General features: G+C 45.7%; 3 protein-coding genes and 1 long non-coding RNA gene across 6 annotated transcripts in view; 2 read left to right on the forward strand and 2 right to left on the reverse strand.

The window, feature by feature from the left end:
* Window positions 1-4,274: 4,274 nt before the first annotated feature.
* On the forward strand, window positions 4,275-27,262 carry LOC144595126 (Na(+)/H(+) exchange regulatory cofactor NHE-RF3-like). The gene is made up of 9 exons (XM_078402205.1): window positions 4,275-4,337; window positions 11,016-11,244; window positions 12,057-12,288; window positions 13,557-13,693; window positions 15,229-15,424; window positions 18,097-18,293; window positions 18,945-19,151; window positions 19,902-20,255; window positions 21,395-27,262. Exons 2-9 carry the CDS (start codon window positions 11,035-11,037, stop codon window positions 21,452-21,454), a joined length of 1,593 nt encoding a protein of 530 aa, XP_078258331.1. The 5' UTR covers window positions 4,275-4,337; window positions 11,016-11,034; the 3' UTR covers window positions 21,455-27,262.
* LOC144595127 (Golgi pH regulator) lies at window positions 24,798-76,786 on the reverse strand. Of its 2 annotated transcripts, none has more exons than XM_078402207.1 (14): window positions 76,677-76,786; window positions 73,878-73,937; window positions 72,838-72,941; window positions 66,955-67,061; window positions 64,617-64,718; window positions 56,966-57,086; window positions 53,817-53,897; window positions 43,925-44,028; window positions 43,030-43,118; window positions 40,216-40,308; window positions 36,541-36,636; window positions 30,958-31,047; window positions 28,137-28,202; window positions 24,798-26,407 (listed from the first exon to the last, which is right to left on the reverse strand). In XM_078402207.1, the coding sequence occupies exons 1-14, from the start codon at window positions 76,716-76,718 to the stop codon at window positions 26,201-26,203; spliced, it is 1,362 nt and encodes a 453-aa protein (XP_078258333.1). In that variant the 5' UTR covers window positions 76,719-76,786; the 3' UTR covers window positions 24,798-26,200. The 2 variants fall into 2 exon arrangements, with proteins under 2 accessions (XP_078258333.1, XP_078258332.1); XM_078402206.1 differs by having other exon boundaries at window positions 43,030-43,116; window positions 43,917-44,028.
* Window positions 76,787-111,509: 34,723 nt separating this feature from the next.
* LOC144595130 (uncharacterized) lies at window positions 111,510-126,611 on the reverse strand. The gene is made up of 3 exons (XR_013547459.1): window positions 126,333-126,611; window positions 121,566-121,682; window positions 111,510-111,689 (listed from the first exon to the last, which is right to left on the reverse strand). It is a non-coding gene; the product is annotated as an uncharacterized LOC144595130 (long non-coding RNA).
* fgf14 (fibroblast growth factor 14) overlaps window positions 126,073-144,179 on the forward strand; it is a 361,789-nt gene continuing 343,682 nt past the window's right edge. Inside the window, exon 1 of one of the 2 annotated variants that reach the window (XM_078402208.1) lies at window positions 126,073-126,786. In XM_078402208.1, the coding sequence (XP_078258334.1) occupies window positions 126,585-126,786 (202 nt within the window). In that variant the 5' untranslated portion in view covers window positions 126,073-126,584. The remainder of the gene's footprint in view (window positions 126,787-144,179) is intronic. The other variant, XM_078402210.1, reaches the window with a different exon arrangement.

Below are 144,179 nucleotides of genomic sequence, written 5' to 3' on the forward strand. Positions count from 1 at the left end.
TGTTTGAGGGACTGATATTGACCAGAGAGAGCATCAGGGTTAACTCTTCTTCAGTATAACACTTGTGAAATATGAAAAAACTCACCTGTACAATTCTACACTCTCAGCAGCTTCAGGTTGGACAATCTAGGCTTGTAGACATAGTGTGCAGAAGATTAGGGTGAAGTAATCCAGGTTGGATGGATAGAGAGAAACTTCCCTCTGTTGAGGGAATCCAGAATAAGAACAGAGCCATATATTTAGAGAAACAAGGCACTGCAAAAATGCTGGTTTACAAAAAAAGAGACAAAGTGCTGGTGTAACTCAGCAGGTCAAATAGCATTCCTAGGTTTCTGCGTTGCTGGGTTTCACCAGTATTCTGCATCCTCTGGTGGGTCTACCATAGAATATAGAACACAGCACAGGAACAGGCCTTTCATTCCACCATGTCTGTGCTTACTGTTTTGTAATCAATCCATTACGAAGTATTCGGTGAACCATAAAACATTTATTAAACCCATGCCGAGTGAGCAGCACACCTGTGCATTCCTCACTTCAGCTAACAGGGTAACAACTAACCAAACAAGCAGCACACTAACTATGTCAGTGACTCCAGTCCTACCTAAATCCTGGACTGGATTACAAAGTGGAATGTGTACCATGCATAGGATATGTGGTGAAGGTTATATGGAAAGAGATAAATATGATTGATCTACACTTACCATGATGCCAATCTAAACAAAATCCCATCTGACTCCATGTGGTGTGTATCCATCTATTCCGTGCCTGTTCATGTGTCTGTTTAAATGCTTCTTTCATGCTGCTTCCTACCAGGTGTTTCTGGATTTAAAAAAAAAATTTGCCTCGTAAATCTTTAAACTTTCTGCCTCTCACCTGGAGTATACTAATTATCCATCCTGGGAAAATGACTCTGACAATCTACCCTACATATGCCTCTCATAGTTTAATAACCTTCGATCAGGTCTCTTCTCAATCTCCGATGGTCCAGAGAAATCAATCCAAGTTTGCCCAACCCCTATTTACAATTAATACTCTCTAATCCAGGCAACAAACTGGCAAAGCCCTTTGCTGCCCTCTCCAAAGTCTCCACCTCCTTCTTGCAATGATCAGAACAGTACACAGTATTTCAAATGCAGCCTAACCAAAGTTTTATAAAGCTGCAACATGACTTGCTGACTTTATGTTCAGCGCTGCATTATAGACAATAGACAATAGGTGCAGGAGGAGGCCATTCGGCCCTTCGAGCAAGCACCACCATTCAATGTGATCATGGCTGATCATTCTCAATCAGTACCCCGTTCCTGCCTTCTCCCCATACCCCCTGACTCCGCTATCCTTAAGAGCTCTATCTAGCTCTCTCTTGAAAGCATCCAGAGAATTGGCCTCCACTGCCTTCTGAGGCAGAGAATTCCACAGATTTACAACTCTCTGACTGAAAAGGGTTTTCCTCATCTCCGTTCTAAATGGCCGACCCCTTAATCTTAAACTGTGGCCCCTGGTTCTGGACTCACCCCAACATTGGGAACATGTTTCCCAACATTGGGAACGTGTCCAACCCCTTAATAATCTTATATGTTTCAATAAGATCCCCTCTCATTCTTCTAAATTCCAGTGTATACCAGCCTGGTCGCTCCAGTCTTTCAACATACGACAGTCCCGCCATTCCGGGAATTAACCTAGTAAACCTACGCTGCACGCCCTCAATAGCAAGAATATCCTTCCTCAAATTTGGAGACCAAAACTGCACACAGTACTCCAGGTGCAGTCTCACTCGGGCCCTGTACAACTGCAGAAGGATCTCTTTGCTCCTATACTCAACTCCTCTTGTTATGAAGGCCAACATTCCATTGGCTTTCTTCACTGCCTGCTGTACCTGCATGGTTCCTTTCAGTGACTGATGCACTAGGACACTCAGATCTCGTTGTACGTCCCCTTTTCCTAACTTGACACCATTCAGATAATAACCTGCCTTCCTATTCTTACTACCAAAGTGGATAACCTCACACTTATCCACATTAAACTGCTTTGGCCATGCATCCGCACACTCACACAACCTGTCCAAGTCACCCTGCAACCTCATAGCATCTTCCTCACAGTTCACACTACCACCCAGCTTTGTATCATCTGCAAATTTGCTAATGTTACTTTTAATCCCTTCATCCAAGTCATTAATGTATATTGTAAATAGCTGCGGTCCTAGCACCAAGCCTTGTGGTACCCCACTAGTTACTACCTGCCATTCTGAAAGGGACCCATTTATCCCCACTCTTTGCTTTCTGTCTGCCAACCAATTTTCTATCCATGTCAGTACCCTACCTCCAATACCATGTGCTCTAATCTTGCCCACTAATCTCCTATGTAGGACCTTGTCGAAGGCTATCTGAAAGTCAAGGTACACCTCATCCACCGGTTCTCCCCTGTCCATTTTCCGAGTTACATCCTCAAAAAATTCCAGGTGAGATCAGGAAATTCTTCCCACCTCATGAGGCAGTGGGAATCTGGAACTCACACCCTCAAAAACTGCTGTGGCTGGGGTCATCTGGAGAGTTTGTGATAGGGTGTTGAGGCTTCCAGAGCTGATGTGGGCAAACAGTGGTGCTTCTTCTCACCCACTTCCTCACTACTCACATTGAGGCACTTTACTCGGCCTCTGGAACTATGGAACTATAATACTGAGAACTATATTCTACGCTCTGTGTCTTGGTCTTATCTCCATCTATTACACTTCACTTGGGTTTGATTTGATTGTATTTATCTATAATACTAGATGGGTGTGCACCCGTTGGGTGCAAATCTCTGCTGCGGGCAGTCCTTCGATCGTTGGGTGGAAACCTCTCCTGCGGGCCCAGCAACCCTACCGATCCGTGGGCCAGTTGGCGGGCGGGGAGTGTCCCCCGTGGGCGGGCGAAGGGGGACAGAGCAAAGCCACTGACCTCGGCTCGTTTCTCCTGCGGGCCTCTCCTGAGGGCCGGGCAACCCTCCTGCAACTGACTATCCTGCGGGCCCGGCAACCCGTGGAACCGTTGTCAGGCGTGGAGTGTCCCCCGGGGCAGTGGGTGGGCGAGGGGGGATAGGGAAAGGCCACCGACCTCGGCTCCGTACGTCGAGCGCTGCAGGCAGAGCGAGCCATGGAGCCAAATCCTCGGTTGCGAACAGTGGCGATCGGCAGCGACGGCCATCTTGTTGGACCCTCTCCCGCAGCCTCTGCTGCAGCGCTGCACCATGGGAGGGAGATCATGCGCGGGGCACGCCGGGACAGGTGTTGGTCCTCCCGCTGGTCCTCCCTGGGGAGGGGGGAGCATATTTATTAAAGTTTATTAGGTAACCTGTTTTTAAAAAGTAACAAAAGTCGATTTATTCAGACCGCGGGGGAATGGTGATTAAGGTGGGCCTAAAATTGTCACGTTATCATGTACCGTTTTTTACCGGATGAAAACCACACAAAGAAACACGGGACAAACAAACAAACGGGGGAACAGACATACAGGAAGTGGGGAACAAACAAGATGAGAGTTTTAGTAATATATAGATGAGCTGATCTGATTGGATAGCATGCAAAGCAATGCTTTTCACTGTGCCTTTGTGTACGTGACAATATTAAATCTAAACCTCAACCTCAACCTAGATCTTTGTGATTACAATTACTGGCCCTTCCTCTTGTCACCAACACCAAGCTGAGTTGCTTCCCACATCTCTGAAATCTCATTCAACAGGGCATTTGCCTTCCTAAAACAACACAGTTACTAGATTTAGTTTAGTTTAGTTTAGAGGTACAGCAATGGAAACAGGCTGAACATCGACCACCCATTCACACTAGTTCTATATTATTCCACTTTCTCATCCACTCCCTACACACAAGGGGCAATGCAGAGGTGAATTAACTTGCAATTATCCGCATGTCTTTGGGATGTGGGAGGAAACTGGAGGAAAGCCATGCAGTCACAGGGAGGACATGCAAACTCCACACAGAGAGCACCCGAGGCCAGAATCAAAGCCATGTCTCCGGTGGCGTGAGACAGCAGTCCTACCAGCTGCTCCACTATGTTTCCCTATGGCTAGATGGCTAGAAACATCTGCTCATCCTGCTAATTGCAAGTGCAAGGGTTCTTTTAATTTTAATGGGTTTTAATCTTACATTGAATTAGAGGGTCCATGACGTGTGGAAGCACAAATAGTTAGTGGATGGACTGACATCAGGAATGTTATTGACATTTTACGAACAGTTTTCCAGTGCCTGTCGCTTGGTACAACCCCTTAACGAAACTTTGATCAAAGTCCACAGTCATTCTCGCAGACAACACTCCGAAGGTCTCCTGGAACTGAACGGCTGACGTTTGGTAAACACATTTGTTACATATTTCACCTGAACCAATTTTGGAAAGTAATATTATTTGCAGTTAGTTGTCAAGTTGTTTTTGCTGCAATCTAATTCATGTCTCCGCCTGTTTTCATTTGTTTCTGGTTTGCTGATCAAGTATTGACTGCAGTTGTACATTTGTCAGGGTGATCTGAATTAGTAATACATTTTATGGTAATTTCTAGTGTTTCCATACACTTCCATGAGTTTAGTAAACCAGCGCACTGGAATTATAAGTGAAAACCTAATCCTGTTGGTCTTGCTCCAGTTACATACTTCAGAGAGTCGTTGTGCACCCAATATAACAGATATGCCTTGTCTGTATATCAATAATTGAGATTTGTGTCTGTGACATAGGGCAAGATTTTTTCCATCCTATTTTACTCATTGAGTGTAATTATTTGAAGACGTGCGGGTGGGGGGGGGGGTTTCATAGGTTCATGACCAACGAACAAAGGGTTAAGTTTTGAGGATCAAAAATACTGCAGGTGCTGTAATTCAGAAATAGTAACAGCAGATATTGGAATCACTCAACAGCTCAGGTAGCATCTGTGGAGAGAGAAACAGACAGTTAACATTTCATGTCCAAGACCCTTTATCAGAACGTTATCAAAATAGAAGAAAGACGCAAAAAGCTGGAGTAACTCAGCGGCACAGGCAGCATCCCTGGAGAGAAGGAGGTTTCGGGTCGAGACCCTTCTTCAGACTGGTTTCCAGCTGTTCCCAGCCTCGAGGGCCAGTTGAGAGGTGGTTCGATAGAGCTGTATGAATTCATTGACTGGGTTGATCAAGTGAACACGATTTTTTGGGGTTGTCAACTGAAGGAAATGGCCAAGGTGATCCAGGTCTCCCAAACCCATTTCGGTACCCTCCCCTCCAACCACAAAGCCAATGGACATTGGAATACTTTAGTTTAGTTTATTGTCACTTTTTTTTTGTCGCGTTCTATTCAGTCAGCGGAAAGACAATACATGATTACAATCAAGCTGTCCACAGTGTAAGAAATGCTGCTGTTGGTGTAGAGGTTTAAAAGAATGGAACGATTGTAATGAATGATTGCAGATCCACTTCTGGAACCAGCAGATAAAGAGCCGCATGCTTTGGGTTCCATCTTCTCCCAATATTTTTATGGCTGTTGCAATAAACTCCAAACATTTACGGCGCTTGCATCAGTCAGTAATCAAAATGCTGAAACTGAAAGATTTTCATTGGGTAAAAGTACATGGATTAAGCTCTCTACTCAGCCACAAGGGCCAGCATAGTGTTGATGGGCTGAACGTCTTCCTTCTCATGGTCATGTCTGTGGCCGGTGAATGGGCTTTCCAGCTCCCCGTAACAGGTTCAATAGACCAAAGAACTACTCCTTTGTGTGAGGGGTTCCTCCTGCTTCCAGGTAACTGTTGAATGGAAGCACCACAGTCTATAAGTCCCCTCCAAGCTGAACATCCTAATTGCCAACAGATTGCTGGCACTTCATCATAAGTCAGGTTTAGTTTAGTTTAGTTTAGGGATACAGCAGGTAAACAGGCCCTTTGGCCCACCGAGTCCGTGCTGACCAGCGATCCCCACACACTAACACCATCCTACCCACACTGGGGACAATTTACAATTACACCAAGTCAATTACCCTACAAGCCTGTACGTCTTTGGAGTGTGGGAGGAAACCGGAGCTACCAGAGAAAACGGTAGCACGGCGGCACGGTGGCGCAGCGGTAGAGTTGCTGCCTTACAGCGAATGCAGCGTCGGAGACTCAGGTTCGATCCTGACTATGGGCGCCGTCTGTACGGAGTTTGTACGTTCTCCCCGTGACCTGCGTGGGTTTTCTCCGAGATCTTCGGTTTCGTCCCACACTCCAAAGACGTACAGGTATGTAGGTTAATTGACTGGGTAAAATGTAAAAATTGTCCCTAGTGGGTATAGGATAGTGTTAATGTGCAGGGATCGCTGGGCGGCGCGGACTCGGTGGGCCGAAGGGCCTGTTTCCGCGCTGTTTCTCTAAATCTAAAAATCTAAAACCCACGCAAGGTCACGGGGAAAACGTAGAAACTCCGTACAGCGGAGCATCCGTGGTCAGGATCGAACCTGGGTCTCTGAAGCTGTAAGGGAGTAGCTCTACTGCTCAACCACCGTGCTGCCCTGGAAGTCCTGGAACTCCCCCCCCGACACCACCGTGGGAGCACCTTCACCAGAATGGACAAAAAAAAGCAGCTCAACATTAACCTGCTTAAGATGTAGTTAGGGACAGACAATAAATGCTGGCCTTGTTGCCGATGTCTAGAGCATGGAAAACAAGTTTATAAACACAGGATTTGAGAGGATGAAGTCTGCTTCTAACCCTGTAACAGGCTCAAAGGGCTGAATGGCCTTCGGTTCCATATAGTCCTGAGAGCTAATGTGCTTAGGAAGTTGTGAGAACCCGTGTCAGGTGCAGGTTTAGCCCTGGGGTGCTGTGAGTGCAGTGCGTGGAGGTGACTTTTCTGGACAGTCTCAAGAAGGATCTCCAGATGAAACAGCACCCATTACTTCTCTCCAGAGATGCTGCTTGATTCCGTTAAGTTACTTCAACATTTTGTGTCTATCTTCGGTAAACCAGCATCTGCAGTTCCTTCCTACACTAGATGTTTCAAGGTGCCTCATATCCAAAGAACTACAATTGAAGGGTTATCACATAGCACGATCCCGTAAACAGAAATGTGAGAGAGACCAAGATGCTTTGGAGTTATTGGCAGAGGGGTAAATGTGGTCCCCAACCTGTGGAGAAACCCCTCCCTCCTATTCAAAATAATGGCCAAGGGATCTTTATCCTTCAACAGGAGTGGCCTTTGTCTGGCTCCACCAGTGAAGGACACCTGCCTACAACTGTGCTGGAATCCCTCAGTACTGCATCAGATCCTCAGCTTTCCTCGTCTAATTAAAGTGCCTGAGGAGAGACTTCAACCCGCAACCTCCTGAGGCAAAGGTGAAGGATCGTCCACTTAGCAACATTCTCCGGGCTTCACTGAGTCCAAAGCACGATCCTTCACCTGCTTTACAAACCTTTCCCAGTGGCCAATTCCACCCCTCTCCCTGGCAAGTGGAGTGAGGTGCCATTTCCCTTTGGTCCAGAGCGTGAGGTCAGTTCTCTGTAGGGACCATGGGTACTTGGGGAAAGGCAGTGCGCTGCTTTCTGTGTGTAATTGAAGGGGCCAGAGTGCGTCTGAAGGCAGGCGCCTAGTCTTCTATGTTACACAACCACAGTGCACGCAACCCAGTTAATGATGAACTTGGCAGAAAGAGCAGCAGTGTTCTTCGTGATCAGCAGTGAACACCAAAAGTGTCCGTCAGCAGAATCCCCACTGCTCTGCTGCGTGTCTTACGAAAGGAATAAACTTTGTTCCCTAAGATAACCACATTAAAAGATGTGGCAATATATAGTAGCACAAGGCATTCGGAACTCTCAGGATGCTGAGTAATGTTGTTCCTGTTGGGTATTATTGAGTCCCCTATGTCCATGCTCACCCATCTACCCTTGTCCCATTTACAAGTATAACACAAGAACCATATCCTCCTGTGCCTTGCCAATTTAAATGTCTGTCTAAACTTTGCTTGACCTGATTGGGAAACTTTGTTGGGCAGTTGGAATGGACCATTGGCTTTGATTAGAACCCAAGACTCACGGTAGTTCTGTTTAAGACATATCTTGATATTTAAGTATGAGTTTAGATTTGGACATGCATGGAGTGTTCAGAGGAGGTGCTTGAGGCCGGGACAATTGCAATGTTTGAAACTAATTGCTTCAGGTACTCGGATAGGACAGGTTTCGAGGGATAAGGGACGAATGCAGGTAGGTGGGACTAGTGTAGATGGGACATGTTGGGCGGTTTGGCCTGTTTCCATGCTGTATGACTCTCTATGTCTCTATGAGTCAGTGAATGGAGAGGCCTTGGGTCATGAGGGAGGCAGTCCAGGTTAGGGAGAAGTGTCTCTCTGTCTCGGTCAGTGCTCTCCAGACTAGGGGTGTCCATTGACCTGATCTACCTTCTGCAACGTCAGCCCTCCCTGACCTGCTTGGAATGTTTTGTTGTGGTGCAGGGGTTCTATTCATCAGAATGATGTTTGGATGTTAGGTACAGGAAGAGGTTGGGCAGACTTCCAAACTCTCATTTCCCCTTCCTTAAACCTGAGTAAAGTCAGTGATGGAAAGTCAGTCTTTGATTCCTCTGTCCACTTCCTCTCTTGTTCCAAACCCATTCACGGTCAACAGCTACTGTTCCTGGTCTCCCTTCCACAAGATGAACTCATTGCTTCAAATATTGCCTCAGGCCGAGAAAAGGCTTGAAAGAATCAGTTTTATATCATCTAACTGAAAACCACTGGACGTTTAGAGCGTTTTACAGTCGGCGAAGAATCGTTTGAAATGTATAACAAACTTGTAACAGAGAGAACCACAGCATTTAGCTCAACACACATCAAACTCTCAGCATCCGCAGCAAGATGAGTGACCACATAACCTAATCATTGATGTTTGTGGTACAAATATTGTCCAGAACAGTGGGCAACACAGTGGCGCAGCTGGTAGAGCTGTTGCCTCATAGCGACAGAAACCCGGGCTTGATCCTGACCTTGCGTGCTGATTGTGTGGAGTTTTCATGTTCTCCCTGTGACCGCATGGGTTTCCTCCGGGTGCTCTGGTTTCCTCATATATTCCAAAGTCATGTGGCTTTGTGGGTTAATTGGCCTTGCATAAATTGCCCTGTGTGTGTGTGTGTGTGTGGGGGGGGGGATGAGAAAGTGGGATAACATACTGTAGATCTAGTGTGAACGGGTGATCAATTTTCAGTATGCACTTGATGGGCCGAAGGGCCTGTTTCCATGCGATATCTCTAAGCTAAACTGACAGCTTGGTCACCTAGCAATGTTAAAGTGGGATCTACCCTCTCCAATGTTTGTTAAAGATACCAGGGAACTAGTGGAGAGTTACACTTTACAGTCATTACTCTTTTAAACAGCAACACTGATAGTGTCTGCTTCTCTGTTGTTTGTGAGATCATGCTGTGTATAAAATGGCCAATGCATTTACCTGCACTGACCACACTTCAGGAGTAAACCCATGGATTGTGAATGTCTTGAAGTTGTGGAAGGGTATTAAATAAAAATGAATTATTGAGAGTGTTTATCAATAAAGCACACTTGACACAGGGAACAGATGACCATCAATGAGACAGACGCGTGGAATGAAGAGTTTCCTTGGCACTGTGTTTTTTTAACTGCAGTGATTGCAGGGAGTTGGATCACATTCATCGGAACCCAGAATATAACTTTGATCAATTATTTATCAAATGTTCAAATTCCCCGGGCAGAAAATCAGCAGAAAATCCTTTGCATTGGATGAAAGGTTGGATTTGCACTGTGTCCAATAGCGATTTCTGTAAAGAGTAATATCCAGCAGAATAGAAAACTAGTGTTCCCAGTCTGATAAGCTTCCTGCTGATGGGGTGGGTTAAAATATTCCACCACAGGTCAGATGGAAAGAGATAAATGGAACACTGTTATCTAAATTCCACTTTCGCCAACTGAATTATGTACAGAGAAAATAGGATTTCAGTTTGTTGCGAGTTCCTCTGGCTAAACCTTTTAAGCTCAAATTCGAATTCAAACTTGTTAGCAAAATATGAATTGAACAAATGCAATCAGCTGTGTTTTCAGACCTCCAGCTTTCATTGTATTTTCTAAAACCTTTCAGAGTTTTAACCCAGTCCAGTCCATTTCAATGATGACAAGATGTTTTTAACACCAAACAATTAGACAGGTATATGGAGAGGAGAGGTTTAGAGGGATATGGGCCATACTCAGGCAGATGGGACTAGTGTAGATGGAACATGTTGGTCGGTGTGGGCAAGTTGGGCTGAATGGCTTGTTTCCACACTGTATGACTCTATGACCCAAACTGAGTTGCTTTAATTCATGCTTTTAGTTTAGAGATACAGCGCGGAAACATTCTCACAGAGAGAATGTACAAATTTCGTACAGACAGCACCTGTAGTCGGGATCGACTAATGAAAACTGCCTGATTTGCTGTTACTTCAGCCCTTTGTGTTTTGTTACTTTAATTTAAAACCTTTTAAATCTTCCTCGTTAATGCAGATCTTGAAACCAGTGCAAAATCCCCTCAGAAGCTCAATGGCCAGGTTGTGTGATATTCCGCTATAATGTTAATTAGATTCTTCCTTAGGCAAAACTGTCTGCAATATCGCAGGTCCTGACCTTTATTGTTGTCTGCATGGTGTTTGCACCTTCTCCAACACCCCACAGATGCGCTGGCTAGTGGATAACTCACTGCTTGTAAGTGTAGGTGGGTGGTAAAAGAATCGAAGGGGGAACTGATGGCAGGTGAGAGAAAATTGACGCAGTGAAATAAGTGGGGGAATGGGAATGCTGGGATGATTCTGAGAGCTGGCAAAGACTTGGTGGGCTGAATGATCTTTGCGATGATCAAAAATATGAAACAGGACACGAGTACTAAATAATTCATAACTTGCTGGTGTACATGACGTGCCGTGAGATATGATGCAGAAGAAGGCAGTTCACTGCCTGGTGCCCAACATGCACCTGCCTGGTGCCCAACATGCACCTGCCTGTGTGCCACTGGTGACTGACACATAGAATTTACCGTTTCAGGTCACCTGAACCACAAGCGATGGTGACGTCACCTCAGCCACGAGTTTGCCAATTGTGCAAGAAGGATGGTGGGAATTTTGGCTTCTTCCTGAGGATTGAGAAGGATGTGAAGGGTCACCTGGTTCGTGCCGTGGTGAAGGAGGGTCCCGCGGACTGCGGGGGTCTGAAGGATGCGGACCGAGTGCTCATGGTCAACGGCATTTTCGTGGACACCGAGGAACATCACCAGGTACGTGGCACACCTTTTGGACCTGGCTGTCCATCCCAAAATGCACCACATTAATGGTTGTTATCAAAGCCTTGTGCAGGAAGGAACTGCAGATACTGCTGAGTTGCTCCAGTACTTTGTGTTTATCAAAGCCTACTTTGATTGCCAAGTGGGCTCACAGTAAGCCATGATATTCTTTGCCAATCTCAAGAATGGACAAACACCAAACCTCATGAAGTATCTATGTGGATTTTCTAAGGGACAGAGAGAATACAAGTGTGAGGACGAAATGGTGAACTGTTCTGCAGAGTTGGAGTCGAGCATTCAATTCTTGGTGCTTGCTTTGCAAAGGCCTGGGTATAGGTCTGGGGGAGGTTTCCTGGAACAATCAAAGTAGGGAGGTACATGAGAAGAGTAGGGAGAGATTTGATGGAGACGTTCAAAATCAGGTAGGACTTTGATGGAGTAAATAAGAAGAAACTTCCAGAGGCAGGAGGTGTGAGGGACCAGATGACACAGAGAGGAAGGGAGCAGCAGGAGAACCAAAGGGAATGAAGGTGAATTATTTCTCGTACCAAGCTGTGATCTGGAAGGTATTGCTTGAAAGTGATGTGGAAGCAAATTCAAGGGGAATGTTTGAAAGGGAATTGGAAAGATGTTTGATCAGGACAAATGCCCACGGCTGTGGAGAGAACGTTGGGAGAGGGTCTGATGGGAGCCAGGTCTATAGACTAGCGGGAAAGTGAACCATGCCTGATATCAACCCATTGTAGTCCCTCATTGTTGGAGGAGCTGACTCTCCACCCTCTATAATCTGCCTGTCTCTGTTTTAGGTGGTGGAACTGATCAAGAAGTCGGGGACTTCAGTCTGCTTGACGGTTTTGGACGGTGACTCGTACGTTAACGCCAACAAACAAGGCATTGACCTACTGCAGCTGAGCTGTGCCGAACCAGGACCAAACGAGCCATTGCTGAACGGGGTCAGTGGGAATACACCCCGACCAAAAATCTGCTACTTGGTGAAACAAGACGGTGGTTTTGGATTTTCACTGAAAACCATTGAAGGTATAGCTTGACAACAACCTGACTGAAATGATTTAGTTAGGGTAGCGAATAGACCTTTGGCTTTTATTTCAAGAAAGCTGGAGGGAATGTACTTTGCTATAGTCAGAACACACCTGGAGTACCAGGAAGGATATATTTTGGATTATAGTGGGTTGATTGAAGGGATAAGAGGGCACTCCCACAAAAGAAATGATTGATCAGAATGGGCCTATATTGAACTACAAACAGTTTTGGTCTTCCTACTTAAGGAAGGATGTGCTTCATTGGAGGTATTACAGAGAATGCTTACTATGTTGGCTCTCAAAATGAAGAGGTTGATGTATGAAGAGAGGTTGAGCCGAGAGTTAGATTTTAACCTTGTTAAAATGATTATTTCTCCTACCAAAGTACATGACTGTACACTTTGCTACACTATATTCCATTTGCCACATCTTTGCTCACTCTTCCAACCTGTCCAAGTCCTTCTGCAGTCTTTCTCCCTGCTTCTTCAACACTACCTGCCCTTCCAGCTATCTTCATATCATCTGTATCAACTTGGCCACAAAGCCATCAATTCCTTCATCCAAATCATTAAACATATGATGTGAAAAGTAGCAGGCCCACCCCCGACCCCTGCAGAACAACACATTTCACCGGTAGCCAAACACTCTTTGCCTTCTGCCAGTCAGTGAATCTTCAATCTTGTTCTGCGCAATCATCATTGGGCACTTTGTGACCAGTGTTACCACAGGTTGGCTGAACCTGCCTGTCGAACAGCCTGGTTTTACAGCAATAAACAAGAATATGGAGGACCACTAAACCAACACAATGTGTGTGCAGCAAACAAAGATCCTTTCATTGAAACCGGAGGCAGTGGTGGGGCCAGAATCAATGTACGAGAGGTTTAAACCACAGAAAAAGAGATATTAACCAAGTGTTGCTTACATCTAGTTATTCTTGTACATCTTAATGAGATGCAGGCTAGTGTGAAGCCAGTTCTGCTTGATCAAAACATATAGCGGAACTTTGTAATTAACATTAATTCAAATGGTGATTTGTTGTCTTTTTATGGATGAGGTTGTGAGTTGCACTGTTTAAAGTTGAACATGATAGATGATGGAGACATAAGAGACTGCAGATGTTGGAATCTTTTACATAACGGGTTTATTTTAAAACTGTGGATTAGTATTGGGAGCCAATGATGAATCCCCATTTGGACAGAAAACATTGCTGACAAGGAGCTACACTCTTACTGCTTTGAGCTTAAACTGAATGCTTCCTTTCTGCAGGAGTTCTTGGTCTGTTCATGATGGAAATTTCTCCTCTTGGTGCTGCTTCCATCGCTGGAGTTCAACCCAATGACCGGATCATTGAGCTGAATGGAGAAAACATTGAGCACTTCACTCATCAGCAGATGGTGTCTAAGGTATGGGTGGCACGGTGGTACAATTGCTGCCTTACAGCGCCAGAGACCCGGGTTCGATCCTGACTACGGGTACTGTCTTTGCGGAGTTTGTACATTCTCCCCGTAACCGCCTGGGTTTTCTCCACCGGGTGAAAACCGGGTGGAGTCTCCTCTCCATTCCAAAGATTTACATGTTTGTAGGTTAAATGGCTTCTGTAAACTGTAAATTGTCCTTAGTGTGTAGGATAGTGCTAGCGTATGGGATGATTGGCGTGGATTTGGTGGGCTGAAGGGCCTGTTTCCACATTGTATCTCTAAAGTCTAAAGTGAGGTGTGGAAAGTGATGTCCTGACCCATTCTCCAAGCCGACAATGAAACCATCCAAAGTGTTTCCACAACAGTGGTACCAAATCTGCATGTCCAGTGGAACAAGATAATATCTGACCATCTTTCTGTGCTGACTCCCAAAGGAACTCACCCTTTTCTCATTTCCCCATGGGGTTTCCAGGACACAGCTTGCTGTGTAACTAAACACTGCTTCAACTCAGCTTGAGTTAAATCCTCACAACATGGGTCCACAGGCATCCTGTGGAGGGGTGAACTCAAGAACAGAAAAGATCATTGCTTGACGGTAGCATCATGATAAAGTCACAGAGGAGTTGGGCAGATGCTTCTGCAGCACTTGCTACTGAAAGAGGATTGAGTTTCAATTTTTAAAAATGTAAACAATCAGCCAACTAGGCATCAGACATAAGGTGAAAGCAACACTATACTTACTAAAAGAGGATGTTTGTTTGAGAGTTGAAGTAGGGACATTATAAAGATATTTATGAGGGACATTTCAGTTAGTGCAGGAAACCTGAGTTACTCCAGCAATTTGTGTCCTTTGGTGCAGGGAACTTTACCTTGGAGAGGTGAGCACCCAACCCAACCTGACTTGAGGGGAACCGGTCTAATTTACTAGAGTTGCACAGTAGAGAAAGGCTTATTTTGATTTTCCTGAACTGTATCCAGTCCCCAGGACAACAGACGTCCTCATGACTCGTGTCATTCTCAGAATGATTGCTAGATTTATTAGTCTTGCCTTCCAGTTCAGTCATTCACGCTCTGTTCCTGCTTGATTGGTACCTACAAGAGCTGCCCCTAATGCCCAAGTCATCATTCTCTCTTTAACTTCATAAAAATGTACAATCCTTCAGCATTTTGGGGATCGGTCTGTTGTGTTTGATTATATAAAATCACAGCCATGTAGTGACATAGCATGGAAACAAGCCTTTTGGCCGAATTCATTCATGCTGACCAATGCACTTTCCTGAACTAGTCCCATTTGCCTGCATTTGACTCAAATCTGTTTAAATCTTTCTTATATATGTACCTGTTGAAATGGCTTCTAAATATTGTAATCCTACCAGGAATTATATCACATTAGGTCTGAGCTCCTGGGATTACATCCCTCCAATGCTGATCTCCCGGGATTAATTCCTTCCATGCATTGCCTCTGGACTTCCCGCTTGCAGGAGTCACGGTTTCTGATTTCCATTTCTAACCTGTTGCAGATGAAATCCTCAGGGAACAACATCGTGCTGCTGCTGATTGACGAGGCGTCGGATAAATACTTCAAGAGCCGAGCGATTAAGGTTGTGGCATCGATGGCCAGTGTAAAAGAGATGCCTCACAAGCCACGAATAGCAGAGTTAACCAAGGAATCTCAAGGCTACGGGTTCTTCCTGAGGATGGAACAAGGGCATCAGGGTACAGCAACCAAGTGTTCTTTGCAAGAGCCAGTGTATTGAGACTTTCATTGGGAAAACGGGACAAAGAATTAGCCTTTATGAACCCTGTATTAAAGAAGAGTCATGAAGTCAAATCAAGTTTATTGTCACATGCATGTTCCTATACCTGCACCATATGCGGCAAAGGCTACTTTGCACCCAGGCTCACCCGCATCTATCGCTGTCAGTTATTGCTCCCACAGTTTAGGCAGCATGTCCTTTTGAAATCTTCAAGTTGTAAACGTCTCAATTTACAAATACCTCCACCATTTTGAGACCTCCCTAACTTTGTACCCTCCTTCAGCCTCCACAACATCCTGAGAGAGGTACTGTCCTCGGATCTGGCTTTTTGAACCGCTCCAAGTTTATTTTCTTCCTACTAATGTCCATATATTCAATTGCCTGGGCCCCAAGCTCTGGCATTTCCCTTCCTTGAACCATTCCATCGCTCTCTCCCTCTCCCTCTCTCCCTCTCTCCCTCTCTCCCTCGCTCCCGCTATCGCTATCGCTCTCTCTCTCTCGCTCTCTTATAACCAAAGCCCTTGAACCCTGACATCCCCTGGTCTGGCTCAGTGCTCTTTCTTGGTGGGTAATGCTTCTGTAAAATGCTTTGATGTGTTTCACTATGTCACTGTTCAAGATTCTGATCTGGGTCTTGACAGAGATGTCTAGACTTATTAAATATAAATGGGTATCTGGAGCCAGCTTATAGGGGATTAATTCTATAAATTGTTACACTGTTGGAAGGAATGAGATTCCAGGTTGACATTCCTGAGCACCCAAGGAGAATGAACACAAATCCTTTAACTGCAGGGTTCTTCATGTGTAGTTCCCCCCGATCTCTTATAATACGGGACTAAGTGGAGTCACCTTTGGGTTTCTCAACCCACTCTCCATGCGAACAGTATCATAATGAATTGGAGAAGCATTAGGAGGCCATGTAAACCTTTGAGATGATACGCCCATTCAATAAAATCCTGGCTAACCCACGATCTCATTCCACCCACCTGCTTTTGAACAAAATCTACCAAATGCCTTGTTTAAAACGAATGTTTGACCCAATTGCATTCTGAGTAACAGCATTGCAAACACTTTGACCATCTGATTTTTCTAAATTCCGGGACAAATTGCTGGTGTGTGCAATCTCCCCTGTTGTCTGAGATTTGCTGAGAATTGTTGGGGTGTGCAATCTCCCTTGCTGTCTGAGATTTGCTGAGAATTGCTGGGGTGTGCAATCTCCCTTGTTGTCTGAGGTTTGTCCAAGGATAGCTGCTGTTGGCAGCTGCATAAAAGGTGGAAAGATCAGAGCAGAAAGTCTGTGAGATCATCTGGGAGCGCTTCCCTGCACCTGAATAACGGCGTCCCCAGGCCCCCAGTGAAACTCCTAACTATCCATTAACAAGATCCCATCCATTGAACATTCACTGCAGAGCTATCGGCTTATTAGAAACCTTCTTCAATTTTTTACTCGCAGGATCTGAGCAGAATAAAGGCCAGCATTTATCACCCATCCCTAACCCCTGAGAAGGTGGACGTGAGCCACTGCATAAAGGTGGATCCAGGGACCTGCAGGTCACTCCAGCATTTTGTGTGCTCCCACAGTACTGCTGGTGCGGATTTGCGGAATATGACAGGGTGATGCGTTTCCACGTCAGGATGATGCGTGACTTGGTGGTGTTCCCATGTGGCTGCTGCACTCGGCCTTCTTTGTGGGAGGGATGGTGGATTGGGAAGTGCCATCAGAGTAGCCTGGACAAGTAACTGGGCGGCAGTGGCGCAGCAGTAGAGTTGCTGCCTTACAACATCAGTGACCCGCGTTCAATCCTGACTGTGGGTGCTGTCTGTACGGAGTTTGCCTGTTCTCCATATGACCTTGTGCGTTTTCTCCAGGTGCTCCAGTTTCTTCCCACATTCCAAAGACGTGCAGGCTCATACATTATGTAGAAGAAAGAACTGCAGATGCTGGTTTAAATCTAAGGTAGACACAAAATGCTGCAGTAACTCAGCGGGACAGGCAGCATCTTTGGAGAGAAGGAATGGGTGACGTTTCGGGTCGAGACTCTTCTTCAAGACTGAAGTCTGAAGTCTCGACCCGAAACGATACCCATTCCTTCTCTCCAGAGATGCTGCCTGCCCGCTGAGTTACTCCAGCATTTTGTGTCTAGGCTCGTACATTAATTGGCTTGTGTAAACATTGCCCTTAATGTGTAGGATGCAAAGCTGGTATAACAGAGCTAGCATAAGGGTGATCATTGGCTGGTGTGGACTCGGTGGGCCGAAGGGCCAATTTCCAAGCTGTATCTCTAAAACTAAAACTAAAAAAAATTGAGGTTTTTGGAGGAAGTGTTCACTCCCGCCACGGCACGTCAATTGTGGAGTTGGAATGCTTGGAGTGGTAGATGGCTGCCGATCAAATTGGCTGCTTTATCCTGCATGGTGTCGAGCTTCTTGAGATTGTTGGAGCTGCACTTAACCATGGAAACGGAGTGATCTTCACACTCCTGACTTGTTCCTTTTGGATGGTGGGGACAATGTGTGTGTGGGGGGGGGGGGGGGGGGGTGGGGGGTGTCAGGAAGTGAGTCACACACTGCGGAATCCCCAGCCTCTGACTTGTGTGGTTTATTAAAGGACTGGTTTCTGTAATTTTTCAGGTCACTACATCAGAGCGATTGATCCAAACAGCCCAGCTGAAAAGGCGGGTCTGGTTGATGGGGATTTATTGGTTGCTGTGAACGGGACAGTTGTGGAACATCTTGATCACGAGCCTGTGGTTGATCTGATAAAGAAAGGTGGGAACAAGACCACATTCCTTGTTGTCGATAACGCAACAAAGCAGCTTTACAAACAGGTAGGTACTTACATCAAACGAGAGACAAAGTCAAGATGAGGAAAGCTATTCACCGACACTAGATGACAACCAAGAACTGTGTCACCACCAGCACTCTCTGCTTTAAGCCTTAGGGTATGTTTTTAAGAAAAAAAAGTCAAGAACCTTTTAGGTATCATCTGTGACCCAGAGGTGACACTCAATTCCAACTTAGATCCATTTCTGTGTCTGAGTCTCACATCAGGGTCTTGAGCACAAAATACTGATGTGTGGCACCAACAGAGCATGGCACTGTCAGGGGAAAGATCACACCGGGGCTCAGTCTGCCATCTTGGATGGACTCATGATAACCCATGGCCATTACTTTGATGAAGAGCAGGAGCTTTCGTCATGATGTCCTTGCCTAATTTTCCACCAATCATGGGTACATTTACTTGGGCTAGGACAATTTTCCTCATTACATAGAATACTGGTCGTCACTGCTAATGATTAAGTGTTCTCAGTCTTCATTGTTAGTGGTCTGGAATAATAATGATGATGGCTTTAATGCCCATGACCTGGATGGTTAACCCTGTGAGCTCTGTGCAATGAGGACAATTCCATTGCAGCTGAGTGAAAGGGAGGTTAATTTAATCAATTATGTTGAATCATTCTCTTAAAATCCAACCACAGGCTGGCATTTCTCCAATCTGCTACTGGAATGAAGTTCACGAGTCGCCCTGTGCAGAGAAAGTTGTGACACCCAGAGAGAGTCCGAGATCGGAGGACAGTCCACCACCAAACTCTGGTGCCAAACTCTGCCACCTCACCAAAGGCCCAGAAGGATACGGCTTCACTCTCAATGCAGTCCGGGGATTGCAGGGGCAGTTCATTAGACAGGTACAAACTTTCAAGCACTTGCTATAGTTTGTGAGAGTCGGACCAGTGGGGAGAGGGGGTGAATTAGAATTTACAATCAGACTAGCACATTTAGTCAGTGACCGCTGTGAGGAAGTGGGAAGAAAAATAGACAACCTGGGGTGGGGTGGGGGTGTCTGAGACCTGGCAAAGAGGTACTTTGTAACTTTGTAAGCACTCTTTATGGGTCGACTATTTGCATACCTTGGGAATGCAAGCAAGGAATTTCACTGTGACTTGTGACAATAAAGTATTCATTCATTCATTCAATCACTTGAAGCAACTGTGCAATCATCCACTCTCTGCCGGCTTATCCCTCAGAATTCTGCAAAAGTGACTCTTTCAAAAGTGAGTCACAGAAATACGAGCAGAGACAATTATAAAACTGCAGATGCTGTAAATCTGAAATAAATCTGAAAACCCTGCAAATGCTCAGCAGGCCAGACAGAATCTGTACAGAAATGGAAGTCAACATTTCAGGTCCGCGACCTATTGTCATAATGTGGAAAGAGCGAAAATTAATTCATTCTTCCTTTTTCCAATCTTCACAGCATCTCAGGCATAAAATGTTAAATGTTTCTTTATCCTTTCTTCATAGGTGCTGACTGACCTGTTGAGTATTTGAAGTGTTTTTCTGGCGTAAATATTGGAAGGCTCCTGTTGAATTTGCTCCTATCTCCCTTTCAGATTCCAACAACTGGCTGTGTAAAACAATTTCCTTTCCTCCTCCAGATTGTTAATGGAAGCCCAGCAAGTGAGGCAGGCCTGAAAGTGAGTGACATTCTGATTGAAGTGAATGGCGTCAATGTGGAGGTGGACACTCATGATGAATTAGTGAAGAAAATCAATAGCTGCGGAGATAAGCTGAGCTTGCTGGTGGTCAGGAAGGAAGAGTATGAGGACTTCAAAGCCTCAAAGACCGCTTTGTCTCCGCCGGTAATCCCTGAGCCAACACCTGAGGCAACACCTGAACCAACACCCAAGGCCGTCAGCACTGCCAGTGACACTCAGGAGGATAGCAGAGTTGAGGAGAAGACACTGGAAGAGCCAGAGGCTGATGAGCTTGCTCAGCACTCGGGAGACCAGGTAAATCATCAGCCTCAACTTATGTTTAAACAGGACTTTAATGTGGTTTACAGGAGCAGAGTCTGATGAAGGGGACAGCAAGTTACATGTGGATATATTAGGATAGGTAACCAAGAGCTTGGTCACAGACAGAGGTTCAAGGTGGAGAGTGATCAGAGTTTAGGGAGGGAATTCCAGTGTTCAGGGCAGGAATGACTGAAGGCAGGAAATGAGAGATGTGCAGAAGCCCAGAGTTACAGAACATTTACAACACAGGATGCCAGTAGCCCAGACCAATGTCTGCTTCACAAGCTTCCTCCCAATCTTCTCTCTTTCACCGTCCCTCTTCCTTTCTCTCTTTTGGAGTCCAAGCATATAACTTCCTGAGTGGCAACATAAGTAGATAGAGTGGTAAAGGCATACGATATGCTTGCCTTCATTGTTTGAGGCATTGTGTATAAGAGTCAGAAAGTATTGATGCAACTTTGATTAGGCCGCATTTGGAGTATTGAGTGCAACTCTGGTCACCCCCATACAGGAAGGATATGGAGGCTTTGAAAAGGGTGCAAATGTGGGATGCTTTGGAGGGTGTTAGTTACAAGGAGAAACTTGCATCATTTTCTCTGGATTGCCAGAGGTTGAGGGGAGACCTGATAGAAGTATATACAATTATGAGAGGTATAGATAGGGAAGACAGTCAGAACCTTTTCCCCAGGATGGAAATATCAAAAACTAGGGGTCATAACTTTAAAGTGTGAAGGACAAAGTATAAAGATGAAGGTTCTTAGTCAGAGGGTGGTGGATACCTGGAACAAGCTGCCAAGGGTGGTGGTGGAGGCAAATATGACAGTGGCAGCTAAGAGGTTTTTGGATAGGCGCATGCAGGGAAAAGAGGGATATGGATTATATGAAGGCATATAAGACTTGGTCTTGGCATTGTGGGCTGAAGGGCCGTTTCCTCTGCTGCACTGTTCTATGTTCTGTAAGATTGGACGAGGCTGCAGAGTGAAGGGAGGAGTAAAGTCATTGAGGGGTGTAATCAGCTAACAAGGATTGTACAAGTGGATGTTGCTGGATTGGGAATCAATGTTCTACAGGATGAGGGGTGACAGGAACGGTGCAAGTTTGGATGTTACATTTTCTTTATTTTTTTTAAACAGGACAAGTCCTCCTCCTCATCATCAGATGAAGCTAATGCAAATGATGATACACAAATGTAAAAAGATCATGAAGAGAATGCACACAGACAAGGCACATGATCAGCTTTTCAATAACTGTGACTTGGTCCTGTATCACTAATCATGGTTCATTTCTCTTCAGAAAATTTCCTACATTTTCCAAGTAATAATGCTCAATGAAAGAATCTATAAAATTTAAGTATGAAATCTTGCATCATAAGGAGGCCATTGTGCCTGTGCTGTTGGTTTCAAACAGTGATCTGATTAGTCCTGTTCTCTCAACCCTCCAGGCACCCACCACCTTCTAACTAAGACACTTCATCTTTAAACATTGTCATTCTCATTTTAAAGTTATGAACTCTAATATCTGAGCTTCCCTGAGAGTTTGCTTCCACCAGGCTGAGCGGTAAGCTATCAAACCCAGCCAGGTTCTTGACGAGTTATGATCAAACTCCACAATTATCCTTGATGAACTATTTGCAATTAAAGCAACTCTGTGCACAACGTTGCACAACCTCCCAAAGAGCTGCACAGGAATAATCATCTGGCACTAGCTCCATCCAAGATCACGAGAAATTGCAGGAGCAGTCCAGTCCATCACACAAACCAACCTCCTTTCCATAGACTTCATCTACACATCAGGCTGCCACCAGCATTAACAAGGATGAGACCCACCCCAGTGTATGTAGTATTTATGATAGTATTTTATCTGTAAATAGAAATGCGAAGTTTTCAATGAACAAAACCTATATATGTGATTCATCTTGGAAAAAAAAAAAGGGGCAATTTAATTTAAAATACTGAACATTATTCACTACATGTACCCTCGTCTGTTAATTAGCCCATGTTAAAAAAACGCACCATTTAGATTCGTGTGTGGATTTTGAAAAACATTTCCAAAATGTTTTTTTTGAAAAATACAGAAGGTAAAATAACTGTAAATACTTGATTTGGAACAGGAATTATTGGAATTGTATGCCTGGTTAGTTAGTACCTTCATAAAAGATGTTAATGTTTCCATAAATTACATTTTCAAAACTGAAAGATATGCAAACTGAAAGAAACTGGACAATCTAAAAGAACAAAGGGGAGAATAAAGCAATGGGGAGAGGTAATGGATGAAAGATTATGTTGTAAACAGCTTAAGTTAGGGTTATGGGTAGGGCTAGGCCTTTAGATAAAGAAATAGGTTGAGAAACAGGGTTTCAGCATCAGGTTGCGGATACACTTTGAGTCAGGATGATTTTTTTTCATCTTTAAGGCTGACAACAACTTTATGTGAACTCTAACTTGCTTCTGCTTGATGCATGTACAGTGCCCTCCATAATGTTTGGGACAAAGACCCATTATTTATTTATTTGCCTCTGTACTCCACAATTTGAGATTTGTAATAGAAAAAAACCCCAACATGTTGTTAAAGTGCACATTGTCAGATTTTAATAAAGGCCATTTTTAAACATTTTGGTTTCACCATTAAGAAATTACAGCAGTGTTTATTCATTGTCCCCCCATTTCAGGGCACCATGTTTGGGACACAGCAATGTCATGTAAATGAAAGTAGTCATGTTTAGTATTTTGTTGCATATCCTTTGCATGCAATGACTGCTTGAAGTCTGCGATTCATGGACATTACCAGTTGCTGGGTGGCTTCTCTGGTGATGCTCTGCCAGGCCTTTATTGCAGCCATCTTTAGCTTATGCTTGTTTTGGGGGCTAGTCCCCTTCAATTTTCTCTCCAGCATATAAAAGGCATGCTCAAAAGGGTCCAGATCGGGTAATTGACTTGGCCACTCAAGAATTGACCATTTTTTAGCTTTGAAAAACTCCTTTGTTGCTTTAGCAGTATGTTTGGGATTATTGTTTTGCAAAGAATGAACCTCCAGCCAATGTGTTTTGAGGCATATGTTTGAACTTGAGCAGATAGGATGTGTCTATACACTTCAGAATTCATTATGCTACTACCATACATGCCCAGGCCATAACACACCCACCACCGTGTTTCACAGATGAGGTGGTATGCTTTGGATCTTGGGCAGGTCCTTCTCTCCTCCATACTTTGCTCTTGCCATCACTCTGATATAAGTTAATCTTCGTCTCATTTGTCCACAAGACCTTTTTCCAGAACTGTGGTTGCTCTTTTAAGTACTTCTTGGCAAACTGTAACCAGGCCATCTTTTTTTGCAGCTAACCAGTGATTTGCATCTTGCAATGTTGCCTCTGTATTTCTGTTCATGAAGTCTTCTGCGGATAGTGGTCATTGACTAATCCACACCTGATTCCTGAAGAGTGTTTCTGATCTGTCGGACAGGTGTTTGGGGATTTTTCTTTATTATAGAGAGAATTCTTCAGTCTTTGGAGGTCTTCCTTGGCCTGCCAGTCCCTAAGCTCACCTGTGCTCTCTTTCTTCTTAATGGTGTTCCAAACAGTTGATTTTGGTAAGCCTAAGGTTTGGCTGATGTCTCTAACAGTTTTATTCTTGTTTCTCAGTCTCATAATTGCTTCTTTGACTTTCATTGGCATGTTTGGTCCTCATGTTGATAAACAGCAATAAAAGTTTCTAAAGGTGATGGAAAGACAGGAAGACTCGGTGCTGAGAGCTCTCTTATACCTTCATTAAGAAGGCAATTAAACACACCTGAGCAATTACAAACATCTGTGAAGTCATGTGTCCCAAACATTACGAGGCTCTGAAATGGGGGGACTATGTATAAACACAGCTGTAATTTCTACAAGGTGAAACCTAAATATATAAAAATGGCCTTTATTAAATTCTGACAATGCGCACTTTAACCACATGTGATTTTTTAAAATTACAAATCTCAAATTGTGGAGTACAGAGGCAAATACATAAATGATGGGTCTTTGTCCCAAACATTATGGAGCGCACTGTATGCATGTGTGAATTAAGAAGCAATCTAAAAGGTAATTCTCATGAAAGGTGGGTGTCTCCAGCAAGGGCAGCATTTATCAACCATCCCCAATTACTTAGAAGGTGGTAGGGAACTGCTTGCTTGAACTACTGCAGTCTGTCAGTAGAGTATCATTCTGAAACTCGGTGACTTCTGATTACTTTGCAAACTGGAATGTGATAGTATTCCACCTAGCTGTTGTTCTTGTCCATTCAAAGTTTGGTTTAGGTAGTTGTTCTCAGAGCAACCTAAGCAGTGTTTTGTCTTTGTTGAAGGGAATGAATGTTTAGGGCAGTGGATGCCAATCAGGTGGTTTGCTTTACCCTACACTCATCCAGACATGTGGACAGCATTCTATCACACTCCTAACTTGTGGCTTGTAGATGGGGGAAAAAGGTGATGGCCAGGAGGCAAGTCCTTCACCACAGGATCCCCAGCCTCTACCCTACCCCTGGAGCCATGGCATTTTACAGAGAGTGAAAAGGTTTGCTAATAGGGAATACTGTGTAAAAATAATATTTGAATCTCATCTTTTTTTATTTGGGTTTTGGATCTCATCCAACAGCAGTGGATATGTAAAGGTTGGAACCGCGGATATTCGTTTACACCGAAGAGTATCTATTAATTGAGGTATATTTTGAAGTAGGGGGATATGTGTTCACTTTATAATTTAATGCAAGACGTGTAGATGAATGGGTGTTGAGAATAGAGAAGCAAAACAAAGAGATCTAAAACAAAATCTGAGACAGGCAGAAACTATTCAGCCCCACTGTCCAAGCATTAGTTACAGGAACCTACTGTATGGTACACAAAGCCAAATAACAGGACATCGTCTGATGATTCAGACCATGAAAGCATTCTCACCATACTATGCCACAGCTTCAGTTGACTATTCACAGGATCTACATGGCTTCTGCACAAAATGTGCTCCACTTATTGGACCGTTTCAGTTTTATGTGAAAATACACAAGCATCCTCACCACAAAAACATATGTCAGAAGAATACAGGATTTATTCTCCTGGGGAAGAGGAACGGGGCTGTCAAACTCACAGATTACAAACACCAAGGCATTCAATGTGGACACAGATGGCATATAATGCAGGTCCTGTAGATATTTCTATTTTAGTGCTTTAGTGGCTTCTGTTAACATCATCTGTTCAATAAACTTCATTTATTGAAAAAAAATCGAGGTATACACTTGATGCAACACTTCATGAATCTAGTTCGACAGAGAGTTAGAGAGCACTAAAACTTACATAGTGTGGCAATGTTGAGGCACATCAGGTAAACATCAGCAGCCCTCCATGCTTCATGCCAGGAATTGGCACTCGTCAACATTCGCCTTTCAATTTCTTTCAAAGGAAAGATACTTCACAGGTTTTACAAGGTGGGAAATAATTTAATTTCCAATGCAAAGTCACGAGTGTCTTGGTGTTACCTACCAATGACAGTCAAGGGAGAATTTCTGAAGTGGCAGAATCCAGCCTGGATCCTTGTTCACTGAGAAATGACCTTCCCCAGTGCATTTTTCCATTAAAATCAATGGAAAATTCATCCCATAGAACATTTCTTACTTTTGTACTTAAAAAAAATCAATCCCACCAGTCAAAAAAGATTTGTGATTTAAGTTCAAAAATATATGTAAACTTTAGCAGTGATTTTGCTTCTTTACACAAACTTTCAAGTTAAATGTTTCAAATTAATTGCATCAGAGAACCCATCCTCCAAAGTTCTGCAATTCCCAATGTGCTTCAGTGAATATTGCTTTCCCTCAAGTCTTCTCAATATTCGCAAGACCTCGAAAAGTCAAATTGGATGCACAATGAAGGTTCATACAGTAGGCGTGAGCACAGATTCAGTGTCTGAAGTCATGGTGCATCTAAAAGCTCATCTGTTTCTCTGGGGCTTGCTTGTGAGCTAGGTAGAGGAAGATAATGCTGGACAACGCACTGACGAGGAAGATAACATCAAACCAGCGATGGTAGAAATTGAACTGCAGTTCTCCAAGGACCTCAGTGACAATAGTGCGATATTCCAGGGGCATGCTCATCCTCATGAGCAACACTGATGACACAAAATACATGCCCTGTGAGACAGAATTAAATGGTAAATAAAAGCATGAACTTTGGAATACCCTACATCAGAATAAATGTGAATAAGTACCCTACCTACACTACCCTACTGTGCACAGTGTACTGTATATAGTACTCGAGTGGAGTCTAACCAACGTTTTATACACAGCTCTGGTCATCACATTACAGGAAGGATGTGCTAGAAATAGGGAGAGTGAAGAAGAGATTCATCAAGATGTTACCTGTAGTATAAGGACATTGGCCAAGGTGAGGATTATTCTCACTGCAACATAGGTGGCTGAGGGGTGACTTTATAGAGGCTTAACAAAATAATGAGGGGCATAGTAGGGCAGATAGAACTAAAGAAATTATTTAATTTCCAATGCAAAGTCAGAACTAAAGAGCAAATTTAAAGTGAGAACGATGAAGTTTAAAGGAGACATGCGGGGTACGTTTTTCACACAGAGGGTGGTGGTTATATGGAACGAGCTGCCAGATGAGGTGCTGAGAGTGGATAATATTGCAATCATTAAAAGGCAACTGGGCAGGTACCTGTGTAGGTGTCGAGGGATATGGGCCCAGTGCAGCAAATGGGATTGGCATAGATTGGCATCAGGATTGGCATGGACAAGGTGGGCTGTAAGGTCCTATTTCTGTGCTGTACTATTTTATTATTCTATGAAGTCTTTTTTTGCTATTATTATCCAATGTGAATTCAGTCAAGCCCAAGGTTTGAAGCCATAGAGTATTTAGATTCAACATAATTCTGTCCCTTATGTCCTTAATTCTCCATTTTAAGATCCCCCGCTAAATGTTTTACGTGTCACTGCAATTCCAGTCCCACCTCAGGTTACGTCCATCACGGGAGGGAGGGAGGGAGGGAGGGAGGCGGAATGGTCACAGAGAATTGTAAATAGTGTGCAACAAATTTCCCATTTCCCCAAAATGCACTCAAACACTTCAACAACTTGAAGGTAATAGATGCGTGTAATTTCTCTGTCTAAATATTAAATAGAACAATGCCCACTTAGACAACATTCAAAGATCACGTTCCCCCTCCCACAAAAAACATTATTTATAAAGGAAAACGGTTTTCATTTTACTTTTAAATAGCAGATAAAATGCAGCCATATTACAATTTTTAGAGGTTTTCAGGGAAATGGTTCATTTTTACAGCTTTAATATCTTAACCAAAAAGCGATACTCCAATGCTGCAGTGTTTTCTCAGCCCATGCATGCAGGACTTGGTCAAGATTTGAATCTACAATCTCCAGACTCAAGAGGAAAGAATGCGACCACTGAACCAAGCTGGCACCTTATATCACGCTGTCCTCACCTGTTCCAGTCAACTGGGCCAACGTCAAAAGCTTTGTAGATTTTCTAATTAGAAAATCTACAAAGACAATTTTGCCGTGAACCTGAATCATATTTGGAAGTAGGTTTCAATAAGGACAGGTGTATGTATGGGAAAGGTTTAGAGGGAAATGGACTAAACGCAGGCAAATGGGACCAGTTGAGATGGAGCATCTTGGTCAGCTGAAGGCCCGTTTCCATACTGTATTACTACAATATGGCTTGGAGTCTAATTGCCCAAACTCATTGCATGAAGTGTTCCGAAAGGCAACTGGCAGAAGAGACATCTGTGCCCTGGGTTGGGGCCAGTTGCTACCCAGTGTTCAAAAGGCCAGTCTCCAATATATGTGGTGTAACATTTCCCCTTTTGGCAGCACCTCAGTTACTTACCATAATCTGTGCGAGGAAAAGTACTATGACATTTGAAGACTTATTGCTGGAAATTGCATAAAAGAACTAGAAGAGAAAGAAAATAACATAAAATTAAAACAGATCAAATGTTTTAGTAAAATAGTTTACTAGAATGGCCCCTGGAATGAGTTTGCTGTGAAAGGAGTGGACAGGTTGAGATGGTTAAGAGGAAGTTCACTGGAGGTGTTAGTTATTCAAAATCCTACCTTCAAACGAGGGTAACCAATGTGCCTTGGGAGAGCAACCAGCATAATCATGGACCACTCACACCCCGGTCATTCCCTCTTTTCTCCTCCAGTCGAACTAAAGCTTGAAAGTATGTACCACCAGATTCAAGTACAGCTTCTTTTCTGCTGTTATCAGACTCTTGAAAGAACCTTTCATAATCTTTAATCCTGATCCTCTAATCTACCTTGTTACAGCCTTTGTGCTCAAGAATGCCTATTGTGCTGAAGAATGGGTTTGGCTGTAATCATGTATGAATGTTTTTACTTGGATAGCATGCAAAATAAAGGTTTTCCATTGTTTCTCGGTGCACGAGTTATTAATAAACCAATACCTATATCAACACCAGAGATAGGCAATAAATGCCAGCCTTGAGAATCATGGCCTTATCTTGAGAATTAAATAAAATATCTAATCGGTGTTATATTAACCATGGGTTAACATGCTGCTACTAAGAAACTCAACATCTGCGAACTTGGGAACTTATTAGAAACCGAGAACAGTGATTTAGTTTGGTGGACAAACAACACCTTCTGATTGACCATCGTTGAAGGAAGGAGCTTGTATCATAGCTCTGGGGAGTATGGTAGCCGCACAAAGTTTGCAGTAGTTGTTTCAAAAGACTTTGATGTGACACTCGGTTAATAACAAAACTCAGTGCTAATATTTTGGCCAACTCAGAGCACTATAATGCCCTAAGTCTAGTGGACAGCACTGTTCAAATGGTGTGAAAGACAGATCACCACACCAAAGTGCAAGCAAAAAGGACAACACTGAAAATACAATCACGATTTTATGCTGAATCCCAGAATTTCAAAAGGTATTTTATCTTGCTTCTCTACAAGTTTGAAGAAAAATAAGCCAACAGTTACCAAGCGTATATGCTGTGCTCATAGGTTGGTTTGCCATGAGATTCAATATCTAAGGATATGACAGTAATTTATTTGGCTGTGTGCTGCCTTCAAACTGTGTGTGTCATGCCTGTGAAAGTGTTTAAACATAGCCTTTTGTAGTTTGAGTGGTTGAATTACTCTGAACAGATTTTTAACAGGTCAATGAATACGTGTAACCAATCTTCACTGTCAATAGGCTAACAATTTTTTGAGCTGTAGCTAAATCTGGCAAGCTAGATACCATCATTGATTATCATTCCAACAAACTAACAATACTGAACTCAAGAAATGAGGCAGCCGACATTTAACTCTGCAAACAGCACCTATTAAATAAGTGTCGTGCAGCTTGTGTGAGAATGAGAATGTCTACAGATGTAGGTGTGAGATAGTCTGACAGTGTGTGCTGATATATGGGAGCATTTCTCCTGCTCACGCTTGAATTGTCCATTTCTCTCCCGTTCTGGTTCACATAGGTTGGCAGATGATGGAAGCTGCATCCAACTTCAGTGTAGATGAGTTGCGTATAAGGGGGGGGGGGGAAGAAAGAATGGGTTAGCCGTTAACAGCCATGGGGTTTGGTTTACTGCCGTTTGGGTGGGAAAACAGCCTTGTTAGAGATGCAGATTGGCATTGAGAGGGAAGAGAGGTTTATTCCAAAAGAAAACACGTGGCTTCTGCTACGATGAGCTGTGTGCCTCTTTTGTTAGTTATGTCAATAATAAGGTGGGAGGATTGCATATTAAGGGTGATAACAAAGATACCATCTGTTATATTTGGCAACAGCGGGGACAGTTACACATGACAGGATTTGCATAAACTGCGCAAAAAGCAAGACATTCACTTATCTATATTATATTACTAAAACTCTCATATTGTATATGCATATATATATATATTGCATTTTAGTACGTTCCCGAAATACAGCCGAAACGGTACATGACTATTTTAGCACCACCTTAATCACCATTGTCCTGGGGTGTACAAAATTGTTTTAAAACAATGAACTTAATAAACTTTAATAAATGCGCACACCCCCCCCCCCCGCCGGGAGGACCCATACCCATCCTGGCATGCGCCTCACCTGACCCTCCCGTGGTGCTGTGCAGCGGCAGAGGGTCAAACAAGATGGCCGTCGCCGCCAAGCTGCAGCTGCAGGAGAGGTTTCCACCCAACGGGTCCATGGCTCGTTCTGGCCGATGCGATGGCTGCCTGGGCCCAAGGTGAGTGGCTCCCTCTCCCCTTTCCTCTCTCCCCTTGCCCGCCCACAGCCTCGGGGGACACTCCCCGGCCGGCAATGGGTCCATGGATTGTCAGTTGGGGGAGGTTGCCGGGCCCTCAGGAGAGGCTTGCACGGGTTGCCACGCCCGCAGGAGAGGTTTGCACGGAGGGTTGCCAGGCCCACAGGAGAGATTTAAAAATCACTTTTAAAACTTTATTACTTACATAAGATGGCCGCCGCATCCGCGCGTGCGCAGTTGGGGGAGGGTTGCCGCTCGGGGGGGGGGGGGGGACCCGCCTGAGTGACGGCCAAAGGGGGGGGGGGAGGGGGGGGGGGGGTGACGAGAGCCAGCAGGAGAGATTTGGACCCAACGGGTCCACGCCTGTTTAATATCTTTTTTTAATTCACCGCTTTCTTTAATACTGTGTAAACAGCCAAAGCTAAACTCAGCTCACGTACACACCTTGGTGAGAGTGATCAGTAAGCCCCGGATCGAGGTGACGATGATTATTCCCACAAGAATGAAGGAGATATGTTGGGACCAAAACTTCACCTGCATTCAAGGGAAAGCATTTCGTAAATACTCGCTCAAATCAGCACATTTGCCCTTTCCACGCAGAAAATAGGAGCTGTTGGAAAACATTTATTAACTCAAATCTAAATAATCTTACATCAGTAAAAATAGGGTGATATCTCAAGGACTTTTCATATAAAGTGTCAAATATGTAAGCCTTGATTCTTAACCTATGATGGAGAACACAATTAAGAACCCAAAAGGTTTGAATGTCTATAGTGCTTTTTACAACCTCAGTATAATTGTATCAATCAAAACACTTTTGAAGTGTGGTAATTGTTGTTATGAGTCAGAACACCTGGGCCCAAGCTGTAATTCTGAATCTGCAACCATCCTGCCTTATACATAATGGGGTTTGACTAATCCTCTATGCCACAGTGCTCCCATCAATGAATATGGAAGGTCACATAACTGGCATACACAAATGCTTCCAGCAATTAAGGCAACACTTACAAAAAAATTGAAACATCCTCTCATTTTTACATTTCAAAATAGATTCAGAAATTTGAACTTTCATCCAACTGTTCGGAGCAGCAATGCCTGAGTTTAATATTATATCTGAAGCATGGCACTTTTGACAATGCAGCGCACCCTCAGCGCTGCTCTGTTCCATGTGTATTTTTTAATTCATAGCATGAGAATTGCTGGCAAGGACAGCATTTTACTGTTAGCTGCACCATTTCAGAAAGCAGTTCAGAGTGAATCACCTTGCCACACCTCGAGTGTTACATGGAGGCCTAGAATAAGGTGGATAACTTCCTTCTCTGAAGGTATTTAGTTTACTGCATAGGGTTTTAACAACAATCTAGTAGGTTAATGGCTACCATTATGATTCAACTGGTGCACAAGTTGGTGCAGTGTGTTTCCTGCAGGATGTGGGAAGGTAGAGACACTGCTGGAGCTTCTGGGAGCTACACCTGCAAGAACTGTGTCCAGGTGCAGCTCCTGACTGGACGCGTGGCAGAGTTGGAAAAGCAGCTGGTTGACCTCAGGGCCATCCGGGAATGCGAGAGTTTCCTGGACAGGACCTACTGTGAGGCTGTCACGCCAAGGGTCCAGGTCGAGCGAAGGTGGGAGACTGTTTCAGGGGGGAGCGAACGTGGACTACAGGAGACCCCGGGGGCTGTGCCTATTGCAAACAGGTACACCCTATTGGGAACTGTTGGGGCAGAAGACGCTTCCAGTCCGAGCGGCAGTCGCGTTGGCGGTTCTATCCCAGGCAAGGAAACTCGACCGGGGAGACCGAAGTCAGGAAGAGCCATAGTAGTCGGTGACTCCATTGTCCGAGGTACGGACAGGAGATTCTGTGGCGACAGGCGGGAGTCGAGGATGGTTTGTTGCCTCCCTGGTGCCAGGGTTCAAGACATCATGGAGCGGCTACAGAACATCCTAGCGAGGGAAGGTGATCAGCCGGAAGTAGTTGTGCATGTGGGCACGAACGACATCAGGTGGAAGAGGAAGGAGATACTGCAGCATGAGTTTAGGGAGTTAGGAAGAAGACTGAGAAGCAGGACGTCGAGGGTGGTTATCTCTGGACTGCTGCCTGTCCCTCGTGCTGGTGAGGGCAGGAACAGAGAGATCGGGGATATGAATGTATGGCTGAGGGGCTGGTGCAGGGAGCAGGGATTTAGATTTCTGGACCACTGGGATCTCTTCTGGGGCAGGGGTGACCTGTACAAAAGGGACGGGTTACACCTTAACAGCAGGGGGACCAACATTCTGGTAGGCAGGTTTGCTAGTGCTACAAGTGTGGCTTTAAACTAAGTAGTGGGGGGGAGGGGTTGACAAATTGGGAATATGGAGATGGAGTTAAAGGGGAAGCGAATACAGGAGAAATTGTAAAGGACTCTCGTATGAATGGGAAGGGAAGTTCTAGAAGGGATATGAGAGTAAGGTCAGGGCCAATGGTGACCGGTGTGAGAGGGGAGGTAAATACCGAAGTTAAAGTGTTGTATTTAAATGCGCGAAGTATAAGAAATAAAGTGGATGAGCTTGAGGCTCAGTTAGACATTGGCAAGTATGATGTTGTGGGAATCACTGAGACATGGCTACAAGAGGACCAGGGCTGGGAGCTGAATATTCAGGGGTACACAACGTACAGAAAAAACAGGCAGGTGGGGAGAGGGGGCGGGGTAGCACTGTTGGTAAGGAATGATATTCACTCCCTTGCAAGGAGTGACATAGAATCAGGAGATGTAGAATCAGTATGGATAGAGATGAGGAATTGTAAGGGTAAAAAGACCCTAATGGGAGTCATCTACAGGCCCCCAAACAGTAGCCTCGACATAGGGTGCAAGTTGAATCAGGAGCTAAAATTGGCATGTCACAAATGTAATGCTGTGGTGGTCATGGGAGATTTCAACATGCAGGTAGACTGGGAAAATCAGGTTGGTAATGGACCCCAGGAAAGAGAGTTTGTGGAGTGCCTCCGAGATGGATTCTTAGAACAGCTTGTACTGGAGCCTACCAGGGAGAAGGCAATTCTGGATTTAGTGTTATGTAATGAACCTGACCTGATAAGGGGACTCGAGGTAAATGAGCCATTAGGAGGCAGTGACCACAATATGATAAGTTTTACTCTACAAATGGAGAGGGAGAAGGGAAAATCGGAGGTGTCAGTATTACAGTATAGCAAAGGGGATTACAGAGGCATGAGGCAGGAGTTGGCCAAAATTGACTGGAAGGAGGCCCTAGCAGGGAAGACTGTGGAACAGCAATGGCAGGTATTCCTGGGAATAATGCAGAAGTTGCAGGATCAATTTATCCCAAAGAGGAGGAAAGATTCTAAGGGGAGTAAGAGGCACCCGTGACTGACAAGGGAAGTCAAGGACAACATAAAAATAAAAGGGAAGAAGTATAACATAGCAAAGAAGAGTGGGAAGCCAGAGGATTGGGACTCTTTTAAAGAGTAACAGAAGATAACTAAAAAGGCAATACGGGGAGAAAAGATGAGGTACGAGGGTAAACTAGCCAATAATATAAAGGAGGATAGTAAAAGCTTTTTTAGGTATGTAAAGAGGAAAAAAATAGTCAAGGCAAATGTGGGTCCCTTGAAGACAGAAGCAGGGGAATTTATTATGGGGAACAAGGAAATGGCAGAAGAGTTGAACCGGTACTTTGGATCTGTCTTCACTGAGGAGGATACAAACAATCTCCCAGATGTTCTAGTGGCCAGAGATCCTAGGGTGACAGAGGAACTGGAGCAAATCCATATTAGGCAGGAAAAAGTTTTGGGTAGACTGATGGGACTCAAGGCTGATAAATCCCCAGGGCCTGATGGTCTGCATCCCAGGGTGCTTAAGGAGGTGGCTCTAGAAATTGTGGACGCATTAGTGATTATTTTCCAATGTTCTATAGATTCCGGGTCGGTTCCTGTGGATTGGAGGGTAGCTAATGTTATCCCACTTTTCAAGAAAGGAGGGAGAGAGAAAATGGGAAATTATAGACCAGTTAGTCTGACATCAGTGGTGGGGAAGATGCTGGAGTCAATTATAAAAGACGAAATTGCGGAGCATTTGGATCGCAGTAACAGGATCGTTCCGAGTCAGCATGGATTTACGAAGGGGAAATCGTGCTTGACTAATCTACTGGAATTTTTTGAGGATGTAACTAGGAAAATTGACAGGGGAGAGCCGGTGGATGTGGTGTACCTCGACTTTCAGAAAGCCTTCGACAAGGTCCCACATAGGAGATTGGTGGGCAAAATTAGAGCACATGGTATTGGAGGTAGGGTACTGACATGGATAGAAAGTTGGTTGACAGACAGAAAGCAAAGAGTGGGGATAAATGGGTCCCTTTCAGAATGGCAGGCAGTGACTAGTGGGGTACCGCAAGGCTCGGTGTTGGGACCGCAGCTATTTACAATATACATCAATGACTTGGATGAAGGGATTAAAAGTACCATTAGCAAATTTGCCGATGATACAAAGCTAGATGGTAGTATGAACTGTGAGGAAGATGCTATGAGGTTGCAGGGTGACTTGGATAGGTTGTGTGAGTGGGCGGATGCATGGCAGATGCAGTTTAATGTGGATAAGTGTGAGGTTATCCACTTTGGTGGTAAGAATAGGAAGGCAGATTATTATTTGAATGGTGTCAAGTTAGGAAAAGGGGACGTACAACGTGATCTGGGTGTCTTAGTGCATCAGTCACTGAAAGGAAGCATGCAGGTACAGCAGGCAGTGAAGAAAGCCAATGGAATGTTGGCATTCATAACTAGAGGAGTTGAGTATAGGAGCAAAGAGGTCCTTCTGCAGTTGTACAGGGCCCTAGTGAGACCGCACCTGGAGTACTGTGTGCAGTTTTGGTCTCCAAATTTGAGGAAGGATATTCTTGCTATTGAGGGCGTGCAGCGTAGGTTTACTAGGTTAATTCCCGGAATGGCGGGACTGTCATATGTTGAAAGACTGGAGCGACTGGGTTTGTATACACTGGAATTTAGAAGGATAAGAGGGGATCTTATCGAAACGTATAAGATTATTAAGGGGTTGGACATGTTAGAGGCAGGAAACATGTTCCCAATGTTGGGGGAGTCCAGAACCAGGGGCCACAGTTTAAGAATAAGGGGTAGGCCATTTAGAACAGAGATGAGGAAAAACCTTTTTAGTCAGAGAGTTGTGAATCTGTGGAATTCTCTGCCTCAGAGGGCAGTGGAGGCCAATTCTCTGAATACATTTAAGAGAGAGCTAGATAGAGCTCTTAAGGATAGCGGAGTCAGGGGGTATGGGGAGAAAGCAGGAACGGGGTACTGATTGAGAATGATCAGCCATGATCACATTGAATGGCGGTGCTGGCTCGAAGGGCTGAATGGCCTACTCCTGCACCTATTGTCTAGCCTGAGTTCCTCTTAATTTATTAACTACCTTTAAATTCCAGTTGCCATGATGAAATTTGAACTTGTGCATCAGGATCTTTAGTCCAGGATTCTGGAATGCTAATCCAGCAACAGAACCATTGTACTATATCACTCCATCCCACCACCAACCCGTCTGATCCTGAACCACTCCCCACACCCTTGACGGTCAGCGCTTCCTCTCTACTGCTCCTCTGATTATGCACTCGCTCCCTTGGTGCTGATTTAAATGTACCGATCTACATGAATAATACACATACCTAAAGAAATGAATGCTATTGAGACTCATAGCTGCGCTAGAAAAAAGACAATGCACAATGGTGACTGCGTTGCTTTGAATATTCTAAGGCAATTAAAGTACGAGACAATCAAAGACTTGCAGTTAGTTTCTTAAAAATTGCAGCGAATAAAAGAAGCCAACATTTCTGACTTTACGAAATATAAAATGATGTAGAAATAAACTGCAACCCCAACCTCTCTGCCCAACTCCACCCAACCACTTGCCGTTGGTTAGTTTGGATTAAGAATCTGTCTGTTTAGATTCATGCGAGTATTTATTGCCATCACCGTAAATGGCCTTTAAATGAATAGTTGCCACATTGGCTAGTGTTTTTACTTACATCAAACTGAATACCCAGATAGTTCACTGTGATTTCTATACCTCGTGAGACTGGGTCTGTTTTACCAACACGGTCAAAGACAATGTTTATTGTTGCCTGCCATTTGAGTGGGGAGAAGGAAAACACAAATTAACCATCCAACATAAATTCAAGATCACACATCCAATGTAATGGATGAACGTTGATCCATGTTTTATTAACACGAAGACCATTCTGAATTATTTACAATGTCAGATGAAAGCAACAAATATATACATCAAAAGCAACGTATCCATATGTTTAAAAGATGTGAAACCAACTGTGCAGTGAAACAAAATTGAAGGAACAGGAGGAGACCTTACAGATCTTCAAGAAATTCAGTTTAAGGTTATTGGTGACAATTATCTTAACTCCAGACTTGCTTCAGTTCTACAACCCTCCGCACTCTGAATCAATAACGATCTCAGTCTTGAATATTTCTATCTGGATTCCCCCTCTAGAAGAATTAGTTTCCTTCTATCCACTATCATATCCTTGAAGTTCAAGCAAAAATCTGTTTATCTCAGGATTCAAAGTGATCCGCATCATTCAATCTTTTGGAAAAGAGCTTCAGATTACAACCATTCTATGAGAAAAGGAAGAGTGGAAATTTATGTACTGCATAAATTAAAACTAATTTGAAACAGCTGGAGTTCAAACCATTAAATAATGAATTAGTTGCAACACAAATAAAACAGCAGCAGATTTTTTCTTAGAATGCTCTGCAGTTTTTTTTGTCAGTCAATGTTTTATTATAAGGATACCTATCTGAAGAATAAAAGATAGGAGCAGTCAAGCAAGATGCTTATGACCAGAAAAAAATTATTAAGGATGGAGACAACAACCTGACAGACCTGGAAAATGGTAGGTCCTTGTGTTTAGTTGTATGGTCAATACAACCAACGAAACACATATAGGCATGAGGTGTTATCAACAATGAAACAAGATACCAAGTCCAACGTATTGAAAAAGAGAAAATGCTGCAAACTCTCTGCAGGTCAGGTGGTATCTAAATACGGAGAAACTGTTAATGTTTTGGGTTAAAGATTCAAATTATTTCAAATTTCTACCATCTGCATCTTTGTGATATTCAAGCCTTAAGTCATTTGCATACAATCTCATTGCAGCATGGCGATTGCATACAATCTCTGACACAACGGTAGAGTTGCTGTCTTACCGTGCTTTCAACTCCATAGACCCAGGTTTGATCCCGACTACGTGTGCTGTCTGTCCGGAGTTTGTATGTTCCCCCGTCATCCTGTGGGTTTTCTCCGGGACCTTCGGTTTGCTCCCACACTCCAAAGACGTACAGGTTTGTAGGTTAATTGTCTTGGTATAAGTTTAAATTGTCCCTAGTGTGTGTAGGATAATGTTAATGTGCGGGGATTGCTGGTCGGCGCAGATTCAGTGGGCCGAAGGGCCTGTTTCCACGCTGTATCTCTAAACTAGACTGTTAAGGATGGAGACATGCCAGTGAGTGGAAGAGGTTTAGAGGGATGTGTGGGCACAGGGAAGAATTTATTACATTGAACTTAAGGTTACTGAATCAATTTACTGAAATTAAATATATATTTAAACCGACCTTCTACTTTTCCGATAACAGAATTTGTACTACTGCATCCTAATTGGGAGAGAGATTATCATATAAAAGTCACAGAGCTGATGGATGGGTTAACAGTTAATGCACGAACTGCAAGAACCACTGGATTAGCTACACTTGTTAACGGGTACGTCTACGAGGTAGAGGAGAATCGGCACCTGAGCTGACCCTGGCTTCCTTCTAATTTTATTGCCTCCTGAGAATATTACATGCGTTTGGAAAGGGTAGATCGGGGTGGTAGTGGGAAGGTGATGTTCAGAATGCTCCTGCTACCATTGGCTTACAGAGTAAATCAACTTAACCTCTGCTGTTCAGAAAGAGGCAGGAAAAGGATGACCTTTGCCTAGGAGGTGGGCCCCAGCCTATCCTTATAACTAAAACCTTGCAGTCATGGTAACATCCTCATATCACTGACAGTGCCCACCGGTACACTTGACCAGTGTCTGGCCAATGTAACCTGTGTCTGTGTCAGATGAATAAGAGTTACTATATCTAATCCCACCTTCTGTCATGGGTCTGCAGCTCTGCATCCAAATGGATGAGATTGTTTTGCCTCTGCACCTATTACTTTCTGGGTGAAAAGAAAAATCTCATCTTCCCTCTAATTCTTCTACACATGACTTTAATACTATTCTCCTTTTTTTCTAACCCTTTGCTAAAAAATATAGAGTAAGTGGAAGTACCTCCTAGTTTTATACAGCTCAATTAAAGAACCCACAGTTTTTGGGTTCCAAGGAAAATAACCCCGGCTTCCTCGTAACTACAATTTTCCAGTGTTGGCAATATTTTCAGAAACTTTTTCTGCCCTCTCACCAGTGAAATTGGCACCTTTCCTGCAAGATGGTAACCAAGCCTGCAGGCCAATCCTTAAATTGAGGTCTAACTTGTATTTTCTGGGTTTCTAGCATAACGCAAGGTTTATATTCATTGCTTTGACTCATAAAGCAATAGATTTTAATGTTTTTGTATGTACCTACTACTTCGAGCGATCTGTGTTTCTCCACATCTCTTGGTATCATTTGCTATACATGTTCATGCTTATCTACCCCTGCCCCAATGCATTACCTCTCTGGATTAAATTCAACTGCTATTTTTGCCCAACTGGTGCACATCTTCCTCACTATCAATCACATACATTATTTTTATTATCTGCAAACTTATTTTATTAAATCCCATAGTCTAGGTCTAAATCATTAATGTATGTTACAGAAAGCAAGGGACCAGGTATGGAGCCCCACAAATAACATTATGTCCATCTTTTGAGCTAATTTTGTCACTCTTCCATGGACCCATGGGATTTTACTTACCTGACCAGTCCATCAATTGGAACATGGAACCTTCATAAGTTCCTAAATTCACAAGTGATAGGAGCAAAACTAGGCCATTCAGCACACCAAGTCTACTCCACCATTCAATCATGGCTGATCTATCTTTCCCTCTTAACCCCATTCTCCTGCCTTATCATATCATATCATATATATACAGCCGGAAACAGGCCTTTTCGGCCCTCCAAGTCCGTGCCGCCCAGTGATCCCCGTACATTAACACTATCCTACACCCACTAGGGACAATTTTTACAATTTTTTAATTTTTTTTAATTTTACATTTACCCAGCCAATTAACCTACATACCTGTACGTCTTTGGAGTGTGGGAGGAAACCGAAGATCTCGGAGAAAACCCACGCAGGTCCCTGTGACCCCTGACACCTGTAATAATCGGTGTCAAATGTATTGCTAAAATCTAAGTAGACTATCTCAAACATCGTTGACTGTCTTTGTTGTTTCCTCAGAACAATGAATGGTTAGTCAGACACAACCTTCCCTCAACAAAGTCACGCAAATGATCCCTGAATAATCTCTGCCTTTCCAAATGAAGATTTACACTCTAAAATAAGCTGGGTTGGAAGTTCAGATGACAATATTCAGCCATGGTAAACTGAGAGCAAGAGTCAGAGTTCACTGAGCTTTTGAGAGACTGCTGCACATCGTCACCGAGAACACTTCCAACAATGCTAACCTGCATATTTAGGAGTGCACTATGGAAGAGTTATACTCACCATAAAGATTTTCCAGACACAGTAGATAGAGAAAAAGTACCCCAGAAAATTAAAATATTTTCCTTGGAATGTTTTTGAGTATTCAATCCTTTCCTGTAAAAGATAAACAGAACATGTACCTTTAGCACCATTTCTATGCCTCAAGAATGTCCCTGTTGCAATGAAAAATCGCAGCATCAATTCAATTTCACCTTTAGGTTACATTTGCAATTCCCCCATCTAATTATTTTCCATTAATGTGCAGCTTTTAAGATTGTGATCTATTTCTTGTGTTCAACTGCGTCAAACCTATTCAATTTACTTAGATTACACTGGGTCAAAGGCACGTGAAGATAGGAAAGACAAGATTTAAAACAATTATGCTATTTTTTTAATAAATCACTGACTATTCCACAGGTTGAATCTTGTGACCAATTCTGGTCATCGTGCACTTGGAAGGATGTCAAAAATTTGAGGAGGATTTAGTGGAACAATCTGATATTCTGTGGAGATTCTGAGCAGTGGATTGTTTAATTTGGAATACAGCCAATTACAGAGAGATTTAATAGGACCTAGACCAAGTGGACCCGTTGGGGCCAAACCTCTCCTGCACCTCTTCCCCCCCTCCCCCTCCCCTTCCCCCCTCAACCCCCCTTATCCTCCGTCCACCCCCTCCCTCCCTCCCCACCCTCCCTAGGAGATAGATTTAAACTTTAAAATGTGAATAACTTTAAAAATATAACACCGATTTCAATGAAACAACTTCCATTAGCACCAAAGGGACGATGGTGAGTAAGGTGGGCCTAAAATTGTTGCGCTATCGTGTACCGTTTTGGCTGTAGTTCAGGAACAAACAAACGAGAGTTTTAGTATACAGATGTTCAAAATAATGAATGTTTGATGAATAAGAGAAATTGTTTCCACCAGCTGGTGGGTCAGTGGGCGATGCAGATTTAAAGTAATTTGCAGAATAAAAGCGAGTTGAGAAGATTTTTTTTAAATGCTGTGAATTTACACCTTCTGAAATTGACAGTCCCAGACAGTCATCTCCATCCCTCATTAGAAAGGTTTTGAGAACCGATGCTTCTTTCTGGAACAAATATCCAATCAGTTCCCCTGCACCAACACTCTCATCCACCTTAGCAGAAAACAAATTACTGGAGGAACTCAGCAACTTAGGCAGTATCTGTGAAGGGAAATAAACAGGGAACATTTCAGGTTGGGACCCTCGATTTTCCTTTACCTTGCCTGCCAGATCCCCACTTATTATGCCCACTTTTTGTCCTCCTGTTTCCACTCTTAAGTGTACTCCTACATTTCTTATACTAATCATGGAATTCACTTCATCCAACTGTCTAAACCTGAAGGGTCTCGACCCGAAACGTCACCCATTTCTTCTCTCGAGATGCTGCCTGTTACTCCAGCATTTTGTGTCTATCTTCTGCCCAAACCTGATGTATGCATTCTTTGTTTTCCTGACAAAACCTTTTCTGGATCTGTCTCCAACTTGTCAGAATAACCATCCATTCTTATCCACTACTCCTACAGCCTCCTTGACTACACCTCCACCATTTCTGTCTTCTGTACGGATGCCATCCCTTTCTCTCTATTTCACTGTCTTTTCCACATTTGTTCTCCAGATGTCTTCTATTCCAGGACATCTGAAATGTCCTCCTTTTTCAGAATACATCCCCCCCCCCCCCATTGCAGTGATGATGTCCCCACTCTATATCCGCCACTTCTTACACTTCTGCTCTCAACTGTCCTTGCCATCAGACAGAACAGAGACAGAATTTCCCCAGTCCACACATTTCATCCAGCTTCAACGTAGTCACAGCACAAGAAACATTTTACCCTCCCAACCCTTTCTGATTTCCGTGCGGACCACTCTCTATGTGACTTCTTCGTTCACTGATTCCTCCCCATCCTTTTCTCCCCCACCCTCTGCACTTTCCCCTGCAACTGTTGGGATGTAACATCTGTCCTTACACCTCTTCCCTCACATCCATCCCAAGGACAGTTCTTCGAAATGAGACAGAGATTCACCCTCACCTCCTCCAAACTGTGTGGTCTCCATGTGGCCTTCTCACCATCACTGAGACCAAATGCAGACCAGGCAACCGCTTTGATAAACACTTGGGCTCTGTCTGCTGGATCTGGATCTCCCGGTTGCCAGCCATTTTAATTTCCCATCCCATTCCCACATCAACTTACTGTCCGCCCATGGCGGGACCAAGCACAAACAAGAGCAACAGCATCTCATATTCTGCCTGGGTAATCTATAACTCAATTGCAAATCTGCTGTCCCTTTCTCCCTCCTCCTACGTTCTCTGGTCCATCAACTGTTCCTTTGTCTCCACAGATCCTCTTGACTCACTGAATCTCTCCAGCAGTTTGTTTCTGATAAAATAATGACATCAAAGTGCCAGTGATCAATGTAAGCCCTTTAGGATGGTAGAATCAGATTCAACTGCAATTTTCAAAATGGAATTGAGTAACAATTTGAAAAATTATAATGGGAACTATGAGGGAAGTGCAGTGGTAGTGAGACTAATTGGATAATTCTTTCATAAAGTTGCAAGAGCTGCTGAAGGCACGAGCCTCCTTCAATACTGTGATTTTACTCACAAAAGCAAGCAGCCTTTATAGAAAGGGAATGCTTAACATATTTAATGCCTTAAATATACTTGATCTTTTCAGTATAAAAAATTACAAACATATAATGACTTTAGGTTTTAGACTCGAAAACCTAAAGTCTAAATATAATGAACAAAATGAAGCGTACACTATGCATAATACTGCAAACGGTGGACAAAAGGTCAATTTAATCAATACCTTTGTAGCATGAAGATCAACCGTTTCGAGAAATAATTGTCGGCTCAGTTCTTCCAGAGCATCTACTTCCTGCTGAATGAGTGAAAGATCTGAAGGAAGGTGTCAAAGAAAAGGGCAAATGGATACAATGCAAATCGTACGTTAGCTTGTGGGATAACAAAGCATCTTGTGGGGGATGACTAATGGAAGAAAGTATCTGCAATTTTCAAAAGGAATTGACAAGAAAATGTCAGTAGATATTGACAATTTCTTGTCAACATATTTATATATATATATATATATATGTGTACCTTTAAACTTCCTTAAGAACTACTGGGCATGCTTCAGATTTCTAAAAGCACAAAAATGACATAATTTAATTGAAGCAAGTGCAAAGAAAAATATATACAACAATGATGCCAGAATTGAGAAATTGTAATAATCAAGAAAAAGTGAGCAAAAAGAAAAGTGTGAAAGATAATATGAGTAAGATACTAAACATTTTGTAGGTGTTTGTGAGGTGACTGTAGTGGTGGTATTTCCATTAGGCAGGGGAGGAGTTTGCCATAACAATAAGGTGGTGATGAATAAATCAAGCAGGAAACTTAAGAATTAAACTTCTCTGCGTAGAAAGGAGGTGTAGAAAGGAGATATATTTGAAGCAAATATCAGAGATGCCTTTAAGGGAAGGTAAATGATGGGAAAGGAATGAAAAGTGATGGCAATATAATGGGGTGAAGTAAGGTTTGAGGTGACAGTAAATACTGGTACCAACCTGCTGAGCCAAATGGCTTGCTTCTGCACTGTAATTTCTATAATATTCCACATATTTTTTAAAAAAAAAGTAAAATAGCATCTCCAAATGGAAGGAGAATAAATGAAATGGCATTTAGTTAAAATAAAAGGATATTTTCACCATTGGACGATGATGATGTTACACTTTTGATCATTCCCCAAAATCCTGCAGGCTTATTCAGTACTTCCCCACGCTGGTACATCATCCTCATTGCCATTGCAATTCTAACAGGAAAAAACAAACAAAAATAAGTTGGATTTCTTACAGACACAAAATGCTGGAGTAACTCAGCGCGGCACAGGTAGCATCTCTTGAGAGAAGGAATGGGTGAAGTTTCGGGTCGAGCCCTTCTTCAGACTGACGTCAGGGGAGAGGGAGGTACATAGATAAGGAAGTGTATAGATAAGGAAGTGTTGGTGTGAAAACAGGACAAAGGGAATGGAGATCAAGGAAAATGCAGAAGATCATTGTTGGAAGAAGGTAACAACAAAGCAAACAGAAGTATAATGTAGACGGAGACAGTAAGACTGTTCGGAGAACTGGGAAGGGGGAGGGGATAGAGAGAGGGAAATCAAGGGTTACTTGATGTTAGAGAAGTCAATCTTCATACCGCTGGGGTGCAAACTGCCCAAGCAAAATATGAGGTGCTGTTCCTCCAATTTGCGCTGGGCCTCACTCTGACTATGGAGGAGGCCCTGGACAGAAAGGTCAGTGTGAGAATGAGAGGGGGAGTTAAAGTCTTTAGCAACCAGGAGATCAGGTAGGTTTAGGCGGACTGAGCGGCGGTGTTCATCGCAACTATCGACGAGTCTGCGCTTGGTCTCGCCAATATACAGGAGTCCACATCTGGAACAATGGATACAGTAGTTGAGGTTGGAGGAAGTGCAAGTGAACCTCTGCCTCACCTGAAAATACTGACGTAGTCCTTGGATGGAGTCGAGGGGGGAGCTATAGGGACAAGGGTTGCATCTCCTGCGGTTGCTGGGGAAAGTATCTGGGGAGGGGGTGGTTTGGGTGGGAAGGGATGAGTTGACCAGGGACTTGGGGAGGGAACAGTCTCTGCGGAAAGTGGAAAGGGGTGGAGATGGGAAGATGGGCTAGTGGTGGGATCCCGTTGGAGGTGGAGAAAATGTCGGAGGATTATGCAACGGCTAATGGGCGGAAGGTGAGGACAAGGGGTTTCTTACACCAGGCAGGCATTACCAATCAATGCAGTTTCTAACAACAAAAAAGGATATCCAGAACGCAACAAAATAGACAGCAAGGGTAAAGTTAGGAAAAAACACAATTCAGAACCAGACTTTCAATGTGACTTAAAATATTCAGTGTACCTGATTAAAAACAAAAGGCAGAGTATGGGAAATGGGTTGGAGCAGAGGGGTGGGGAAATGTAGAGAATTTGAATGTTATTATGTCGTAAATATATAAAGTTCTTATCTTAACCACAGAGGGTATTGTCAGGGGATGCAATCCCCTGGAGTTAGTTATGGTTGTCATCATCACCCATTAACCAATATAGTTCAACATTAACAATGTAAACATCATACAGAGAGAGTCAATAACTTCAAGTTCCTGGGTGTGCATATCTTTGAAGATCTGTTCTGGATCCAGCACATTGATGTGATCATAAAGAAAGCCCATCAATAGCTCTACTCTCATAGAAGATTGAGAAGAATCTGTATGTCAATGAATACTCTCTTGAATTTCTACAGGTGTACGGTAGGGACCATATTGACTGGATTGCATCATGGTCTGGTTCGGCAATTCGAACACCTCGGAATGAAGGGGATTACAAAAAGTGGTGAACACTGCCCATTCCATCACGGGTACTGACTTCCCCACCGTCGAGGGGATCTATAGGAGGCATTGTCTCAAAAAGGCAGCCAGCATCATCAAGGACCCACACCACCCTCGCCATGCACCCATTTCACTCCTGCCATCGGGAAGAAGGAGTCTGAAAACTGTAATGTCTGGGTTCAGGAACAGCTTCTTCCCAACCACCATCAGGCTACTGAATACTACGAACTCCAACTAAACTCCATACTACAAACTGCCTTGGTTGCACTATTGTATTTTTTATTTAAACATTTTTATGATAAACATTTTTAATATTTTTAAACATTTTATCTATTGAGTACCGCCGCCCGTCCCGGCATGTCCCGCGCCTAACCTTCCCCCCTTGGTGCAGCGTGGCGGCAGAGGATCCACAAGATGATCGTCGCCCGCCCCTCCCCACCCATCGCAGCCGAGCTGCAGGAGAGGCTTCGGCTCCACGCCCGGCCCGCAGGAGAAACGGGGCTGAGGTTAGTGCCTTCTCCCTGTCCACTCTCGCTCACCTACGGCCCGGGGAGACACTCCCTGCCCGGCAGTGGGTCCACACAGTCAGGAGACGCTACGGCTCCATGCCCGGCCCGCAGGAGAAGCCCGCAGGAGAAACAGGGCCGAGGTCACTGCTTTTTCCCTGTCCCCCCTTACCCGCCCACGGCCACGGGGGCACTCCCCACCCGGCAACGGCTCCACGGTTGGGCGGGGTGAGGGGTGAAGGGGGAGAGGGGTGGAGGGGAGGTGGGTAGGGAGGGGGGAGGTGGGTAGGGAGGGGGAGGGGGAGGGGAGGGAGAGAGGAGGGGGGAGGGGAGGGAGGGTACGGGAGGGGTCAAGGGGATGGGAGAAGGGAGGGGAGGGGAGGTGGGTAGGGAGGGGGAGGGGAGGGAGAGAGGAGGTGGGCGGGGAGGGACAGGAGGGGTCAAGGGGATGGGCGAGGGGAGGTGAGGGGGCTGTACCAATGCAGGAGAGGTTTGGACCCAACGGGTCCACTTGGTCTAGTATGACAATAAACCCTCTGACAGTCAAGTGAGAAGTAACAAAGGGGTTTGGGGTTTGGGAGAGGTAGAAATTTCTGTGAAAAGAATTTCCCCTAACAAATAGACCACCTAAACTGGATCGAGTTTAAAACACATTGTATAATCTCCTGAATGTAAATTATCCTTTTAGCTGCGAACCCACCTGTGGTGATAGTTACAAGAAAGGCACATCTTTCTCTAGAACATTTCGCAACCTCAGAAGGTGCCAAAACATTTTACACGGAACTAACTAAATTTTGAGGCGTGGTCAGCAGACAACTTTCAATAGAGTCGAGTGTGTTTAATTGTCATACGTGCCAGGAACAGAACAATGAAAACTTACCTGTTGGAACTTTACAGTCCTAATATAGCCACACAAAAATAAATGTACATTAATGATATAATAAATTGATGATCAGTAGTACTAGGTAATTAAACCATAACAGTGCAAAACCAAAGTACATAATGCAACCGAAACTATATTAGATCATTGCTGAGGTAGAGTTGTAGTTAGGTTTGTACAATGTGGTTTGAGAGCCTAATGGTCGCTGGGAAGAAGCTGTTCTTGAACCTGGAGGTCACAGTTCTCAGGCTCTTGTACCTTTGTCCTGATGGTACCAGCGAAATAAACATAGTCATGATTATGTGGATCTTTGATTATATTAGCTGCCTTTTTGAGGCAGCACATCCTGCACCTCCCTTCGATGGTGGGGAGGTCAATACCCTTGATGGACTGACTAGTCAACGTCCACAATGTTCTGCAGCTACCTCTGTTGCTGAACTTTCGAGTTACTGAACAGGCTGTGATGCAACCAGTCAGTGTGCTCTCTATTGTATACCAGTAGAAGTTCGATAGAGTATCCAGTGACATGCCTAATCTCCTCAATTATCCAAGTAGAGGGGCTGATGAGCTTTCTTTGTGATTGCATCAATGTGTTGGGCTCAGGACAGATCTTCAGAGATATGCACACCCAGGAACATGAAGTTATTGACTCTCCCTGTGCACTAGTATGTCAGCCAGTATTTTTGCTGTTAATTTTCTGGGCGGGTTTTAAACCCATGATACCTGACTCAGAAGTGAAAATGCTACCAAGGCTCACGCCTACTTGCTGAATTTGAAACTTATGAGAAATTGCATCCTTTAACCTCAAAAAACAAATCAAAAGACTGGAATTCTCAGATACTTAAAGGTGCAATGACGTCAGAAACCGTTGATTTTCATTGTTGAGATTCAATATCCAAATCAACTGAGAGTAAGATTCCAGTTTTTCCCATTATGCTGGATTGTCTTGTACTCACCAATTTGTTTTCTTTGACATAGTTGAACACTGAACTTTAAACCATATTTTTATCATCACAAACCCATTGCACTTTTGACCTCCCATGGCTGGAAATTTCCAATGGCCGGTCACATAAAAACAAAGAATGCCTTGCATTGTGCTGAAAGCCTTCCTCTGCTCCAGCTAGCCTCTCCTGCGGAGTTCCACAAGGCTCCATCCTAGGCCCCATTCTCTTCTCTCTATACATGCTCCCCCTTGGCCAAATCATTCAAAGGCACGGCATTTCTTTCCACTGCTATGCCGATGACACTCAGCTTTACCTCCCCCTGAAACCCAACAACCAGTCAAATTTAAACAGCCTCTCACACTGCCTTGAGGACATAAAATGTTGGATGGCACAGAACTTCCTCCAATTAAATGAGAGCAAGTCTGAGGTCATCCTATTCGGCCCCCCCGACTCCATCAAATCGATAACAGGCAGTCTTGGAAGCCTATCCTGCCTAGTCAAACCGCATGTCAAAAACCTCGGCATGATATTTGACTCTGCATTAAAATTTGATAAGCAAGTCAACGCTGTGGTAAAAGCCAGCTTCTTCCAACTTCGAACCATAGCTAAAATCAAACCTTTCCTCAAATTCGACGACACAGAAAAAATCATTCACGCTTTCATTTCCTCCCGCCTAGACTACTGCAACTCCCTATACACTGGGATCAGCCAATCTTCCCTGTCCCGCCTGCAACTGGTCCAAAACGCCGCAGCGAGACTCCTGACGGGTACCCGTAAAAGGGACCACATCACCCCGATTCTGGCCTCTCTCCACTGGCTCCCTGTACGGTACAGAATCAGCTTCAAGCTCCTCCTATTCACGTATAAAGCCCTAAATGGACACTCCCCCCCCTACATCAAAAATCTTCTAACCCCCCTCTCTAACTCCAGGTCCCTCAGATCGGCCGACTTGGGGCTATTCACTATCCCGCGGTCTAGGCTTAAACTCAGGGGTGACCGCGCTTTTGCGGTTGCAGCTCCTAGACTGTGGAACAGCATCCCTCTCCCGATCAGAACTGCCCCCTCCATCGACTCCTTTAAGTCCAGGCTCAAAACATATTTCTACTCCCTAGCGTTTGAGGCTCATTGAGGAGGCGCTGTGAACTGTTTGCGTGCTACTGTATGTTTTCATTTTTTTTTTTCTATTGGAACCTAATCAAATGTACAGCACTTTGGTCAACGTGGGTTGTTTTTAAATGTGCTATACAAATAAAATTGACTTGACTTGACAGAAAAACTGACTTTGAACGTTCTGTGCTATCTAGAAAGTGGTACGGGAAGGGAATCTCCTATAAAAGCAAGATAATTCCAAAGTAAAACCCTATCTTCTTTATTTGTCATGGTATTTAAAAAAAATGATATTTTATTAACTCATTATTTCATTAATTTTTTTAAAAACAAAAAACAAAGTTGATCGTTTTACAACACTAACGGTCAGGGTTGGATTTAACAGGGACATTCAAAACCACAAACGCTTTTAGCAAGTTTATAAAGAGGATCCGTTTCCGTTGGTCAGAGAGTCAGTAACCAGAGGTTATAGATTAAAGGTAACAAACTGGCAAAATAACCAAAGTAAAGAGTAGATTTTTTTCTAAATGCCACAAGTTCTTGTGATTTGGAAAATACCACATGACAGAACAAATGGAGAAGAATTAACAGAAATGTTCAAAAGGAGAGCAATAAAAACCCCAAACTGCTGAAGGAACTCAGCAGATCAAGCAGCACCTTGTGAAGGGAAAGGAATTGTTGGCAATTTGGATTGAGACCCGACATCATTCCTTTTGCTCCACAGACACAGCTTGACCTGCCTGCGGTTTCTCCCGCAATATGCTTTTTGCTCCAGCATTTGCAGTCTTCTGTAACGCCTTTCAAAAAGGGAGTTGGATAAATAATTTAAAAGGAAATAAAACACCGTAGACTATGAAAAAAAGAGCAGGGATGTGTGTCTACACTGGTACCCCACACAGTGCCGGGCATTGGTTTGTTTTTGTACCTTAGATCTGGGACCCCAACACTTACAGGTACATAACCTCTGCACTTTAAAAAAAATGCCTGCGCAGGCTGTGTGCTGCTGTACCAGAAACTGGCATAACCCTGCCCTCTGCTGATGCTCTTGCAGCAATGAAATTGTGCATACCACAGCACAGCTTGCTGAGCAGTGAATCAATGTGCAAAGGCTGTTGCTGGGTGGGCTGGAGAAGCAATGCAGCTGCTTAACACCGAGACAGATGTGGGGTTTGGCTGCACAATGAGTGCCAGCCATTACTGGGGATGGGCAGCACCAGCTCCATGTTTAAAAGACAACCAGACCACATGGTTTGCCTCATTACCCCCTATTGGATATGATGAATGCTGCTGTCTTTCCCTTTTTTTGGCTGCACAACTGTCCTTTGCCTGTATAGATTTCTCTTTGCTAAGATGTTCAAAGGCTCACCCCCAACCCACCCAAAAACAATCTTCACAAGCAACAATTGCATATTGCCTCGGAGACTCACTCCGCACTGAGCTGTGCAGCAATGAGGTGAATTTAACCATTTCATTGCTGAAGGAGTGCCAGAGAGCTATAATCAATGCTGCAATGATTCCGCTGACACTATTGTTCCTAGGATTTCAGTCTTTGTGCTCAACTGTGCAAGAACGCTTTGAAAAAGCTGGCATCAGGATTATGGATTGAAGGAAATCTTCCTGCACTGCATGATTCTACGATGAGTCCTTTTAGCTTTTGAGATACAGCTCGGAAACAGGCCCTTTGGCCCACTGAGTCCGCGCCGACCAGCGATCACCGCACATTAACACTATCCCACACACAAGGGACAATTTTACAAATTTTCCAAGTCAACTAACCTACAAACACGTAAGTCTTTGGAGGGTTGGAGGAAACATAGAAACATAGAAAATAGGTGCAGGAGGAGGCCATTTGGCCCTTTGTGCCAGCACCGCCATTCATTGTGATTATGGCTGTTCATCCACAATCAGTAACCTGTGCCTGCTCCCCATATCCCTTGATTCCACCAGCCCCTAGAGCTCTATCTTCCCTAGTTCCCCAGGGAAACCCCACGCAGTTCACAGGGAGAATGTACAAACTCCATATAGACAAGCGCCCGTGGTCAGAATCAAACCCAGGTCTCTGCAAGGCACCAACACTACCACTGCGCCACCATGCCACCTAACCGAAGAGAGAGCAGTGTCGTGCTGACACAGAGAGAGGGGTAAAGTTATTCCACTACCACGGCTTTGGGCCTTTGATTTATTGATTTTAATTGGGCCTGCTTGATACAGTTTAAAACATGATTTAAATCCAGGATCTCTTAAATCAAATGCACATTTATTAAGAGCATAGAACAGTTCAGTGCAAGAGGAGGCACTTTGGCCCACATCTTAAATGCAGAACATGATGCCTACTTACATGTAATCCCTAATTCCTGCATATGCTCCATATCCGTACATTCCCTGTATATTCATATATCTATTTCAAAGCATCTTAAATGTCACCATTGTATCTTCCTCCACCACCACCACCCCTGGCAATGCATTCTAGGCACCTACCAATACCTGTGCTGCAAGAACGTGTGCTGCTTATCTCCTAATCCCCTTAGTATTTGATATTTTCACCTTGGGAAAAATACGAGAGGGCATTCTTTATTCTTGAACAAAAAACAGAACATTGGGAGAACTCAGCGGGTCAAGCTGCACCTGTGAGACTTTGGGTCGAGACTGCGTGTTGGAACTTCATTTTTACTTACCTCATAAGAATTGGGAAGTTAGAACTGCAAATTACCCTGACAAGCCGCAGCACAGTAGATGGGCCCAACTCCTCAATTATGAAACTGAAAGTTTCAGGTTATGGCACGTAAAACAATCTCGTTTTATGTCATTGCCACGCTCATTTTTTCCCCCACTATTTGTGATTAATTTGTCATTTGTCTTCATTGGAATTCACTTTCTTTCTACAGTGTTTAAGGCAATATTAATCTGATTTGAATGGCTCCTACAGAGGTCCATGGTGCCATTTTATGATGCAAGCTAATAATGTGGGTCACAGACCTACGTTATATGGCAAGCATCTTAAAAACCACAGTGATATCACAACGAAGACTTCCTGCAAACCACAAGATGCATAAGAAAAGGTAAAAAGCTTTCAGACTCTAGTTGCAATGCAGTTAAACCACATCCGTCAAAAAATGTATTATCCCATAACAATATTATGCTTATTAGTAAGACTATCAGAGGGAAACAAGCAAATTAAAAAAATGTTCAAGAAAGTGAGTTTTTCTCTCAAGTTCTAAACAAAGAACATTAATGAATTTTTAAACCAACAAAGACAACTTACTATAACACCAAAAAATGAGTATAACATAAAACAAATAGGGAGTTCACACTAACCTGGTCAATATTTATCTTTCAATCAAAAGATTATATTGCTACAAATGGAACCTTGCAAGGCACATAGTTGTGTCTTATTACCACAGTGACTTCTCCAATTGGGACTTCTTGAGAGTTCTGTATATTTTGGTAAGTCCTAACATCAAGAAACGCACAGTACAAAGTCAACTGACTTTTAAACTGCATAAAGTGTTAAACTGTATAGAGTATAAGCTGACTTTTCTAAACACATTTGATACTGTGGGTGAGTATGTGCATTTAGCCAGGGATGCACATTTTCATGCAACACTGGAAAGGCTGGCGCAAGCTGGAAATACTGGCCATTTTTCACACTTTTAAACGAATGTCTCTCAGAAAAGAAACCAAAGAAAAAGTAGTAGAACATGGGAACAAACTATTAATAAATCCTTCAAAATAGTAACAGAAAAAGTTGCAGACACCACTTAATTTTCTTATTAATTGGTATCGATAAAATCTATGACATTCTCCAACATTCCCGTCACGTCTCCAGACCATTTCGATTCTGAATACTGTTGTTTTTGACTGCATTTTCTTTCAGTTTCTTGTCCCACTTTCAAGTGCTCTCCATTCCATGCAATTTGTTGAAAGAATGGATGTTGCAAAGGTGAACGACAGGCAAAGTGCAGCTTACCACCGGTTTACACGTGGGACTGCGAGATTTTTATCTAATTCATGTTAACTGACAAAGCAGATGAAGATACTGCACCATGACCACAGTTTGTTTTTAGTTATGTTACAATCATTTTCAGTAATACCATGCTTTTCCACAAAATGTTCTTCAATAGGAACATCATCAGGTAACGTTTAACACTTAGCCACCTGAGAAAAACATTAAAATACGACCAAAGCTTGGGTCCAAGGCTTTGGTTTTATAGAATACCATCACGCACGTGAGGTGCAGAAGTGAAGGAAGGAAATTCCAGAAGTTAGGAACAGATAGCACAAGGCTCTTAGTTTCCATTGCCATAAATTTGGTTCATTCTAACTTATGTTCATTAACTTACACTGGCACTCAGTGAGGTAGACCCTCAGTTTTAAAATTCTTATTCATTGTGTTCAAAAGCTTCCACGGTCTCCATCTTTTAATCACTCCCAAGGCTAAGCCTCTGAAATTCTAAGCCTTCCCAATTCACTCATTTTAATTGATCTATCACTGGTGTCTCTGCCTTCAAATATCTAGTGCCAAGCTCTGGGCTTTCTTCTCTTAACCTCTCCATCTTTCTTTTCTTACAATCAATCTTTACTCGTTTTTCCCAAATAAGCCCTTTGTGTGGCTCAGAGTAAACTACGTGTGGTGACAGTGCTACTGCACTCCATTACGTTGAAATCGTTATATACAAACACAACATTGTTATTGTACACTATTTTTGTACAGAACTTGAGCCCTAACCTTAAATTTTGATGTAAAGGAAAATACCTAGTATTCTCTGTTCTGTAGTTACCTCTTCTTCTTGCTGATGATCATATCCATGGTCTGCAGTAACCGCCGCTCCAGCGCGAGAATGTCACTATCAGTTACATTCCTGGAGTGCAAAATAAAACACAGCCCCAGTCACTTATTAAAATCTGAATTAAGTGAATCCAGTGGATAGTAATTAGCAAAAGGACACAAAGTGCTGGAGTATCTCAGCGGGTCAGGAGTAATCTCTGGAGAATGTGGATAGGTGACATTTCTGATCAGGACCCTTCTTCACACTGATTGCAACCTGGAGGAACAGCACCTCATATTCCACTGAGGTAGTTCATGATCTAACAGCGTGACCATTGAATTCTCCAATTTAGCTAAGTAACCTACAAACAACCCCCAACTCTGGCCTTTGTCCAACTATCTGCCAATCAAATTCCCACCTCACCCATATCCACATATCACTTGCCAGGCTTTGTCCTGTCCCCACTTTTCTTCCAGCTTTCTTCACCCCCCCCCCCACCCTACACCACCACCACAATCAGTCTGAAGAAGGGTTCAAATCCAAAATGTCACCTACCTATGTTCTTCAGAGATGCTGCCGAATCTGCTGAGTTACTCCAGAACTTTTTGTCCTCTTTTGTAAACCAGCATCTGCAGCTTCTAGTGTCCCCATTTAATAGCATAGTCAAAGGTAGACACAAAATGCTGGAGTAACTCAGCGGGACAGGCAGCATCTGTGGAAAGAAGGAATGGGTGATGTTTCGGGTCGAGACCTTTCTTCACACTGATGTCAGGGGAGTGGGCGGGACAGAGATAGAATGTAGTCGGAGACAGTAAGACTGGTAGGAGAACTGGGAAGAGGATGGAGAGAGAAGGAAAGCAAGGACAATTTGAAGCTAGAGAAGTCAATATTCATACCACTGGGGTGTATGCTACCCAAGCGAAATATGAGGTGCTGTTCCTCCAATTTGCGCTGGGCCTCACTCTGACAATGGAGGAGGCCCAGGTTAGAAAGGTCAGATTGGGAATGGGAGGGGGAGTTCAAGAGCTGAGCAACCAGGAGATCTAGTAGGTTAAGGCAGACTGAGCGGAGGTGTTCAGCAAAACGATCGCCTAGCCTGCTCTTAGTCTCGCTGATATACAGGAGTTGACACCTGGAATAGCGGATACAAAGATGAGGTTGGAAGAGGTGCAAGTGAACCTCTGCCTCACCTGAAAAGACTGTCGGGGTCCTTGGATGGAGTCGAGGGGGGAGGGAAAGGGAAAGGTGTTGCATCTCCTGCGGTTGCAGGGGAAACTACCTGGGGAGAGGGTGGTTTGGGTGGGAAGGGACGAGTTGACCAGGGCGTTGCGGAGGGAACGGTCTCTGCGGAAAGCTGAAACGGGTGGAGATGGGAAGTAGTGGGATCCCGTTGGAGGTGGCGAAAATGTTGGGAGGATTATATGCTGTATGCAATGGCTGATGGGGTGGAAGGTGAGGACAAGGGGGACTCTGTCCTTGTTGTGTATGGGGGGAGGGGAGCAAGAGCGGAGCTGCGGGATATCGAGGAGACCCTAGTGAGAGCTTCATCTATAATGGAAGAGGGGAACCCCCATTTCCTAAAGAATGAGGACATCTCCGATGCCCTGGTATGGAAAACCTCATCCTGGGTGCACATGCGGTGTAGACGGAGGAATTGGGAGTAGGGGATAGAGTCTTTGCAGGAAGCAGGTGGGGAAGAAGTGTAGTCTTAGTAGCTATAGGAGTCAGTGGATTTGTATAGATGGCGATCAATAGTCTGTCTCCTGTGATGGAGATGGTGAGATCTAGAAACGGTAGAGATGTCGGAGATGGTCCAAGTGAATTTGAGTGCAGGATGGAAATTGGTCGTTAAGTTGATGAAGTCAGTGAGTTCTGCATGGGTGCAGGAGGTAGCACCAATGCAGTCATCAATGTAGGGAAGGTAAAGTTCGGGGAGAGGGCCAGTGTACGCCTGGAACAGTGATTGTTCAATGTATCCTACAAAGAGGCAGGCATAGCTAGGGCCCATGCCAGTGCTCATAACTATGTCTTGGATTTGGAGGAAGTGGGAGGAGTCGAAGAAGTTGTTGAGGGTAAGGACCAGCTCTGTTAGGCGGAGGGGCGTATTAGTAGATGGAAATTGGCTGGTTCTGCAGTCGAGGAAGAAACAGAGGGCTTTAAGACCTTCGTGGTGGGGGATGGAGGTGTAGAATGACTGGACAGCCATAGTAAAGTTGAGAGAGTGGGGACCTGGAAAACAGAAGTCATTGAAGAGACAAAGAGAATAGCACGATCACATTGCCTGGGGAGGTAATGGAATGATAAACAGCTGCTAAACATGACAGAAAGTGGAATTCGTGGCAGGGACCCAATCACACTTTGTCCTGGGTGTTGTTGGTCTTCCAGTCCTGCTGTAACTCTTCCTACCCAGGCAGATGGTGAAAAGTCATCACATCTGATCTGAGCCTCACTTATTTTGCACATGGGTTCGTTCCTTTCAGGTGAGTGCATGATGGTTTTTACTATGGAGTTTTGAGATGTCTTTTGCCCAGAATGAGAAATTGGTGGATGGGGAAAGATCTGGTATGTGTTCAAAATTTAAGGAGTGGGTTCACATTCAGCAAGAGAAGGGATTGTCTTAAAATTTAGGGAGATGCTGGATTTGACCCAATAAGAGATGGACAAAGGCACAAGAAACTGCAGAAGCTGGAATCTTGAGCACAACATAAAGTGCTGGAGAAACGCAGCAATCAGGTAGCATCTGTGGAGGGAATGAACAGAATTTGCATGGAGATCCTTCTTCAGACTGAAAAAAAAAAAAATATGGCATGTCCTTGCCTGCTTCACTTCCATGTCCAACTGACCCTGACTTGGAGCCAATCCTTATCCCAAGTTACGGATTTCAAGAGATGAAGGAAGGTGCAAGAAGGAACTGCAGATGCCGGTTTTAACCGAAGATAGACACAAAAAGCTGGAGTAACTCAGCGGGACAGGCAGCATCTCTGGAGAGAAGGAATGGGTGATGTTTCGGGTCGCGACCCTTCTTCATTCGAGGAAGGTGAGTTGACTACACTGTGAGGCATGACTGGCAGTACTTGCTAGCCTACTCCAGCTGTGACAAATCCTAATGGAATAATAATGACATTGAGGCTTTACCAAAATATAATCATCTACATTCTCACCTCAGGAAGTATGACATGTAGGTGTATGGGCAATTAACTGCACCAAAGCCTGACAACAACGCCATTAGCGTGACACCAATGACACCAACTCTGCTGATCAATTGTTCAATTGATAGAATCCCTGCTGGGGAGAAAAAAACAAATAAGACATACTTGCTCAAAGTGCAAGGTTTTAAAATATTAACTCCAGCATAAATAGAAATTGCAACCTTTCCTACACATCTTTTATTAATGGCCCAGATAAGTAAATTCCTAACTTAAGATTTTTACTAAAACATGTCAGAATAACATTTTTAAAACATACCTAAAGTTTTGTAGGTATAAATTTGTGCAGTATTTTGATATTACTCTTAATGGAATTTCATAATGTACTGAAGAAGCCATTTATTGGATATCTAGTCAGAGTTTGCCTGCTTCAGTGAGCAGTCTCAGCTATGAGCCTGTGATAAGCAGTTAGATCTGTCCCAAGAACGACCAATATACTTACACAACAGTTTCAAGCAGAATCGATTCCGAAAATAAGTCTGGTCTGTGCTTCTCGATTTACAAGGCATTGAAGCAAAGTAGGTCTCATTAATTTTCAGGTAATTCTGTGACTCATTTGAATCTGCATCCTTCTAAAAATATTTTTCAAAATCCCAACATATCAATATCCCTCCAATCTATTCTTTACTCTGTATCTCTTTAACTTTCCCCTGGCATCTGCAAGAATTGATATGCAATTGTAAAATAACATTATAGCCGCAACAGCATCCAATCGCAACTTAATAGGGGTCAACGCCAAAAACTCACGATACAGATGTATGGATTGCAATGCATAATCAAAGCGCTGAAAACCACACCTGCAGACATTGTGTCCAGGTGCAGCTCCTGAATAAACGTGTTGGGGAACTGGAGAAGCAGCTGGATGACCTCAGGGCCATCCGGGAAAACGAGTGTTTCCTGGACAAGACCTTCAGTGAGGTTGTCACGCCAAGGATACAGGAAGAGCGAAGGTGGGTGACCTTGAGAAAGGGGAGTAAACGTGGAGAGCAGGAGACCCCGGTGGCTGTACTTAATGAAAACAGGTACACCCTCTTGGGAGCTGTCGGAGCAGAAGACGCTTCCAGTCTGAGCGGCGGACACGTCGGTGGCTCCAATGAGACTTGACCGGCGAGACCGATGTCGGGCAGAGCCATAGCGGTGGGTGACTCCATTGTCCGAGGTGCGGACAGGAGATTCTGTGGCGGCAGTCGAGACTCGAGGATGGTCTGTTGCCTCCCTGGTGCCAGGGTTCAAGATGTCTCGACCAACTTCAGAACATCCTCGACAGGAAAGGTGAGCAGCAGGAAGTAGACAATAGACAATAGGTGCAGGCGGAGGCCATTCGGCCCTTCGAGCCAGCACCGCCATTCAATGTGATCATGGCTGATCATTCTCAATCAGTACCCCGTTCCTGCCTTCTCCCCATACCCCCTGACTCCGCTATCCTTAAGAACTCTATCTAGCTCTCTCTTGAATGCATTCAGAAAATTGGCCTCCACTGCCTTCTGAGGCCGAGAATTCCACAGATTCACAACTCTCTGACTGAAAAAGTTTTTCCTCATCTCAGTTCTAAATGGCCTACCCCTTATTCTTAAACTGTGTTCTGGACTCCCCCAACATTGGGAACGTGTTTCCTGCATGTGGGAACCAAAGACATCGGGAAGAAGAGGAAGGAAGTTCTGCAACGTGAGTTTAGAGAGTTAGGAAGAAGACTGAAAAGTAGGACTTCTAGGGTGGTTATCTCTGGATTGCTTCCTGTACCTCGTACTGGTGAGGGCAGGAACAGGGAGATAGGTGATCTGAATGGGGGGGGCTGGTGCAGGGAGCAGGGATTTAGATTTATAGACATTTGGGGTCTCTTCTATGGTAGGGGTGACCTGTACAAAAGGGGTGGGTTACACCTTAACTGGAGGGGGACCAACATTCTGGGAGGCAGGTTTGCTAGTGCTGCACGTGTGGGTTTAAACTAAATAGTGGGGGGGGGGGGGGGTTGACAAATTGGGAGTATAAATACGAAGTTAAAGGGGAAGTGAGTACAGGAAAGGTTACAAAAGACTCCCAAATTAATGGGAACAAAAGTTCAAGAAGAGATAAGAGTGTAAGGTCAGGGGCAATAGTGAGAGGGGAGGTGAATACCGAAGTTTAAGTGTTGTATATGAATGCGCGAAGTATAAGAAATAAAGTGGATTAGCTTGAGGTTCAGTTAGAGATTGGCAAGTTTGATGTCGTGGGAATTACAGAGACATGACTGCAAGAGGACCAGGGCTGGGAGATTAATATTCAGGGAGTATACGTCCTATTGAAAAGACAGACAGGTGGGCAGAGGGGGTGGTAAGGAATGAAATTCAGTCCCTAGCGAGGGGTGACATAGAATCAGGAGATGTAGTCAGTATGGATAGAACTGACAAATTGTAAGGGTAAAATGACCCTAGTGGGAGTTATCTACAGGCCCCCAAACAGTAGCCTGAATATAGGGTGCAAGTTGAATCAAGTGTTAAAATTGGCATGTAACAAAGGTAATGCTACAGTGGTTATGAGAGATTTCAACATGCAGGTAGAATGGGAAAATCAGGTTGGTACTGGACCCCAAGAAAGGGAGTTTGTGGCGCGCCTCCGAGATGGATTCTTAGAGCAGCTTGTACTGGAGCCCACCAGGGAGAAGGCAATTCTGGACTTACTGTTGTGTAATGAACCGGATTTGATAAGGGAACTCACGGTAAAGGAACCATTAGGAGGTAGTGACCATAATATAATAAGTTTTAATCTTCAATTTGAGAGGGAGAAGGTAAAATCAGAAGTGTCATTATTACAGTTGAGCAAAGGAGACTATGGAGGCATGAGGGAGGAGCTGGCCAAAGTTGACTGGAAAGAGACCCTAGCAGGGATGACAGTGGAACAACAATGGCAGGTATTTCTGGGAATAATGCAGAAGGTGTAGGATCAGTTCATTCCAAAGAGGAAGAAAGATTCTAAGGGGAGTAAGAGGCGACTGTGGCTGACAAGGGAAGTCAAGGACAGTATAAAAATAAAAGAGAAGTATAACATAGCAAATATGAACGGGAAGCCAGAGGATTGGGAAACTTTTAAAGTGCAACAGAAGATAACTAAAAAGGTAATATGGGGAGAAAAGATGAGGTACGACGGTAAGCTAGCCAAGAATATAAAGGAGGATAGTAAAAGCTTCTTTAGGTATGTGAAGAGAAAAAAATTAGTTAAGACAAATGTAGGTCCTAGAAGACAGAAACAGGTGAATTTATTATGGGGAACAAGGAAATGGCACACGAGTTGAACAGGTACTTTGGATCTGTCTTCACTAAGGAAGACACAAACAATCTCCCAGATGTATTAGTGGCCAGAGGACCTAGGGTGACAGAGAAACTGAAGGAAATTCACATTAGTCAGGAAATGGTGTTGGGTAGACTGATGGGACTAAAGGCTGATAAATCCCCAGGGCCTGATGGTCTGCATCCCAGGGTACTCAAGGAGGTGGCTCTAGAAATCGTGGACGCATTGGTGATCATTTTCCAATGTTCTATAGATTTAGGATCAATTCCTATGGATTGGAGGGTAGCTAATATTATCCCACTTTTTAAGATAGGAGGGAAAGAGAAAACAGGAAATTATAGACTAGTTAGCCTGACATCGGTGGTGGGGAAGATGCTGGAATCAATTATAAAAGATGAAATAGTAGCACATTTGGTGACAGGATTGGTCCGAGTCAGCATGGATTTACGAAGGGGAAATCATGGTTGACTAATCTTCTGGAATTTTTGGGGATGTGACTTGGAAAATGGACAAAGGAGAGCCAATGGATGTAGTGTACCTGGACTTACAGAAAACCTTTGATAAGGTCCCACATAGGTGATTAGTGGGCAAAATTAGAACACATGGTATTGGGTGTATCCACTGACATGGATAGAAAATTGGTTGGCAGACAGGAAACAAAGAGTAGGGATTTAATGAATCCTTTTCAGAATGGCAGGCAGTGACTAGTGGGGTACCGCAAGGCTCGGTGCTGGGACCGCAGCTATTTACAAGACACATTAATGATTTAGGCGAAGGGATTAAAAGTAACATTTGCAAATTTGCAGATGACACAAATCTGGGTGGTAGTGTGTACGTGAGGAGGATGCTATGAGGATGCAGGGTGACTTGGACAGGTTGCGTGAGTGGACAGATACAGGGCAGATGCAGTATAATGTGGATAAATGTGAGGTTATCCACTTTGGTGGCAAGAACAGGAAGGCAGATTATTATCTGAATGGTGTCAAGTTAGGAAAAGGGGAAGTACAACGAGATCTGGGTGTCCTGACAGTCACTGAAAGTAAGCATGTAGGTACAGCAGGCAGTGAATAAGGCTAATGGCATGTTGGCCTTCATAACAAGAGGAGTTGAATTTTGGAGCAAAGAGGTCCTTCTGCAGTCGTAGAGGGCCCTGGTGAGACCACACCTGGAGTATTGTGTGCAGTTTTGGTCTCCAAATTTGAGGAAGGACATTCGTGCTATTGAGGGAGTGCAGCGTAGGTTCACGAGGTTAATTCCCGGGATGGCTGGACTGTCATATGTTGAAAGAATAGAACGACTGGGCTTGTATACACTGGAATTTAGGATGAGAGGGGATCTTATTGAAACATATAAGATTATTAAGGGGTTGGACAGGCTATAGGCAGGAAACATGTTCCCGATGTTGGGGGAGTGCAGAACCAGGGTCCACAGTTTAAGGAACGGAGATGAGGAAAAACTTTTTCACCCAGAGAGTTGTGAACCTGTGGAATTCTCTGCCTCAGAAGGCAGTGGAGGCCGATTCTCCGGATGGTTTCAAGAGAGAGCTAGATAGAGCTCTTAAAGATAGCGGAAGGCAGGAACGGGGTACTTATTGTGGATGATCAGCCATGATTACAGTGAATGGCAGTGCTGGCTAGAAGGGCCGAATGGCTTACTCCTGCACCTATTGTCTATTGTCAAGTCCAGTCAACGGGAAAATCTTCAAAAGCCATAACTCAGCGAGTCAGGCATTATCTCTGGAGAACATGGATAGGTGACGTTTCGGGTCGGGTCGCTTCTTTATTTAGCAAGCCATTCAGCGTTCAGTCCTATATTTAAATGGTAACAATTTGTGCCTTCATTATATATTGGAAAGGGAGCTACCAAGTTTGGCCGCTGAATATGCCAAGAGTGATAAATTTATAAGATCAGCGTGAGCAGCTGCCTAGTAAAACCACTTAGCAGTTTTCACCCTTAATGTCTGTGGCACTTCTTGGTATCCCATGGAAGATAAACAATTTTGAACATAACGGAAACAAAGAGGTTATGCATCCCAGCACTCATCAAGCAAAGACGATTTTACTTGGTCATTTGTGACCATAAGATCAAAGAGTTCACATCCTGAAGAACAAAATAGATGTGGCCCAGCTAAAACAAGCATCAGATAATGACCCAAAGCTCCACTGAAGGATGCAGTAAAAGGGAAGTGATAGATTTCAATATTGGTTATGATGTGGGAAACCAGCTAATGACAGAAGTGAACAGTGAAATTGGGTGTGGGTAGGGATGAATCAACAAGTTCCCAATAAATACCAAAATTAGGCCACAGTATGTATCAACAAGACTGTGACCACTTCAGCTTCATGTGACCCAAACCACAAAGTTCCTTTCATGCTTTCTGTTCTCAATGAGAACTATCTAGATGCCAGCATCATTCCATGTCACCTCCATTCACTTTACCTTTAGCTTTAACCCATCCCAAAACCCGCTGCAACATGCCTGTCTCATCTCCACTCAATCTTACCTTCCCCATTTCCACTGAGCTTCAATTTGTCCAGTCCCCACTGAAATGTCAGCTGGCCAAAACTCCTAATGAATCATTCACCTGCCTGGCAGTAATTATTTTTAACATGTCCATTGAAAACTACTGTTACTCCCCAAACAGTAACTATTTCACGGTCCCCCTGCACTGCCAGCACTGCCCTTTCCCCTTGCCCAGCCACTATCCCTCTTGGGATCACACCGTCATCCAGTTTGCAACAATGTATCCCTCTTGGAATCACATCGTCCCTAGCCAACAATCAGTCTATCGGAACCACCCTATCTACTGTCATCTGTTGCCAGCCCTGATTTGTCCTGGTCTTTTCTTGCTTCCAGTTCCTTCCCCCTACAATCAATCTGAAGAAGGGTCCCAATCTGAAACATCACCTATCCATTTTCTTCAGAGTTGCTGCAGGAGAAGCTCATGATGTCCTTCTATCGCTGCTCCATCGAGAGTGTGCTGGCATACTGTATAACCACATGGTATGCCAGCTGCTCAGAAAAGGACAGGAAGGCCCTTCAGAGGGTCATCACGACGGCCCAGAAGATCATCGGCTGCTCACTGCCCTCTCTGGAGCACCTGTTCAGCCTACGCTGCCTCAGCAGAGCAGGCAAAATAATAAAAGACCCATCCCACCCCGGCCACCGTCTGTTTGTTCTTCTGCCCTCGGGTCGACGTTTCAGGTCGATCAAATCCCGAACAAACAGACTCAAGAACAGTTTTTACCCCAGGGCCATACGAGAACTGAACACTACTTTCTGCACTAGGTCACACTGTTAAAACTTTTGTATTTAATACATTTGTATTTATTTGTTTTGCATTTATTGCATATATGTTTTACTTTTCGTGTTACGCACTGTCAGGATTGCTATTTTTAATTTCGTTGTACCTGTTGCGACGACAATAAAGGAATTCTATCTTCTATCTATCTGACCTGCTGAGTTACTCCAGCATTTCTGTCCACCACTACATCTTTATCTGTGCAGTCTCCATTGCATCTTCATCTATGCAGTCTCCGTTGCATCCTCACCTGTGCAGTCAATGCTGCACATTCTGTTGCCCATCCACCATTTCTCCATACCTCTTCCTTCTCCCACTGTGCCTTCCTCTTTTCCAGTCCCCTTATGTCTCTCCACTGACTTGTTGGCAATGAACATTCATTCCAGAACTTATTGAATCTTCACGCTGGATATTCAGCACTGTATCTTTAATCTGTCCAACCGTAATCACCTTGCAGTCCTGTATTTTCATCCTGCACCAGTCCCACAGAAAACTCCCCAGGCATAGCTCCCACTGCACATTCGCTTTGAATTTTCACCCTGCCCAGTTTCCATTGAGCTTTCAATCTGTGCAGACCCAATTCCTTCACCCTGCCCAGTGCCCTTGAAGGGAAAACCCTGATACCAGTATTATTTCATCCCACCAAGTTTCCCACCCACCCTGCTGTGTCCTAATGCACGACTGTCCAAAAGAAGGTTATCTAAGATTCCAACAGGATACAGAATTGGCTTCATTGGTAGGAAGCAGAGGGTGGTGATGGAAGGTTGTTTATCGGACTGGAGGCCTATGACTAGTGGCAGCCTGAGAGATCGATGACGTGCCCATTGCAGTTTGTCATTCATATCAATGATTCGGATGAGAATGTACAAGTCACGATTAATAAGTTTGGATGGGATGCAGACGGGCACAGAATACAGCTCAATACTTTGCAAGTCTTTGTGGAAATTGTACAGCTGCGGATAGATAAACATCTCGTCAGTATGTTATCTGTAAAAATCTACAAATTAATTCATCATCCCCAGGGGGTTAGAATGGACTCACCGTGTTTCGGGCTTAAGATGGGAAATGGGTCTCCAAGTTTCCAGAAAAAGTACATGAATGTCAACCAAACGACACAGGCAAACAGGAATCTTTTTCGCTGCACTGAAGAGAACATGATGATTATTTCCACAGAATCACAGAAAGATGCAACATAGGAGATCATTTGGCCTAAGGTGCTCAACAATTGCTCTTTCCCTAGAGCTTACAAATATGCCAAGACCCTCTAAGAAACCTGTGACTGAATTTGCCTGCCACGCATTCCAGATCATTGTAATTCACGGTATCAAACATTTTTCCATCTCCCTCCAGTTTTTTTGGGTACAACATGGAAACAGCCCCTTCAACTCACCGAGTTCACGGCAACCATTGATTACCCATTCTATGTTATCCCACTTTCACATCCACTCCGTACACACTAAGAACAGTTGACGGTGGCCAATTAACCTATGAACCCACACACCTTTGTGATGTGGGAGGAAATCAAAGCAGCCAAAGAGAACCCATGTGGTCAGAGGGAGAATGTGCAAAAACCACGCAGACCGAAGCACCCAAGGTCAGGATCAAACCCAGATTTCTGGCGTTGATAACCTTAATTTTGTGTAACCAACTATCCTCTCATTAAAACAGGTTTCACTTTCTCCCTATCTACTTTACCAAAACCTTTCATATTTCTAATCCATGCAACATCTTGATGACTTCTTTTCCACTCTCTCCAAAGCATTCACATTCTTCCTGTAATGCAGCAATCAGAACTGTATACAATAGTTTAAATGTGCCTTCAGCAAAATTTTATATAGCTGCAAACTGTTTTCCCAAATGTTACACAACACTCTGAGCGATGAAGACAAATATGCATATACCCTCTTTTCCATCCTATCTACCTTATAGAGTCATAGTCATAGATTGATAAGGTGTGGAAACAGGCCCTTCGGCCCAACTCGCCCACACCGGCCAACAATGTCCCAGCTACCCTAGTCCCACTTGCCTGCGCTTGATCCATAACCCTCCAAAACTGTCCTATCCATGTACCTGTCCAACTGTTTCTTAAACGATGGGATAGTTAAGCTCACAGATGTTAAGCTCACCAGCCAACATCACTGGTTTCACAGTGCTACGAATAACTAATGGACTAAGTAACACAGGTAACTAATGTACCTTAATCTTAATGATTAGACTACTATGAAGACCTTTTGAAGGCTTTACTGAAGTCCATGGAACATAAGATGCAACCTTCCCCATTTAATGCCAAGTTGACTATCCTGAATAAGGATTTTCCAGATGCAATATGGATCATCACTCCACTTTAGATTCAGATTTATTAATGTGATATCTCTATTACTAAGTTCCAAAAAAATACTAAAACCCCTTCCTGCATCGTCATGGCTACCAGCAAGAAGCTTGCACAATGGCCCAACACAATCCATTCACATCTTAAAACAGATCCAAAAGACCAAGTTCAATTTATTTAAAAAATCTCTTCCTCCTGATAAAATCCCTATATAGCCTCACCCCTTCTTTTCTCCCATTCTGCAACATTCCAGGATCTTCCCTCTCTTCCGATTCCAGTCTCTTAATCATTTCAAATGTTAACTACTCCAATACTGATGGGTGTGCCCTCAGCGGCCAAGATCTGAGTGCTGTAGTTGCCTTTCTAAGCATCTTCATCTTTTTCTCTTTTTGTCTTTAAGACATTTATTAAACCTTATTCTTTGACAAACATTTGAACACTGCCCTATTCTCTCCAAATTATAAATTGGCAAACATAGGGGCAAATAAATATGGGCAGCATAGCGATAGACTTGCTGCCTTACAGCACAAGAGACTCGGGTTCGATCCTGACTATGCTGTCTGTATGAGTTAGTACGTTCTCCCTGTGACCACGTGGGTTTTCTCCCGGTGCTACGGTTTCCTCCTACATTCCAGACGTGCAGATTTGTAAGTTAATTGACTTCTGTAAAATATCCCCAGTGTGTTGAATAGAAATAGTGCACAGGTGTTGGCTGATTGGCGCGGACTCGGTGTGCCGAAGGGCCTGTTTCCACCCGGTATCTCTAAACTACAACAAAAATTTAATTTGAATACCAACATCTTTCACTCTCTCACCATTTAAAAAAATGCTCTGCTTTTTTTACATTTAAGTGCATGACCAGACATTTTTCCACATTATATTCCTTCTTTAAGGTTAAAAGCAAGCATCGGAATGAAACATTTTGGCATCTTTACTAGTATGTTAGTATGTAACAATAGTCTTGAGATAGTCTTTAGTTCAACCTACTGTAAAAATGCAATTTATTTCATATTTATACACACTGCAGCATGATATAGCATGATTACTTACAAAGTCGAATGTTGCTGACCACGAAATAGCCGATGTAGAAAGGGACGATAAAAATTAGTGCCACGAGTGTGACATATAAATTCAATTTCCAATGAAAATATCGTGAGCTGGAACAAGTTAAAAGTATAAATCAGTCTAAATGCATTAAAATTTCTGCTTTGCCAAAATGCAGCTATTGAACAGCTTAATTAATGACTGTTACTTATGTTTTTTATTTGTACAGTAAAGTCCTTACTTAGCATCTGGAAATAAAATTTAGGTTCCTTATTCTCTGGAGTGTAATTATATATCCAAATGGACCTAGTGTCTCCATCTGGCAAGTATTAATCCAATCCAATGAGACCAAGGTAAACATAGCACAAAAAGTAAGGAAATTTGTGTTTGGTAGATTATTTATTTGTTGTAACAATGCTTCTTGGCAATAAATCTTATACTGTTGGAAAGCCTGTTTATTTCCCTTTTAAATGGTGCCACATTTGTAAGGAACATGCATTTGTGGGATGAGCAGCAGAGCTGAGTATATGGGTTGCGCCCATGAAAAATTTGCCAAATCTTCTCTGCCAATGCCAAACAGCTTATTCTGCTGTTGCTATTGACTTGTTTTGAGCTTCTGGTACCCCCAGGTGCTGACAATCAGGTGCCTGATTGGCACCTGATTGGCAGCATCTGTGAGCATGGGCCTGCTACAGTGGTCAGTAGGTGTCTGCTCCAAGAATCGGCATGCCACGTTTGACTGATCTGGATAGGGCCCGTGCGATAGGGCAACTTCAAGCTGGTGTTCCGCAAAACCAAGTTGCGGCATTATTTGGAGTGAGCCCTAGTACCATCTCCAAAGTGAAGGCCAAGTTCCATATAACGGGGGATGTCAGAGACAGGCCGCGAAGTGGGCGTCCCAAGAAGACGACACCCGAAGAAGACCGTTTCCTCCCCCTGTCAGCATTTAGGAACCGTAGGCTGTCTTCTACAGATTTGCAGTCAAGGTTTGCAGGACGATATGGCCGACGGCTCTCTGCCCAGACAATTCGGAACAGACTGCACGCAGCCGATCTCCGGTCTCATAGGGCTGCCAGGAGGCCTGCCATGACTGCCCTTCACCGTCAGGCCCGTTTGCGCTGGTGTCGGCAACACGTGCACTGGAACCTGAACATGTGGAGGAACGTTATGTTCAGCGATGAGTCCAGATTCTGCCTACGGCTGTTGGATCATAGGGTCAAAGTGTGGAGAAGACGCGGAGAACGCTATGCTGATTGCTGCACCGATAGAGTAACATCTTTTGGTGGAGGCAGTGTGATGGTGTGGGGCGGCATCTCCCTCACTGGAAAAATGAGGCTTGTCATCATTGGAGGCAATCTCAATGCAGAGAGATATCGAGATGAGATTCTGCAACCAGTGGCAATCCCATATCTCCACAGTCTGGGACCGAACTCTATCCTCAAAGATGACAATGCTCGCCCCCACAGAGCAGGGTTTCTCAGAGACTACCTCCAGAATTTGGGAGTGGAGAGGATGGAATGGCCTGCCAGCAGTCCTGACCTCAACCCCATTGAACACTTGTGGGATCAGCTTGGGCGTGCTGTTCGTGCCAGAGTGACCAACACAACCACGTTGGCTGACTTGCGACAAATGCTGGTTGAAGAATGGGATGCCATCCCACAACAGTGTGTGACCAGCATGAGGAGGAGGTGCCAGGCTGTTGTGGCTGTGTATGGTTCTTCCACATGCTACTGAGGCTCCTGTTTATTAAATGAATAAATTGTTAAATTGCCAATATGTCTTGTTTCTTCAGACTTCAATCATCCAATCCACCAAACAACACCGAACAAGTGTCAATGGCAGAATAAGCTGTTTGGCATTGGCAGAGAAGATTTGGCAGATTTTTCATGGGCGCAACCCACATACTCAGCTCTGCTGCTCATCCCACAAATGCATGTTCCTTACAAATGTGGCACCATTTAAAAGGGAAATAAACAGGCTTTCCAACGGTATAAGATTTATTGCCAAGAAGCATTGTTACAACAAAGAAATAATCTACCAAACACAAATTTCCTTACTTTTTGTGCTATGTTTAGATAATTGGAGACTCTTAGGCTCCCAAGTACTGCGTCACTCACAGTAAATTGATTGCCTTCGATTCAGTACACAGATCAAAAGAAGGCTCAGACTAGATGCAAACAGATTTGATAGGATAACAATACCTTACATTTGTTCTGTATAACAATGAACGTGGAATGAATCTGGGTGGCTACCTTGCTGGCCTAAATTCACCATTTCTACCCAATGGCAAGAACCATCGTCTTCCATTTTCTATACTAGTTCAATTTCATTGAAATATTGCTTAAGATATAAGAACTGAAGAATTAGAAACATGCAGGTAATTCTATTCTTGTGCATGCACTACCATTCAATAAAATCATGACTATGTTTTTTAAGATACCACCAACATAGATCACATAATCCTTGGATTCCATAATTCAAAAAAAATATTATTGACCTCTGTCCTAAATATTCTCAACAAAGGATCTTCCCCGATATTTTTGGTTAGAGAATTCCAAAATATCACTATCCCTGAAGAAATTTCTTCTCATCTGAAACCTGAATAACTGATTCTTCACTTCCAATGGTCCCAGACAATTCAGCCAGTTAATCCTTCACCACCTTGTCAAGTCCTGCAGAATTTCAATGAGATGATCTCACAATCTTCTAAACTCCAGAAAATAAAGGCATAGTCTGATTAGTCTCCTCACAGCACCACACACTCCTCCCTGCCTCCAACTCAGGAATCAATCTGATGAACCTTCCTCCACTCTATCACGTTTCTTCTTGTTTATGTCACAAGTCCATGACTTGTGTACACTATATGAGATATGATATCACCGGGGAATATTATGAAATAAAAGATTCTCAGTAAAGACTAGCGGCAAATATGTCATCACCCTAATAACTATATGATCTGTTCTCATAAATCCATATCTAGTGATCTTTATAAGAAATAACCCTCCAAACAGCTCAAAGTAAACTGCACATGAAAGAAGGAAAAATCGTTTTGCTCTTTCGGTTATTCTTTTTACTGCTCTGATAAAGTGTGCAGTGTGCTACCTTTATGTCTTTCCAGTCTTAAAACTAGAGCAACATCATGCAGGAAGAAATGATGTTGTTCACACAAAGGATGGTGGAAATCTGGACTCATTCTCATAGAAAACTGAAAATTCTAGAAAACTATACATTTCTAAGATTGCATAAAAGAGACTTCAACTGAGGTCAATGAATATGCTGTTGCAAAACACGAGCCCTGAATAGACTTGAAGGGACAAATGTTTTACTCCCGTTCCTGTTTGGTATAGTTGTTGGTTGCTGCCACCTCTTCTCTCAACCCCCTTTTAATATTCCACGATGTAAATCACCTGGCATTGGTAACTTTTTCCACCCACTCAATTAATCTTCAGGAATATTTTATTGTTAATGTTAATGTTCACATCTACTTATGTTGCGTTTAACATACATTTCATTAATTTTATCAATCTTCCAAAAAACGCTCAATCCCCATAAGGCAGAAGTATGATTTAAATGAAACAATGGCCACAAATGATAACTAAAGCCAGATTGTAGAATTGTGACAATGTGAATGTTGGATGTTCTTTGAAATCCATGTCCAAGATACTGATATAAAAGCCGTTTAAAAATGAAAGCTGTTGAAAAATGACAAGCACTAAAATATGTATAGATTAAGAGTACCTGAGCCAAAAAATGCAGCATAAATTTTAGAGTTGGCTCTTGGAATAGTTCAATGAAAACACATTAACAGTTGGTGACTGAAATCCTGTTGGCTCAGATTGTATACATCGGAAACAAGCAATTCTTAAAGGCTGATTTAATCTCAAATCTCACACAACAGAGATAACAATCCAAATGTGTCACTAAAACTGAAAGTCTGACACACGCATACATTTGCAGCAATATAAACAATCCTGCTGCACTATTCAAAGAGCAGAATTCTGCTTGATGACTTGGCTAAACTAAACTAAACTAACATAAATGAGAAAAAGATTTTATAGTAATCAGCACATTATAGTTTGCAAAATCCTGCTGTGAAGCAGACCTTCTTGATCGTTAACATTATCACAGTGACTGCCGTACAAAAATCCTTCCCTGAGATTGTGAAAGACGTAAAAGAAATACAAGTCTATTTTTCTTTCAACCAACATCACCAGAAACAGTTTATCTGATCATTCACTACTGCTGTTTATGAATGTTTGCTGTGTTCAAATTGATTGCAATGTTTCCTATATTGTAACACTGACTACAAGGAGCTTCTTGGGTTATGGAAGATCTGACTTATGAAAATTTGGTTTTACACAAATTCTCCCAGACTCTGCCCTCAGGCATAGCACTCAAATCTCTTCATCAGGAAACAATGCATAGGTTAACCACCAAAAAAATGTTTGCCTTCTCCAAACTCTCCTTTAGACAAGATCAATTGTCATGAACCCCAAGTCATCTCACATTAGTGCACACTTTCTTTTAATAAACTGCAGATATTTGATCGCTGATTAGCGGATTAACTTCACCAGCCACTCAACAGGGTTGCATTCAAATAAATATTTACAGTAACTCAGTGGATCGTCCAGTTTTGTTTTTTAATCCAGATCCTAGTCTATTGTGTCTCCAGATAAACATTTGTCACAGTTCACTTGCTAGTAACAATTCTTTTCATCTACACTGTCTTTCTACAGCCTACTCTTCACAAATCGGTTCCGAGTGGCTGCCAAGGCTAAATATTCCACATTACGTTTTTTGAGAAATTCTGCTGTAATTTTTGATAACCATCTTCGTTGTGTAGTTGCAAATGTACTAATTATGCTCTCTACATTCTCATCCAAATCATTAATATAAACCACCAAAAGCAATGGGCCCAGCACTAATCCTTGAGGCACACCACTAGTCATAGATCTCCAGTCCCAAAAGCAACCATCTACAATCACCCTGTGCTTCCTTCCATTAAGCCAATTCTCTATCCATTCAGCCTGCTCTCCCTGGATCCCACGTGATCTAATCTTCCAGAGCACCCGAACATAGAACCTTATCAAATGCTTTGATGGTGCCCATAGAGAAAACGTCTACGGTTTTGCCCTCATCAACCTTTTTGGTTACTTCTTCAAAAAACTCTTTTAATTCATAAGACACGATCTCTCATGTACAAGAACATGCTGACTATCCGTAATTAGCCCCTGTCCATCCAAATGGATATATATCTTATGCCTCAGAATCCTGTCTTGTACCTTGTTGCCTGCCACAGATGTCAGGCTCACTGATCTATAGTTCCCAAGTTTTTCCTTGTGGCCCTTCTTAAATAGAGGCTCACTATTAGCTAGTCTTTTGGTACTTTATGCGTGTCTAATGATGATTAGTACAGATGTCAGAAAGCATCCTACTTTTCAGGTGTTTCTTTGGCCTTTGGAAAAGGCATATCAATTGGCCAGAGGAAGCAGCAAACCAGAGGACTGGGTGAAAATTAATTCCAAATACATGTATTCCAAATCAGTCTTTAAGGAATTCTGCTACCCTTTATATACAACTCAACTCTGATGCTTTTGTGCAGACTAGGGGGTTTAAACCCAAGCAATTACAATAAAGGATACTTATTCACAAAATGCTGGAGTAACTCAGCAGGTCAGGCAGCATCTCAGGAGAGAAGGAATGGGTGACGTTTCGGGTCGAGACCCTTCTTCAGACTGAAGAATGGTCTCGGCCCGGAAACGTCACCCATTCCTTCTCTCCTGAGATGCTGCCTGACCTGCTGAGTTACTCCAGCATTTTGTGAATAAATACCTTCGATTTGTACCAGCATCTGCAGTTATTTTCTTATACAATAAAGGATACACTCACCTGCTATTTAAAAGACCCAGAATCTCAAAGATGATGAGTTCAAACATAGTGCAGGAGAAAGCAAACATCACAGAGAAAACTATTTGGACAACATACTGTCGGACCTACAACAAAAAAGAGAGTTGGCATTATACTCTTCACTTTAAACACAAGGAACACTGTTGCATTTCAAAGAGAGCATTGAATCACATGTGGAAAACAAGGCATTCAAAGTAAATTGAGGTGGTTAAGAACTAAGGAAATTAGCTCCAGTCTGTGCATCATGCTTTCGTCATAGTCATACAGCATGGAAACAGTTTGTTTACCCCAATTTGTCCTTGGAGACCAAGATGCCCCATCAGCTTATGTTTGGTCCATATCCCTCTGAACCTTTCCTATCCAAGTACCTGTCCAAATGTATTTTAAATGTTATTATAGTACCTACCTCAACTACCTCCTCTGGCAGCTCGTCCATGTACCCACCACCCTCTGTGTGAAAATGTTGCTCCCAACTCACCTTAAACCTATGTCCCCTACTCTGAGTAAATGACTGTGGATTCAGCCTATTTGTCCCCTCATGATCTTATATCCCTCATAAGAATACCCCTCAGCATCCAACTCTCCAAGGAATATAGTCCTAGACTGCCCAACCTGTCTATAACACCAAAGTCCTCGAGTACTGGCATCATCCATGTAATTCTTCTCTGCACTCTTTCCAGCTTAATGACCTGGTATAAAGTTGTTTTGCCCAGTGGTTGTGTGCGAGCCTTTATTCTTCACATTGTCTTCCTGCACTTTCACAGCCAGCATCTCTGGAGAACATGAATAGGTAATGTTTCGTGTCAAAACCCTTCTTCAGACTGATTTTATATGTTCATTATACCTAGCTCTCTGTGTGGTCAATGTTCATTATACAATGCAATTTGTGTGCTCTACATGTGGTTTAACTGAGGTACCCAATATCTACAGCTGTCCACAGAGCTGTGCATATGGCCTAATCAAGATACATGCAGTTCAGTACTATCTACAGTTCAGTGTGAATTTATTGATGGGGAATTTACCTCATAGTCCTTGAACAACTGGCGCATAAAGAAAAGCCATCCAAAGCCAAAAAAAAGTATCTGGTGATAAAAAAAAGAAAAAAGAAATCCAGTTACATTGGAGCACCAAAAGAGTTCAACAATTGTATATATTGTGTAGCAAAGGTAAATGGCTCAAGACGCATTACAGATATTAAATCCCACAATATTTAAGACCAAAATGAATGGGCATGGGAATGTTAGGACAGGTGATCAATAGCTTAGTCAATGAAGACAGTAGATGTCTGCAGATGTTGGAATCTGGAGCAAAAGAACTAAACTAAGAAATCACCAGGTCAAGCGGCATTTGTGAAAACATGGAGATAGTCAACATTTCAGGTTGAGACCCTGTTTCTGGACTGAGTGTAAAGGAAGATGGCCAGTATATAAAAGTGAGAGAGAATGGTGAGACAGTCTGGCAAGTGATGTGGACCCAAATAATTGAGGGATCAAATACAGATAGAACCAGGTTGGAATTTAAAAAAAAAAAAGGTGAACAAAGGAAAATATATAATGGGTGGACTGGTGGGAGTGGAAAAGGAACACCAGGCGATGTTGATTGTCTGAAATTGCTAAATGTAATGTTTATATCATTGGGTTGTAAGCCACCCAAGTGGTACATAAGGCACTGTTCTCCCAGTTTGGCCTCACCGTGGTAGTGGAGAAAACGGAGGACAGACAGGCCAGTATGGGAAGGGGAGTTGAAACGACATACAACCTGAAGCTCAAGATGGCGGATGTAGAGAGTGTAAATGCACTGTAGAACAGTCATCTAGACTATGCTAGGTCGCACCAATATAGAGGAGGCCACATTGTGAGCATCGAATCCTATGGATGAGGTTTGGGGGTGGAGAGTGGAGGTTTAAAGATCATCCTGAAAGAGGGAGAGATATAAACAGAGAATCCAGGACATGGTTTGGGGCTAGGATAGAAGTTGCAAATTTGGATGCGATTAGTGTCCAGAGGGCGAAAAGAGACAGATCTGCCTTGAGTACACTGGAATGGAATGAAATCAATGCCATTCTCTTGGCTCTATACTTGAAAACCACATAAAATCAATAACTTACATTTATGCTTTTAATACATTAAAAAAATATCATTAGGAACAGACTAAAGATTTGATCAATTATGCAGGTTTTAATAACTGAGATAAATGACAAAGGCAGAAAGAAATTTGTGAGTGAATTGTAGAATTTTGGTCCTTGTGGTGCTGAAGCCAAGCTCACTGATATAGGAACTACTGCAACCAGCTTCCGCGCATCAGGAATCATTAACATTTATGGAACAAGAGGAGGCCATTTGGCCCACTTTAGCCTTGCTGTCAAAAGAACAAACAAAGTTAATTCCACTTCCTGGCACCCAATGCATAGCTTTTACAACCTCATCTACTGCATTCGGTGCTCCCGGTGTGGGCTCCTATATATCTGCAAGACCAAGCGCAAACTGGGTGATTGTTTCGCTGAGCACCTACGCTCAGTCCGCTTTGGCCTACACGATTGCCCGATTGCCAAACCTTTTAACTCCCCTTCCCATACTGACCTGGGCCTCCTCCGCTGTCAGAGTGAGGCCACACGCAAATTGGAGGAACAGCATCTCATATTTTGCTTGGGCAGCTTCTAACCCAGTGGTATGAACATTGAATTCTCTAATTTCAATTAACTCCTGCATTTCTCTCCCCCCCCCCACATCATGATCCCCCCCCCCCCCACATCATGATCCCCCTCCCTGACCCTAGACATCCTACTAATTCCATTGTTCGCACCCTTCCTGATGTCATCTTTTGCCGGCTGTTTCTTCTGGCCTTCTCTATCTTTCAGTCTGTCCGATCCAAAAGGTCACCTATTTCTTTTCTCCAGAGATGCTGCCTGACCCGCTCTAGTTACTCCAGTATTTTAAGTCTATCTGTAGCTTTTTGCAAACAGAATTGTGATAATCTGTTTTAGTGACTTTAATTGGTTGGGGACATTGATGATGACACCTCGTGGAGAAAGTAGTAGAGTTACAAGACTTTTTAATGAAGGGTCTCAACCCGAAATGTCACCCATTCCTTCTGTCCCGAGATGTTGCCTGACCCGCTGAGTTACTTCAACATATTGTGTCTACCTTCGACACAAACCAACCTCCCTTCTATTGACGCCATTTATACCTCACGCTGCCTTTGCAAGGCCAGCAGCATAATCAAGGACAAGTTACACCCAGGCCACTCCCGCTGGGAACAATCTGCTGGTGTGCGTTTTCACACTTCAATACATTTTGGCAGATGGGCGAGTGGCCAGAGGAAATGGTAAAGGCAGGTACATGGATAGGAAAACTTTAGAGGGAAGATAGACACAAAATGCTGGAGTAACTCAGTGGGGGGCAGGCAGCATCTCCCATTCCTTCTTCCCAGAGATGCTGCCTGTTTCGCTGAGTTACTCCAGCATTTTGTGTCTATCTGGTGTAAACCAACATCTACAGTTCCTTCCTGCACAAAGTTTAGAGGGATCTGGGTCAAACGCGGGCGAATGGGACGAGCTTAGGAAGGCATCTGTGTCGGCATGAACGAGGTGGGCGAAGGGACTGTTTCCGTGCTGTGTAACTCCGTGACCCATGCTTGAATGATCTCTCATAGGAGGAGAGTACGCCGGCATCCACAGGCCTGGTTACCCAGCGGTGGCGGGTCAGGGGAAAGGCGGTAGAATGGGGCCGAGGATGGCGCCGACAAGATGCACGCAGGGTGGGAGCCTTGGCATAGGGCGCTGGGGGAAGCGGCAGCGCCGGCCTGCGCTCCCAGCTACTGACCTGCGAGGAAAACATGATGACAGAGTCCACAACAAACGACATGGCGACCTCCCGCTCCCGCACGCGTCATCACCGCGCGTCGCGGCGTGACGCAGGGCGAGAGGAAACCATGGCAACGGGAGAGGGCGTGTGGGGGTAACTGAGAGGGATGGTGACAGGCTGTGGGTGATTGAGGGAGTGGGAGAGCGATGAACTGATTGAGGGAACGGGTGAGGGATGTTGGTGTGAGAGTGGGCGGGTGAAGCCGGGGAAGGGAAGGGGAGGGGAGGGGTGAATGAGGGAGGGAAGGGTGAATGAGGAGGGGGAGGGGTGAATGAGGAGGGGGGGGGGTGAATGAGGAGGGGAGGGGTGAATGAGGAGGGGGGGGGGTGAATGAGGAGGGGGGGGGTGAATGAGGGAGGGGGGGTGAATGAGGGAGGGGGGGTGAATGAGGGAGGGGGGGTGAATGAGGGAGGGGGTGAATGAGGGAGGGGGGGGTGAATGAGGGAGGGGGGGGTGAATGAGGGAGGGAGCGGGTGAATGAGGGAGGGGTAAATGAGGGATGAGAGGGTAGGGGTGATTGAGGGATGAAAGATGGTTAGGGTGAACGAGAGTGAGGAGAGGAGGGAGGGTCAATGAGGGGGGAGAAGATGAATGAGCGAAGGGAGAGGAAGTAGTGGTTGAATAAGGGTGGGGAGGGAAGGCGTTAGGGTGAATGAGAGAGGAGAGGGGAGGGTGAATGAGATAAAGAGGGTGAACAAGGGAAGGGAGAGGAGGGTGTAGATGAATGAGGGGGGGAAAGAAGGAGTTAGGGTGAATGAAAGAGCAGAGGGAAAGGGTTAGGGTGAATGAGGGAGAGAAAGGAAGAAGGAATGGGTTAATGAGGGAGGGAAGAAGATGGTGAATGAGGGAGGGGAGAGAAGGGAATAGATCAGCGAGGGAGAGGAAGGAAGGGGTTAAGGTGAATGAGGGAAGGAGTTGGGATGAATGAGGGTAGGAAGGGAAAGTGTTAGGGTGAATGAGGGAGGGGAAGGTGAGTGAAGGAGTGGGTGAATGAGAGGGGAAGGAAGGTGAAGGAGTGGGTGAATGAAGGGGGGAGGGTGATTGAGGGAGGGAGGAATAGAAAGAAAGCATTGTGATCCGACTTGAAAATACAGCGCTGTGCACACTCTCTGTGGCTTTGATAACTGGGGCTCAGAACCAAAAATAGTCTTTCCAGTGTCTTGTAACGGTCACTTTCCTTGCATAGATATTCCATACAATAGACAATAGGTGCAGGAGTAGGCCATCCGGCCCTTTGAGCCAGCACCGCCATTCAATGTGATCATGGCTGATCATTCTCAATCAGTACCCCGTCCCTGCCTTCTCCCCATACCCCCTGACTCCGCTATTGTTGTTAATAGATCCGCACACCTCTGTTAATAGACACAGAAACATAGAAAAATAGGTGCAGGAGTCTAAAATCAGTGCCCCATTCCTTCTATTTCCCCATATCCCTTAATTCCTTTAGTCCTAAGAGCTAAATCTAACTCTCTTGAAACAATCCAGTGCCTTCTGTAGCAGAGAATTCCACAGATTCACTACTCTCTGGATTTTTTATTTTTTCCTCATCTCAGTCCTAAATGGCCTACCCCTTATTCTTAAACTGTGACCCCCTGGTTCTGGGCTCACCTGCTTCCTGCATCTAGCCTGTCCAATTTTTAAAGAATTTTATATGTTTCGATGAGATCCCCTCTCATCCTTCTAAATTCCATTGAATACAAGCCCTGTCGACTCATTCTTTCATCATATTGCAATCCCGCCATCCCGGCAATTAACCTGGTGAACCTACACTGCACTCCCTCAATAGCAATAATTTAATTCCTCAAATTAGACCAAAAATGCAGACAATACTCCAAGTGCAGTCTCACCAGGGCCCTGTACAACTGCAGTAGGACCTCCTTGCTTCTAAACTCAAATCCTCTCATAATGAAGGCCAATTAGGTTTCTTCACTGTCTGTTCTACCTGCATGCTTACTTTCGGTGACTGATGTACAAGCACACCCAGGTCTCTTTGCACCCCCCCCCCCCATTTCCTAATCTGACACCATTCAGATAATAATCTGCCCTCCTGTTCTTGCCATCTAAGTGGATAACCTCACATTTATCCATATTATACTGCATCTGCCATGCATATGCCCACTCACTCAACCTATCCAAGTCACCCTGCAGCCTCATAGCATCCTCATCGCTGCTCACACTGCCATTACACTGTCTATGCCCTGTTGCTATGCAAGATTGTTTTATCTGTGTAGCACACCTTCCAGTTAAAAAAAACAAACTTGGCGGAATTTAGCGCATCAGGCATCATCTATGGAGAGGATGGACAGATGTCTTCCCTCCACAAGTGCTGCCTGGCCCACTGAGTTCCTTCAGCACTTTGTTTCTTGCTTGAGGTTCCAACATCTGCAATGCTTGTGTCTCTTTCCAGTTTAGTTTGCAGCACTTTACTCTTTTCACTAAAATATGTCACTTCATACTTTGTGCTTTGTTTAATTGTGAGCGAACCTATCCATTTTACCACCCTCTCCTCTCCTGAAGACTGCCACTATTCTTGTACACCTGTTCAGACTGTTAATAAATCTAAATAATTATAAACTGCACACCTTAACGGTATCCTATCTTTCTGTATGCTTGCTATAGTTTTGATTGCTGACCACCAGAGAGCAGCAGCAAGCAACATAACGGTTCCTTTGAAGACAACACAAAAAGCTGGAGTAACTCAGCGGGACAGGCAGCATCTCTGGAGAGAAGGAATGGGTGACGTTTCGGGTTGAGACCCTTCTTCAGTTTGATTACTATGTTCCACATTAAAGCTCCAGCTAGTGGAAGAAACGAATGCTATTGGGAGAATTCCTTTTGCAAGTGGCATTCTTGAAAAGGATGCTCATTTAATGAAAACCTTATGCTGGAAATCTGCAAGGTAACAGAAAATGCAGGAGGCTAGCTTTCAGTCAGTGAATTGAATATAGGAGTTGGGGTGTCATGTTACAGCTGCATAAGATGTTGGTCAGGCCATATTTGGAATACTGTGTACAGTTCTGGTTGCCCTGCTGTAGGAAGCATGTTATTAAACTGGAAAGGGTGGAAAAAAAGATTTACAAGGATGTTACTGGGTCTGGAAGGTTTAACTTTATTTTAAGAAGATACTGCAGAGGCTGGTCTTTTTGCTGTGGGGCACAGGAGACTGAGGGGTTACCTTAAAAGAGGTTTTTAAATCATGAGGGGTATAGATAAGTCACAGTTTTCTTCCCGAGGGTAGGTATTGAGTAAAACCAGAGTGCACTGGTGTAAAATGAGAGGGGAACATTTTAAAAGGGATCTAAGGGTCAACATTTTCACACAGGGGATGGTGCATATTTCGAACAAGCTGCTAGGGAAATTGGTTGATGCAGGTACAATCATGACATTTAAAAAACACTGGACAGGTAAATGAATAACAAAGATTTGGATGGATGTGGGCTAGACAGGCAAATGGGATTAGCTTGGTTAGGCAACTCAGTCAGCAATGATGAGTCAGGCCAATGGGCCTATTTATGTACTGTGTATTCTGACTTAAAGCATGTGCAGGTCAGGCAGTAAGAGATATAAAGTTAACGTTTAGGGTGAGGTACCCTGCATGGTGTATAAAGAGCTGATCAGTATGGGAGAGAGACTCAGATACTGCATGTGCACCAGCATTGAACAAATCTTTCTTAGTCCCAGCATTTTCATTTCTTCTCATGTCAGGCCACTGGTCTGGCTTCCCTGTCTACTCAATCCCTTCTTAAATAGAGGGGTTACATTTGCTGCCCTCAATCTGTGGGAATAGTTTTGGTCATCTGGTTGCATATGTCCTGAAGTAGCATGGTGAGAACCTGTTGATAAACCTGACATAGAGCACTTTGCTATGTTATAAATGCAATATCAATGTGTTTTGCTGTTTTTACGAAAAAACTGAGAGAACATCACAGCTGATCAGATCAAGGGTGTACCCACTTATTCACTGAAGAAATGTGGCAGCTAGTTTAGGTACAGAAATATTTCCCAAACAATATTAAGATTAAATGTTTCAGTCTCTTACTTGAGTAACAAATTTGGAGTGAACTACCTGGTTTTCTTTTGGATACCACCATGGATATTAACCTCCCCAAACCTTGTGCATGACCTTTTTAAATGTCTTATTGGAAAGAGAAAGCCTCTGCTGATGCAATTCTTACTCAGCATGGACTTGGAGTGTCAGATGGATATGTAGTCAAATCTCTGGAGTGGGTTTTGAACCCACAACCTTCAGGGTCAGAATAGTACCCATTGAACCAATATTTAATTAAAAGGGGTTCTAATGCAATCCGAATAGGGAGATTTTCCAGAGAAATAACTTAATTCTCTACCTCCAGCACCTTCTGTGCTCCACATTGGATATTTCAAAATATACCTAAGAGAAATAAATGCTTCAGCAGAGAATGAAGGTTTTGTCAATCGGGTGAGGTGAGGAAGGCTGGCAGGAATTTGTGGAACATTAAACACCAGCAGAGACAAGCTGGCCGAATGCCTACACATATACTGGAAATTCAATGTAATTTATGAAATGCAAAGTTCTATGAAACAAGGTTTGATATATTATTTTTTAAATTAATTTTATTTAAATTTTAACAAAACACATACATGTTACAGCTCATCGTACCCAATGATACCTACATTATAAATTCGATTATACATTATAAATTCGATTATACATGTATTGTTCTGTATTATCTCCCCACCCACAACCCCCCTCCCCCCACCCCCCAGTTAGAAAAAAGAGGAAAAAGGAGAAGAAAGAAAGAAAAAAAAAAAAAAAAAAAGAAAGAAAGAAAGAAAGAAAGAAAGAAAGAAAGAAACCTGGAGACAAGAAGGAAACACTTCCGGCTAATTTCTTATTAAATTCTTTTTAAGGGTATCAAAACAATCCTGAAATTAAATATTTCCAATTCTTAATCCTAGTTTTAAAGTGAATGGGTTCCAAAGTTTCAAAAAGAAATCATATCTATTTCTCAGATTATAAGTAGCTTTTTCTAATGGGATACAACTACGCATTTCTGCATACCATCTTTCAATTCTTATTTCCTTATGATCTTTCCAAGTGACCGCTACACATTTTTTTGCTATTGCTATTGCTAATTTGAGAAATCTTTCCTGATATTTATCTAAAATTAATCTTGGTAATATTCCTTTAGTATCTCCCAATAAAAACAACCTTGAATCCAATGGTATGGTCTTATTCATCAATTGTTCCAAAAAGTTTTTTAGGTCTTTCCAAAAAGGAGTTACCTTCGGACATGCCCATGTGGAGTGTAAAAAAGTACCCACATCCTGGTTGCATCTAAAACAAATGTCAGGTAAATTTGGATTTAAATTGTTTAATTTTTTTGGAGTTAAATATAATTGATGTAAAAAATTATATTGTACTAAACTATATCTCACATTAATAGTATTTTTCATACTTTCTAAACACAATCTTTCCCAACTTGGTTCATGAATGCTAATATTCAGATCTGTTTCCCATCTTTGTCTTGATTTTTGAATTCCTGTCTGTGGACTAGATTTTTGTAATAATTTATACATTGAAGATATAATTGTTTTTGTTCCCTTGCCCTGAATCAGGGATTCAATTCCTCTAATTTGAAATAAAAACATTGAATTACCTAACTTTTCACTTAAAAAAGATTGTAGTTGATAATAGAAAAAAATACTGTTCCCTGGAATTTGATATTTGTTTCTCAATTGAGAAAATGTCAAAAAATTATTTCCTTCATAGCAATCTCCTATATGTTTAATACCCTTCTGTTCCCAGACTTGTAATATTTGATTATTCCAAGCAAATGGCAGTAATCTATTTTTTACTAATGGAGTTTTAGCTGTTAGAAAGAATCTTTTATCATTAGCTTTAACTGTTTTCAACAATATATTAATTAAATGTTTTAGCAAAGGTGACTCTTGATCCTTAACTAATAGCTTCGCTTCCCATTTATAGATAAATTCTTCTGGGCATAGTTCTTTTATTTTATCCATTTCAATTTTAACCCTTGCTGTTTTTCCACCCTCTTGATAAAAGGATGAAATAAAACTCATTTGTGCTGCCAGATAGTAATTTTTAAAATTTGGTAATTGCAGTCCACCTAATTCAAATTTCCATGTTAATTTTTCCATAGACACTCTTGGCATTTTACCTTTCCAAAGAAAATTTCTCACAATTTTATTCAATTCTTGAAAAAAATTATTTGGTAAAGGTATAGGCAGTGTTTGGAATAAATACTGTATCCTCGGAAAAATATTCATCTTAATACAGTTCACTCTCCTTAGCAATGTAATTGGAAGATTCATCCATTTCTTCAAGTCCTCATCTATTTTTTTAATTAGTGGTTTATAATTTAGTTTATACAGATTGTTTAACTTATTATCTACTTTAACCCCTAGGTACTTCATGCCTTCTTTTTGCCATTTAAACTGACTTTCTCTTTTACATTGATCATAATTACCTTCAAAAAGAGGCATTATTTCAGTTTTGTCTTTATTAATTTTGTATCCTGATACTTTCCCATATTCTTCCAGTCTGAAATATAATTTTCTTAAGGATTCCAATGGTCTAGTAAGACAAATTAAAACATCATCTGCAAATAAAGTAATTTTGTGATTTTCCTGATTAACTTTAAATCCTTCAATGTCTAAATCTGATCTTATTAGCTCTGCCAGAGGTTCAATGGCCAATACAAATAAAGCCGGTGACAAGGGACATCCCTGTCTACTAGATCTTTCCAAATTAAATGATTGAGAAGATTGGCCATTTGTCACCACTTTGGCTTTAGGTTGTTTATAAAGAGCTTTTACCCAGTGAAACCATTTCCCAATCCGTACTTCTCTAATACTTTAAATAAAAAATCCCATTCTAACCTGTCAAACGCCTTTTCAGCATCTAAAGCATCTAAAGGTTTGATATATTATTGAAGAAGAAAGGGGAATGGTAGAACATTTGCTCTGGATATAGGTTGTAATCTTTCCTGTAAGCACACAGAGTGTACAAACATTATCAGAGGTAACATTTATTTATTAATTTATATTTATTTAAATGTTTTCGAATTTAAAACAGAAAGATGTCATTTATCCCATTTGGTGTATGCCAGCTCCCTGAGCAATCCCATGCCTCCACTGATTGTCTCTATAATTCCCAACAACACTCCAGATTCTACTATGTGCTTATGTGCTAGGAGCAATTAGATTCACCAATTAATTTACTAATCCACAATGAGAAAGTCAACTGGGATGTGGGAAGATTCTGGAAACCCAGTGGAAATCCACACATTCACTCGAAGAACGTGTAAACACTGGGTCTCTTTGTTAGGGATCAACTTCAGGAGCTCCAACCGCAGGAGGTTCTACCGCCCCGATCGATGGAGCCTCGATCGCCCATTTGCGGGGGCTTTAATCGGCAACTGCAGGAGCTTCGATCGCCCCGACTGCGGATGTTTTGATCACCCCGACTGCAGGAGAAAAGGAGGAAGAAGGTAGAAGTTATTCGCCTTCCATCACAGTGGGGAATGTGAGGTCGCCGACAAACAAGATAGACGTACTGCCTGCACTAGGGGGAGACTCGGAGGGATTGCTGTGAGTGCAGGGATCTTGGTGTTTTGAGGGGACATCGCGCCATGAGAACATCCTGGAGTCTGGTGAGAGTGTGGACGGCTTCCCGAATGTTCGGGCGGGCAGGGACTGCAGAGAGAGTGACAGCTGTCGGTACAACTCTGGTCACATCATGGTGAAGGAGCATGTGTGTGGCCCGGACATTGAACTGATGGCTGTGGGTCTCCGCTTATGCTGTGTACCCCCAGGGATTCTCATACGCCGCTGTGGTGGCTGTTTATGTTTACATTTTTATGCAGTTTTGTATCTTGTTGCTTTTTCTGGTATGACTGTATGGTAAATCAAATTTCACTGTACATCGGTACACGTGACAATAAAGGACCATTGAACCATTGAACACTTAATAGTTAGCACCAGAGGTCAGGATAAAACCTAGATCATTGGCGCTGTGAAGCAGCAGGTAATGAGCTGTATCATTGTTCCATATTAATGTGATTTACTCATTGCTATCTATCAATTATTCCATTACACTGAAAAAAATCTCTCCTTTGCAAGCAAGATTGGATATATTGTACAACAGGTTCATCACATGACCAAAGTTGGACACAAAGTGCTGGTGTAACTGAATGGGTCAGTCATCATCTCTGGAGAAAAAGGAATGGGTGACGTTTCGGGTCAGGATCCTTCTTCAGACTGGAATTCTTGTCAGTCTGAAGAAATGTCCTGATCCAAAATGTCACCCATCCTTTTTCTCCAGAGATGCTAACTAATCCGCGGAGTTACACCAGAACTTTGTGTCTTCCTTTGATATAAACCAGCATCTGCAGTTCTTTATTTCTTCATCAGATGACCATCTCCTCCAGATTCTGTAATATCTATATTCTCAGTGGTTCACAGGTCATTTGCCCGTGAATTAGAAAGCTGAGGGATAAAATCCCACACCGGATCCATCACCTTGAATCCAAGATGGCATTTTACTTCAGCAAAACGTGCTCCTTTTTGGAGATGCCATTTTTCAATGAGTGTTGAACCAAGATTTTATCTGCTCTTTCTGGTGGAGTTGAACAGTTTCATGGTATTATTTTGAAGAAGAGCAGGAGAATTATCCCTGGCACCCTGGGGAGAAGGATTATTCCACAAAACACAACACAAAAATATGTGATCTGGATATTTATCACAAAGCCATTTGTGGGATCTTGATTTGCACATACAGCCCACTATATTTTTTCTGTATTACAATAGTGACAATGCTTCAAAAACATCGGCTATTGTGAAATATATACATTTTTGCTTTTTTCACATACAGCCTTGCTGTCTTCAGTAAAAATGGAATTGCTAAACTTTTGCATGTGCCTAAAAACAAGTTTTAACTCCTTGTTCTCAAAGGTGTCTGACTAGACAGCCTCAGAAGCAAATTGGACTTAAAGATATCAATGTGTTCGATACAAAAGTATTATTCAGATTACAGAGTAATTCATAAAGTCGTTTCTTCTTAATTTAAACAAATAGCTAGATTCCTCGGGGTGATTAGTGAATGCAGTCTGTATTTCCAGAGGAACCTGATTCTTGTAATACAGTATGGCCATATAATTTTCTAGCTGTTGAGAACACAGCTTAATCCAACTCCCAGTTCTTCATGACATTAAAGAAGTATTTCTTTGAAGTCCCCTTTGATTTGTTGTTTGTTATATCAGTGACGTCATTACACTTGCAATGACTGCTCCATGTGGAATAAACACGTCTTTGATCAGTCCCAGAACACACACGTGCTGCTCTAACAAGAACAAATTGTTGAATCTCAAGTGCGATGTTAACAATTTTATCTGAAGTATGAACAAAGTGCTGAATTGTCCCCATAATAATTCAACACCAATTGAAACTTTCGAAAACCTTATGAGTTCATTTCTGTTTGTTTCTGCTGCATCTGGGTTCTACTACCAATGTTCCTTCTGTCACCTTTAATTCTTTCCTTTATATTTGCAGGTTTAGTTGCAATGGTAACTCGTGTTTTCACTTCCATGGGAATTAAATGAAGAGACTATTGGGTGTGTGTTTCCAGGGGTTTGAAGATGCCAAGTGCTTCACTGAGACTTGGCGCATTATTTATTATTTATTCTCAGTCGGCATGTTCAAACACAGTGAATGAACCTGTGCAATTTGGCCTGTTACCAAATATTGATGGTTTGAGTGCAAACTGAAAATTGCATGATCACTTCATCTTTTCATACAATGCAGAAAGAGGCCATTTGGCCCATTGAATCCATTGCCAACTCACGGAGCATTATAACCCCCTCTTCCCCTCCCCTACACTCCCCCCATGCCCCCCCACCCCACTATTATTTTTCTTTCAACCTATATTTTTCTACCCACATTCCCATGCACTCTTCATATGTTCTGCAACTTATCTACGCACTAGAGAAATTTGAAGTAGTCGTTCAACCCATCAAACCTGCACATTTTTGGGATGTGTAAAGAAACTCTTGCAATTGCAGGGAGAACTCCACATAGACAGCACTGGACTGTTCCACCGTGAGGCAGTGCTAATAAAGCAGGCTACAGAATATCTGTGGAAAGAGGGCTGAAGTTAGTGTTTCAGGTTAATTATGTCTCATTAGCATAGGCAAATGCTGAAGATTTAGCTATTCATAAGTGAACAGAGTCAGGCAAATGTGGGTGAAGAGATAAGTAACAAACTCGGGGGTTTGTAATCTAGTGGAAGGCAAGGGAGAGTATCAAATGGAAGATAGACACAAAAAGCTGGAGAGGAATGGGTGACGTTTCGGGTCGAGACCCTTCTTTAGGCTGGTTAGGGATAAGGGAAATGAGAGATATAGATGGTGATGTGGAGAGATAAAGAACAACGAATGAAAGATATGCAAAAAAGTTACAATGTTAAAGGAAACAGGCCATTGTTAGCTGTTTGCAGGGTGAAAATGAGAAGCTACTGCGAACTTGGGTGGGGGAGGGATAGAGAGAAAGGGAATGCTGGGGCTACCTGAAATGAGAGAAATCAATATTAATACCAGTGGGCTGTAAGCTGCCCAAGCGAAATATGAGATGTTGTTCCTCCAATTTTGCGTTAAGCCTCACCCTGACAATGGAGGAGACCTAGGACAGAAAGGTCTGTGTAGGAATGGGAAGGAGAATTAAAGTGTCCAGCAACCGAGAGATCAGGTAGGTTCAGGCGGGCTGAGCGAAGGTGTTCCACGAAACGATCGCCCAGTCTGCGTTTGGTCTCGCTGACCTTATACATCGATCATCATAACTTTTTTTGCATATCTTTCATTCATTGTTTTTTTATCTCTCCTCATCACTGTCTATATCTCTCATTTCCCTTATCCCTAGCCAGTCTGAAGAAGGGTCTTGACCCGAAACGTCACCCATTCCTTCTCTCCAGAGATGCTGCCTGTCCTGCTGAGTTACTCCAGCTCTTTGTGCCTATCTTCAGTTTAAACCAGCATCTGCAGTTCCTTCTTACACTGATTATCAAATGTCAATTTATTTGTCACATACACATAAATGTGCAGTGAAATGAAAGATTATTGATGTATTGATGTATTGATGATACAATGTATTGATGATACAAGATAATGGGGCTAGAAGAGGTGTATTTTAGCTGTTTTATTTCTGAATTCCAGCATCTGCAGTTTGTTACCTCTGATTATATGAGTAACTTTTGATAACAAGAGCCCGTATTTATAAACATTTTGTTTTAGCTAGAAAAGACTCAAAGATGTTTCACAGGTGTTATCCGGCAAAACTTTACAATGAGTCAGGTAAGGAGATTGATGTACACTTGATTTCATAGATATAATATGAATAAAATTATCTCATAAAGGATGACAAAGGGCATGGACTTGAAATGTTTACTCTGGTTTTCTCTCTTCACAGAGACTGTGTGACCGGTAGCAGGTTTGCAGCCTTTTATGTTTTTATTTCACATTTCCAGTACCTGCAGGGTTTTTTGATTTAGACATGATCGCAGAACTAAAGCTTGGTTTTCACATATTAACAAACACATGTTTTCAGTTTAATTAAAAAGAAAGGCCATGGTTAATTCTGGTCTAATTTAAAATGTACTTCAGGAGAAAAATCCCATGTGATAGGTCATATGTAATCTTGACATAGGAGAGTTTTTCCAGTTACACATCTGCACGATGCCTATTCAAATTCCTGATGTTATTTTCTCATCAGAATAGATATAAAGAGTAAAGCAGCACAGATTTTTTATGGTTTCTTTCTACAAGGAAATGGATATAAAGGAAAGAAGCCAGGCAGAGCTTTGGGGAAGACCATTGGATTAGTAGGACTCCTTTAAAGCTGGACAATGGGCCAACATAGCCCCCTTCTGAGCAAAAGAGCAACAATAACCATCTCCAAATAATTACCCAGAGTATGAAATCACAAATAAATTATACTCAAATATATCCATGACAAAGGTATAGAAACTAAATACCTCAGCCAAAAAATAATTACTCTGTATCTTTAGAATTTTCCCTTTCCTCGAAAATGTGTAGTAGTTTCAAACCCCATGAAGTGAATGATCATTCTTTATACTTGCTGCATTTGGCAATGTTTTGGTCCTTCTGTACAATGTGATAGAGTACATGTGATAGAAGCTTTCAAATTATTTTATAAATCTATTTATCTTTGTTTTACAACCTTGCATTTGTGTTAAAATGTTCCCAGTGATTAGGTTGCATCTGGAGCAGTGAGCTATTGAGGGAAACAAATTGCTCTTTCCATTAAGGGCTGTACTGGGTCTGAGGAGAGAGCTGGGTGCAGACAGCACCACAAACCTCCTCCAATTAAACTCATTAATTTATTCTTTCATTACACGGTTTTTATTTAACATTTGTGCCACCAGAATGCCAAGATCAATTAATATCAAACTTTATGACAGTTTGCTAACGACCAATTTTCATTTGTTTCTGCATATAATATTCACATTTCTTCACTGTTTTGCTGCTAATTACTCTAAAATGCTCCTAGCTCCTTAATTTCTCTTTGACTAGATCAGTTTCTTTAATAATTCAGTAATAAATTGTTATTTGCCTTTATTAAGTCATTAATTCTCACTGAATACCACTGTTCAGAGACTGTTCAGAGCCAAGAGTTGGTTTGGCCATTGATTGAGCTCAAGGCTGATCTGTATCAGAACACCCTCCTCTGCTCCACCTCTTGTTTATTTGTGTCCACAACAGCACAATTAATAGAACTGCTGCCTCACAGTGTTGGTGACCCAAGTTCAATTCTGACTGGAACTTGCGTGTTAGCAAATTTAGAAATATTACTTTTGGTCCCCGGCAGCCAAACCGTTGACATAGATTGTGAACATCTGGGACCCATGCACAGTTCCTCCAATACCTCACTGCTAATCTGTGAAGGACTTGTTCATTTTCTGTCTGTTAAGCAAGTCTCAATCAATGCCAGTACATTAACTTAAATTCCATGTGCTGTAACCTTGATTGCCAACCTCCTGTGCAGACATCATGGAAAACCTTTAGAAAATACAATTACACCACATTTACCAGTTTCCCTTTATCTACTCTAATGGATACATCTTCAAGGATATCCAATAGATTGGTCAAACATGATTCCCTTTTCATAACTTCCCCTTCCATAGGGCAGCGCAGTGGCACTGCAGTAGAGTTACTGCCGAGCAGTGCCAGAGACCCGGGTTCGATCCTGATTATGGGTGTTGTCTCTACGGAGTTTTACATTCTCCCTATGTGGGTTTTCTCCATGTGCTCCAGTTTCCGCCCACACTCCAGAACCATAAAGGTTTGTAGGTTAATTGGCTTTGGTAAAATTGTAAATGGGCCCTAGTGTGTGCGATAGTATTAGAGTACAGGGGGTCGCTGGTTGGCACGGACCCATTGGGCCAAGAGACCTGGTTCAACGCTGTATCTTTAAACTAAACTAATCTTCTGCTGATTCTGCACAATCAAGTAATTTTTTTGTAAGTTTATCCATTAGAGTAGTCAGTCTTTGCAGAATAGTAAAACAACTTCCCAATCTCCTGGCTTCTTTCTCCAGAAACTTTACAAATGTTTTAGTTTGATCAATACTAACTTTAATTCCTCCTATAATGTGCATATGGACATTATTTCCTGTTGCGTCTCTGAACATTAAATGAATGTATATTGTTGCAGGTCATGAATTATCTCCTTAAACACGAGCCATTGCTTGCCCACTGACGGACCCTGTAATATAGTTTCCCTCTTGCCTCCAGCCATCCTTCTTCCTACACCCTCTTACTTTTCCTTCTTTAGATTGAAATGGTGGTTTCAGATTGAATTATATGTCTTTTGTACCTAATATACAATTCCATTATGTTATATTCACATTTTCATAGCATATACTTTATATCAAGATAGTCAACTAACCCTTTCTCCTTGCCCTGTAGTAGAACAAAATAGTCTGCTCAGCTCCTTCCTCAACCAACAGGTCTAGAAATCTAAATCCATTTTTTTTAAGAACTGCAGATGTTGGAGATCTGAAATAAAAGCAGAAAATGTTATATTTGCCTGCTGCCTTTGTTTGCATAATCTGGCCTGCTGGACACAGTTTCACCCTATCACAGAAATTCCCTTTATTCCATCCATCACTTTCCCCACCTTCTCTATCACCCAAGCTAACTTATTTCTCCAGTCTGATGAAAGGTCCCAATCTGAAACATCAGCGATCCACGTTCTCCATGACCCTGACCTGCTGAGTTACTCCAACAGTTTGTGTATTTGTTTTGGTAAACCAGCATCTGCAGTTCCTTACTTCTAACTTATTTTTCTCTTTGCCAGTTCCGGTGAATGGTCTCGGATTTGAAATGTTAACTGTTTCTCTTTCCACAGATTTTTTTCTGACATGCTGAGTTTTTCCAACATTTTCTAGTATACAGTATAAACATTGCTGTAATTTCTACATGGTGAAACCAAAATATATAAAAATTGCCTTTATTAAAATCTGACAATGTGCACTTTAACCACGTGTGATTTTTTCTATTACAAATCTCAAATTGTGGAGTACAGAGGCAATTAAATAAATGATGGGTCTGTCCCAAACATTATGGAGGGCATTGTAGAAATTCATCCACATCCCAGAAATTCATCCTTTTATGCTGTTAGCATAATTCTTCTTGTCCAGTCTAAATGGCGATTAAAGTCCCACAGGGTTACTCTATAGCTCTATTACATGTAGCTTTAATTTCCTCGTTTGCACTGTTCTAAATTACTTCTAAAATCGAGAAATCTGTTGGCAGCACTGTCTGGCTCATTTGCTTAGCACCACTCAAATTGATTTAAATTCAAGGCCTGTTTAACTATTGTCCTGATATCTTCCCTTATTGAAAGTGATCCCCTATTCTCTCCACAAAATGCTGGAGTAACTCAGCAGGTCAGGCAGCATCTGGCTCACCCCCTATTTTCTTGTTGCCCATCCTTCCTAAATATTAAATAGCCTAGAATATTTAATTCCTAGGTTTGGTCAATGTCCAGCCATGGTTCATAATTCATTTGCTGTACTGGAAAATCCATTCACGCCTCCACTTTGGAAAGCTCTGCTTTGGCTGAACTTTTCACTCACTTCCTCTTGTGGAATGAAAAGAGGTGGAATTAATACCATTGAAATATCTTGGCGGGGGTCCAAGCTGTAACAAACTATCAGAGATTTAGGTATTGTTGAATGGAAACTACTACTATAAATTTTCAGTTACTGGAAATAAATTTTCCTTTCGAGACACAGAAGAAACAAAATTATGATGATTATTTCAACGTTAAAAAAATTGTGTTTCTTATTAACTTAGTGGATACAGCAGTGGTGTCAATGGAGGATTAACACTGAGAAAATAGTTTTGAGCGCGTGAGAATGACATATTGGGAAAATAATTCATATTTTGAATAAATCTATCTTCTATCTATCTATTCTATCTATCTATCTATCTATCTATCTATATACTACTAAAACTCAGATCTTGTGTTATATATATATGTATGCGCGTAACAGCGGTGCGCGTAACAGCGGTTTCTCTGATTTCGTCAAAACGGTGAACCGTAGCGCCACGATTTTTGCACCGCCTTAATCACCACGCGGTTATCTGCTGGAAAATTGTTTTTTATTTAATTCGGTCGCATGTTTTTTAAGTTACAGAGGTATTAAAGCGCTTCCCCCCCCCCCCCTAAATTATAGGGGGCGCTGTGGTGCGGATTTAGTTTTCAGCTTGTGGCTTGTGACGGCTACATTGTTTCGAAAAGTTTCCAGAAAAGGATTTAGTTTTCAGCTTGTGACGGCTACATTGTTTCGAAAAGTTTCCAGAAAAGCGCTGATTGTTTTGTTATTGCAAGTCAAGTCAAGTCAAGTCAAGTCAATTATATTTGTATAGCACATTTAAAAACAACCCATGTTGACCAAAGTGCTGCACATCTGATTAGGAAAAAAAAAAAAAAGGTTATAGTGGTCACTTGACATACACAGATCAGGAGGACGGGCCCAACGGGCACACTTGGAGAGTAAGAGTGGGGCTGGGGGAGGAGAGAATGGGGGGGTGTGGGGACGGGCCCAACGGGCCCGCTTTGAACGGGCACACTTGTTAGGGTGCAGATTTAGTCTTCAGCTTGTGACGGCTACATTGTTTCGAACATTGTTTCGAAAAGTTTTCAAGTTCTGTTTTTTGTTATTGCAAGTCAAGTCAAGTCAAGTCAAGTCAAGTCAAGTCAAGTCAATTATATTTGTATAGCACATTTAAAAACAACCCACGTTGACCAAAGTGCTGCACATCTGATTAGGAAAAAAAAAAGAAGGAAGTTATAGTGATACACAGATCAGGAGGACGGGCCCAACGGGTAAGAGTGGGGCTGGGGGAGGAGAGAATGGGGGGTGTGGGGACGGGCCCAACAGGCCCGCTTTGAACGGGCACACTTGTTCTAGTATACTATTAAAACTCAGATCTTGTGTATTTTTTGGGGGTTTGACCTTGTATGCACGTAACAACGGTTTCTCTGATTTTGTCAAAACGGTGAACCGTAGCGCCACGATTTTTGCACCACCTTAATCACCACACGGTTATCTGCTGGAAAATTATTTTTTATTTAATTCGGTCGCATGTTTTTTAAGTTACAGAGGTTTTAAAGCGCTCCCCCCCCCCCCCCTAATTTATAGAGGGCGCTGTGGTGCGGATTTATTGAAGGTCTTCAGCTTGTGATGTCACAATGCCCCTGTGAGATGGGTGCAACATTGTTGCGAACAGCGTGTGACGTCACAATGGACAAGCAGCTGCTATTGGGTGTCTACTCTTTACAAATTTACATTTTTTTATGAGAAGCACTTGGTCAAGTCAAGTCAATTTTATTTGTATAGCACATTTAAATACAACCCACGTTGACCAAAGTGCTGTACATCTGATTAGGTACTAAGGAAAAAAATGAAACATACAGTGGCACGCAAACAGTTCACAGCACCTCCTCAATGAGCCTCAAACGCGAGGGAGTAGAAATAGGTTTTGAGCCTGGACTTAAAGGAGTGGATGGAGGGGGCAGTTCTGATGGGGAGAGGGATGCTGTTCCACAGTCTAGGAGCTGCAACCGCAAAAGCTCGGTCACCCCTGAGCTTAAGACCGGAAGCTTAGTGACCGGAAATTTTGTGAAAAGACACTGAGAGTGTGTCTGGGGGAGAGAGATTGTTGCGGAGGGGGCTTGGTGGTGGGGGGAAAGAGGGGTACTGGGAAAAGGGGAGGTCCCCCTTCCCCCCTCAACCCCTTCCTCCCCCCTCCTTCCCACCTCCACCCCCACTCCCTCCTAAAACTCCTCCTCCCTCCCCAACTCCCTCCATCCCTCCCTCCCCCTCTCCCTTCCCCCTCCCCTCTCCCCTCCCCCTCCCTCCCCCTCCCTCCCCCTCCCCCCCTACCCCTCTCCCTCCCCTCCCCCCTCCCTCACCCTCCACACCTCCCTCCTCCCTCCCTCCCCTTACCCCCCCCCCAATCCCCTACCGGTTACAATGGAAACCCTACGAAGACGGGCCCAACGGGGAAAGAGGGGTACTGGGAAAAGGGGAGGTCCCCCTCCCCCCTCCCCTCCCCCCTCACTCCCCCACCACCCCTACCACCCTCCCTCCCCTCCCTCCCCCTTCCCCCCTCCCCTCCACCCCTCCCTCCCTCCCTCCCTTCCCTGCCTCCCCTCCTCCCGGTTACAATGGAAACCCTACGAGGACGGGCCCAACGGGGAAAGAGGGCTACTGGGAAAAGGGGAGGTCCCCCTCCCTCCCCACTTGCCCCCTCCCCTCCCCCTCCCTCCCCCTCCCTCCCCCTCCCCCCCTACCCCTCTCCCTCCCCTCCCCCCTTCCCCCTCCCCTCCCTCCCCCTCCCCTCCCCCTCCACACCTCCCTCCTCCCTCCCTCCCCTTACCCCCCCCCCACTCCCCTCCCGGTTACAATGGAAACCCTACGAAGACGGGCCCAACGGGGAAAGAGGGGTACTTGGAAAAGGGGAGGTCCCCCTCCCTCCCCCTCCCTCCCCCTCCCCTCCCCCTCCCTCCCCCTCCCTCCCCCTCCCCCCCTACCCCCCTCCCTCCCCTCTCCCTCCCCCTCCCCCCTTCCCTCCCCCCTCCCCTCCCCCTCCCTCCCCCTCCCCTCCTACCTCCCTTCCCTGCCTCCCCTCCTCCCGGTTACAATGGAAACCCTACGAGGACGGGCCCAACGGGGAAAGAGGGCTACTGGGAAAAGGGGAGGTCCCCCTCCCTCCCCACTTCCCCCTCCCCTCCCCCCTCCCTCCCTCCCCCCTCCCTCCCCCCCCTATCCCGCCTCCCCTCTCCCTCCCCCCTCCCCCCCTTCCCCCCTCCCCTCCCCCCTCCCCTCCCCCCTCCCCTCCTCCCTCCACACCTCCCTCCTCCCTCCCCTCCTCCCGGTTACAATGGAAACCCTACGAGGATGGGCCCAACGGGGAAAGAGGGGTACTGGGAAAAGGGGAGGTCCCCCTCCCTCCCCCTCCCTCCCTACCCCCTCCCTCCCCTCCACAATGCCCCTGTGAGATGGGTGATACATTGTTGCGAATACAGATCGCCGTGAGAAGCACTTGGTCAAGTCAAGTCAAGTCAATTTTATTTGTATAGCACATTTAAAAACAACCCACGTTAATGTTGTACTAAGGAAAAAAATGAGATATACAGTGGCACGCAAACAGTTCACAGTACCTCCTCAATAACGCTAGGGAGTAGAAATAGGTTTTGAGCCTGGACTTAAAGGAGTGGATGGAGGGGGCAGTTCTGATGGGGAGAGGGATGCTGTTCCACAGTCTAGGAGCTGCAACCGCAAAAGCTCGGTCACCCCTGAGCTTAAGACCGGAAGCTTAGTGACCGGAAATTTTGTGAAAAGACACTGAGAGTGTGTCTGGGGGAGAGAGATTGTTGCGGAGGGGGCTTGGTGGTGGGGGGAAAGAGGGGTACTGGGAAAAGGGGAGGTCCCCCTTCCCCCCTCAACCCCTTCCTCCCCCCTCCTTCCCACCTCCACCCCCACTCCCTCCTAAAACTCCTCCTCCCTCCCCAACTCCCTCCATCCCTCCCTCCCCCTCTCCCTTCCCCCTCCCCTCTCCCCTCCCCCTCCCTCCCCCTCCCTCCCCCTCCCCCCCTACCCCTCTCCCTCCCCTCCCCCCTCCCTCACCCTCCACACCTCCCTCCTCCCTCCCTCCCCTTACCCCCCCCCCAATCCCCTACCGGTTACAATGGAAACCCTACGAAGACGGGCCCAACGGGGAAAGAGGGGTACTGGGAAAAGGGGAGGTCCCCCTCCCCCCTCCCCTCCCCCCCTCACTCCCCCACCACCCCTACCACCCTCCCTCCCCTCCCTCCCCCTTCCCCCCTCCCCTCCACCCCTCCCTCCCTCCCTCCCTTCCCTGCCTCCCCTCCTCCCGGTTACAATGGAAACCCTACGAGGACGGGCCCAACGGGGAAAGAGGGCTACTGGGAAAAGGGGAGGTCCCCCTCCCTCCCCACTTGCCCCCTCCCCTCCCCCTCCCTCCCCCTCCCTCCCCCTCCCCCCCTACCCCTCTCCCTCCCCTCCCCCCTTCCCCCCTCCCCTCCCTCCCCCTCCCCTCCCCCTCCACACCTCCCTCCTCCCTCCCTCCCCTTACCCCCCCCCACTCCCCTCCCGGTTACAATGGAAACCCTACGAAGACGGGCCCAACGGGGAAAGAGGGGTACTTGGAAAAGGGGAGGTCCCCCTCCCTCCCCCTCCCTCCCCCTCCCCTCCCCCTCCCTCCCCCTCCCTCCCCCTCCCCCCCTACCCCCCTCCCTCCCCTCTCCCTCCCCCTCCCCCCTTCCCTCCCCCCTCCCCTCCCCCTCCCTCCCCCTCCCCTCCTACCTCCCTTCCCTGCCTCCCCTCCTCCCGGTTACAATGGAAACCCTACGAGGACGGGCCCAACGGGGAAAGAGGGCTACTGGGAAAAGGGGAGGTCCCCCTCCCTCCCCACTTCCCCCTCCCCTCCCCCCTCCCTCCCTCCCCCCTCCCTCCCCCCCCTATCCCGCCTCCCCTCTCCCTCCCCCCTCCCCCCCTTCCCCCCTCCCCTCCCCCCTCCCCTCCCCCCTCCCCTCCTCCCTCCACACCTCCCTCCTCCCTCCCCTCCTCCCGGTTACAATGGAAACCCTACGAGGATGGGCCCAACGGGGAAAGAGGGGTACTGGGAAAAGGGGAGGTCCCCCTCCCTCCCCCTCCCTCCCTACCCCCTCCCTCCCCTCCACAATGCCCCTGTGAGATGGGTGATACATTGTTGCGAATACAGATCGCCGTGAGAAGCACTTGGTCAAGTCAAGTCAAGTCAATTTTATTTGTATAGCACATTTAAAAACAACCCACGTTAATGTTGTACTAAGGAAAAAAATGAGATATACAGTGGCACGCAAACAGTTCACAGTACCTCCTCAATAACGCTAGGGAGTAGAAATAGGTTTTGAGCCTGGACTTAAAGGAGTGGATGGAGGGGGCAGTTCTGATGGGGAGAGGGATGCTGTTCCACAGTCTAGGAGCTGCAACCGCAAAAGCTCGGTAACCTCTGAGCTCGGTCCCCCATCCACGAAGGGGGACTGGGGAGGGGGACAACAGGGGTTGTTGCGGAGGGGGCTTGGTGGTGGGGGAAAGAGGGGTACTGGGAAAAGGGGAGGTCCCCCTTCCCCCCTCAACCCCATCATCCCCCCTCCTTCCCACCTCCATCCCCACTCCCTCCCCCCTCCTCCCCCTCCCTCCCCAACTCCCTCCCCCCTCCCTCCCCACCTCCCTCACCCCTCCCCTCCTAACTCCCCACCTCCCTCCTTCCCTCCATCCCTCCCTCCCCCAATCCCTCCCCCCTCCCTCCACCCTTCCATCCCTCTCCCCCTCCCCCCTCCTTCCACCCTCCCTCCCCCCTCCCGGTTACAATGGAAATCCTACGGGGACGGGCCCAACGGGGAAAGAGGGGTACTGGGAAAAGGGGAGGTCCCCCTCCCTCCACGTTCCCCCCTCCCTCCCCCTCCCCCCTACCCACCTCCCTCCCCTCCTCCCTCCACACCTCCCTCCCTCCCTCCCTCCCCCTTCCCTCCCTCCCCTCCCGGTTACAATGGAAACCCTACGAGGACGGGCCCAATGGGGAAAGAGGGGTACTGGGAAAAGGGGAGGTCCCCCTCCCTCCCCTTCCCCCTTCCCCCCTCCCCTCCACCCCTCCCTCCCCCTCCCCCCCTACCCCTCTCCCTCCCCCCCTTCCCCCCTCCCTCCCCCTCCCCTACTCCCTCCACACCTCCCTCCTCCCTCCCTCCCCCTTCCCTCCCTCCCCTCCTCCCGGTTACAATGGAAACCCTACGAGGACGGGCCAACGGGGAAAGAGGGGTACTGGGAAAAGGGGAGGTCCCCCTCCCTCCCCCTCCCCCTCCCTCCCCCCCTCCCTCCCCTCTCCCTCCCCTTCCCCCTCCCCCTACCCCCCTCCCTCCCCCTCCCCCCTACCCCACTCCCTCCCCTCTCCCTCCCCCCTCCCCCCTTCCCCCCTCCACACCTCCCTCCTCCCTCCCCCTTCCCTCCCCCCACTCCCCTCCCGGTTACAATGGAAACCCTACGAGGACGGGCCCAACGGGGAAAGAGGGGTACTGGGAAAAGGGGAGGTCCCCCTCCCTCCTCCCCTCTCCCCTCCCTCTCCCCCCCTACCCTTCCCCCTCCCCCCCTTCCCCCTCCCCTCCCCCCTCCCTCCCCCTCCCCTCCTCCCTCCACACCTCCCTCCTCCCTCCCTCCCCCTTCCCTCCCTCCCCTCCTCCCGGTTACAATGGAAACCCTACGAGGACGGGCCCAATGGGGAAAGAGGGGTACTGGGAAAAGGGGAGGTCCCCCTCCCTCCCCCCTCCCTCCCACCCTACCCACCTCCCTCCCCTCTCCCTCCCCCTCCCCTCCCCTACCCCCCCTCTACCCTCTACCTTCCCCCTCCCCTCCCCCCTCCCTCCCCCCTCCCTCCCCCTCCCTCCCCCTCCCCCCCTACCCCTCTCCCTCCCCTCCCCCCCTCCCCTCCCCCCTCCCTCACCCTCCACACCTCCCTCCCTCCCTCCCCTTACCCCCCCCAATCCCCTACCGGTTACAATGGAAACCCTACGAAGACGGGCCCAACGGGGAAAGAGGGGTACTGGGAAAAGGGGAGGTCCCCCTCCCCCCTCCCCTCCCCCCTCACTCCCCCCTCCCTCCCCCTCCCCCCCTACCCCCCTCCCTCCCCCCCCTCCCCCCCTCCCTTCCCTGCCTCCCCTCCTCCCGGTTACAATGGAAACCCTACGAGGACGGGCCCAACGGGGAAAGAGGGCTACTGGGAAAAGGGGAGGTCCCCCTCCCTCCCCACTTCCCCCCTCCCCTCCCCCTCCCCCCCCTACCCCTCTCCCTCCCCTCACCCCCCTTCCCCCCTTCCCTCCCTCCCCCTCCCCTCCCCCTCCACACCTCCCTCCTCCCTCCCTCCCCTTACCCCCCCCACTCCCCTCCCGGTTACAATGGAAACCCTACGAAGACGGGCCCAACGGGGAAAGAGGGGTACTTGGAAAAGGGGAGGTCCCCCTCCCTCCCCCTCCCTCCCCCCTCCCTCCCCCTCCCCCTAACCCCCTCCCTCCCCTCCCCCTCCCCCCTTCCCTCCCCCCTCCCCTCCCTCCCCCTCCCCTCCTACCTCCCTTCCCTGCCTCCCTCCACACCTCCCTCCTCCCTCCCTCCCCCTTCCCTCCCTCCCCTCCTCCCGGTTACAATGGAAACCCTACGAGGATGGGCCCAACGGGGAAAGAGGGGTACTGGGAAAAGGGGAGGTCCCCCTCCCTCCCCCTCCCTCCCTACCCCCCTCCCTCCCCTCTCCCTCCCCCGTCCCCCCTTCCCCCCTCCCCTCCCCTCCCACCCTCCCTCCCCCTCCCCTCCTCCCTCCACACCTCCCTCCTCCCCTTCCCTCCCTCCCCTCCTCCCGGTTACAATGGAAACCCTACGAGGACAGGCACAACGGGGAAAGAGGGGTACTGGGAAAAGGGGAGGTCCCCCTCCCTCCCCCTCCCTCCCTACCCCCCTCCCTCCCCTCTCCCTCCCCCGTCCCCCCTTCCCCCCTCCCCTCCCCGCCCCCCCTCCCTCCCCCTCCCCTCCTCCCTCCACACCTCCCTCCTCCCCTTCCCTCCCTCCCCTCCTCCCGGTTACAATGGAAACCCTACGAGGACAGGCACAATGGGGAAAGAGGGGTACTGGGAAAAGGGGAGGTCCCCCTCCATCACCCTTCCCCTCCCCCCTCCCTCCCCCTCCCCCCTACCCCTCTCCCTCCCCCCTCCCCCCCCCTTCCCCCCCTCCATCCCCCTCCCCTCCTCCCTCCACACCTCCCTCCTCCCTCCCTCCCCCTTTCCTCCCTCCCCTCCTCCCGGTTACAATGGAAACCCTACGAGGACGGGCCCAACGGGCACACTTGTGCTAGTCTATCTATCTATATACTACTAAAACTCAGATCTTGTGTTATATATATATGTATGCGCGTAACAGCGGTTTCTCTGATTTCGTCAAAACGGTGAACCGTAGCGCCACGATTTTTGCACCGCCTTAATCACCACGCGGTTATCTGCTGCAAAATTGTTTTTTATTTAATTCGGTCGCATGTTTTTTAAGTTACAGAGGTTTTAAAGCACTCCCCCCACTACTAAAACTCAGATCTTGTGTTATATATATATGTATGCGCGTAACAGCGGTTTCTCTGATTTCGTCAAAACGGTGAACCGTAGCGCCACGATTTTTGCACCGCCTTAATCACCACGCGGTTATCTGCTGCAAAATTGTTTTTTATTTAATTCGGTCGCATGTTTTTTAAGTTACAGAGGTTTTAAAGCACTCCCCCCCCCCCCCTAAATTATAGGGGGCGCTGCGGTGCAGATTTAGTCTTCAGCTTGTGACGGCTACATTGTTTCGAACATTGTTTCGAAAAGTTTTCAAGTTCTGTTTTTTGTTATTGCAAGTCAAGTCAAGTCAAGTCAAGTCAATTATATTTGTATAGCACATTTAAAAACAACCCACGTTGACCAAAGTGCTGCACATCTGATTAGGAAAAAAAAAAGAAGGAAGTTATAGTGATACACAGATCAGGAGGACGGGCCCAACGGGTAAGAGTGGGGCTGGGGGAGGAGAGAATGGGGGGTGTGGGGACGGGCCCAACGGGCCCGCTTTGAACGGGCACACTTGTTGGAAAATTGTTTTTTATTTAATTCGGTCGCATGTTTTTTAAGTTACAGAGGTATTAAAGCGCTTCCCCCCCCCCCTAAATTATAGGGGGCGCTGTGGTGCGGATTTAGTTTTCAGCTTGTGGCTTGTGACGGCTACATTGTTTCGAAAAGTTTCCAGAAAAGGATTTAGTTTTCAGCTTGTGACGGCTACATTGTTTCGAAAAGTTTCCAGAAAAGCGCTGATTGTTTTGTTATTGCAAGTCAAGTCAAGTCAAGTCAAGTCAATTATATTTGTATAGCACATTTAAAAACAACCCATGTTGACCAAAGTGCTGCACATCTGATTAGGAAAAAAAAAAAAAAGGTTATAGTGGTCACTTGACATACACAGATCAGGAGGACGGGCCCAACGGGCACACTTGGAGAGTAAGAGTGGGGCTGGGGGAGGAGAGAATGGGGGGGTGTGGGGACGGGCCCAACGGGCCCGCTTTGAACGGGCACACTTGTTAGGGTGCAGATTTAGTCTTCAGCTTGTGACGGCTACATTGTTTCGAACATTGTTTCGAAAAGTTTTCAAGTTCTGTTTTTTGTTATTGCAAGTCAAGTCAAGTCAAGTCAAGTCAAGTCAAGTCAATTATATTTGTATAGCACATTTAAAAACAACCCACGTTGACCAAAGTGCTGCACATCTGATTAGGAAAAAAAAAAGAAGGAAGTTATAGTGATACACAGATCAGGAGGACGGGCCCAACGGGTAAGAGTGGGGCTGGGGGAGGAGAGAATGGGGGGTGTGGGGACGGGCCCAACGGGCCCGCTTTGAACGGGCACACTTGTTCTAGTCTATCTATATACTATTAAAACTCAGATCTTGAATATATATATATATATTCCACTGATGTCGGCTGAATACGGCAATTCCGGCAAAACGGTGAACCGTAGCGCCACGATTTTTGTACCGCCTTAATCAGCATGCGGTTCGGACGCATATTTTTTAAGTTACAGAGGTTTAAAAGTGCTGCCCCCCCTGATTTATCGAAGTTTTGACAGAAGGGGGGCGCTGCGCTGCGGATTTATTCTTCATTGTGATGTCACAATGCCCCTGTGAGATGAACTCGAGCAGACCCCCCTCCCCCCCCCCCGTGGTTTTCAGCGTGTGACGCCACAATGCCCCTGTGCCCCTCCCTCCCCCTTCCCCCCTCCCCCTCCCCTACCTCCCTCCTCCCTCCCCCTCCCCCCCTTCCCCTCTCCCTCCCCCCTCCCCCCCTTCCCCCCTCCCCTCCCCCTCCCCTCCTCCCTCCACACCTCCCTCCTCCCTCCCTCCCCCTTCCCTCCCTCCCCTCCTCCCGGTTACAATGGAAACCCTACGAGGACGGGCCCAACGGGGAAAGAGTGGTACTGGGAAAAGGGGAGAGCCCCCTCCCTCCCCCCTCCCTTCCCCTCCCCCCCCTTCCCTCCCCCCTCCCTCCCCCCTCACCCCTACCCCCTCACTCCCCCCTCCCCCCCTTCCCCCCTCCCCTCCCCACCTCCCTCCCCCTCCCCTCCTCCCTCCACACCTCCCTCCTCCCTCCCTCCCCCTTCCCTCCCTCCCCTCCTCCCGGTTACAATGGAAAACCTACGAGGACGGGCCCAACGGGGAAAGAGGGGTACTGGGAAAAGGGGAGGTCCCCCTCCCCCTTCCCCCCTCCCTCCCACCCCCTCCCCCCTCCCCTCCCCTCCCCTCCCCTCTCCCTCCCCTTCCCCCCACCTCTGCCCCCTTCCTCCCCCCTCCTCTCCCCCCCTCCTCTCCCCCCCCTCTCCTCTCCCCCCCTCTCCTCTCCCCCCTCTCCTCTCCCCCCCTCTCCTCTCCCCCTCTCCTCTCCCCCCCTCTCCCCTCCCCCTTCCCTCCCCCCTCCCCCTCCCTTCCCCCTCCCTTTCCCCTCCCTTCCCCCCCTTCCCCCCTCCCTTACACCCTCCCTCCCCCTCTCCTCCCCTCTCCCCCCTCCCTCCCTCCCCACTCTCCTCTCCTCCCTACCTCATCCCTCCCTCCCTCCCTTCCCCGCAGCGCTGACCGCCGGGAAGTGTAGTCGCCGTCGCCTCTCCCGCTTCTGCTCTATAGATAAGATTAATTTCTTTTTCAACAAAGAATGCTGTTTATTTTAAAGTAAAATAGACACCTCTCCTCTCCCCTCCCCCCTCTCCTCTCCCCCCTCTCCTCTCCCCGCTCCTCTCCCCCTCCTCCCCCCTCCTCCCTCCCTCCCCCCTCCCACCCCTCCCACCCCTCCCCCCCCTCCCCCCTCCTCTCCCCCCCCTCCCCTCCTCTCCCCCCCCCTCCTCTCCCCCTCCTCTCCCCCTCCTCTCCCCCCCCTCCTCTCCCCCCCCTCCTCTCCCCCTCCTCCTCTCCCCGAAGCGGAAGTGTAGTCGCCGTCGCCTCTCCCGCTGTTTGATTTCATTTATAACAAAGACATTTATTTAAAATGAGGAATGTGATTTTCATTAAGTTTGATTTTATTTATTTTAAAAAAGCTGCTGCTCTATAGATAAGTTTATTTCCTTTTCAACAAAGAACGCTGTTTATTTTAAAGTAAAAACGCGGTTTTTTTCATTGGGTTTCATCCTCCCTGTTAGCGCCCGATTGGTTGGGTCTTTACGTGGGGTACAGTGATTGGCTCTACCATCCCTGTTAGCACCCGATTGGCTGGGTCTGTACGTGGGGTGCAGTGATTGGCTCCACCCTCCCTGTTAGCGCCCGATTGGCTGGGTCTCTACGTGGGGTGCAGTGATTGGCTCCAACCTCACACTCGATGTGGGTGGAGCAGTTGATTTGAACTGACACCAACTGCCGTAACCAACAGTCCACCGTGCTGCTGCTGGTTGAGGACAGGCTCCAGCATCGCTCAGGAGGGCAGTTTAATCCAAATACAGAAAGAATATTTATAGATAAGTTTCTTATCCAACAGAAAAATTACTTTTATTTTAAACGGTACGAGATTTCCATTGCACTTAATTTTATTTTTAAAAAAAGATAAAAGACAGAGATTTCATAGATAAGTTTACTTTCTTTTTTAACAAAAGAACATTTATTTCACATAAGTTTAATTTCATTTATAACAAAGACATAAGCTGCTGCTCTATAGATAAGTTTAATTTCTTTTTCAACAAAGGATGCTGTTTATTTTAGAGTAAAATAGGCCCCTCTCCTCTCTCCCCCCCTCTCCTCTCCTCTCTCCCCCCCTCTCCTCTCCTCTCTCCCCCCCTCTCCTCTCCTCTCCCCCCTCTCCTCTCCCCCTCTCCTCTCCCCCCTCTCCTCTCCCCCCTCCCCCCTCTCCCCTCTCCCCTCTCCTCTCCCCCTCTCCTCTCCCTCACCCCTACCCCCTCACCCCTCCCCCCCTCCCCCCTACGAAGACGGGCCCAACGGGGAAAGAGGGGTACTGGGAAAAGGGGAGGTCCCCCTCCCCCCTCCCCTCCCCCCCTCACTCCCCCACCACCCCTACCACCCTCCCTCCCCTCCCTCCCCCTTCCCCCCTCCCCTCCACCCCTCCCTCCCTCCCTCCCTTCCCTGCCTCCCCTCCTCCCGGTTACAATGGAAACCCTACGAGGACGGGCCCAACGGGGAAAGAGGGGTACTGGGAAAAGGGGAGGTCCCCCTCCCTCCCCACTTGCCCCCTCCCCTCCCCCTCCCTCCCCCTCCCTCCCCCTCCCCCCCTACCCCTCTCCCTCCCCTCCCCCCTTCCCCCCTCCCCTCCCTCCCCCTCCCCCTCCACACCTCCCTCCTCCCTCCCTCCCCTTACCCCCCCCCCACTCCCCTCCCGGTTACAATGGAAACCCTACGAAGACGGGCCCAACGGGGAAAGAGGGGTACTTGGAAAAGGGGAGGTCCCCCTCCCTCCCCCCTCCCCCCTCCCTCCCTCCCCCTCCCCCCTACCCCCCTCCCTCCCCTCTCCCTCCCCCCTCCCCCCTTCCCTCCCCCCTCCCCTCCCCCTCCCTCCCCCTCCCCTCCTACCTCCCTTCCCTGCCTCCCCTCCTCCCGGTTACAATGGAAACCCTACGAGGACGGGCCCAACGGGGAAAGAGGGCTACTGGGAAAAGGGGAGGTCCCCCTCCCTCCCCACTTCCCCCTCCCCTCCCCCCTCCCTCCCTCCCCCCTCCCTCCCCCCCCTATCCCGCCTCCCCTCTCCCTCCCCCCTCCCCCCCTTCCCCCCTCCCCTCCCCCCTCCCCTCCCCCCTCCCCTCCTCCCTCCACACCTCCCTCCTCCCTCCCCTCCTCCCGGTTACAATGGAAACCCTACGAGGATGGGCCCAACGGGGAAAGAGGGGTACTGGGAAAAGGGGAGGTCCCCCTCCCTCCCCCTCCCTCCCTACCCCCTCCCTCCCCTCCACAATGCCCCTGTGAGATGGGTGATACATTGTTGCGAATACAGATCGCCGTGAGAAGCACTTGGTCAAGTCAAGTCAAGTCAATTTTATTTGTATAGCACATTTAAAAACAACCCACGTTAATGTTGTACTAAGGAAAAAAATGAGATATACAGTGGCACGCAAACAGTTCACAGTACCTCCTCAATAACGCTAGGGAGTAGAAATAGGTTTTGAGCCTGGACTTAAAGGAGTGGATGGAGGGGGCAGTTCTGATGGGGAGAGGGATGCTGTTCCACAGTCTAGGAGCTGCAACCGCAAAAGCTCGGTAACCTCTGAGCTCGGTCCCCCATCCACGAAGGGGGACTGGGGAGGGGGACAACAGGGGTTGTTGCGGAGGGGGCTTGGTGGTGGGGGAAAGAGGGGTACTGGGAAAAGGGGAGGTCCCCCTTCCCCCCTCAATCCCATCATCCCCCCTCCTTCCCACCTCCATCCCCACTCCCTCCCCCCTCCTCCCCCTCCCTCCCCAACTCCCTCCCCCCTCCCTCCCCACCTCCCTCACCCCTCCCCTCCTAACTCCCCCCCTCCCTCCTTCCCTCCATCCCTCCCTCCCCCAATCCCTCCCCCCTCCCTCCACCCTTCCATCCCTCTCCCCCTCCTTCCACCCTCCCTCCCCCCTCCCGGTTACAATGGAAATCCTACGGGGACGGGCCCAACGGGGAAAGAGGGGTACTGGGAAAAGGGGAGGTCCCCCTCCCTCCACGTTCCCCCCTCCCTCCCCCTCCCCCCTACCCACCTCCCTCCACTCCTCCCTCCACACCTCCCTCCCTCCCTCCCTCCCCCTTCCCTCCCTCCCCTCCCGGTTACAATGGAAACCCTACGAGGACGGGCCCAATGGGGAAAGAGGGGTACTGGGAAAAGGGGAGGTCCCCCTCCCTCCCCTTCCCCCTTCCCCCCTCCCCTCCACCCCTCCCTCCCCCTCCCCCCCTACCCCTCTCCCTCCCCCCCTTCCCCCCTCCCTCCCCCTCCCCTACTCCCTCCACACCTCCCTCCTCCCTCCCTCCCCCTTCCCTCCCTCCCCTCCTCCCGGTTACAATGGAAACCCTACGAGGACGGGCCAACGGGGAAAGAGGGGTACTGGGAAAAGGGGAGGTCCCCCTCCCTCCCCCTCCCTCCCCCCCTCCCTCCCCTCTCCCTCCTCTTCCCCCCTCCCCCTACCCCCCTCCCTCCCCCTCCCCCCTACCCCACTCCCTCCCCTCTCCCTCCCCCCTCCCCCCTTCCCCCCTCCACACCTCCCTCCTCCCTCCCCCTTCCCTCCCCCCACTCCCCTCCCGGTTACAATGGAAACCCTACGAGGACGGGCCCAACGGGGAAAGAGGGGTACAGGGAAAAGGGGAGGTCCCCCTCCCTCCTCCCCTCTCCCCTCCCTCTCCCCCCCTACCCCTCCCCCTCCCCCCCTTCCCCCCTCCCCTCCCCCCTCCCTCCCCCTCCCCTCCTCCCTCCACACCTCCCTCCTCCCTCCCTCCCCCTTCCCTCCCTCCTCCCGGTTACAATGGAAACCCTACGAGGACGGGCCCAATGGGGAAAGAGGGGTACTGGGAAAAGGGGAGGTCCCCCTCCCTCCCCCCTCCCTCCCACCCTACCCACCTCCCTCCCCTCTCCCTCCCCCCTCCCCTCCCCTACCCCCCCTCTACCCTCTACCTTCCCCCTCCCCTCCCCCCTCCCTCCCCCCTCCCTCCCCCTCCCCCCCTACCCCTCTCCCTCCCCTCCCCCCTCCCCTCCCCCCTCCCTCACCCTCCACACCTCCCTCCCTCCCTCCCCTTACCCCCCCCAATCCCCTACCGGTTACAATGGAAACCCTACGAAGACGGGCCCAACGAGGAAAGAGGGGTACTGGGAAAAGGGGAGGTCCCCCTCCCCCCTCCCCTCCCCCCTCACTCCCCCCCTCCCTCCCCCTCCCCCCCTACCCCCCTCCCTCCCCCCCCTCCCCCCCTCCCTTCCCTGCCTCCCCTCCTCCCGGTTACAATGGAAACCCTACGAGGACGGGCCCAACGGGGAAAGAGGGCTACTGGGAAAAGGGGAGGTCCCCCTCCCTCCCCACTTCCCCCCTCCACTCCCCCTCCCCCCCTACCCCTCTCCCTCCCCTCACCCCCCTTCCCCCCTTCCCTCCCTCCCCCTCCCCTCCCCCTCCACACCTCCCTCCTCCCTCCCTCCCCTTACCCCCCCCACTCCCCTCCCGGTTACAATGGAAACCCTACGAAGACGGGCCCAACGGGGAAAGAGGGGTACTTGGAAAAGGGGAGGTCCCCCTCCCTCCCCCCTCCCTCCCCCTCCCCCTAACCCCCTCCCTCCCCTCCCCCTCCCCCCTTCCCTCCCCCCTCCCCTCCCTCCCCCTCCCCTCCTACCTCCCTTCCCTGCCTCCCTCCACACCTCCCTCCTCCCTCCCTCCCCCTTCCCTCCCTCCCCTCCTCCCGGTTACAATGGAAACCCTACGAGGATGGGCCCAACGGGGAAAGAGGGGTACTGGGAAAAGGGGAGGTCCCCCTCCCTCCCCCTCCCTCCCTACCCCCCTCCCTCCCCTCTCCCTCCCCCGTCCCCCCTTCCCCCCTCCCCTCCCCTCCCACCCTCCCTCCCCCTCCCCTCCTCCCTCCACACCTCCCTCCTCCCCTTCCCTCCCTCCCCTCCTCCCGGTTACAATGGAAACCCTACGAGGACAGGCACAACGGGGAAAGAGGGGTACTGGGAAAAGGGGAGGTCCCCCTCCCTCCCCCTCCCTCCCTACCCCCCTCCCTCCCCTCTCCCTCCCCCGTCCCCCCTTCCCCCTTCCCCTCCCCTCCCCCCCTCCCTCCCCCTCCCCTCCTCCCTCCACACCTCCCTCCTCCCCTTCCCTCCCTCCCCTCCTCCCGGTTACAATGGAAACCCTACGAGGACAGGCACAATGGGGAAAGAGGGGTACTGGGAAAAGGGGAGGTCCCCCTCCATCACCCTTCCCCTCCCCCCTCCCTCCCCCTCCCCCCTACCCCTCTCCCTCCCCCTCCCCCCTACCCCTCTCCCTCCCCCCTCCCCCCCCTTCCCCCCCTCCATCCCCCTCCCCTCCTCCCTCCACACCTCCCTCCTCCCTCCCTCCCCCTTTCCTCCCTCCCCTCCTCCCGGTTACAATGGAAACCCTACGAGGACGGGCCCAACGGGCACACTTGTGCTAGTATAACTATAAAAACACTCTGTGAATGTGTTTCATTATCAACTTTGATTTAATATATTTATGACCATTTGCAATGATTTCACAGAATCATAAACGTGGAATGAGGCCATTCAGTCCATCATACCTGTACTGACTCTTTCAAAGAGATCTCCAATTAGGCCCCCTCTCCTTGATCTTTAAGCACAGCCCTGCAGATATTTCCTTTTAAAAATTCTATCAAACTCTGATGCAGAGTGTAATAGATATTTGGATATTAAAGGGGTCAAGAGTCAAGAGTGTTTTATTGTCGTATGTCAATAGACAATAGATGCAGGAGGAGGCCCTTCGGCCCTTCGAGCCAGCACCGCCATTCAATGTGATCATGGCTAATCATTCTCAATCAGTACCCCGTTCCTGCCTTCTCCCCATACCCCCTGACTCCGCTATCTTTAAGAGCTCTATCCAGCTCTCTCTTGAATGCATTCAGAGAATTGGCCTCCATTGCCTTCTGAGGCAGAGAATTCCACAGATTCACAACTCTCTGACTGAAAAAGTTTTTCCTCGTCTCAGTTCTAAATGGCCTACCCCTTATTCTTAAACTGTGGCCCCTGGTTCTGGACTCCCCCAACATTGGGAACATGTTTCCTGCCTCTAACGTGTCCAACCCCTTAATAATCTGTTGGAACAATGGAATTCCCCCAAATTGGAACAATGAAATTCTTACTTGCAGCAGCAGCACAACAGGTTTGTAAACACAATACTCTGTAGTTAACACAACAAATGAAGAAAACAAAGTTCAATTAATTTAAAAAACCCAATATAGTACAAAAATAAAATTAAGTCTCTAATGTAACCCAGGCAGTTCGTAGTTTAGAGTTTAGTTGGAGTTTGTAGTTTTCAACATCCTGATGGTTGTTGGAAAGAAACTTGCCTGGAAGTTACAGTTTTTAGACTCCTATATCTTCTTCCCAATGGCAGGAGTGAAATCAAGGGACATGGTGTCACTTTTATGATCCATTCATTCATTTTGCAAAGGATCAGGAGAAGTATGTTCAGTCTCATGAACCAGAAGTGCCAATCCATTAGATCATTGCTGACCTGTGTATTAACTCCTTAGTTCCACAATTTCAACAAGAAAAAACATCAATCTCAATTTGAAATCACGAGAGAGCAATGGGGAGAGTTGCAGATCTCCACAGTTCTGTGTATGGTGAACAGCTTCTTGATAAGGTCCCTGAATGATCAGCTTCTGAGCTTCTCCTCCTTTGTTCTGGACTGCACTCCCAGAGGGGGTTTTCTCTCTATCAATCTCTCTAGATGTTCATCCTGCTCATCTAAACACCTCAACTGCAGCCCATTCAATCTTTAATGCTCAAGGAAGAATTTCTACCATCTGCAAAAGCAAACATACCTTTTGAATTTCCAACTAAGTAATATAATCTTGTATATGTGCACACCATGTTTATTCTAATGTTAATGAGAACAATATAAGTTCATTGAAGGATCTACCACAATGCAGTGTTGTACGTTTAAAAATATACTCGTAGATTTACAACATTCTTGCAGTAAAAATAGCAAATCAGAGGTTATGGGGAGAAGGCAGGAGTATGGGGTTAGGAGGGAGAGATAGATCAGCCATAATGGCTGGCCAAATGGCCTAATTCTGGCCGAAGATGGGCCGAATAGCCTAATTCTGCTCCTGGCACTTATGATCTTATGAAAAGATTTTGAGCAATATTTTGTGCTCAAAGGCAGTCAGCAGCTCATGAAAGGAACAAAAGCAGGTTCTCTTAGTCAAGCATGTTCAGCAAATATCTACTCACCGAGGGTATAAGATCAAGTTATAAAGTTATGGCAAGATATAATTAATTTACAAATGTTGTTTCCTTTTGCTGAAAAATTACAGTCAATTTAAATGTTTTATTAAGGATTTGTTACATCTTACATGTAAATAAAAGCTTTACACTGTACCTCGGTACACGTGGCAATAATAAACTAAACTAATAACCCATGTAATTGTTGCGATTACAAATCCAAGAAAAGTTGAAAATTTATTTAAATAGCAATGTTTTTGCTAATACAGTAAAATTGGCTCCCCTGAAATATTATGTTATTTATAGTTTAACATAATATTCATCTGATTTCTGTATTGCAAAAGGGGTCACATCAGAACAGAAAGATTCTCAATGGAGGTAATGCGAGGAGGAGGGATGGAAGAACCAAAACAAGAATCCACAGGTAACTCAGGACAGGGGCGGCACAGTGGCGCATCAGAAGAATTGCTGCCTTACAGCACCAGAGTCCCAGGTTTGATCCTGACTACGATGGCGCTTGTCTGTACAGAGTTTGTACATTCTCCCCATGACCTGTGTGGGTTTTTTCCGGGAACTCTGGTTTCCCCCCACTCTCCAAAGACGTACAGGTTTGTAGGTAATTGGCTTGATAAAATTATAAATTATCCCTCGAGTGTGTAGGACCGTGTTTAATGTGCAGTGATCGCTGGTTGGCACGGACTCGGTGGGCCAAAGGGCCTGTTTCTGTGCTGTATCTCTAAACTAAACTAAACTAAACATTAGGAATTTGAACAGGAGTCAACCATATGACTTTTGACCCGTTCTGCCATATAGTAAAAACTTTGTTGACGAAATGTGTAAGAAGGAACTGCAGATGCTGGTTTAAACCGAAGAGAGACACAAAAAGCTGAAGTAACTCAGCGGGTCGGACAGCATCTCTGGAGAAAAGGAATAGGTGAAGTTTTTGGGTCAAGACCCTTTGTCAGATTGAGAGTCAGGGGAAAGGGAAACGAGAGATATAGATGGTGATGTGGTGAGATATAGAACAAATGCATGAAAGATATGCAAAAAAGTAATGATGATAAAGGAAACAGGTCATTCTTAGAGCGAGTCTGGGTCCTTGGATCCTTGAAGTCAACGCCACTGTTGCACCTGATCCCATATGCTCTTATTCCACTGACTTAATCCACAGACCCCCAGAATGGAATATACTTACATAATGAGTAGCCTTCAACCACAGAGATAAAAGTAGAAGTTGGAAGGAATAGTTGGCAGGTCAGGGACCCTTTGTGTAGAGAGAAGTTAATGTTTCAGGTCAACGACTTTTCAGTAATTTGATCTAAAGTATCTGTGTTTCTCTCCCTCGAGATGCTGCCAGACATGCAGTGAATTTTTCATTTTGCTTTAAGCGTGCTTGGCTTCTGAGATTAGGCATTTCTCAACTAACCTAAAAAAGGAAAAAATTGAATAAATATTACATAGAAAAGTACAGCACAGACTCACAATTTCTGTGCCAAACATGATGCCATGTTAAACTAATCACCATTCCGTGCATATCTATGTGCCTATCTAAAAGTCTCTTAAATGCAACTATTTTATTTGCTTCTGCCACCATCCCTGGCAGAGAAAACAATCCATGTTTGTCCAACCTCTCCTTTTAGCTAATATTCTCTAATCCAGGCATCCTTCTAGTAAATACTGTATCCGCTGTTCTAGTTGTGGACTCCTGAACATTGGCGAGACCAAGCGCAGGCTCGGCGATCGTTTCGCTGAACACCTCTGCTCAGTCCACCTAAACCTACCTGATATCCCACTTGCTCATCACTTTAACTCCCCTCCCATTCCCACACTGACCTTTCTGTCCTGGGCCTCCTCCATTGTCAGAGTGAGGTCCAGCGCTAACTGGCAGAGCGGCTCCTCATATTTTGCTGACTTTGACTTCTCTAACTTCAAGTAGCCTTTGCTTTCCTTCTCTCTCCATCCCTTCCCCCTTTCCAGTTCTCCTACCAGACTGACTGTCTCCGACTACATTTTATCTCTGTACCGCCCACTCCCCTGTCTGAAGAAAGGGCTCGACCCGAAACGTCACCCATTCCTTCTCTCCGGAGATGTTGCCTGTCCCACTGAGTTACTCCACCATTTTGTGTCTATTTTCAATTTAAACCAGTTCTTTCCTACATATCCTTCTAGTAAACTTCTTTGCACCCTCTCCAAAACCTTCACATTCTTCCTGCAAAGGGGAACCAGAACTGACGTAATAGTCCAAATGCGGCCTAACGAAAATCCTATAAAACTGCAACATGACTTCCTAACTCTTATACTGAATGCCCCAACAGATGAAGGCAAGCATACCATAAGTCTTCCTTACCACTCTATCTGAATATATAGCAACTTTGAGAGAGCTTTGGATTTGGACCCCATGATCTCTCTGCAAATCAATGTTGTTGTCAATTACATTGACCATAGAATATTATCCATGTGCAATTGTGTTAAAGGGCCTGTTATGCTGCATCAAGTAAGAATTTAATTGTTCCGTTGCTGGTAGGTATGACAATTACGCACTCTTGACTCTTGGCCATGAGTCCAGTTTGTTGCTTGTGCTCCATTCATGCACTCCCATCCTTCATCCTACTCTATTAACACCTCCGTCTACGCCGCATCTGCGCCCGTGATGAGGTGTTCCACACTAGGGCATCAGAGATGTCCTCATTCTTCAGGAAACGGGGCTTCCCCTCTCCCATTATAGATGAGGCTCTCACTAGGGCATCCTCTATATCCCGCAGCTCTGCTCTTGCTCCTCCTCCCCCATCCGTAACAAGGGCAGAATCCCCCTTGTCCTCACCTTCCACCCCATCAGCCAGCGTATCCAACAAACCATCCTCCAACATTTCCATCACCTCCAACGGGACCCCACTACTGGCCCCATCTCCTCCCCTTTCTGCATTCCACAGAGACCGTTCCCTCCATAACTCCCTGGTCCACTCGTCCCTTCCTACCCACACCACCCCCTCCCCGGGCACTTTCCCCTGCAACCGCAGGAGATGCAACACCTGTCCCTTTACCTCCCCCCTCAACTCCATCCAAGGACCCAAACAGTCTTTCCAGGTGAGACAGAAGTTCACCTGCACCTCCTCCAACCTCATCTATTGTATCCGCTGTTCTAGATGTCTACTTCTCTACATCGGCGAGACCAAACATAGGCTCGGCGATTGTTTCGCTCAACACTTCGCTCAGTCTGCCTTAACCAACCTGATCTCCCGGTGGCTAGGCACTTCAACTACCCCTCCCACTCCCAGTCTGACCTTTCTGTCATGGACCTCCTCCAGTGCCATAATGAGGACCACCAGAAATTGGAGGAACAGCACCTCATATTTCCCTTGGGCAGCTTGCAGCCCAACGGTATGAACATTGACTTCTCCAACTTTAGATAGTTCCTCTGTCTCTCTCTTTCCCCCCCCTCCCCCTTCCCAGTTCTCCCACTGTCTTCCTGAGTCCACCTCTATCCTTTCTTTGTCCCGCCCCCCCTGACATCAGTCTGATGAAGGGTCTCGACCCGAAACGTTACCCATTTCCTATCTCCTAGATGCTGCCTGACCTGCTGAGTTACTCCAGCATTTTGTGATACTTTCTGTTAACACATTCCCTCTTCTTCTCTCCCCCATGTGGCTATTTGGTTTTCCCTATCCCTGCACCTTCTGGAAGGAGAAGCTGCTTCTGAATTCCCAATTCCTCATAATGGCAAAGTAGTTTTGCATTTTTCCACAAGCAGAAACATTCTTTCTTCTTGTCTACGCTTTCAAAACTTTAAGGATCTTTATTAAATTTCCTCCTGCAATCTGCTCTTAAAATGCAGCCTGTTCCTCCTTCTGTAATAGAAATGTTCTATCATTTCCGGTATCATCCAAGTAAATCATTTTGAAGAACACTTAATTCACTAAATGGTTGCTCAGAAATATAAAAGCAATATTGATCAGTGAAAACCTCTGCCAGTATCCAATAACGTGATGCAAACCTGCAGGGACTTTTTATAACTAACTATATATTGATTAGAGTTTGCACAATATGCAATTATATCATTGGGTTAGAATCTTTAATTCAGTTTTTTACTCAGACAACCTAAGGGTTGCAACATTACTGTAAATAGGCAGACTTAAGTGGTATTTATTGTTGCTCCACACAGATGTTAAGTCTATTGACCTTTATCTCAATAGCACATAATGAAAAGACAGGCTGGCCAAACACATTACTCCATTGCCTTGCTGAGATTTGGCTAGCCGAGAGCTTGATGAGACATTCGTCAAAATACTCTGGGCATCTTTTGTCTTTGTATCTGAAGGACAATTTGTCTTTGGAGTTTGTGCAGTGCAGATTCATTTGATTGGTCTCGAGGGTTGAGGGACTTGTTTAATGAGGAGAGGTTGATACCTACTAGAATTTACACTCATAGAGTTATACAGAAGCAGGTCTTTCGGCCCAATTTGTTCATGTTGACCAAGATTCACACGGAGAGTGGTGAATCTGTGGAATTAACTGCCACAGAAGGTAGTTGAGGCCAGTTCATTGGCTATATTTAAGAGGGAGTTAGATGTGGCCCTTGTGGCTAAAGGGATCAGGGGGTATGGAGAGAAGACAGGTACGGGATACTGAGTTGGATGATCAGCCATGATCATATTGAATGGTGGTGCAGGCTCGAAGGGCCGAATGGCCTACTCCTGCACCTATTTTCTATATTTCTATGTTTCTAAGTTGCTTAGCGAGTCCCATTTGCCTGCATTTGGCCACATCCCTCTAAACCATTCCTATCCATCTACCTGTCCAAATAGAATTCTACCTACCTCTGACAGCTCATTCGATGTACCCACCATCTGTGTGAAAAGGTTGCCCTCTCAGGTCCTTGGTAAATGGAAAGGCAGAAGGGAAAATCGGAAGTGTCTGTATTACAGTATAGCAAAGGGGATTACAGAGGCATGAGGCAGGAGCTGGCCAAAATTGACTGGAAGGAGGCCCTAGCAGGGAAGACGGTAGAACAGCAATGGCAGGTATTCCTGGGAATAATGCAGAGGTTGCAGGATCAATTTATCCCAAAGAGGCGGAAAGACTCTAAGGGGAGTAAGAGACACCTGTGGCTGACAAGGGAAGTCAAGGACCGCATAAAAATTAAGGAGAGGAAGTATAACATAGCAAAGAAGAGTGGGAAGACAGAGGATTGGGACTCTTTTAAAGAGCAACAAAAGTTAACTAAAAAGGCAATACGGGGAGAAAAGATGAGGTACGAGGGTAAACTAGCCAATAATATAAAGGAGGATAGCAAAAGTTTTTTTAGGTACGTGAAGAGGAAAAAATAGTCAAGGCAAATGTGGGTCCCTTGAAGACAGAAGCAGGGGAATTTATTATGGGGAACAAAGAAATGGCAGACGAGTTAAACCGTTACTTTGGATCTGTCTTCACTGAGGAAGATACACACAATCTCCCAAATGTTCTAGGGGCCGGAGAACCTAGGGTGATGGAGGAACTGAAGGAAATCCACATTAGGCAGGAAATGGTTTTGGGTAGACTGATGGGACTGAAGGCTGATAAATCCCCAAGGCCTGATGGTCTGCATCCCAGGGTACTTAAGGAGGTGGCTCTAGAAATAGTGGAAGCATTGGAGATCATTTTTCAATGTTCTATAGATTCAGGATCAGTTCCTGTGGATTGGAGGATAGCAAATGTTATCCCACTTTTTAAGAAAGGAGGGAGAGAGAAAACGGGTAATTATAGACCAGTTAGTCTGACATCAGTGGTGGGGAAGATGCTGGAGTCAATTATAAAAGACAAAATTGCTGAGCATTTGGATAGCAGTAACAGGATCATTCCGAGTCAGCATGGATTTACGAAGGGGAAATTATGCTTGACAAATCTACTGGAATTTTTTGAGGATGTAACTAGGGAAATTGACAGGGGAGAGTCAGTGGATGTGGTGTACCTCGACTTTCAGAAAGCCTTCGACAAGGTCCCACATAGGAGATTAGTGGGCAAAATTAGAGCACATGGTATTGGGTGTAGGGTACTGACATGGATAGAAAATTGGTTGACAGACAGAAAGCAAAGAGTGGAGATAAATGGGTCCCTTTCGGAATTGCAGGCAGTGACCAGTGGGATACCGCAAGGTTCGGTGCTGGGACCCCAGCTATTTACGATATACATTAATGACTTAGATGAAGGGATTAAAAGTACCATTAGCAAATTTGCAGATGATACTAAGCTGTGGGGTAGTGTGAATTGTGAGGAAGATGCAATAAGGCTGCAGGGTGACTTGGACAGGTTGTGTGAGTGGGCGGATACATGGCAGGTGCAGTTTAATGTAGATAAGTGTGAGGTTATTCACTTTGGAAGTAAGAATAGAAAGGCAGATTATTATCTGAATGGTGTCAAGTTAGGAAGAGGGGATGTTCAACGAGATCTGGGTGTCCTAGTGCATCAGTCACTGAAAGGAAGCATGCAGGTACAGCAGGCAGTGAAGAAAGCCAATGGAATGTTGGCCTTCATAACAAGAGGAGTTGAGTATAGGAGCAAAGAGGTCCTTCTACAGTTGTACCGGGCCCTGGTGAGACCGCACCTGGAGTACTGTGTGCAGTTTTGGTCTCCAAATTTGAGGAAGGATATTCTTGCTATTGAGGGCATGCAGCGTAGGTTCACTAGGTTAATTCCCGGAATGGCGGGACTGTCGTATGTTGAAAGGCTGGAGCAATTAGGCTTGTATACACTGGAATTTAGAAGGATGAGGGGGGATCTTATTGAAACATATAAGATAATTAGGGGATTGGACACATTAGAGGCAGGAAACATGTTCCCAATGTTGGGGGAGTCCAGAACAAGGGGCCACAGTTTAAGAATAAGGGGTAGGCCATTTAGAACGGAGATGAGGAAGAACTTTTTCAGTCAGAGAGTGGTGAAGGTGTGGAATTCTCTGCCTCAGAAGGCAGTGGGGGCCAGTTCGTTGGATGCTTTCAAGAGAGAGCTGGATAGAGCTCTTAAGGATAGCGGAGTGAGGGGGTATGGGGAGAAGGCAGGAACGGGGTACTGATTGAGAGTGATCAGCCATGATCGCATTGAATGGCGGTGCTGGCTCGGAGGGCTGAATGGCCTACTCCTGCACCTATTGTCTATTGCCTATTGTCTATAAATCTCTCTCTTCTCACTTAAAACCTATGCCCTCAAGTTTTAGTCTCTCCTAGCTTAGGAAATAAGACTGTGGCCATTCATTTTATTTATGTTTCTCATAATTTTTATATACCTCTTTAATGTTGCCCCTCAACCTTCTTTGCTCCAGGAAAGTCAACCCCAGACTATTCATTCCATCCTTATAATTCACCATCCAACTCTAGGCTTGTGAATCTTTTCTGGATCCTCTCGAGCTTAATGACATCCTTCTTACAGCTAGACGATCGGAACTGCACAGAATAATTCAAGTGTGGTCTCACCAACATATTGTACAGATATAATATGACAATCCAACTTGTACTCAATGCTCTGAACATGTTGAAAGATTGAGAGGCCTTGTCAATAAGATTCGCCCTGTTGGAAGATTTCCAGAACCAATAGTAAACTGATGAGAGTGAGATATGGGAGGGTGGTTTATGAGCAGGTTTCCAATTCTGCCATTTACACTGGGCTTCTGTCTACTCCCAACACACAGGTTTTCAATACCACCATGTGCTCGTTCTTCATTTTGAATGGTCATAGGTCAGGGATTGCCATGAATTTTTTTTCAAAGAATATCTCCTCCACGTTGATGGAAGTAAAAGCTTTGGTGAGGTTAAAAACAGTCATGCACCATGGCTGGTTCTAATCCCTGCATTTCCTTTGGAGGTGTTGCATGTTCACTGTGCTTCTGGACAAAGTCCATCCACACGGTACTTTAAGTTGATCTGGAGATCCGGGCACTTTGCAGGCTGACACCAATGGACAATGGTTGCCTTGTTGGAAGTGCAGTCCATTGAATGAGATGTTAAATTGTGTTTCCATGTTTGAAATTCAGACGAGCTCTCTCCAATATCTTGGGCTAACGTTCATCTATTAAACATAAATGAAAAAATACTAGAAACAAGGAACTGCAGATACAGGTTTACACAAAAGGACACAAAGTGCTGAAGTAACTTAGAGGGTCAGGCCATATCTCTGGAGAATATGGATAGGTGACATTTCAGGTCGTGACCAAAAAATACTATTTGATCACCGTGACATTGCTGTTTGCAGGATCTTGTCATATACTTTTGGCTGCAGTATAATTGAAATTATAATTATGAGTGCATTTGTAAAACATTCTGGAATGTCTCATGAATGTGCTTTTCTGAAAGGAATCAGTCCTTTGTGTTTATTATGTTGCGGCTGTAAAACATCTTCAATGACGGCAACAACACTGCCTCTCTTTGCTTATTCAAACACTTAGTGTACGCTGTTATATAATTGTCCTGTGCTACCTTACTGAGTAGGCGGATTTAATCTATGTCACAGCACATGGATGGTCACCAGCCTTAAAATGTTTCCCAACAGTGTAACCAGGACCCACCACACTATAGCTCAGTTTTTATTTCAGACTTTGCACTATCTGCAATATTTTGCTTCCAATCACTATTTTTCTTTCTCCGCTTCTGGTTTGGTCAACTAATTCAAATGGCACAAATAATCCAATTGTTGTCAATTAATGAATTCCTCTTCACAATAAGCCAGGCCTTGTGAAATCTGCTAATCAATGTAGAGTAAATAGTTGGATGCAGCTCAGGTCATATAAGTTCATTTTTATTTACAGTGGATAAATAAACAAACACTATTTTATCTGTTAAAAATCGTGCAATTGCAAATCCGACGTACAGAGAGTCTTCCTGGCTGACGCCACATTTTTATTCTTATTCCTCTTTCTTATTTTATAGAGGTCTATAAAATCGTGAGGGAATAGATAGAGTGAATGCATGATTTTTTCCCCTGGGGTAGGGGAATCAAAAACAAGATGCCATATGTTTAAGGTGAGAGGGGCAAGATGAAATACAAACCCGAGGGGCAACTTTTTCATTCAGAGGGTGGTGAGTATATGGAATGAACTGCCAGAGGCAGTAGTTGAGGCAGGTACTATAACAACATTTAAAAGACACATGGGCAGGTACATGGATAGGAATTTTTAAAAGGGTTATGGGTCAAACGTACGCAAATGGAAGTACAGTGCCCTCCAAGCTGGAGATTGGCAGGTAATTGGGATGGAGGAAGAGCTAGAGAACTGATGGGGAAAGGAAGGGAGGGAGGCGGTCGGAGTGGGAAGAGGGAGATAAGGATGGAGAGAGGACCACCATTAGATCTGCCTGTCTTGTGTAAGTTTATTCCCCTGCCCAGCTCCCCAGCACTGACCTAGACTGTCACCATCAGTGGTCTCACGCCCTGAGTCAGCCTATGGCTGAGGTAATGTTGCTCACATGCGGTGTACGGGATTTTGCCCAGGGCCAGAACGTGGGGGAGGGCAGAACTATCTACGCTTGTGCACACAAATGCATGAGCATTAATATCCACACATCAGTAGTCCATTTCCAGTTGACTTGAACCAATTGAACAAAGTCCAACTGGTAGCTGGTTTACGAAGGCCTCAAGTAAGGGGGAAGGAGGAGTCTACTCTCAGATAGAGGGAAACTCCTACATGACTTCAATCCCATGTACGATTGACAAGGAGAGAGTAGAAAAAGTTAACTCGAGCAGAGTCCTCCTCCTGATGAAATGCTTGGAGCTCAACTTTGTCATAACCAACACCCTGCATTTTCCCAAGAAACAAACAGAAGGCATCAAAGCAACTGACACCTGTTAGAGTGTATCCTCTTCTGAAAGAGAGACCAGAGGATGTTGATATCACCCAGGCTACGGCACAGACCTAAGACTGCTGGACTGACCGCTGGCTAATCCATTCTGTTATCTCCATTCATCAGGTTCCTAACCAGCAGAAACATTGTTGCAGGAAAATCAATATTGAAGATTGATCGGATCCTCCAAAGATGGCACTCACAGACAACCTCTCGGCCTGCAACCTAAGAGTGTCGGCAGTGTCTGGAGGGCAACGGTCTACCAGAATTAGCTCATGCAAAGAGACTCTTGTCTACTCCACCAGAAAATACCAGGACTAGTTTGATGAAAATAACAATGAGATCCATGAGCTAATTAACTACAAATTAATTAACTACAAACCATAGTGAGAACGTGCAAACTCTACACAGGCAGCACCCGATAACAGTTAAGGTACCTCCAGGCACTACAGAGATACCACCAACGTTATCACCACAAAATCCTCCAAATCCATTGTCAGGATAAGCAAACCAATATCAATGTTCTCCAGCAGGTAACAGCCGCAGTGACAAGGTTTTACATGCACTCTGCAAGTTCCCTTTGGCAGGCCATTTCTTTCACTTACCCAATCCAAAATACTCTACTCCAAACACTACCAAAGTACGAGGTAGACAGATCCTCAAAACTTCCTTGACAAATACGAAGTCCACACTGACTGGTGGGAATTGTTGAGCCATGACCAGTCAAAGTGAAGAGGCAATGTTACATGTGGCACTGAGAAATGCCTGTCATGCACAGAATGCCAGAATGTAGAATGGAATGAGGGCACTCTGTGGTACTGATACTTGTATTGATTTATTATTATTATTATTTTTTTAAAAAAAATTATTAAGCAGACTCATGGTCCATTAGAATACACATACAGTACACAGTATATACATATAAAATTAAATTAAATTAGAAAAGGCAACAATACCAATGTTTCCACATAGGTGACAGGCATTCTGTGCATGTTTTGCATACTATCTGGTCAAATCGCACCATACATGAGTACATCAGGAATGCAAAAATAGAAGAGAAACAGAGTGCAGATTATAGTGTTATAACTGGAGAGAAAGTACAGGTAAAATCAATGGAAGGTCCACAATAAGGGAGATTAGGAGATTCGGAATACATCCTCAGCATAATAGACATCTGTCCAAGTGTCTGATAATAGAGTGGAAGTAGTTCTTTCCACCAAAGCAGGTACCTGCCCACTTCCAAATACAACTCAGCCCCCCCCCCCTGAACCCAGAACCTGTGAAAATAAATCAACCTCAATCTCCACAGACAGTTTAATAATAAGAGGATACCCCAAGCCTGCAGTGTCATCGATAACTTGGTACCTGGAGCATCTGGAGATACTCATGTTCTCCATCCAACTCTGGCTTTCAAATTGTCACAACCTTTCATTTAGCTGCAAATAAAATGACATCAGTTATAACAAAATAAAAATTGGTTTGGTAAGGAATTGCTTTCTCACCTTACAATGGTCACAAGTGCCCTGTTTAGGTTCTGTAGTGTTTCCACACGTACTTGCAGCACTTTCTTGTGTAGAACGGCAGGGCGAGTTGAGTGGATGATGCATCGTGTTTATCTACTGGTCACAGGAATTCTTGGACCATTAACTTAAAACCGCCACATTTATTTTCACATGCCAAGAAATATTTCACATGAAAGACTTAAATGAAACTTGGTTCCAAATCTGGGCACCACATTTTAAGTCCGGAACTCTGAAAGGAGATGCACCGGAAATATTCCAGGAATGAGGAGTTTCGGTTATGCCCATAGATTGGAGATGTTTTCTTCTCCTGCTCCTAGGAAAAGTGCACTTCCCACCCTCCCCAATCCATGGGCATATGGCCAGTCCAATGGGGGAGGAGTATTCGGGATGGTACGGAGAAGAGTTGTGGTCCACCACCTTCACTTTCCGCTGCAATCAACACAATTAATTGTTTTCTGTATGTGCTCAAAACGTTTTTACGTTCAGGTTTTGGTTTGCAAAGGGTCTTGGGAGCACCCCCAGAGGAGCTTGGAATGAACTTTGTTGCTGAGTCTAGAGGTGCATCCAGGTCAGAGTGGGATTAGATAGAAAGGGAGACTTAATGGTGATGTCCAAGGTGATGAAGGAATTTGTTAGAGGGGATACTGTTTTCTAACCGCAGGAGGGTCAGTGAGTGGAGCACATAATCTCAAATTGAGTGTCAGCAGCCGCAGAGAGAGCGAGGATGTTCTTGGGCAGTGACTTCCTGTGCTCTGGAATATCCCTTCCTGATTCAATGGGAATTGGAGAAATACAGAAAATATTTGCAGGGCTGTGGGAGGAGCGAAACTGACTGGGGACTCTCAGGTTCGGCAGAGGCTGGATGGACTGAATGGTCACCCATTGTGCTATGAGTGCATTCCCACAAATCTCAGGCAGCCTGGTGAGAGCAGCGGTGACTTTTGATTAGTAGTTCTTATTAATTCTTGATTAGTAAGGGGTTATAAGGAGAAGACAGGAGAATGGGGTTGAGCGGGAAAGATAGATCAGCCATGATCTAGGGAGATTCAACGAGATCTGGTGTGCTTGTACATCAGTCACTGAAAGTAAGCATGCAGGTACAGCAGTCAGTGAAGAAAACTAATGGCATGTTGGCCTTCATTGTGAGAGGATTTGAGTTTAGGAGCAAGGAGGTCCTACTGCAGTTGTACAGGGCCCTGGTGAGACTGCACCTGGAGTATTGTGTGCAATTTTGGTCTCCTAATTTGAGGAAGGACATTATTGCTATTGAGGGAATGCAGCGTAGGTTTACGAGGTTAATTCCCGGGATGGCGGGACTGACATATGATGAAAGAATGGGTAACTGGGCTTGTATTAACTGGAATTTAGAAGGATGAGAGGGGATCTTATAGAAACATATAAAATTCAAAGGATTGGACAGGCTAGACGCAGGAAAAATGTTCCCGATGTTGGAGGAGTCCAGAACCAGGGGTTACAGTTTAAAAATAAGTGGTAGGCCATTTAGGACTGAGATGAGGATCTTTTTTTCATGCGTAGAGTTGTGAATCTGTGGAATTCTCTGCCACAGAAAGCAGTGGGGGCCAATTCAGTGGATATTTTCAAGAGAGAGTTAGATTTAGCTCATAAGGCTAAAGGAATCAAGGGATATGGGGAAAAAGCAGGAACGGGGTACTGACTTTAGGATCCGCCATGATCATTTTGAATGGCGGTGCTGGCTCGAAGGACCAAATGGCCTACTCCTGCACCTATTTTTCTATGGTGGAGAAGATGGGACAAATGGCCTAATTCTGCTCCTATCACTTATGAACTTAATATCCCTACACCAATATAACATTTCCAGTTGATTTTAACCATTTGGATGAAGCCCAACCAGTAGAATTTATGAAAACATACGACTGCTGATGGCGAAACATTTCTCCCTGATTTTCCCAGGAGAACGTGTCAGCTGCAGTTATTGATGAGGGGCAGGCGGGATATGGGCACCAGTGGGAAGGCCAACATTTACCGCTCAACGCCACTTTCAGGAGGAGGCGGTGAGGAGGTACAATTGAAAGCATTCCCAACATCAAAAGCACCAACATGAGGTGACCTCAAGATGATGGCATCGATCATGATGGATTCCCATCATCCAGAGCATGGCCTCTTTTCACTGTCACCATCGAGCAGAAGGTAAAGAAGCTTTAAGTCCTACATCTCTATGTTCAGGAACAGCTATTTTCCAACAACGATCAGGTCCTTGAATAGAACTGCACAACCCTAATCCTACCTCAGCAACAGGACCCAATAAACCACCTCTTACACTACCATGGATTGTTTTCTAATTGTGTTTTACTTTTTTTCATTGGCTTGCAGAATGTATGTGTTATTCACGTATCATCTATGTTGGGTGTATGTGCGGCAACGCTGCTTCAAGAAAGATTTTTATTACATGCGAAAGTTCCTGTGCTTCACCCCATTTGTGCTTCTGGCAATAAACTCGACTCAATAACTTTACAAAACAAAACTTCCCCTCGTCCCAGGAGACACAAGGAACTGCAGTTGCTGGAATCATGTGTACAACACACGCACACACAAAAAAATGTCTGGGTTGTCTGAAGAAAGGTGCTGACCCAAAACGCCGCCGATCCATGTCCTTCAGAGATGCTGCCTGACCCGAGGAGTTACCCTAGCACTTTGTGCTCCTGTCCTTCTCCCAGTTATGGTGCAGGGGAGTTGAGTGTACCGCTACCGCCCCAGAGAGCTCACATTGGTCTGGGACTATTCTGGAGCAGACAACGTTCCTCTTTGAAGGACGTGGTGAACTAGCAGCTTGACAATGATCTGGCAGTTTGATGTTCATCGTTACTTATATTAGTTTAACCCACTTTTATTTAAACGAAGGCACGAGGAACTGCAGAAGGTGGAATCTGGAGCGAAGGAGACAAATCTCTGGGGTGGTGGGGGGGGGGGGGGGGGGGGGGGGGGGGTCAGCGGTTCGGGCAACATTTCTGTTGGGAGGAGGCGGGAAATGGACAGCCGACGTTTCGTTTTGATGAAATGTCTCGACCCGAAACGTCGTCTGTCCAATTCCCCATCCAGATGCTGCTCGATCCGCTGCGTTCCCCCAGCAGTTTGTTGTTTAAAAATATATATATAACTTTAAACGTCCCGCCACCACGGCGCGCTTGGGACCAGCAACCAGCCGCCATCCAGCACCTGTGCACAGCAGAGTTTGGGTACCGCCACCCCAGTCCCCCGCCTTCGGTCCAGGCCGGCTCGCCGTCAACTCGCATCCCCCACGGGTCCCCCTTGGATCACACACAGAGCACCCGGAGTTAAACATTTCAATACTCATTTCGGAAAGTGTAATAAAGTGAAGGGCGGAGTGGGGAGCCGGGTTTGCGGGCAGCCTTCATATGATAGAGTGTGACCGAGATTGCAGCTGGTACTGGGAGATGGGACAAGGGGGCGAGGATCCAGGGCACGCCTGTCCGGTCCCATTGGGATCTCGTCCCGTTACCGGAGACCCACCCGGCCATCCCGGCCCATCCCATCCCGTCCGAAGACTCCCTCCCTCCATCCCCGCCCACCCCCGTCGTCTCATCCCGTCTGGTCCCGCAGATCTCACGCCCACCCCGTCCCGTCCTCTCCAGCGGATCCCCGTCCCATCCCATCCGCGGACACCACATGTCCCCCTCCCTCTCTCCCCCTCTCCCCCCCACCCACCCCTCCTTCCCTCTCCATCCCGTCCTGTCCCCGTTTCGTCTAGTCCACCCCCATATCCCGGGATAGAAAATATAGAAAATAGGTGGAGGAGGAGGCCATTTGGCCCTTCGAGCCAGCACCTGGGTCAGGGAGAGCGGACGGAGCAGTGACTTCTGCCAGTCGCCTCCAGCGTCCAGCGTGCACTGTGCACAGGTGAGCGGGCGAGCTGCCAACCAGTGTCTGCCTGGTCTTTGGCTCATCGCACTCGGCGGCGTGGGACCAGGACCCGCGACTCGGGGTACTTACTTACCCACCCACCCACCCCATCTTCTCATCTGTCGGCGGGCCGACTCTCTTCGGCCCATCGGGCGGGGAAGGCAAGCAACGCGCTCTCTCGGGAGAGTATCGCGTCCCTTCAGAGGCTGATCGCTCTCTCCCCGTCTCCCACTCCCCCCTCCTCCTCCTCCCCCCTCCCTCCCTCCCTCCCTCCCTCCCCTCTTCCTCCCCCCTCCCTCCCTTCCCCCCCTCCCTCCTCCTCCCCCTCCTCCTCCCCTCCCTCCCTCCCTCCTCCTCCCCCTCCTCCTCCCCCTCCTCCTCCACTCCCTCCCTCCCTCCTCCTCCCCCTCCCCCTCCCTCCCTCCCCTCCTCCTCCCCCCTCCCTCCCTCCCTCCCCTCTTCCTCCCCCCCCTCCCTCTTCCTCCCCCTCCTCCCTCCCACTCCCTCCCTCCCTCCCCTATTCCCCCCCCCCTCCCCCTCCCCTCCTCCCCCCCCGCCACCCCGGTCTGCGAGCGGACGCAGAGCTGGAGGGAGTCTCTCTCAGTCCGGACGCCAGCGTCGGACCAGTGCGGGAAGATCACGGCGGGCTCCGCATTCCCGTGAAGGCGCCGCCGCTCGGCGGGGGCAGGGTCCCGGCCGGAATGCAGGTGCCTTGCGGCCCCCGGCTCCGACCTCCCTCCCGGTGGGAGAGGCCGATGTAAACCCCCTACCCCTCTCTACCCCTCTCTCCCCATCCGCAGCCCGGGACAGCCGGGCGCACGCATTTGGAAGATGGAATCTGCCCACCTCTGCCTTCAACAGATGTTGTGCGGTTCGGCCGATGCTTGTCCCCCCAGGGATGGACTCTCTCCTCTTGCACAGTTGTTTTTTGTGGGGCGGGGGTGTCCTTGTTAACACACCGTCCTCTCTGCCTCCCAGGACACCTTGCGTTGGAGCAGGGAGCCGAGTGCTCGCTGGCTTCCCACAGCCTCTCCATCATCCCCTGCCTCTGCCGACAACTCACGTGAGATAGTGTGGGAGACCGGAATATCATTTTCTATGCGAAATTTCGTCTGTTTGACCAGGCTCTCGGCTCCGGCTACATTATGCAACCGGAAGGACCTGCTTTGCAGAGTGTCTAAGCTATTGGATTGTTCTCCACCCAAATCAATGTGGTTTCTTTGGAATATTTTCAGCAAAGGAACGCATATGCTGCAGTGTCTTTGTGGAAAGAGTTTCAAGCGAAGCAAGAGTCCGGTTGGTGAGCATCTGCCCGCTTCCAGGGGGTAGGAGGGAGGCAGAGGGGGGTGTGGGGGGTGGAGGTGGGGGGGAGGCACACAATCTGTGGCATCCCCTTCGCCTTTACCCCCGGCAACACGCGCGGGTGTCTGGCGGCCGCCGTGGGTTTTAATGTTGCATTTTTGCAAATGTATGTTTAGGATCTGCTGGGTACAGCTGATGGAACAGTCTAGGGGGGGATGCTGGAAGCTGCCTCTGACGTTAGCACTGCGGTGTAGTAGATCACTGGCGTTATCGCTGGCAATCCTGACACCCCCCCCCCCTCCCCGGCCGGGGATTCGAAGCCACTCGATCAACGGCAAAGAGTTGAATTCGGGGCCCGACCCGCCCCGCCAGGGAAGCGGCCGCTCCGCCGCTCCGAACCGCGATGTGCGCAGTGTGGCGCAAAAGTGCAGACCCTTTCACAACCGCCGCAGCCAAGTTGGCCCCACATCTACCCATCCTCCCCCCCCCTCCCCTCCCCTTTCCTCATTTTCCTCGGAAATGGCCACCGCTTGTATTGAGGCTGGTCGGATCGGGGGTAGGGTAGACTGGACTAGGCTTCCACCCACCGGCCGCCGTTCTGGGGGTCTGGAGGGAGGGGGTGCGTTGATATCCCACCTAGGGGGGGTCCCTCGGTTACACGGTGTCAGCATTGCAGTGCTAGGGGGTCTTTGGAGAGATGCTTCCGGTCCGATTCCCATAAAGTTTTGCAACTCTCTCAAAGGTCGGTCAGATTATCATGTATGTATTTCGGAGAGGAGGTGCTTCCTGTTAATCGATGCGATCGATAACGAGTATCCGCGGGCTACGTGTCGGCGACTCGGGGCCGGCATTGAAAGTTATCCCCCCCCCCCCCCCCCTTTCCAAGTGGGAACATTGGTTGTTGCTTGCTTATATCAAGCCTCACTTTATTAGTGAGTATTTGTGGCTGTCGTTGGGTTAACCATCGAAGACAATCTGAAGTGTGTTCATTGCTTCGTTGACGTTCACGGAGTTAGCGACAGAAATAATGACCCTTTGTGATGTCCCTCTTGTGTTGTTTGCCTGAGTGTGTGGAGGTGCCCTAACTTACCTCTTGAATGAACAGAAACACAAACAAGCATTGCCAATGCCGGCTCTTAATCAGGTTCTTGTTTAATAACATGAAACTTTATAACTGACCCGAGGGAGAGGGAGTCTGGGATTGCGTGCAGGTGCAGTTAGCAAAACAAAATCCCAGCTAATTGCAGGCAAGCTGATAGCTCCCCGATTTCTGCAGTTGAATGCATTTGCCGAATGTTACGCCGAGTCTCCCCTGCAATCTCCCAGCCTCTCTGCTCAAGAGGTCACCGCTTCTCACCCCCTTTTTTTTCTCGATCATAGCGGGATTTGTCACGGTGTGTGTGTGTGTGTTGTTTTCTCCGATTGCACTTCCTCGCACCTTTGCGTAGTCATGCCAGCGAGGCGACTCGAGGGGTCGCGTCCTCAATACGCCATTGTGCATTAAAACTTCCATTTAGTGTGGGGACGTGGACGTGGACGGTGTGAGCGACCGCTGACAGTCTCTAACTCGCCGAGCGCCGGTGGTGACCGCGGGGGCTTTTAGAAACACCAGGTTTCCCAGACTAAACATAGACAGACCACAGACTTCGCTCGACCCGCCAGAACCGCGTTCCCCGCAGAGCAAATTTGTCGCGACCCTACAGACCCTACGGACGTTACAGATTTGTTTTGAGTTACGAATTTCCCGATTTCTCTCATCATCCCACTTGAGGTTCACTTGGCGTTACGCGTCCGATATGCTACTACCCCCCCCACCCCCCCAAAATGCTCATCTTTCCGCCACAAATTAAAGCTTTCTGGTTTTACTAACATGCGAATGTTCCGAGCTATTGTTCACAAGCTGAACCTCTCCGCCCCCCCCCCGCGAACCTGCTGTTGCCCACCCCACACCCCCCCTCCCCCCCCACACAACCCCCCCACACAACCCCCCCCACCCCACCCACACACCTCCCCCACCCAACACCCCCCTCCCACCCCCCAGTCACGGTGCACGACGAGACGCCGCGTTTGTTTAGCAATAATCTTTTTCTCTGGCTGAAGTTTACATAGCGGCGCATTAACGGGAAATTAAAGGATTCCATAACCCAGCCCGCCCGGGCGCCCGCGTTCCTTCCCCGCGAATGCAGCAGCAGCAGAGCCCGGCCCGGCCCCGGTTAGTGCTGCATTACATTGATTTATTTAGATCTCGGCAAATAGCTTTCTGTTCATCTCGGATTGCGGCTGTACGTACACCCCACGACCAATGTACGTAGACGCGGGCTTCAGTCGGTTTCTATGGACGTAATGGTTGGAGTGATATGTGTATAACTGATACCCCAGGCCCCATATATGGACTGCACGCAGCGTGTTGTACATGTGTGGGGGATACATTCGTCTCGACGCCAGGCTCTGCTTCCCACTGATCAGCAACCTGCGACACTATTACGGCACCGATGTTTTCGGGAGCGCTGTGTACTAGACAGGAGGGGGGGAGAGGGAGGAGGAGGGGGGGGGGGAGGAGGGAGGAGGAGGAAGGGGGGGGGAGGGGGAGGGGGGTGAGGGGGAGAGGGAGGAGGAGAGGGAGGAGGAGAAGGGAGGAGGGAGGGAGGGAGGGAGGGAGGGAGGGAGGGAGGGGGGGGGGGGGGGAGAGGGAGGGGTGTAGATGCAGCTGCCGTGCGCGAAGGTGTGCACATTACACTGCGTGTGGCCGCTTCATGAGTTGTGCAGTGTGTGCCAGCGAGTACGCGGGCGCGCACACAAACATACACAACAACAACACACACAACGAACAACACACGGCTGCCTTCCTGCGTGTCGTGTCTTGTGTGTAGTAAACACAGCGAGTGCCACATGCCGTGCTCGTTACATCTGCGGGTTGTGTGTGTGTGTGTGAGGGGGTGGGGTGGGGGTAGAGTGGGGATCGCCCCTGCATTCCGCCGCCGTGGTCTGCATCAAAAGCCTCGGCTTGTGCGGACAACAGTGTCGGGAGCGACAGGCCGGGCGCTCCCGGGGAGGTCCCACTCTAACCCCGCCCGGGAGGGGCTTGCGTTGTGGTCCAAGGCGAACCCAAGTCATGTACAGTAGATGTAGTGAACGGAACAAAACGTTTAGACATGAATCAATTTCTCAGCCGCTCGTTGTTGATGTTGCCTCCACATTAAGACCAGCGGTGAACTCCACTCCCTTAATGATCCCTCTCTCAGTGATTTCTCCCCCCCCCCCAATAGACAATAGGTGCAGGAGTAGGCCATTGGCTTTCTTCACTGCCTGCTGTACCTGCTTGCTTCCTTTCAGTGACTGATGCACTAGGACACCCAGATCTCATTGTACGTCCCCTGTTCCTAACTTGACACCATTCAGATAATACTCTGCCTTCCTATTCTTACCACCAAAGTGGATAACCTCACACTTATCCACATTAAACTGCATCTGCCATATATCCGCCCACTCACACAACCTGTCCAAGTCACGCTGCAACCTCATAGCATCTTCCTCACCAGTTCATACTACCACCCAGCTTTATATCATCTGCAAATTTGCTAATGGTACTTTTAATCCCTTCATCCAAGTCATTAATGTATATTGTAAAATAGCTGCGGTCCCAGCACCGAGCCTTGCGGTACCCCACTAGTTACTGCCTGCCATTCTGAAAGGGACCCATTGATCCCCACTCTTTGCTTTCTGTCTGTCAACCAATTTTCTATCCATGTCAGTACCCTACCTCCAATACCATGTGCTCTAATTTTGCCCACATCTCCTATGTGGAACCTTGTCAAATGCTTTCTGAAAGTCAAGGTACACCACATCCACCGGTTCTCCTCTGTCAATTTTCCTGGTTCCCACCTCTCTCTTCCTTTAATGGCCTCCTATCATGGCCAACCATCCCCTCCCCGCCTCCTATCATGACCAGCCACCCCACTCCTATCATGACCAGCCCCCCCCCTATCATGACCACCCCCCCCTATCATGGCCAGCACCCCCCCTCCTATCATGACCAGCCCCCCCCCTATCATGACCAGCCCCCCCTCTATCATGGCCAGCACCCCCCCTCCAACCATGACCAGCCCCCCCCTCCTATCATGGCCAGCACCCCCCTCCTATCATGACCAGACCCCCCTGCCCCCCAGCTCCTATCGTGACCAGCCACCCCCCCCTATCATGACCAGCCCCCCCCTCCTATCATGGCCAGCACCACCCTCCTATCATGACCAGCCCCCCCCCCCCCGCCTCCTATCATGACCAGCCACCCCCCCCCTCCTAATATGGCCAGCACCCCCCCCTCCTACCATGATCAGCCCCCCCCCTCCTATCATGACCAGCCACCCCCCTATCATGACCAGCCCCCCCCCCCCGCCTCCTATCATGACCAGCCACCCCCCTCCTATCATGACCAGCCCCCCCTCCTATCATGTCCGGCCCCCCACACCGCCTCCTATCATGACCAGCCCCCCCCCCTCCTATCATGACCAGCCCCCCCTCCTATCATGACCGGCCCCCACCCCGCCTCCTATCATGGCCAGCACCCCCCCCCTCCTATCATGACCAGCCCCCCCGCCTCCTATCATGACCAGCCACCCCCCTCCTATCATGACCTGCCCCCCCCTCCTATCATGACCAGCCCCCCCCCCCCCTCCCATCATGGCCAGCCCCCCCTCTCTCTTCCTTTAATGGCCACCCCCTTTCATGACTACATACTCGGGGGTGTTCAGCTTCTGGTTCATGGACGGCAGGTGACCCCCAGCGCAACACTACTCTGGTGCGGACACCGGCATTGACTCACCTCGGGGATCATAACTTATCCCAGGGTGGGGAGGAAAGACTCTCCGGGGCGCTGTTTAGCGTCCAACACCCACCTCCACGGGTTGGTCTCACCGGAAACAAACATGGGCTGCTCAAGTAGATTCGCATTCTGTCCAACTCACCTTTTGTCGTTGTTAAAGTGCACTAATCCGAGTGTACAACGCACACAGGCCTCCAGCTGACGGGCTTTAGTGAAATTAATGCTGTGCCAGACATTATCGTATCTCCCCTTTTCCCCTGGATTACTCTCCATCCAACTCATTCATTGCGATTCCCGTGTGGAATAACTCGGTCTCCCCTCGCTTTCCGTGGAAGGACGTATCCTCACAACTTTTGATGCCTTGGCGACCGCTTCGTGGAGTTTTTGTTTTCTTTTCCTTGCGTGGCCCGTCTATCAAAACGTTCAATAAATGTAACATCTAAATCGGATCATCCCACACCCTTCATTCAACGCACAAGAGAAACGGGGCAACCTCTTCCCAAGAAGCAGAAGATACGTAGCCTGAAGAAGAGTCCCGTCCGAAACGTCACCCATCCTTTTCCCCCAGAGATGCTGCCTGTCCCGCTGTTGCTCCAGCACTTTGTGTCTTATCTTCGGTATAAACCAGCTTCTGCAGTTCCTTTACATTTATGTTCGATCCTTTTTGGAACACTCCGTCCTGTAATATTCTTCATAATCCAGCGACAGAAAACTCTACTCAATACTCCCAGGTTGAAAGACTGGAGCGACTCGGCTTGTATACACTGGAATTTAGAAGGATGAGAGGAGATCTTATCGAAACGTATAAGATTATTAAGGGGTTGGACACGTTAGAGGCAGGAAACATGTTCCCAATGTTGGGGGAGTCCAGAACAAGGGGCCCCAGTTTAAGAATAAGGGGTAGGCCATTTAGAACTGAGATGAGGAAAAACTTTTTCAGTCAGAGAGTTGTGAATCTGTGGAATTCTCTGCCTGAGAAGGCAGTTGAGGCCAATTCTCTGAATGCATTCAAGAGAGAGCTGGATAGAGCTCTTAAGGATAGCGGAGTCAGGGGGTATGGGGAGAAGGCAGGAACGGGGTACTGATTGAGAATGATCAGCCATGATCACATTGAATGGCGATGCTGGATCAAAGGGCCGAATGGTCTCCTCCTGCACCTATTGTCTATTGTCAATGCAAGTTCAGCACAATTTATTTATTTTCAATTTCTTAGGTGCCCGGCGCCCAGTTTGCTTGTATCTATCTGTCTTCTCATCAGCCTGGTCACCGGCTGCGTGCCCTGTCCATTGTTATTCTCGCTCTTTGTTGCTCTAACCTATTTGGATTCTTACTTTGCAACTAATCTGCAATCTTCTCTTTCTCCCAGGCAAAACCTGTATCAACCTATTCTCTGCCAATGCTTTGTCCTGCCCCTTTCTCTTCCAGCTCCCCCCCCATCCCCCAATCAGTGTAAAGAAGGGTCCCGATCGAAACGTCACCTATCCATATTCTCCAGAGATGCTGCCTGACCCGCTGTTACTCCAGCACTCTGTCTTTTTATACATGCGTTACCACAACACCTTCGATAACATTTCTTTTTCTAGGTTTACAAGTTTGTTATATCTTCATAATTATAGGAGCATAATTGGGGCATTCGGCCCATCAAGTCTACTCCAAAACATGGCTGATCTATGATCTATTCCCTCTCAATCCCATCCCCCTGCCTTTTCCCCATAACTCCTGACACCCTTACTAATCACTAATCTTCTTGTAATTAGTTGCAGTCCATCCTCGTGTTGACCATCTCCTTTGTCCACACTCTGCCAAGTTTATCTGAAAATGTTAAAGTTGTGTTTATGATTATAAAATGAAGCCATTGATATGAATTGTGACCAAAGTAATCCCAGACTGAAGGTTTAGTGATTCAATTTTCTGCCATATGTTAGTCTGTATTGTCACCTCTGCCACTGCTCTGTCTTAAAGTCAGTTACTCAAGCATTCCACGCCTTTTTACTTGGCTCCACATGTTTCCACTAACTATGTAGTAGATTCTTGGAGATTCCAAATACTGGAATCTTTTTTTATTTTTTTATTTTTTTATTGGGAGATACTAAAGGAATATTACCAAGATTAATTTTAGATAAATATCAGGAAAGATTTCTCAAAATAGCAATAGCAATAGCAAAAAAATGTGTGGCGGTCACTTGGAAAGATCACAATGAAATAAGAATTGCAAGATGGTATGCAGAAATGCGTAGTTGTATCCCATTAGAAAAAGCTACTTATAATCTGAGAGATAAATATGATTTCTTTTTGAAACTTTGGAACCCATTCACTTTAAAACTAGGATTAAGAATTGGAAATATTTAATTTCAGGATTGTTTTGATACCCCTAAAAAGAATTTAATAAGAAATTAGCCAGAAGTGTTTCCTTCTTGTCTCCAGGTTCCCTTCCTTCTTCTTTCTTTCTTTCTTTCCTTTTTTAAAATTTTTATTTCTTTATCTTTCTTCTTCTCCTTTTTCCTCTTTTTTCTAACTGGGGGGTGGGGGAGGGGGGTTGTGGGTGGGGAGATAATACAGAACAATACAGGTATAATCGAATTTAAATGTATAATCAAATTTATAATGTAGGTACCATCGCGTACTATGAGTTCATACATGTATTTGTTTTGTTAATACTGGAATCTTGAGCAAAATACAAAGGAGCTCAGGTGGTATCAGGTAGGAGCTCAGAGGCTCAGGTAGTATCAGGTAGGAGCTCAGAGGCTCAGGTAGTATCTGAGGAGGGAATGGACAGCTGACTTTTCCGGTCAAGACCCTTTTTCAGTCTGAAGAGGACATTGGACAGATAACATTTTCTCCAGCATTGTTTTATGGTCATAGATTGTTAGACCTATCTACTCCAAAGACATGCAGGTTTATAGGTTAATTGACTTGATATAAGTGTAAATTGTCCCTGATATGTGTAGTACAGTGTTAATGTGTGGGGATCACTGGTCGGCACGGGCACGGTGGGCTGAAGGGACCTTTTCTGCGCTGTATCTCTAAATTAAAATAAAAAACTACACACTAAAAACTAAAAACTGTCTATTTTCTCTTTATGTTTACTAATTAGTTTCTGTTTTCTTCTTTTGGAGGAATTCCATTATTTAATTTGACACTGACCATTCCCTAGACATGTTCTCTCTGCCTGAAATAGTGTTTCTGTCAGCTTTCCACCAGTTGCACCTTTTCCTAATGGAGGGTTAACTATTTAGCAATGGCACTGCTACCGTTTAAAATGTGCGGATGCAATCCATTTGGACCAGGGCCTTTATCTTCCCTTTGAATCCCGTAATCTGTTCAATAGTTCTTTTACTATTCCAAATGTTACTTTCTGTAACGTCATTTAATGTTGTCTGCACCAGGTAACCCCTGAAGCAGCGTAATATTTCACTTTACTATTGTTTGTAGGTTTTTTAAAATTCTTGTTAATGTGGATCAATAATTGGCAGTACTTCCATCTCAATTTTTATCCATACTGCCTGAAGAATATTTGTAGTTACCTCTGTTAATTACACAGTTGTTTTAACAGCCTTTGCTGCCAATTTCCTCATGTATTTATTACCCCTCACCATGTATACCCCATTCCTTACTCTGCTTTTACTCTGAGTCTTTATTTATTCATGGGTTCCCATTTAGTCTGTTCCCTTAGGGGTTCAAAGGGGAACTTTGAACCCCTCTTCAAGTGTTTCCTTTTCTCTGCTGCACCTTATCAATCGCCAATATCTAATTTCCTATTTTACTTTTCACATCTTTTTTTTCTCAGCTGCTTTCCACTCTGTTGCCCTGGTCTTTGTCACATGCTTGTCAATTACTAGCCCAGAGGATGTAATTACTGGTGAAGAGCTACTGGTTGCAGCTGACCAGGAAAACAGCTGGTTCCAGAGATTTAATTGGTGTTGATGTTTTTCTTCTAATCTTTCGGAACATGACTTTCATTCTTGGATGAAACAAAACAAAAATGCTGGAAACACACATGTGGTCAAGTAAGATCAGGTAAACAAAATTAATGTGTGGGAAGGGGAAGGGTAATTAAAGTGTTTGGCAACCGGGAGATCAGGTTGCCAAACACTTTAATTCTCCTTCCCATTCCCACACTGACCTTTCTGTCCCAGGTCTCCTCCATTGTCAGAATGAGGCTAAATGCAAATTGGAGGAACAGCATCTCATATTTCACCTGGGCAGCTTACAGCCCAGTGGTATAAATATTGATTTCTCTAACTTCAAGTAACCCCTGCATTCCCTCTCTCTCTCCATCCCTCCCCCACCCAAGTTGCACCAGCTTCTCGTTCTCACCTAGCAAGCTGCTAACAATGGCCTGTTTCCTTTATCATCATTACTTTTTTGTTTATCTTTCATTCATTTGTTCTATATCTCTCCATCACTATCTATATCTCTCGTTTCCCTTTCCCCTGATTCTAGTCTGAAGAAGGCTCTCGCCCAGAAACATCACCCATTCCTTCACTCCAGAGATGCTGCCTGAGTTACTCCAGCATGTTGTGTCTACGTTTTAAACCAGCATCTGCAGTTCCTTCCTACACATAATGTTTCAGTTTGATGACTTTTCATCAGAATCTGATGAAGAGACAACGTTCTCTCTCCAGAGATGTTGTCTGAACTGCTGAGAATTTTCAGCATTTTAATTTTTTAGATATGATGTCTAACGTGTAGTGTTTTGCTTTTGGACTTTCCTCTTTGTATCATCTGCAGGGGATCTTGTTTAATCTCATGATCTCATCAACATGCTGAGCAGCCAATTAGATTGGAATGCGCATAAAAATGAGAAGATAAAGTACACAAACGGGAAAGGAAATTAATTTTTAAAAATCCGGACTCTTTGACATGGAGTGGAAAGAATGATACTGGGAAGGATCACAGAGATGGTTCAGCAGTAATCATGATAGCACACGATTATTGAAACTCATTAGTTAGACTCGCTAATTAAATTCATTCAACATGGGTTATGATGTTCAAAGGCCGTTGCTGCATTAAAAGTGCCTAAAAAGCTGTTCACATCGAGTTATTAAACATGTTTTAATTTTATTGGGGAATATTGCATCAGAGGCTCTTTGCAAGGTGTAGGCCTTTGCAAGTAGCCCCTTGTCGATTTCCATATCTGGCATTGCATGTACAGAGGCCATATGTTGCCGTAAATTTCACACCGTGATGACAGCAAGCATTCAGAGTTTTGTGGTGGATGCAGATTTATATCCTCATCTTTAATCTAATTATATTATCGTTACTTGATTTAGTTTGGTTTAGAGAAGCAGCATTGAAACAGGCCCTTTGGCCCACCTTGTTCACGCCAACCACCCGTTCACACTAATTCTATGTTATCACACTTCCACAGAGGCCAATTAACCTAAAGACCCCTCATGTCTTTGGGATGTGGGAAGAAACTTGAGCACTCAGAGGAAACCTACGGAGTCAGAAGGAGAATGTGCAAACTCCACCCAGTCAGCTCCGATATCAGCATCTTTGATGCTGTGAGGCACCAACTCAATTAGCTGTGTCACTGGTTACTGTTGGTTAGCTGCGCCTCTCATTTACTGCATCGGGATGCTCTGCCTTATTTCCCCATTGCGAGATCCAGTAGCAGGTCTTTTGGAGTTTTTTAAAAATTGTGTTGCTTACATACTGGATTAAAAAGAAGCCCCATGTTTATTGTTGATCCTTATTCCCTTATCCCCTTATCCCCTTCAAGAGCAGCTACTTTCCTTCAACTATCAGCATCTTGCACTGAACCATCCGACCAACAACTAGAGATCAGTCCTGAGCTACTGTCTACAGCATTGGAGACCCTCGGAATATCTTTGACTATATTCACGTTATTCCCTTGATTATGTATTTGTACACAGTGGGTGGCTCGATTGTAATCATGTATTGTCTTTCTGCTGACTGGTTAGCACGCAACAAAAGCTTTTCACTGTACCTTGGTAAAGGAATGAGTGGGTTAGCTTATGATGAGCGTTTGACAGCACTGGGCCTCGACTCGCTGGAGTTTAGAAGAATGAGGGGGACCTCATTAAAACATACAGAATAATGAAAGGAATAGATAGAGTGGATGTGGAAAGGATGTTTCCACTGGTGGAAGAGTCTAGGACCAGAGGTCATAGCCTCCGAATTAAAGGGCGCTCTTTTAGAAAGGAAGTGAGGAGGAACATCTTTAGTCAGAGGGTAGTTAATCTGTGGAACTCATTGCCACAGAGTGCTGTGGAGGCCAAGGCAGAGATAGACAAATTCTTGATTAGAACGGGTGTCAAGGGTAATGGGGCGAAGACAGGAAAATGGGATTAGGAGGCAGAGATCAGCCATGATCGAATGGTGAAGTAAACGATAGCCCTATAATTTGTGAACTTGGTACATGTGGCAATAAACTTAACGGACTGGTTAAATAACTAACTAACTAATCGTACCTTGGCAATGCAACCCAACCTTTTGCACTACCTTGGGCTTGTTTTCTAATTGAGTATTTTTGGACTAATGTCTTGCCTTTTAATACACATTTTTCTTCTCACTGTCTTGTGGAATTTATTTGTAACTTATGAATAATTATTTGTTTGTTTTTATGTAATTTGGTTTTGTACTTTGTCTTGGTCTCTGTTCCTATGATGTTGCTTCAGACAAGATTTTCATTGTACGTCTACCTCACCCTACCTGTGAATTTGACAATAAACTAGATTTTACTTGCCTTGAATACCTTGATGGGCCAACTAATTTAGAAGAATCCCTCAAAATCTTTTTTTTTGTGTTTCTCTTTTTCTCAAGTTGTATTCATATTTATTCCTTTACCTTTCTTTCACTGTAGAAACCCTTAGACAAGAGATCCAGCAAGGAAACAGGTCCTTTTTCCCACCAAATCCATGCCTACCAGCGATCACCTTCTACACTAGCACTATCTTACACACTAGTGACAATTTCCAATTAACCTGCAAACCTGTGCATCTTTAAAGTGTGGGAGGAAACCGGAGCACCCGGAGAAAACCCATGCAGTCACAGGGAGAACGTATAAACTCCATACAGATAGTGTAGTCAGGATCGAACCTGGGTCTCTGGCGCTGTCATGTACCAGCTCTACCACTGTGCCACACCTTCTATTACAGTGTTTGGTCCTTTATTAATCATTTATCTTGATCCGCACAGATTCTGCTTCTGACACATGGGTAGCTATTTCATTTTTATACTGCCTTTGTTACTATGTACACCATTCAATCCCCATCCTTTCCGCCTTTCACATTTTCCAGAAGATGTTCTAATTCCTGGACATGATTTTGCTCTGTCTCAATAATTTGTGCCATATCCGATTCTTGCAATATATCATTCCCTTCAGTATCTCGTTTTATTACGGACATTGTGTACATTGTGTACATTGTGTACATTGTGTACATTGTGTACATTGTGTACATTGTGTACATTGTGTACATTGTGTACATTGTGTACATTGTAGTACAGACAGTTAACTCATCTGTAATGGTAATACCGTAATACAGTTCCAGTTATTTTTAACCATGTTTTTACCACCTTAGAAGTCTACTTTCCAGACATTTTATGTACTCCTCTAGTTCACACTGCCCTGTGGTCTTTCTTACCATTTAAACTTTTAAATGTATTGTAAATCCTGTGCCATTGCTCACCCGTGAAATGTCATATCATTGGATTGCCTTAAAACTCAGACACCCATCAATCTCTGTTTTGAATAAACACAAGGTTTGGATAAGCAGACTAAAATTGCACCAGTCCCGATGCAGTGTCTTGACTCAAAACCCTCTGCCTCCATAGATCCTGCTTGACCTGCTGATTTCAATGGCAGTTTGTCAGCATTTGCCAGAAGGTTGCCAGCAGTCACTTGTGTCTCCATGTGCAATGTTATGGTGGAGTAAGTGCAGTGAGACTGAGTCTCTTGGCAGGCAGGTTGGAAACCCAATGAGACAGATTAAAAATGGTTGGGAAAATGAGGACAACTTTTACACAGTAAATGGTTAGATTGAACTCATGGACTAAAGAAAAGAAACCAGCAGATTCAATCGGAACTGTTTAAAGAAAAATGGATAGATTAAAAATGAAAGAATATTTGCAGAAAGTTGTATATGGAATGGGGATAGTAGTAGAGGAAGGACTGTTGGATTAACATGTCTCTACTTCAGTGTGAGGGCCTGATGGGGAAGGTGGATGAACTGAGGGCATGGATAGGTACATGCAACTGGGAAGTTATAGCTGTTACAGAAACCTAGCAAAGGAAGTGCAGGGTTAAGGAATTTTTGAATATGCAAGGAACTGCTGGAAATCTTGTTTAGAATGCAGTGCTCAAGTAACTTAATGGGTTAGGCAGCATCTCTGGAGGACATGGACAGGCGACATTTTGGGCCCGGCCCTTCTTCAGACTGAAGAAGGGTCCCAACCCAAGAAGTCGCATATGCAATGCCCTCTAGAGATGCTGCCTAACCTGCCGAGCTACTCCAGCACTTCTTGTTCCATTCAGGAAGCCTTACTGCAAATATACAGGTTTTTGGAGAGACCACACCTGGAGTATTATGTACCATTGTGGTCTCCTTATCTAAATCTTACGTTCATTCAAAACAGCGATTGATGTATTTCTGGATATTCAGAAGTGCAGAGATATTTGCCAAAAAGGTGCATTAAAAAGATAGATAATTTATGATCTTAATGAATGGTGGGACGGGCTCGAAGGGCCAAATGGCCTACTCCTTTTTCTTTTGTGTCTTCTTTCATAAATTGCAAGCTGGAGCATAACGAGGGCATATCAGAATTAGACATAAAAAACAATCCAGAAATAATGATGGAATTAGAATTTTTCTTCTTTGTCTAAATTTTTGACCCCAGTCCAATGAAGAGAATATGAATTAATTTAAATTTATAGATGTTCGGTACCTCAAAACCAGAGAACTCCAGAAGGCAGATTTTCTTTTACAGATAATGTGTGCATCACCACTTTACTGCACTAAATAGAAAGTATTTTTCATTAAGAAGCAGTTTATTTTTAGACATAAACAGGAAGTATTCAACAGGTTGAGGAGCATCTGTGGAGAGAGAAACGGTTAACTTTTCGAGTCAATACTTTTGGATTAATTTCAGAGCTGCTTGATTTGGAGATGATCAAACATTACTGAATTTTTTTTCTCCATAGCTTGTCTCTGCATTTAGCTCAACAGCTATTAAAAGCAAATTGGTCCTCCTAAAATATCCAAACTAACTCAACTGTGAGACTCGTATGGAAATGATGCTAGAACTGGTAAACGAGGAAAGAGGAATTTGAGTCACTCTCTGATTTTATATCAGTAGATACTGTCTCACACCGCTTTATTTCTGCTTCAGAAGAATATGAAAAATCCTTACTACTTCCAACCTGCCTGGTGCCAAACAATATAAATCCACTCAGAGTACAGTATGAACTAACAACACAACAGTGAGGTGTATCTACCCAGTGATTTGTTATTGCCTATTAATTTAATGGAGACTCTAATTTGACCACAATTCCATACCCTGTCCAGATGATTATTTTGTACTTGTACTGCAGCTGCCTCACATCTAAAGCCATTCTTGTACAGTTTGTCTGGAGTTTAAACATTTTCATTGTGACATTTGCCCTTGTGTGCTCTCTTTCCCTCCATTGAGATGCGTGGGTCAGTGGCGTAAGTGGCCACTCTAAATTGGCCTGAGTTTAGAGGAATCTGTGGGGTTGTGGGGAGAATATGATGAGATTAGTGGCAATGGCTAGTTGATGGTTGGCATGGACCTGGTGGGCTGAAGGGCCTATTTCCCTGCTATATGTCTCCGTCTCCGGAACTCTAAGGCCTCCACGTCAGTTGTGAAAATGAAAATAAAATCATTCACTCTCAAATGTTAAAAAAAATACAACGGGCTTTTTTATCCTAATGTCAATAGAAATCCCGAAACAAATCTGAAATTTAATCAGTGGCAAGGAATGAGATATTTTCTAGGTCCGCTATCCATTGGATCATTGGATGCAACAATTTCTTCATGTGTGAATGAAAATAGTGCGCGCTTTTACAGATGGTTAATCCCTTTTATATTATTGGATACTCTTTGGCAATCCATTGTAATTGTAAACAATCCAATGAAACTCTTCCTAAATATGTCAGTTTTCTATTTTCCACTATCCTGTGCCTTGACTTGAATAAATGCTCCTAATCTAATTCAATCCGGAGTCCCTCAGCTTGTTTCCCAGGTCACTATCTTACACCATACTATTTTCTGCATGGATCCCAGCATATACTGTACCTCAGGATCACCTCTCTCAGCTCAGTCCTCCAGCAAGAGGAGGGTGTGCGGTCACCAATCTTAGGATAGGTTTAAGACTTTATCTTTAGTAGCTGGCACCATCTCCATCACCAAGAGCTTTTTCGTTTAGTTTATTATTATTGCCATGCCTACAGAGGTCCAGTGAATATCTTCTTGAAGCTGAACTAAACTGAATTAAACTGTCTGTAAGTGTGAGCTTACCTAACATTCTGTTGCTTAATGTCCGCTAACATGTCCTGGGTCCGTTTAACCTTGTTAGTTCAGGGATACAGCGAGGTATCAGAGGTTATGGGGAGAAGGCAGGAGAATGGGGTTAGGAGGGAGAGATAGATCAGCCATGATTGAATGGCGGAGTAGATTTGATTGGCTAAATGGCCTAATTCTACTCCTATTCCGACCAGTAATCCCCTCACACTAATACTATCCTACCAACTTAATTAGCCTACAAACCTGTTGGTATTTGGAGTGTGGGAGGAAACCAGAGCATCTGGAGAAAACCCACACAGGTCACGGGGAGAATGTACAAACTCTGTACAGACCAATTCTTCTGGAATTTTTTGAGGATGTAACAAGTAAAATGGATAAGGGAGAGCCAGTGGATGTGGTGTACCTGGCCTTTCAGAAAGCCTTTGGTAAGGTACCACACAGGAAATTAGTGGGCAAAATTAGAGCACATGGGATTGGGGGTAGGCTATTGACATGGATAAAAAATTTGTTTACAGACAGGAAACAAAGAGTCGGAATTAATGGGTCCCTTTCAGAATGACAGGGAGTGACTAGTGGGGTGCCACAAGGCTCGGTGCTGGGACCGCAGCTATTTGCAATATATATCAATGATTTAGATGAAGGAATTAAAAGTTACATTAGCAAATTTGCAGATGACACAAAGCTGGGTGGCAGTGTGAACTGAGAAGAGGATGCTATGAGGATACAGGGTGACTTGGATAAGTTGGGTGAGTGGGCAGATGCATGGCAGATGCAGTATAATGTGGATAAATGTGAGGTTATCCACTTTGGTGGCAAGAACAAGAAGGCAGATTATTATCTGAATGGTGTCAGATTAGGAAAAGGGGAAGTTTAACGAGACCTGGGTGTCCTTGTACATCAGTCACTGAAAGTAAGCATGCAGTTACAGCAGGCAGTGAAGAAAGCTAATGGCACGTTGGCCTTCATGACAAGAGGATTTGAGTATAGGAGCAAAGAGGTCCTTCTGCATTTGTTCAGGGCCCTGGTGAGACCACGCCTGGAGTATTGTGTGCAGTTTTGGTCTCCAAATTTGAGGAAGGACATTCTTGCTATTGAGGGAGTGCAGCATAGCTTCACTAGGTTAATTCCCGGGATGGCGGGACTGTCAAGAATGGAACGACTGGCTTGTATTCACTGGAATTTAGGAGGATGATAGGGTTTCTTATAGAACCATATAAAATTATTAGGGATTGGACACACTAGATGCAGGAAACATGTTCCCGATGTTAGGGGAGTCCAGAACCAGAGGCCACAGTTTAAGAATAAGGGATAAGCAATTTAGAACTGAGATGAGGAAAACCTTTTTCACCCAGAAAGTTGTGAATTTGTGGAATTCTCTGCCTCAGAAGGCCATGGAGGCCGATTCACTAGATGCATTCAAAAAAGTTAGGAACTGGGGACGTACAAAAAAGTTAGGATCTGGGTGTCCTAATGCATCAGTCACTGAAAGGAAGCATGCAGGTATAGCAGGCAGTGAAGGATGCCAATGGAATGTTGGCCTTCATAACAAGAGGAGTTGAGTATAGGAGCAAAGAGGTCCTTCTGCAGTTGTACAGGGCCCTAATGAGACCGCACCTGGAGTACTGTGTGCAGTTTTGGTCTCCAAATTTGAGGAAGGATATTCTTGCTATTGAGGGAGTGCAGCGTAGGTTCACTAGGTTAATTCCCGGAATGGCGGGACTGTCGTATGTTGCAAGACTGGAGCGACTAGGCTTGTATCCACTGGAATTTAGAAAGGATGAGAGGAGATCTTATCGAAACGTATAAGATTATTAAGGGATTGGACACGTTAGAGGCAGGAAACATGTTCCCAATGTTGGGGGAGTCCAGAACAAGGGGCCACAGTTTAAGAATAAGGGGTAGGCCATTTAGAACTGAGATGAGGAAAAACATTTTCAGTCAGAGAGTTGTGAATCTGTGGAATTCTCTGCCTCAGAAGGCATTGGAGGCCAATTCTCTGAATACATTCAAGAGAGAGCTAGATAGAGCTCTTAAGGATAGCGGAGTCAGGGGTTATGGGGAGA

The sequence above is a fragment of the Rhinoraja longicauda genome, chromosome 7 (assembly GCF_053455715.1).
Source record: "Rhinoraja longicauda isolate Sanriku21f chromosome 7, sRhiLon1.1, whole genome shotgun sequence".
Classification (NCBI taxonomy): Eukaryota; Metazoa; Chordata; class Chondrichthyes; order Rajiformes; family Arhynchobatidae; genus Rhinoraja; species Rhinoraja longicauda.

What these genes read in the sequence shown, in the direction of transcription:
- LOC144595126 (XM_078402205.1), top strand. Translation starts at nt 11,035, where the DNA reads ATGGTGACGTCACCTCAGCCACGAGTTTGCCAATTGTGCAAGAAGGAT. An exon ending in TTCACTGAAAACCATTGAAG is followed by an intron (nt 12,289 to 13,556) that starts GTATAGCTTGAC and finishes TCCTTTCTGCAG; the next exon opens with GAGTTCTTGGTCTGTTCATG. An exon ending in AGGGGCAGTTCATTAGACAG is followed by an intron (nt 19,152 to 19,901) that starts GTACAAACTTTC and finishes TTCCTCCTCCAG; the next exon opens with ATTGTTAATGGAAGCCCAGC.
- LOC144595127 (XM_078402206.1), bottom strand. Translation starts at nt 76,718, where the DNA reads ATGTCGTTTGTTGTGGACTCTGTCATCATGTTTTCCTCGCAG. An exon ending in TACATGTCATACTTCCTGAG is followed by an intron (nt 53,898 to 56,965) that starts GTGAGAATGTAG and finishes TTTGCACTCCAG; the next exon opens with GAATGTAACTGATAGTGACA. An exon ending in TTTTCCTCGCACAGATTATG is followed by an intron (nt 26,408 to 28,136) that starts GTAAGTAACTGA and finishes TCTGTCTCACAG; the next exon opens with GGCATGTATTTTGTGTCATC.